Here is a 111,949-nt window from a genome sequence, read left to right as displayed (position 1 = left end):
TAAAACTTAAATATTTAATAATTAAAAAAATAACATTAACCATTTTTATTCAATGTTATTGAAGAAAAAAAAAATCTAAATAATGTGTGGAACTCAATTAACAATGTGCTCTAAGGGTGAAAATATTATTAGAATAGGGATGAATAGTTGTGAATAATGTGGACCCATATGAAAAGGAATTCAAAATTCATTGACTTTTTAGGATAGTTTGAATCTGTACTATTTTGAATTGTTAAAATGTTTGAAAAAAAGTTTCAAATTTCAATTAATTTTTTGAACGTCTTATCAAAACAATTTGCTCTGTCCTAGGAAAGTTTAAATTCCTTAAAAAATGAACTACCGTGTTAAATGCTTTCATCCAAACAACTCCTAAAGAGAGAGAGGTGATTATAAATATATATTGGTTAAGTCTATTAGAGAAAGTTGATGACCAAAAAAATTATGAATGTTCATATGGAAGAATATATTAATTGGTGTTGATTATGCTAGGTGAAAAGGTCAATTTCCCACAATTTTGAGGAAAGTTGAATGAAACATGTTAAGATCGAAATTATTGACTTATATGATGTTTATTACTAAAATTTTTCCAAATGAAGAAGATTAAAAATTTGTCTTAAGGAACAATGATGATGACAATTAATTGATTACTTTATCTTAAAAGAAATTATCACTAAATTATCAAGAAGGAAAAAAAAATATTAACATTATAATAAAATCAAATTTGAGAAAATAAAACTTCCCTTTCAAATTTAAAAAAATCATTAAATCACTTTGTTTTGAGAATTTAAATGTAGCATTAAGATTTGTTAATCGGTTTAAGTTTCTCAAAAATTCATCCCAGTAATCTAAGATAAATTGTTTTCCTTTGAGAAATATTATTTGCCATAATAACATAATAAGACAATCGACATGTTTGTAATGTGTCTAAGAATATAAAAAACACATTCTTTTATAGTCTAAACTTTCACATGCATATGAAAGATGTAATATACGAGTTTAGGACACTCTTCAATCTTACATGATACATGACTTGAACGAGCACATGTCGACCCTTTAGAACGATATGTATTTAGCTCACGCTTGTTAGTCGATATAAGACTATTATCATTTAGAACAATTAAACCTAATTTTAATCAAGTCAATCCAATTATCTGGTAATTAATGTTTTGGGTCAAAACTCAGTTAGATAAGATCCATGAATAGTATTATAAATAGCATATTTTAGGAAATATATTAATTATGTATTCATTAACATTTATTATTTTTTGACACATCAAGCTGACTTTCAAATCAAGTATCTTTTGCAAGTGGAGTTATAGGATGAGGGTACTTTTGGAGTTAGAGAATATATATCCCTTAAAATTGTAGTACTTGAAATACTTTAGAAGATTTTACACTATATATCTTAATCCTGTAAGAAAAAAAAAATGAAAATCTTTAATCTAAACTTCAAATGAAAAAAAAAAAAAAGATTTAATGAACTTTCTAAGCCACAGAGATGATTTTAAAATCTTTGAATTGTAAGTAAATTGATTTCTTAAAATATCGTAAGGAGATATATTATTGGTGTTCAACAGAACATTATATACGTTTTTAAAAATAAAGAAAAATAATTAAAATAATATAATAATTAAAAATGACAAAAATAAGATAAGATTATATCTTTGAACTGTATGGAGTCTTTGCTCTCCTTAAATCAATCAATCATTTTTTCTTGCTAATGAAAAATAGGTTGGAAATTTGGACTCTCCCCCACCTATGAATCATTGGTGGATCAAGACACTGACCCAACAAAAAAAAATTGTTTTTAGAATTATTTCAAATAGATAACTTTAATTAAAATATGAAAAAAACCTTTAGCCTATTTTTCATTTAAATATTAATTTGTAATTAGTGTTGGAGAAATTAAATATATAAAAAAACTACCAATACACACACATATTTAATCAACTCTTCTTGATAGTTTGTAATTTTTGGTAGCTTTTAAAATAATGACTATCGGGGTTTCGATTAGTTTAAAATTGACCCTTAAAATTGTTAACATTTTGATTAAGAACAATTGGTAAGACCAATCTAGGGAAAAATGTTAAAATAGGTAGGTGACACGAAATACAACAAATAATAATACTAAGCATAAAATAGTAAAAAATATACATTGTGCATTTTAACTTACACATTAAACCTATATATCTTGTCTATATGTTATATGATATTTGTGCCTAATTTTAAATAATCACATGGATTGATATTGAAATATTGTGTTTAACATTTAAGAATTCCCAAAAGTAATAAAATAAGAACAAACTTGCTCATGTTGTAAGTTTTTATCGTTGGAAAATTTGGTAGGTGTTGGTTGGGCTTACATAACCAAAAATCCGATGATTGTATCAATATTGAGATCAAATCTCATTTTAGGCATTAAAATTTACTATACTCATAAATTTATTCTACTACTATAATTGTTTTATGTAATGTATTTCAGAATGAAATTTGATATTGTATTTCTAAATGAAATTTGTTTCCTATTTTAGAGTTAATAAAATGGTTAATTGTCATTTTATTAAATCTTAAATTGTCTAGTTGGTCAATTTAAAAAGGGTTAAATATGTTTTTTATCCCTCAAGTTTAAGTGAATTTTGGAATTAGTCCATCTTTGAAACTTTATACCAATTTAGTCTTTCATCTTTAGAAATGCGTGGATTTAGTCCTTCTTACCATATTTTGTTGTTTATTTGACATTTTAAACACATTTTATGATAATATTTGAGTTAACACTGAAGCGAAAATGTGTCAAACAGTGTAAACAATTCAAATACTATCATAAAATGCGCTTGAAACGTCATATAAACTTAACAAAATTTGGTTAAAATGACCAAATTCACGCATTTTTAAAGATGGAGGACTAAATTGGTCAATTTTTTTGAAGAGAGACTAATTCTAAATTTTAGTGAAACTTGAGGGACCAAAAACATATTTAACCCATTTAAAAAATTTACTTGTTTAATGTATTAATACTCATACTTTTAAGAATTATTTTTATCTTCTTTATTGTGTTGTACTTGAATAATCTTATGAATTAAATTTGTGTCAAATGACAAGTTTAATTTAATATAATCTTGTTCTATCTTGGTGTGTTTTGCTCTAACTTTTGTGTTAACTCTATTTTTTTAATCTTAGATATAAACTTTTACACTTATATAATCCTTATATTAAATTTAGGGTTTAATGATGAATATCTTTGAGTTATAGGTTTTTTTAATTTAAATTTGTAAAAAATAAACAAATTAAAGTTTCTTGATTTTTAATCTATTAGTTCGATTTATACTCTCGTTAAGAGCACATCATACAACCAATTAAAATGTGTACCACAAGAGATGAAAGTAATTTTCATTGAAGCACAAGAAGTAGACATCAAGCTATGATGAGTTAGTTCTTAGTGACAAGATGATAAAACCCACAAACATGTGACTTGCCAATAACATTCTCTGTATATATACTCTTCATTAACCATAACATTTAATGATGGAAGCATGGCTAGGATCGTCACATGAATTTTAGAGTAATTGATGGAAGCATGTTCAAGACCTTTACAAGGATCTCATATTAATTTTGAATTATAAAATATAGATTTTTTATAATTGTTCTTACCGGAAGGTCCGAATGCAAGTGGTGAGGTTCAGGTAGTCACCTAGGTGGTTACTATGGTTGGAATCTGGCTTGTTGTTGCTCGAATGGGGGAGCTCCACTTGCAAAGACTCTATGTTGCTTAAGTTAGTAAGTGAATTTGTATCTTTGTTTAAAGTAAGAGAATGTGAGTGTTCGTATGTCAAGTCAAGTGAAACACTCGACTTTTTTGTAGTTTAGGGTCTATTGGAACTCGAATTTGCAAAAATGGGCACGTCAATTTTTTTTACCAAAGTAGGTCAAGTCGTCAGGGAGGGTAATGACATAAGAGACAATGTCGTCATCTCCCTTACTAGTTTCTTAATTTTTTTTAAAAAGGTGATGTCGTTATGCAGTGGACCGATTTGTTTGAAATAAAAAAGTGAAGTCGTCCTCACACATGACGACTTCACTTTTTCAATTTTTTTTCTTTTTCGTAGTAAATGAATTTTGATTATTTTTTAGGATTTGGAAGAATAATCAGTAAAAAAATATTAATAGAATAGAAATAAACATTACATTAATATATTTTAACATTGATTAATAATTAAAATACAACATTTAAGTTAGTAGAAAATCATCTATGTCCTCCAGTTCTACATGGAGGTCGTCTTCTGGGTCTGGTTGGTCGTGTTGGTGGTTTTTTTTGGTGTGGTTCATCATGATCATCATCTTCATGTTGATGACTTTGAGAAAATTGGGGATGGTGAACCGTTGTTTTGGGAGTTTGAGAAGGCATTGGCGGAGGATAGAATGGTATTGATGAAGAAGATCCTGAATAATAGGCGGATGATGGTGTCATGGTTGAAGTGCCAAACATTTGTGATGGACCAACACCATAACCTGACTGATGCGGGAAGAAATCGTACGAGGAAGGGACATGTTAGAATTGGGTGTTTGATGGGTTTTCAAACTGAGGGTATGGATGTCCAAACATTTGACCGTGACCCATAGACGATTGCCCAAAAAATTGTTGGGGATGATGTATAAAATCAGGAGAAGACCCGACATGGCTAGTGTAGGGTTGTGAAGTAGGTTGGGATGGTTCTTGTGACATATCATACTGTAAAATAAATAGCAAGGTCATTCCCATGAATAAGTAAGCATGATAAAGAGATGTACGACATTGTAGTAAAACTGACCTCATCAGAAGAAGATTCCGTAATTGGAGATATATAGCGGATAGTGTGGTTTATATACCATTGCATGTAGGGTGTTTCATCACGCATATGGTCATTTCCACTAAATGGTGTACCTTGAATGACCTGATTTTGTCGATCATTCCAAATTGCAATCCAACGGTGATGATGTGCCACCCAATCTCTTTCATTTCTCCCATCAAGTCATTCATGTGGACTTAATCGAGGTTAATTGGGTCAGGCGAGATGTTCTGTCTTAAACCAAATTGACGCATGACCCTATCCGCCTGATGGAATTTGACTGTCGCGAAGCAAATTATAGGGACTGTTGCTCTAGCCACTATAGGGATGTCAACCATAATCAACCGACGAACTTCATTTTGAATATAAGGCCTCCATAAGAACTGAAAAAAATTTGTAGACATTAGTTTCAAATTTAGAAAAATAAATGATTACGTAACTTAATTATTATCTGTCTTGTACGCTCTTGCATATTACGTAACTTAATTATTATTTTGTGGGAGTTGTTCGAAAGTACTATTTAACCAAGAAACTCTAATTGAGTTTCCTCTTATCATCGTCGGTGGTGGAATTACCACCAGATGTTCGTGGAACATCGAGAATATGTCTTACACGATGGTGGGATCGGTGACCACATCTCCATCTATCGGTAGGCCAAGGAGGACTACCACATCCTATAATGTCACAGTGGTCTCTCCATGTGGGAAGTGGAATGTATGAGTTTCTGTCCTCCACCTTTCTAATAAGGAAGTGATTAGAAGGTGGTTGACATCCATGTCTGGAATATACAATGCGTGTCCAAAACCAGCCTGTTCCATTAAAAATTTGACACGCGGATCAATTAAATCTTGGTTGTTTAGAATCCAGACTCCAGCTCGTCTTGGTCTAAGAACTCGTTCGTTGTCTTCCCATAAGTCCTTTGTAATATGTTCATGCTGAAGGCGGAGTAATGACATATTCGGGGGAAGGTGTCGATTGTTAGCCATACTTAAAAAAAAGTGGGTGAAAGGAAATTAGAGTAAGAGGAAAATATTAATTATAAACATCATAACTATTGACTAAAACGTGATTTGCAAATTAAAAGTTAAAAAAATGCAAACCTTGAAAATAGTAGCAATGAAGTTGGTGAAGAAGTGTTGCTGGAAAATGAGAGCAAATTGTAACGAGACAACCCAAGGAAAGTGAGAGCAAATTGTGTATGAAATAAGCCAATGCATGAAATATATTACTGCATTGGTTGGTGTCCAGTTGCACTCCCTAAATTATTGTACCCTGCATTCAAATTAACAATGAATGAGGTTCTGAAAGCATCAAAATAATTGCTGAAAAGTTGTCGTAGTAGACCATTGCATGCAAATTGAACAGGAAGGAATCTCTGCAGTGCACTGTTGGAAGCAAACCCGTGAAAGACCCAGCTCCCGTGAACGTGAATCAGCGTCTGAGGAGAGAGAAATCGTGCTCAGGGGGATCAGTTTCCAGCAAAACCGTGCACACCATCAACGTTTCCACACAAAATCGTGCGCAACAACACTAATTTCTATGTAATGAAACCGTGCTTGCTAGGACCGGTTTCTATTAAATGAAGCAAAAACCGTCCTCTGCTGGATCGGTTCCCCATTAATATGATAATTAATGTCGTGGTCGTGGTTAGCGACTTCATTATAGCGAGTTATTAAGTTTCAATTCATTTAATATGTTTTATGTAGCCAAAATTAAAGCACCTAGTTCATTTAATATGGTTTCTTCACACAAAATTAAAGCCCCTGTTTTCATTGATGACGACTTTGGTTAATTAAATGAGGAAGTCATTGTCATTAATTACGGTTTTAGTAAATTAAATGAAGAAGTTATTGACATTAATTACGGTTTTAGTAAATTAAATGAGAAAGTCGTTGACATTAATTACAGTTTCAGATAATTAAATGAGTAAGTGATTGATATTAATTACGGTTTTAGTAAATTAAATGAGGAAGTGGTTGACACTAATTAAAGTTTCAGTAAATTAGGGTTTCTGATGCATACCCATTTCAAACGTGTACTTATGTGAGAAAAGCTATCTGTGCACAACACTTATTCAGTCATAATTTATATTCTTTCTCTGGTGGTGAAATTTTCATACAATGGCTGATTCGTGTAATCAGTATCCTAATATTCTTTCTGAGTTTAGTGAGGATGAGATGAATACCATAGGTGAACCAGCTCCAAATAATTGTCAATACTCACGGTGGGATCAACCTCAACAATATTCACAACCTAGTTCTTAGGCCCAACTACCAAACCAGTATACAGTCCCTACAATGGCTTAGGGATCATCAAGTCAAAACGGCTCCTCAAGTCACACTTCCTTTCAAACTTCAATTCTAGCGAGTGAACAATAACTAAGTATCGGCATGTGTTTCGACACAAAGGAGTCGACAATGTCATATATAAAGCAATACCATATTGATAATGGTTTTAGATTTTTGGTTCTTGAGAGCAAATCTGATAAATATATATGTCAATGTATCGACTACAAAAAGGGTTGCCCATGGCGTTTACGGGCTTCTTATAGCAAGCGCAATTTCAAGTGGGAAATAAGGAAGATTGACGGTTCACACACATGTTTGTCAACCATGCAACCTACAGATCATGTCAATCTTGATTCCAACCAAATTGGTTCTATTGTCATCAACTCTGTAAAGTAAAATCCTTCCATACCTATCAAGTTGTACAAGAAAGTAACCCCGACACAATAATTCAATGCACAAGACCTCATGTAGTTGTCAATGGCCAACCTGACCCTTCTTGCTATATTATGGAACAAGTATTTTGGTCTTTTGGACCATGCATCCAAGGATTTAATTATTGCAAGCCTGTTGTCCAAGTAGGTGGGACATTTCTCACATGAAGATATCAAGGGACATTGCTAACAGCGCTTGCTCAAGAGGTCACGTAATATATTCTCTTTGGCCTTCGCGATAGTGGAAGGAGAAACAAAGGAGACCTTAATCTGGTTTTTTCAACTCCTAAGGGAGTACGTGACACCACAATCAAACCTCTGTTTGATAACGGACAGGGGGAAAGACATATTGGCAACACTACAATCTGAAGAAGTAGAATGGGAAGCAAATGGTCTGCAATCAGTATACTGCATACGCCATATTGCTTCAAACTTCAACAAAAAGTTCAAGAATCACGAGTTGAAAAGACGGTTAAAGAATATGGGTAATATTTTTTTTTTCATTCACCATATTATTGCATTTTAATATAATTGTATGCATAAATTAAACTAACTAATATAATTGCATTTTAACAGCTTATGAAGTCAAACAACCCTTATTGGATGCAAAATTGGCGACATTGAAATCTCATTCACCCGAAGTGGCAACTTGGATTGATAGGATACCAGTACAAAAGTGGACTCAGGCCTACGATGGGGGTAGTAGATTCAGACACATGACAACAAATATAGCAGAATGTATGAATTCTATTTTAAAAAGAGCTCGTTCATTACCAATTTGTGCTTTAATTAAAGCAACATTTGAAAGGACCGCAACATGGTTTGTTGAGAGAGGGGTTAAGGCAGACTCCATGTTACGAGCAAGCCACCAGTATCCCAGGAAATTAATGCTATTATTAGAAAAAATCAACAACAACCGGGAGTGTGTCAAATTCGTCGATACTCAAGAGAAAATAATGAATTTAAAGTTTAAGAGATGTTTTCTCCACATGATCATCGCTTACCAATGTCTTTTACAGTTAGATTAAATGATTGGTGGTGTGATTGTGGTCACTTTCAAGCTCTTCGACTGCCTTGTCATCACATAATAGCTGTGTGCTCTTTCTCTCATGTAGATCTAACCTCATATATCCATCCAGTTTATAGCCTCTACAACATCAACAAAGCATATGAAATACAATTTCATCCGGTTAAGAATAAAGAATATTGGTCCACATGCGCCGTAGGGTACGGGGAAGACCACTAACTAATAGAATCCATAATGAAATGGATCAACCAAATCCCAACAGACGAAGTAAATATTTATATTGTAGGAATGAAGGACATCATAGAGGAAATTATCCTTATCGTCAGTAATTTATTATTTTATCCAATTTTAGTTTATTTTTATTATGTAATTTTATATTATCTAATCTATTTTATGAAGTTAATTTATTGTAGGAATAAAAATAATTACAAATACAATCAATATAATTTTTATATCTAACAAAATTTGAAAAAAAAATAAAAAATTCAAAAAATATTGATAACTCATCAGTTTAGAAAAAAACAAGTAACGAAAACTGAAAAATTATAAAAAAATTTATCAAAACTGAAAAAAAAAGCAAAACCGTTAAATTAAAAAAAAAAGAAAAAAATCTAAAATATTTAAAAAATAAAACAAGGAAAAAAAATAACAAATAATTAAAACTGAAAAACTGAAAAGTTAAAAAAAAAAAATTAAAAGTGAAGTCGTCATGTTACAGGACAACTTCACTTTTCTATTAAATAGAAGTCGTTATCTGACGCAACGACATTAATTTAAAAAAAAAAAGTGAAATCGGCCTGGTGGAGAACGACTTCACCCCGAAAGTCGTCCTCCTAGGTAATGACTTGACCCAATTTAAAAAAAAAATCAACGGACCCAATTTAAAAAAGGGACCCTAAAATACAAAAAAGTCGAAACACTCTTATTTATAGTGTCATTTTAACTTGGGACTTGCATTGGTACCCATTTAGCCAAATAGCAATTGTCTTACTGTGATATTTTGACTAGGGCTTGATATCTCCTCAAATATGTAGAACAATTACAATTGTGTTGACGAGATTAGCGGATGTATGAGTGTTATGTCCAATAGAGGTGCGTTGGGCCTTGGTAAGTTATGTCCTCTATTAGGCTGGGTAAGTACAATAATTTTGTAATTTTTGTGTTTGGACTTTATCAGACCTTTAATCGTGTTGGATTTTTTTTTTGTATTTAGACCCATAGTATATAAGTTTTTGTGAGACATATTAGTACACAAATATGAGTAAATGAAAAAATGAGTTTCTCTCTCAAGTCTCAAAGTTCTTCTTCAAACCACCGATCCTTATCTTTGAATTTTTCATTCAAAATGGCGGATATTCCTTATTTATATTGGAATATCCTTTAAGTGGGCGTAACTTTCTTCCGTCTCGCAAATCCCTAAAATCGACGTCTTCTATTTTTCTCCAATAATTTTAGGGTTCATACCTATTTGTTTCGAGATGCGAATTTGACCCGTAATCTGAAACAAACTTAAAAGATAATCATTCGAGTTGTAGTTACCAACGGATGGACGCTCTTCTTTGAAATTCTGTTTGGAAAAAAATGTAATAAAATGTTTGAAATTTTGGTTGATATGATTTGAGTAGTTAACTGAATCATATTTTTTGTCTTAAGTATTACGATGTACAAAAATATGTTTATATATCGGGGATTAAATTAATACAAAATTTTTCTAGAATATTTTTAATAATTATATACCAAGAGATAATTGAACTCAAAATTTATTTATACAGAAACTGAAGAAAAAGTGAATAAAAAGCGAATTCAATTAAGAAAAGAAATATTTGGACAATCATCTTTTTTAATAAATAATTATTTCACAACTTTGTTTTTCAATAATAAAACATTGAATTAAAATATAAATTAAACCATTTAATGAAAAGTTAATATAAATGATTGTAGCTAGTTATACATAATTAGGAGGTTGTTAATCATTCTTCCGTCATAAACGTATAAGCCGGAATCAGCGCATTCCTTCCGACCAAAACGCGTTTCACTCGCTTTCCCACTCATCCCCGCAAACATGCTATTTCTCCACTGTCTTAAATATTATAATATCACAAAAAGAAAATGCCACTAGCTTTTCATGCATTTTTTTTTATAATTTTTTATGACAAGACAATCATTGAATTATAAATGGAATTACCAAATTGTTTTCATAATTTTATTAAAAATATTTTTTCATTAATTTCATCGTTAGAATATCTATGTTATCTTGACGATTGTATATTACAATAGTTGATACAAATGGTAATCATTTATCCTTCAGATGATAAATATCGGAAATTTATTAATAATTCTAATGGCAAAAGTAATCCACCAAGAAAAAAATGAGTATAATTTAAGTATTTATCAGTGTATTATTAACTGGATTGTAAATTGGTAAGTTGTCATCTCCGATCTTGTATACTTTTTATTTCGTTATTCAATTAATTTTAATTTTATAAATATAAGTAACTGTATAAAAAAAATTATCAATTAAATTGTTTCTTTTTGTAATTAACAATTCGTATTTCACGTTTCTTGCTATATAACATTTTTATAAGTAGAAAATTTCCATTATCTTCGCATTTCTCTTTGTAACAATAATAAAAAAAGTGTATCTGCAGGGAGATTCATTCCCAGTTGAATACATTTCTTTCCCATTAAAAAAAGTGACCGGAGAAAAAGTTGGATTCAGTCTAGATTCAAATAAAATAAACAATATTTAATTATTTAATTTTGTACAAAACAGTTATCAAATTTATTTAATTTATAAAATGATAATCAAATTTAAAGGTTTATATTTTCAAAATAGTTATATAAAATAAAACTAGTTTATTTATATTATAGTAAATTAAATATTATTTTTTGTGTTATGTTTGAGAAAAAAATTATATAAATGACACGAGAAATTAGAAATAAATAAACGAATTAACGAAGCAGTGTAACATGGTCCAAGAGGTACGACACCAAACAACCAAACCAGAAGACCATGTTTATCTACCAAACTATCTTTGTATTCATCAACCTCAAGGTAAACTCAAGGTTTGTCTAATCTCTCTAATCTCTGTCTCTTTCTTTATGCTTCAATCTTTAACTTCTCTCTCTTCTAGCCACCCCTTAACTTCTCTCTCTTCTAGCCACCCCTTAACTTCTAATTTTTTCACCTTCATTTCCGGTTTTTATAGTTTCTGATTTGTGCTCTTTTGATTCCATTTTTTTTTCCCTTTCAAAAGGGTGTCCTTGGAGTTGTATAAAGTTCGATTCTTTGTTCTTTTCACCAACTTGGGTGTTCAACTTTTCTAACTATTCATTACCTTTTGCTATTATTTTTGTAGTTTTATGACTTCCCCCCCTTTTTTTGTGACTGTTATTATTAATATCAATCATTATCTATTAAATTTTTTAATGTGGTCTGAAAAATGAAAAGATTTTCTTTCTGTTTTCTGGTTCAAGCTAACTCTCATTTTGTTGGGTGAGGATATGAATCTTTGGATTTGTTGATTATTTAAAAAAAAATTGGTTCAATACTTGGGGTTTGACTTTGATGCTCACTTAAAGGGACTTGAAGTTGATATTCAGATCTTGTGTCTTGTGTTTACATATGATGCAGGTTTTGAGATCCGAGTGATGAAAATTGGATATTTGTTAGCTGTAGCACAATTTTTATCAGTGTGAAGCAATATGGGAAACACATGTACTGGTCCTAGCATTTCAAAAAATGGTTTATTTCAATCGGTTTCTGCAGCAATTTGGCGGTCTCAATTACCTGATGAATCAGTGTCCAATAGAGAATCTGTAAAAGAGGAAGCAACTAGTGTGCCCGAAACGCCTTTACCTGTACTAAATAAACCTCCTGAGCAGATAACTATGCCGAAACATGAAGCCAATCAAGAGGCAAAATCTGAAATAGAACCAGCAAAGGAACAAGGGAAGAAGAGGCAGAAGAAACATGGTTCTGTGAAGAGAGTTTCTAGTGCAGGGCTTCGAGTTGATTCTGTGTTGCAGAGAGAAACTGATAATTTCAAGGAGTTCTTCACTCTTGGAAGGAAACTTGGACAGGGTCAGTTTGGGACAACTTTCTTGTGTGTGGAGAAGGCAACAGGACATGAATATGCCTGCAAATCTATTGCAAAGAGGAAGCTTGTCACAGATGATGATGTTGAAGATGTGAGAAGAGAAATTCAGATAATGCACCACTTGGCTGGGCATCCTAACGTTATATCCATCAAAGGTGCATACGAGGATGCTGTAGCTGTTCATGTTGTGATGGAATTGTGTGCAGGTGGAGAGCTTTTTGATAGGATTATACAGCGTGGTCATTATACTGAAAGACAGGCAGCTGAACTTATCAGAACTATAGTTGGGGTTGTGGAAGCTTGCCATTCTCTTGGTGTGATGCACAGAGACCTTAAACCTGAGAATTTTCTCTTTGTCAATCAGCAAGAAGATTCACTTCTGAAAACTATTGACTTTGGATTGTCTGTCTTCTTTAAGCCAGGTATTTTCAGATGGTCTTGCTTATATTGTGGTTATATAAATGGTTTTGTTAATGTTGCTCTTTAGGGTTGATTCTAAGCAACTCAAGGTAAAACCGGTTTTACTGAGAAAGAAAACGTTTATTGTATAAAAAATATAGAGTATGTAGAGTGCAATAAATGTTTTATAAATAAAACATTTACTTTATAAAAACTGTGCAAGTTCAGTTTTTCTCATTTTAGTCGTACTGTGCACCTGCATGTTGTAAGATCTGAGAAAAGGTATGAATATATACTTACTAACTTAGTCAGATTGAGGTGGACTGAAATATGAAAATGCAAGCTGTTATGATTAGGTTGTAATGAATTGTAACATATAAAAATACTTAATTTATTAAAAAAAATTGTTGAGACGTCAAATTGTGAAAAAAAAACATACCTTTTGAAGTCCGAAATCATAAATTTTCATATCAGCACATACACTCAGACAGGACTGGAGCACGAGTGGAATGGAGATATCATAGGACGCTGAATTTGATCTGCAGGCGTTTTAGTTATTTTGGATTTCTTAATTTGCTGAATATTTTACATGCAATATTTTTCATAGAACTGGATTAATATTTTAAGGTGCTTGGCATTGGCCAATATGCAATGTGTTGCTGTTGCTTGTGTATGAACTTGTTAACTTCTTTTTTCATACAGACTTTTTAGTCTTAAAAGGGGTCGACATTTTTTGTTGGCCTTTTCAAATCTTCAATGTTTAGAGGGCTTTTCCGTCTACTATGTCCTAGATTCATAGCAACAATATAATATCCTTTTTAGATTTTTGAGAATTTCTGTATTACATGCAAGTGTTATAGACTCTATGGAGAAAAAACATCATAATAGTCTATGTATATGCTATCTTGTCTAAGTTTGGGATGTTTCTTTAACTTTTAGTATTTTACCTTCCATCCTGCAATTTTGTTTATACCCATTTAAGACGACTTCTGTATACTGCAATTAGTGTTAGATCGGATGAATTGTTAATTTTCCAAGTATTTACTCATTTGAACAGCAAATCATTTGAACACACACGTTGTGATTAGGTAGAGAAATTGTTTCTCTGAGGGGCTTCTGATCTGGGATTACAGGTGGTTAATATCTGTAATAGTTTTATTTTGTCTATTGTACAATTTTTCTACCTCTGTTCAGTTGGTTCTTATCAGAGTAATTCCGCACATGTGTGTATACATGTAGATATTCAATCAGGTTTCTAGAATTATATGAATCATGAGCCTATTCATTATTTTAACTGAAGCTTTATACAAGTTGGAGAAGTTATTTGATTCCATGGAGAAAAACTGATGATATTTCACTTCCAGGTGATATCTTTTCTGATGTGGTGGGTAGCCCATACTATGTTGCCCCTGAAGTTTTGCGAAAGCGATATGGTCCCGAGGCAGATGTGTGGAGTGCTGGTGTTATCCTTTACATTCTTTTGAGTGGAGTACCTCCATTTTGGGCTGGTGAGATCTTTTGGATTTATTTTGACGCTGTAATTATGCTTTTACATTTGTACCACTATTTTTGTCTGATTATTAATTTTCTCTTCCTTTGTGTGGTTCATTTGGTTGTGCAGAAAATGAACAGGGAATATTTGAACAGGTTCTGCGTGGTGATCTTGATTTTTCTTCTGATCCCTGGCCTAATATTTCTGAAAGTGCAAAAGATTTAGTACGAAATATGCTTGTTCGTGACCCTAGAAGGAGGTTGACTGCACATCAAGTATTATGTAAGTATAAATTTACTAATTGATAATTCAGTCACGATCTTGACATTACTTTAGGCTTTACTTGGATGTGGGACTTCGTTGAACAATAATGATGTTAAATTTTATTGTTTGGCAAGAACTTCTTATAGTTAGATGCTAGGGTAAAGAGGGGATGCTCATTTTTGTAGATTGAGCATTAACTCTTTTTAAAAGGAGAAATTCTTTGTGAAGGGGAACCCCTTCACGGGGCAACCCTATAACATGAACTGCTGTTTGAGGTCCTTTAGGTAGCCCTCAATGTTACAAGCAATCCAGTAATACGACTTCGATTAGTTCTAGTTGATTTCACCTTGTTGGAGATCCTACGTGGACTAATAAGACTAAGGCCAAATTATAATATATAAGTGGGATGCAGTCCACACCTTATAATCTAGTTTTGTGTAGTTGAGTTAGGTATAAACCCACTTACTAAGATGGTACAAGAGCCATTCATAGCTTATTTTAGTCAAGTTGTTGAGGTTGTTGTGTCACTTGCTATTGGACTAATTTTAGATCATTCACAAATATCTAATCCCACGCTTGAGATGTTCATTCCTCGATGTGAGGGGGTGCCCAGGGGATCTCATTGACTAAAAGTAAGGTCAAATTATAATATATGAGTGGAGTGTAGTTCTCATCTTTCGAGCCGGTTTTGTGAGACCAAGTTAGATATAAACCCGCATACTAAGAAACTTTATATCAAGGTAGGCAACATGAATTGCTATTGGCTATATTTCTAGTCAATGTGTGATCTCTATAGGACCAATTGAGTTTAACCCTGCAAACACTACCAACTCTTCCTTCTTAGCCCAAATTTGTGTTTCCTTCATCTCAAGCACATTGGTTCTTGCTCTCAAATATCGGACATGTTAGACCAATTGTTAGAACCTGGAATTTGAAAGAGAAATACAAGAAAGACTTTATTAAATAGAATGAAAAGAACCAGAAATATGAGAGCACTCTCTCCTCCAAGGGTTTCACCTTCACAAAGGTTTTCTCCTTTCCCAAAAAGCTAATGCTCAATCTACAAAAATGAACCTCCCTCTCTTCCATCCTCCTTTGTATCAGAGGAAGTATAACAGTTCTTCTATGCTATGTGGATTAATCTTTTCTATGCTATATAAGCGCCCAAGCTAGTTACTTTAGGCATAAATTTTACAATTATCATTAATTTGAAATAATATGGCATTCCAAACTGAATTTTTCTTGCTTATATATGTTTAATTGCCTGTAGGTCATCCTTGGATTCAAGTTGATGGCGTAGCTCCTGATAAGCCACTTGATTCTGCTGTATTAAGTCGCTTGAAGCAATTTTCTGCTATGAACAAGCTCAAGAAAATGGCTCTTATAGTAAGTCTCTGGATGTTGAAGCCGCAAAGTAACATGTTATATGATTTGGACTTACAAATACATAAAATTGACACACGTGTTGTCTGATTTTGACTTAGAGATAGATAACATTGACTATGGAGATACTCACACTATGTCTATTGGATTGGAAGTCTTTAATGTGAACCTTTTCATTTAACAATCGTTTGCCTTTTTTGTTTTTCAGATAATCGCTGAGAGCTTATCAGAAGAAGAAATTGCTGGCTTAAAAGAGATGTTCAAGATGATAGATGCAGACAACAGTGGTACAATCACTTTTGAAGAACTTAAAGCTGGTTTGAAAAGAGTCGGTGCTAATCTTAATGAGTCTGAAATTTATGATTTAATGCAAGCGGTAAGTGCTTTTAAGCTTATTTTATAAAATTAAAAGAAGCAAGGTGTATTGCATAACATATGGTGCACAAAATCAATGAGAAATGAATATCTTTTGCAATGGTTAAGCTTTCTGTAATTAAAGTGGCTTTAGTTTTTACAATACATTTTGGCTGTCTTTGACTTAAATTTCACACCCTTAAATATTTAGATCTCCCACCAAAGAAATTATAGGAAAGGGCTGATCACAATGTAGCAATCAATGATTCTTAATTAATCTTTGATTTTTCAAGTCCTAATTTGTAATTTTTAATGAAACTGTTATTTGGTAGTCATTTGTGCTTCTTTGCTTTCAGTTCTAGTATTAAAATAACCATAGATATTGCCTTTTCAACTAACTTAAACACATTATCATTTTTTGTTGTTTGTTTATATATCACATGCCAGCAAGTTCATGAACTCTGTATGATATTTGAATTAAAAGTTTACTATATCCAATAAAACATTAAACCTCTTCTTTATCAAATATTCATAGAAATAATGTATTTTGTTTAATAGGCTAACTCTAAGCTCTAACTTATTACCCTGCCTTGAAATTGTAGGCTGATATTGATAACAGTGGGACAATTGATTATGGCGAATTCCTTGCTGCAACATTACACCGCAACAAAATTGAAAGAGAAGATCATCTATTTGCAGCATTTTCTTACTTTGATAAAGATGGAAGTGGCTATATTACTCAGGAAGAACTTCAACAGGCTTGTGATGAGTTTGGCATAAAAGATGTTCGTTTGGAAGAGATAATCAAGGAAATTGATGAAGATAATGTAAGTTATTTACAATTCTATTGTCACTCTATAACAAATGATGAACTACTTGTCTTTGGTATCATTTCTAGATAACCCCTCTGATTTCTTCAGCTCAACACTCCCCTTTGATTAAAAGGAACACTAATTTCATAAAAAAAGGTTAATGATGTTTTTAGTTCCTGAAATTTTCCAAATTTTGTTTTTAGTCTTCAGCTTTTAAAATCAGTAGATTTTGTCCTTGTATTTAGTTCCCAAACCTGACACTTTTTCCTCCATACCCCAAGAGGCTTGCATGAACAGTAGATTCATTACATCTGAGAATGAATCATATCTTCCTTTCAAGAATTGATTTGACTGAAAAAAGAAATCGAGGAGGCATCAAATCAATGAATTCATAACTGTTTGTAGTTATTTTGGACATCATGGTACATATGTTCCTGTTGTTAGTTTGTACTTGGAACAACCACACTACTGTATCGTGCTATATGTTGAATGTTTTGCTAAAACACTAAATACCCTTTAGCAAGATATAGAATGTAGAGTTATGTTATGATTAATGTGAGTTATGTTTTGTCATATGCAGGATGGTCGCATAGATTACAATGAGTTTGTGGCTATGATGCAGAAAGGAAATCTTCCAGTGGTTGGTAAGAAAGGTCTAGAAAATAGCTTCAGCATTAAGTTCAGGGAGGCATTAAAATTGTAGTGTTCATTGTTAACACTGAGATTTTTTTTTTTTTTTTTTTTGTTTCTTTGTATTCCTTATTTCACACACCCCTTCTTTGCTCTTTTAAAGGTTCAAGATTTTATGTTATGCTCTTTAAATGGATTTTTGTAATTACGAGAATATATTAAAGAGGTATCTGGTGGAATATTGCTGTTATAGAGGAAGTTTGTTTGTTATTTATTTGTCAATTGAACTGATAGACTCACATTTATTAGCACTTTTAGGGCTCTTTGGTAAACAGAAATAAATGAGGAAAAATAAAATTAAAGACATTAATGAAGAAGTAAAAAGATAAATGGAGAGTTGAATAGAAAATATATGAAAAATAAACTATAAAGGTACTGATAAGTGTTATTTCTTTTTTACTTGTTATTTTTGTCAACCAAATAATCGGTATTATCTTCACTTGCTATTTTCACATTTTTTCTTGTTTTCATCACATCAAATTGGGCATTAATTATGAAATTTTCTTTTTGCACCTCCTCGATTACTATCCACACTCCATACTAACAAGGCTAAAGTGCCCTCACTACATTACGCCATCGATGCATCTCTAACTACACCTTTGTTCTTCGTTGCAATCATTGAGAGGAAGAAGAGAGAGAAAAACTGTGGATTTGGTGGGAAATTTGTTGTGGAAAGGTGTTATATATATGGAGAAGTTTATTTTGGAAAACTTGTTCTGAGAAACATTTCACATGTTTCAAAAGCATGTTGTGAAAATCCTTTTATGGAAAGTTCATTTTGTAAATCTTGTTTCAAAATTTAAGAGGCTTGGTCAGGAATTTGTGTTATTCAAATTCTGTTTTGAAAATCCTATTCCAAAAATAAAATAAAAAAAAATGCTTTGGAAGATTTGTATAATAAGTAATCCAGAAGTTAGCTTAAGGAAGGATAAACGGGTTATTTCAAAATTTATGAGTGTAAGTTAGAAATTATGGAGGTGCAGGAAGAAAAAGCCTATTTATGATATACATTATATATAAGGAGCTATGGTAACCAACGAGCATAGTGTAGCTATACTTATCCTTGGGCTGGTAGGTTGGGATGCGCTGATTGGCCGTATGAGATTATTTGAATTGGCCGTATGAGATTATTTGAAGAAGATTTTCAGAAATCTGATCAAAACCGGTCTTGTGAGATTATTTCAAAGAAGATTTTTAGAGATGTGATCAAATGCTTGACCACCAATCGTGTGGCATTACTTCGAAGAAGATTTTCATGGATGTGATTAGACGTTCAATCACACCTTACTCAGTTTCTCAATCGTTGTCAGTCCAACAACTATGCCACTCGGACGAGTTGAGCAACCTCTCCCAGGAAAGTTAGTTGGACTGACCACAAAATTTCATCTTTGTCCTTTATACATATTACGCGTCAAGCCGTCCGGTCCTCCGAATGTCCATGCCAATCACCTAATCATTTAGTTGGCGTAAACAAATCAATAATCTATATTAAAAGTATTTGAGCCATAATTAGAACAACTCTAATTAGGGATCCATGAAAAAAATCATAAATACAAGTCAAATATATGATTGTTAAAACTTTTATCTACATTAATTATAATATTTACCGCTTTAATCAATCACTCCGATTAGTTGATGAACAAGCAAACGAATAATATAAATGAAAAAGAAAACCCGAATAGTTTAAAAGTTGTTTAAATGAATATTTGACCCTACATATGAAACAAAAATGTTTACTACCGTAAGTACGTTGAGATAAAAATTCAACACTCATTTATGACAATATTTCCGAAACTCTTATTATTGAGAGCACGGTTGGAAATGGATGAAAACTTGACTAGATTGAGAGAAGTGGTACCTTAGCACTAAATATTTTTTCTTTTAAAACAAGAGTGAGATAGCATTGATGGAATACCTTAAAAGAGAAAAACATTGATGAGGTTCACAGAACAAATATAAGGCGTTGCATGTTCTGAAGGCAATTTTGAGATTGGTAACATAGTTTAGACTAATAAACATGCTCTCCAACTCAAAGAGAAGTGCTCATGCATTGCTTTTGCTTCTTCTAATATTTTAGAGATGGAAATATGAATCCATGATATTAAACCACTTATAAATCCATTTGTCCAAAACTTAAAATTTATTATTAATGTTAATGATAGCATATATATTACTTTTCCAATATTTTCAATTATTCCACTTTGCTTAAGAGCCTAGATTAAAAAAAATTATAAATACATACATATATTCTTAAACTTTTAAGAATAAAATCGTAACAAAAATATCAGACTAAAAAACGGAAAATATCTTACGTATGATCATTAATTTTAATAATATCATCTATGGAACATTAACCTCATCTCTAAGAACGAAAAAAGCTTTCAAAAGTTAATCCTCTTACACTCATATTAATCATTGAGTTTACCTTTATTTTAATATGTCAAATAGTTTCCCATCCCTTAAAATCCTAAAATCCAAAATAGCAATTTCTCAAATGTAATATATACTCAAATTATTTTATTTTTTACACTTCACCTAAATACTCAAATTTTTTATATCTAGATAGAATTATTTGATGTATAAAATATATTTTTTTTAATATATATATATATATATATATATATATATATATATATATATATATATATATATATATTGTAATTAAATTTAATTACTAATTTAGTCTCGAATTGAAGATTGAATTATTTTTAAAATTATAAAAACTAAATTGAATCAAAATTTTAAATAGAATAACTAAATTGATTTTTTTAAATTGATAAACAATTAGAAAACCAAATTAAATATTTTTTAAAAAGTTTAGAACTAAATTGAATAAAAAAATAATAAAGAATCAAAATAGACCAAAATAACAAATATAACAAATTAGAAGAATAAATCACTGATTAAATATTTAAAAAACTAATGCTCCTACCCATATTAGTCATTAAGTGTGGATTTATTTTAATATGTCAAATAATTTCTCATCACTTAAAAGTTAAAATAAAAAATAATTTATATATATATATATATATATATATATATATATATATATTTTCCTCATTAACATTTTGACGAGGACAAAATCATAACAAAATTACTAAAGTCGAAAAAAACAATATTTCATATAATTTCAGATGTAATAATTGATATCAAGACAACTGCGTACTATTTTAACAAACTTTAAATAAGAAAATTAGATGTATTATTATATAAACAAGTTATTATAAGTTTGTATTTTTTAAAATTCAAATTTATTCTTTTTAATTTAGAAACACTTTTAAGAAAATTAAATTTAACAATATTATATACACATATTATCAAATCTTTCATTCGTTAGGCTTATGTATTTCCACCCTCATTATCCCCATGTTTTGTTCTTCGTTTGTAAGGCAGCATACCAAATTATACACTTTTCAAAACTAAAAATTGAGAAGTATGTGCGATTAATGATAAAATGTCTTTTATTTTATTTTGTTGTCATTCTTAAGTTTTTATTAATTTCATTTTTTGTTATTTTAGCTTTTTAATCATATTTAATTTTTCTATTTTAAAAATACTTCACCTCTTGTCTCAAAGTGTATAATTAAGTTGTTATGACCATGTTAAGGTGGCTCATAATCAAAATAGGTATTTTATAGTTCTTGGACTTCCCCGTGAAATGTGGGAAAGTATTTTTATAGGGATGACTTTGATTGTTAACAAATCTTCAAAAACCAAGGAGAATCTAAGTTTGTATATATTTTAATGCCAAAAAGAAAATTTATATATATTTTAAAGTTTAAGCATCAGATTTAATTATGTTAAAATATAGAATTTTGACCAAGTTTGACCAAAAGTATTATGATTATAAAATATTTCACTAAATCGTTTTAAGAATCAAAGTTGAAGTACTTTTAAATAGAGAGACCAAAATTTAATAAATTTCAAAATAAAAAAGAATCAAATTTTAAAATTTCTATAGCTTAAAAATATTGATTAATATATATATATATATATATATATATATATATATATATTATGATTACAGCAACCGTTCCTATTCATTCATTCTTATAGGTTTATAGGTAGTATTTTCAATCAGTGAGGGGAATATTTAAGTTAATTAATACAGTTAATTATTTTTTGAATTTCGAATTCTCTATTTTATTTGTGGCCGGCCTAGACATTAAAAAGTATCAAACATGATAGTTTCACTATTTTGCAGCTAAGAATAAACTTAATTTGACGACTACATAATGTTACACTCATTTTCCTCACTCTTCATGATACACTATTTCAACATGTTAGCAAGTAACGTATTTCTTCATGTACCTTCAAGTCAATGTTTCATTTTGTATTTCTAGGGAGCTTTCTGCATTTTCATTTTTACATAGTGTGTTAAAAATACATCACTTTTAACATATTGCTGAGAATTCAATTATGAATTTAAATCTTAATTTGAATAAAATTATTTTTGAAGGAAAAATGGTTGGAAATTTAAGTATAAAATTAAATCTTATATTGAATAGTGACGAAAAAGTTGAGTATTATATATAAAAAAACTCACAAAATAATTGTTTTATAAGATTTTGAATTATAATCTCTTATATGAGTTGAAATTATGTTTTATTTGTATATTTTTTTATAAAATTTTCTCAAATATTCATAAATAGTATTATAATATATGATGTACAAATATGATACATGTATAGAATAAAACACGCATCAGATATGTCGATTTAATTATTTTGAAAATAATAGGACACGGTACGTGATATATACATACTGAAAAAAGTACAATTTTTTTTTAAAAATATTATAAATATATGATTATTGTTGCGTGAATCTAAATTCAAATCAAATGTATTATACATTTTCAACATAAAATTTTATAAATTATTGTCATTTATTGGTTTATATATTAAATACTTCAGTGATAAGTATCGATAAAATAATAAAATATTTTAAAGTATCAGGTACATATACGTGTCTGACATAAATATGTGAAAAAAATTTAAGGATCAGTGCATCATTGATTATAACTGATGGGACAAAGGTCCAAAGAAGATAATGAATGGTAGGGTGGAGAGCAAACACATGAATATTGACTTTTTGGAGACTAAGAGTTTTATAAATCACAAATGGCTAAATTAATAACAGAAAAATATTGGGTGTGTGTAGAAAGTAACATGACAACAAATTTAACAGTAAGATAAAGATGACTTACATTGTTTAAGCATGGAAACATAAATGTGATGTTGATGGGATCAAACAAAAACTGACCACATAATATGGAACAATGGGGAAGAATCAAAGTCAATGGCTCCCCAGATCCTTGACAAGGCACACCAACTTTTAGCAAAATTGTTTACATATGAATAAACATAATTACTAGTGACTTTTACAGACACCAAAGGGGTGAATATTTTCTCTCCCAACTGCATTATTCTAAGACCATGGATATTTAACAAAGCAATGTGAAGAAGGAAGAAAAAAAAAATGAAGTGTAAATGGCTCTTCAACTCCTTCACAAGGTAAATGACTAGCACAATTTTTTCAAGCCATTAATTAGTAGGTTTTACACACAAGATTGAAGTCATATTTGCACAATTATCCTTGGTTAACTATTTTGTTTATATACAAGGTTTGAAATATATATATATATTTTAATGCTCTTTAAACAAATTATAAATTAAAATTTTGACAGGTTTTATAAGTATCTAATTTTGTTCATGGTAACACTTTTGTCTCTTATCATCAAGCAACAACATTAAGCAATATAATAATGTTAACATTGACTTGTATGCCATGTCATGTGTAATTTTTTTCTACTAAACGCTGTTTTTAATCCTCATTTGTTCATATCAATTGATAACATCAAACTAGTTACTAAGTGATTAAGTACATACTTTATTAAAATGATACTTGACTATCTCGAAAGATTCTTATGGAAACATTTTAGGAACTAATACCTGTCAAAATATTTTTGTATAATAATTAAAAACAAAAATCTAAACAAAGTTTAACAACGAAAATAATAGCAAATCCTAATTTATAATGAATGAATATGGTTTAGTTTGTAACAATTTGAAAAAAAAAAACAAAATTATAATGAATGGAATTTCATTTGTCTTTATAAGATTTTTATTTGATATATCATCCTTAAAACAATAAAATAATTATTTTTAGCCACGATGATTATTTTACACTTTTTTATCTACGTGAAAAAAAGAAAGAAAAATCAGAAAACTAAAAAAGACTTAAAGGAGAGAAATCAAATCAGACTATTATCTTATATCAACTAAGACACCTTTAATAATAATAATAATTAAACAATTTATTCTCAAAAAGTACTTTAGTTCATATCTAAAAAAATATATCTCAAACAAATAATATATATATATATATATATATATATATATATATATATATATATATATATATATATTTATATCAAAATTAACATAGTAAATATATATAAATTTGACTATTTGATCACTATTGTTTATTTATTTTTTCTAAAATTTAACATAATCCATTAAAATAACGTGTAACTATACAATGAAACATGATATATTTGGAGATAATCTTTGCAACACTTTTGGATTATTTTTATCTTCTTCCACTTTTGAACTTCTCAGTCTCAGAGTTTGAGATGAGAAATGATCCCAAGTACATTTGGACATTTAAGCCAACTCATGAATGAATACATGTGCTAATAAATATATAATTAATGAATAACACATACATTAAAACTTTCATCTATACTATCTTTAGACTATTTTTGTTATTATGGATCTTAGGGACTGAGCTCAAAATTTTCAATAACACACATTAAAATGCTATCTTTAAAAGTCATATACACGTACATTTTTATTTTCTTTACATCTATTACACACTTTTTTTAACTAGTCGGACGGTACTCACTTTTGTTTATGTTGGAAGTTTCACATTGACAAGAGATAAGACCAATTCACAATATATAAGTGGGTACAATCCTCGTCTTACAAGCCGGTTCTGTGGGTTTGAGTTAGACTTAAAGCTCACTTCTAACATGGTATCAGAACCAGGTTAGAGCCTATTCTAACGAACTTTCTTGAACATATTCCATCAAATATCGGGCCGGAAATCTCACATCGACTAATTAAACTTTTTTTTTTCTTTTTACTTCTCGCTTTCTATCACATCACATAACTTATAAATCTTCTATTTATTTATTTTTTTCTAAATGTATACATATTAGGTGTTTATATAACTTTTTGACATCCATGAATGATTATTGAGCTCAAATCCCCATCATGTTGGGCATTATAAATAATGAAGGTGTTGAAGTTTCCCCTACTCTGAATTTCAGAAGTTTTACTCTTGTGTGTTGTTTGAAAATGAAGATTCCATTTCCCTGTCTGATGTTGTTGTGCATGATGATAGTTGGTGGTTTTGTAGTTGAAGCAGTGGTGGCAGTGGGAGCTCCGGCACCGGCACCGGCACCGGGACCAGCAGCAGCATCAGAGTGTTGCAATGTGATGGAGCTGGTTCCATGTGCGAATGCCTTCACGACCTCAACACCACCGTCACTGGAATGCTGTGAAAGACTGAAAGAGCAAGAACGACCATGCATTTGCCGCTACATAACTGATCCTGCCCTTGGGGGTTTGATCAACACTCCCAATGCAAAGATGGTTAGTGACAGTTGTGGCTCTCCCATGCCTAACAATTGCTAACTCTACACTCTATCCATCAATCTTAGGCTTCTTCTTACTCTTCTTATCTGTAGATACTTGCCGCTGCTTTTCTTATTTTCTGTAACTTATTTTTATTTTCCATGAAGCTTTATATCACCAAATTCTGCCTTCATCCTCCGATACCACCGTGAGGGCATTTACAAGTATATCTCATTGTTTTCTCTTTTTTGATTTTGCCATTAGTTTCTAAATTATACAATCTGGAACGTTATAAATCAACTAATGTCTAAAAATGGATTTGGTATTTCAAATAATCAATCTAGAAAGTTTTTACAAATTATATAGAAATGTATCTCAAATTGATCAATCTAAGAATATGTATTTAAGAATCTGAATCGAGTAATTTGAAATTTGTTTTCAGATTGAACAATCCACAATGTATTCGACATATAAGATCAAAATAATTAGGATGATGCTTTTTAAGCTAGTGAACGTAAGAGATAATGTTGACCTCTATTGTAAGTTGTAGTTTGATTGTGAGGTATATGAAGATTGTTGTGCGCATTATAGATAAACATATGTCATTAGGCATATTTATTACATCTTATGGGATGCACCATTATAGACACAATAGTGTCATGTTAGTGTCGTATAAATGGTGAACATGCTTGGAAAACAACTCATCCACATCATTTATGCAACCAACTTAACATATGTTACAGACAAAACAACTTGTAGGTTATGCCACATTTATACAGGTGGGTAATTGTTTGATTGACGCATTTACCATTGTTTTATATTATGAAATTACAATCTTTTTAATCAATTTGTGAATACTTGATTTTGTAGCAGAGTTTAATAGACAAACATTTCCTGGACACCAATCTTAGGGATATAAATCCTAGTTATGATAAGGACACTCTATACTAGGATGTCAAAGCGAGATTGGTTGTAAAATAAATATACTAACTCCCCTTATTCACGTGGGTTGAATGTTTGTATTTTAACTTTTTATGATTTCTGCGATTTAATATATTTATTTCCCATATTTTTATGTTCTATTTTCAGTCTTAAAATGCATAATAATTATTGATTTCATATTTGTGAATATTTAATTATTGGACATGATATTAGAACTTACACTAGAATAGAACAATTAATTGATTGGACATAGACATAGAGTTCATTATTAGTATTTCTAACATATGAACTTAAGGCTTAATGCGAACTTTTAATAAGAAAAATTCTAAAACATTAGGGTTCTTATTAAAGTTTAGACTTGTCTCTAAGACATTAAGACTTGTTATATTGTATGAATACTAGAGTTAGAAATTGGCAATATATTTGTTTTTTTATGCATAAAATCCAACCCTAGTGAAGTCTTTACCACATAAGAACTCTCACCATATAATTGCTTAATGGGGTTTGAAATATTCCGAACATTCAATATTCAATATTAATTTTATTCTTCAAAGTTTTGGCCTAAATTAGTAAAAAATCATGATTTTTTAACCAACACAAATTTCTTGGGATTACGATATTTGAATTTTTTATTTTATTACTTGTACGATTTGATACACTTGTTAATTTTGTAATACTCTCCTGGAAAGTTTTGACAAAGTACACTTCCGATACAATTATGTAGAGTTTACCCTTCACTATCTTTCACCGAGTCAACACTCACAAACATGCAAAAAAAATAATAAAAGAAAAATGTAAACTCCCCTACCTCGTACTCTTCACTACTTCCTTCTTTCTCATGGAAACTCAACCTTTAAAACCTTCTATCTTCTCCTTGACTCACCATTTCTATTTTCATTCCCTCTAAACATTGTTCTCTCCTATATTTATATACCTAATATCTCAAAGAAAAATACTATATTTTATTATTATTTAACAATAATATCTAATTTATCTAACAATATATCAATCAAGGAGATATCTTTTAATTTGTAATAATATAATAATATCTAACAACGTCTAATAATATCTTTTACTTTTTTTTTGTCCAAATCTTATTTCTTGGAATCTTTTTAAAAAAATAATTTTTTTAAGTTATAACTAACATACTGTTTTATCTTTTATTTAAAATAATTAATTACATTTGTATACTTTTCTAATTATTAAAGTTTCTAAGATCTCACAGTAGGATCTTACAGTTGGACGAGCTTATAATTTTAAATTATTCATTCGATGGAGGTTACCATATAGAAAAGTAAGGAGCTTTATTATCTTTATCCTCTATGATGAGAATTAAGCTTGTAAAATAACTTATTAGTGTATAACTAGGAAAGATGTTGTTTACACAATGTTGAATCGGGAGAGATCAATAGATAGCCTAAACTTTTTTTTTATGTATATTTTAAGATAAAAGTAGAAGAAAGAGAGAAAAAAAGAACGTTTTAATCCCTTGTAATTAGTGTGAAACCTTTTGCTAGTTGCAAATGACAACTTGACATAGCCCAAATAGCTCAAATTGGGTATATGGAAAATAGGTCAAAATATAGGTTAAGAGAGGGTTAAATTGTGTATTTAATTTTTTTAAAATTTTGACAAGCTTCTTAACGAAACTAGAGTTTTCTAGCTTGTATCCAATCATGTCCTTTACCTGAACACAAACCATACCAACCATTTAATACCGCCCGTAGATTGATTAGTTATAAGATAACGTTATATTTCCAAAAATATAGTCTACTCACTCAAGTCGCAATTCATGGGAATAAAACTTCAACCACACATGAAGATCTTTAATTAAATTTCTGACGGATTGTAAATTTTTGCCTAAATTATATGAATATAAAGCTCTGCTATGAAGATTTTTCCGAAGCAATCCATCTTGGAACCCCCGTTCATTGAATGAAGCATAAGAAAAAGCAATCTTTTCCTTTTAACACAAAGAAGCATTATAGATATTTCCCCATCCTTCGAAGCCTCACTAACTGAAGGAAATGAAAATCCCACAATGGTGCAGTGGGCCAAAGGAAAGAGTTAACTATAGCTATATTCCTATACCTTTTATACAAAAAAACCAGCCCCAAAATGTTATGTACCAAAATGGAAAGGGACCATCAAATCCAACCACTTAACCACCAAAGATTTGTTTGCTCAAGACGAGTTTAAATTACTATTGGAGCCTAAACTTCAGCTAAAAAAAATTATGGTTTCAGCAGACTACCCTGAAAAAGATTGGTAGCTTCTCCACATTCCTTGTTCCCTTCAGACCACTTTAAGTGCAGCTGAAATACAAAATTGACTTATCAAGATGAAACATGTTTCTAAACATGGATTTTTACTGCCTTCTCGAATGGGTGACGATTCTGCAAAATTAATAAATAATCATATAGTAGGTTTCTGAAACCAGCAATAAAATTAATTCCAGTAACATTACAACCATCTATATCTACTTTTGCTGTTAACATTTAGGGGGCAGGTTCGGTGCAAAGGTCAATCATGGAATGGTTGGAAAGTAAAATAGGATGTTATGTTTTTTTTTTTTTTTTTATCAAGTACAAGTCGTTTATTCAAATTTTAAAATTCAAGTTTCTAGAGTTGTAACAAATTTCGTCTATTTACCCATCGTTGACCACGTATACCCATTTATGATAAGGAGCACAAACCCACCAACCCCCATTCCTTGAAGAAAAATGACGAGCAAGCTTCATAACATAATAATACTATACCTGATTCGCTGCATTCGATCTTCTAGGAGTATTGTCAGTGTGTTCCAGTCCGAGGTACTGCTCCCATGCGCCATATATATCCCTTCTCTGAACAATAAAAAATAGATTAACTTAATTTTGCACAAAAAAGCATTTTTTTTTTCTCGATTACGCACTGTAACAGTCATAACCAAAAGGGAAAAGAAGATAGGCAGACCTGAAACCGAGTGGAAACAATGTCTGAATCTTGAAGATAATCCGGACGACCAAATGACAAAAATGCAAATCTCCACTACAGGAAGACAGAATAAATACCATACATTAGTCATTGAAGCTAAATCTTTCCTACCTAAAGATTTTGGTTAAAAAGGACTGAAAAATTTTACGAAGTACTTTAAATTCAATTACTTGACCATATATGCAATTTTGTGAACCTGTTAGATTAGACGAAACATGACGCAAGTAATACATAATACACCCAGATACGACGTGATACGATGAAAGAAGTAGGAAACAGAGGTGTCTAATAGAAAGGATGGTTGTGTAAAATCACTCAGTGATAAAACTGCAATAATGTTTAAAAAATTGTGTTGTGAAGTCAAAACTGTTTCCAACCCAACTAAATAAAATTTGCAGATATTATTAGTTCCAATTTGATATGACTAGGTAACATGCACATAGATGCATCAAATGCTTAAGAGTTTGGATAGGTTTTTGGAGGATGAAAAGTTTTAATAGAAAATTTGAAATGCATTATAACAAAATATGTTGCTGGGATAGAGAATTTAAAAATAATTTGAAATTCTAAAACTTTAAGAATATTTTGATTATTGAAATAGAATTTCACATTCTACCAAAAGTTAGGATTTGAAAATTTTCATTCTCTTTCTCTCTCTCACATCTGTCTTTCCGTACTCTTCTCGATTTGGCAAAAGTTTAAACATTATCACGTCAACCTCAACCTAGATGTCCTCATCTCATTATAAATCCAACGTCGCTTTTTCAAATGACGTCAACCATCACCTTTTAAGCCCAAATCAAGCTGAAGCTGATCATTAGATTTCTAATGCTGACTACTGAAACTTTCTATCACTCATGATTATGATTGTTTTGGACCAATGTTAGCCAGGGGAATTTTTCAGTTGACACTAACCCAAAAGTTAGTAAAAAAATTAATCTCGACCAACAATGTTCAAAAGTATAATATAGGTTTCTCTTGATTGTCACTGGCCAAGGTTATTTCAGCTGGGATTAGTCAATTACTTGACAACTTTGAATTTTTAAATATTGCTTATACTAAAATAATTTTTTTTATATGGTAATAATTGAAATACTGTCTAAAAAGGAAAACTAAAATTCAATAAATTTGAATTGTATTTTCTAAACAAAACATTGAAAAATGAAACAGTTATTAGTGTATTTTAATGTCCTTGAAATTGTAAAATTCCCTATATTTAAACACATGGTAAAAGCAAGAGCGCATAATTCAGTCACTTTAGCAATATTTACCTTGGAAAACTCCTCATCTGGAACTTGCAACTTGCTCTGTATTCGCAATTTGACTTCAGCTAATGTCTCACCCTCATGGATCGCTAAGAAAAAAGGATGTCCGAAGTTCTGAACTTGCTGGTATTTTCAAGCCACAACAATACATAAGAAAACAAAAATGTTAGAAAATTCAAGGGTAGTAATTTCACATAAATTAATTTTATATTAGACAAATTTGGGGGCAAAGCACCTGATTTTGATTTGTGTCTTTCAAGAAATGATAAACATGGATCAACCGATGCTGAGGGCCGAGGTTTTTCTCTTCCTCTGGAATCTAAATCAAAAGGAAATTGAAAATGCAACTTGTAAAATTAAGAATAATGAGCTAGGAGAAAAGGCATAGCTCCATATCAAGACAGTAAATAACATCGAAGACAAATGGTTTGGAAATTTTGGAACTGCCAAAATTGAAAGGTCTGGGATGGTAGACTTCTATCGTTCAAATTCAACCTGAGCTTGTTACCCCATAACACCTGTCCTGTTTTCCACAAATCTGTCATGGGATTGGCAATTGTCATATTTCCCTAACAAATATTGCGTAGTAACAAGTGAAGCCTAGGGTAGTATTTCCCCCATGGATAATATACCTTGGGTGAATCTTTTAGAGCATGCCTGGAAATATGTTTGAGACCATGCAAAGCTTTCTTCAGCTTGCACACCCTGTTCTTTCCACTGAGTACAGAATCTAGTAGGACTATCCAAGTAGAACTCCACTTCTAGGTCTCCACGACCGAGCGCATTTTTAACATCATACTATAACAAATCCCAGCCTAAATGGATGGCTAGAAAAGAATGAATCTCATTTTATCCATTTTTGCTATCTTAGAATACATTACACCAAGACTTTGAGTCATTCAAAAATCCTTTCAGGTCCAAGAGACCAACTTATTTGAGTAAACGCATATAATAAATTTTGTTCGTTACTTAGATTTTTAAGTTCTTATCAAGATTGAATCCTTAATATGACCATAGAATTCTTGGGAAGGAAAGACTTTCTTTTTCTTCTCTTTCTAAAGTCTTCTATATTGTTTAAAGTAACAAGGCTCATCAAATGGTCAAAATGAATGAGACCCCATGGAAGGAGTCGCCATGTTCTTTGAGAGTGTAAACATTAGATTGACTTCCTAAATTGTGCTTTTACCATATGGAAGAATTTGACAAATAAAGTAAAAACTTCAGATTTTTCTTTCATGAGGAAAATCCATGTAACACGGGTACAATCATTAATAATCGTGACAAACCATTTAACACTAGAAATACTATAGTTTGATGTAGGCCCCCAAAGGTTAGAATGAGTTAACTCAAAAGGATGGACACTAATTGTATTACTAGGAGGACATGTGGCCCAATGGTGTTTTGCAAGTTGACATACATCACATTTAAATGACTCAACAAACTCTTTGGAAAATAAGGAAGGGAACATGAACTTTAGAAAGGGAAAGGAAGGACGTCCTAGACAACGATGGAGAAGCCAAATTTGAGAGGACTAAAAAGTAGTGCAAGATTGGAGACAAGAGGTACCCATTTGTTCACTAATACTGATCTTATTTTAGTTAAAACAATACAACCCTCCCTATTCCTTCATATTTCTAAATCGTCCTCCCCGTGGCAAGATCCTGAAAAATACAATGAGTGGGAAAAAATGTTACATAACACTTTAGGTCATGCGTAAGTTTTTTAATGGAAATAAGATTATTAGAAAGGTTTGGAACATGAATAACATCTTTAAGATTGAGGGATGGCAAACAGGAAACATTACCACGTCCAATTATTGGTATATGAATCCCATTGACAACAGTAATTTGGTTTCTGAAAAGAGAAACATATGATGATAAAAGAGATGAATGAGGGGTCATATGGTCTTTGGCACCAGAGTCGAGAACCCAAGAGTCCTTACGTAGAGTTTTAGAAACATCAAAAGATGAATTGAAGTTCTTATCAGTCATAGCTAGAGAGCTAGTACAAGAAGGTGACTTACTAGTGGACTCCATAAGAGATTTCAAACATTCAATTTCAACACATAGTGCATGTATCTCTGAAGTAAGAAGCCCAACATTACTTAGTAGAACTTCCATGCTTAAGTAAATAATAGGATTCCTTAGCCCCCCCTTAATAAAAAGAGAACAATAACAAAAGGATCCATATGTTGAGGCGGCAGCGACAATGACGATTTTGATGATGGCAATGGCGAAAGCTCTAACAAGAAAGCCCGACAACTACTCAACAACAACTTCAGCGAGGAATCGGCAATAGTTTTGGCGAATGCACAATGAAGGTCCAACAACTTCGACGAATGTCCAGCAACAACTCTGGTGGACAACAAGGTGCAAGAACGGACAAAATCATATGTTGGGTGCACTTCAAGCAATCCCAATATTTAAAGGAATTGGGAGCACTTCAGGCAACCCTAAAAGGAACCGTAACTAAGATGGAGAAGAAATGCGGAAGTAGGGCCCCCAAGATTGGGAGCTCTAATACCAACTAGAGAAAATTAATATAAATGAAAGAAGATTGTTATTCAATTGATTCATTTGAAACAATACATTAGCCTCTACATGTAGAGAACTTTAACACTAAAAAAAAGAGATCTCTAGAATGTTCTTAACTTTCTATTAGCTTCTAATAATACATTTAATATTCTACCAACTTCTAGTAATGCATTTAATATTGTACTTATAACACTGCATACCTTACCAACCAATTACCCTCTCTCTTTTCTTTGTTTACATTTGCTGCTTTGCTTTCTAGCCTTCAATGTTAAGCTTCGAGATATGTTGTGTTTGTCCACATTCATAGTCAATTTTGCTAGAGTTGTTGAATACATATTTGTTGGTTATACTTATGATAAAAAGGGGTATTGATGTTAAACTTCTGTGAATCGAAAGTTTTTTACCTTTATGAATATCACTATTTGATAAAATTGAATCCTTTTAAATACGTCTTTAGCTTCAAGAAGAGAGTTGTATAGTAGCTCAATCTTTTTTCCCTTTCATAGAGGCACCACATCATACAGATACTACTCTTGGTGCTCTTGATACTTTTATTGGCACATCTCTTATGGATGTCTTTGATGTTTCCCCTAATAGGGGCGACTTTGATCCTTAGGGTTAGCTCCAAAAATTATTTGCGTTGAGAGTTTCTTCCATATGCAATATTAAAGAAATAAACAACCCAACGTGATCCAACAACAACTCCAATCGTTTGAGCTAGGGATACGCATTTATTCTTATGACACCCTTGAACCTTTGGAAAATTTCTTGAATAATAATCATGAACCTAAACCTTGATAACTTGTCCATAGCTTGGAGAAAAGGAAATCAATGTTCGACCAAGTATCCTATTTTTCATTTTTGTGTCCACTAAACACCTATCTATGAATCACCAAAATTTCCTCTTTGAGAAGTTTTAAACCATGAACGAAGGAATGACTGTATAGTAAAAATAAAAAAATAGACATGGGGATTGTTGAAAGGCCACAAGATAAAAAGTTAGTAGGATGCACATGGGCTTATAATGTAAAATATAATTCTATAGGCTCATTGGATCATTACAAAGGTATACTCAACTTATGGTGTTGAATATGAGGAGACATTTGCTCCAGTGACATATCAATAATGTTTGAATATTCTCACAAACAACATATTTTGGTTGGAAATTACAATATTTTGATATGAAGAATGTTTTCTTGCATGGACATTTAGAGGAAGAAGTCAACAAGGAGATTCCTCCAGGATTTAGGTCTAGAGGAAGATGTGTATAAATTGAAGAAAGCTTTGTACAAACTTAAGTAGTCACCTTGTGGATGGTTTGGTAGACTCACTCGGGTTATTATCAACAAAGTCAAGAAGACAATACCCCGTTCATTAAGCATTCCCTAGAAGGTAAACTTACCATACTTTGGTGTATGATAATGACGTAATAGTTGTAGATGATGAACATGAAAAACAAATCTTGAAAGAAAGCTTGCTGGTTAGTTTGAAATGAAAAATCTATGAAAACTAAAGTACTTCCTTGGGATAGAGGTAACTTACTCCAAGAAAGATCTTTAATTCTCTCAAAGGATGTACGTTCTTCATCTTCTCAAAGAAAGAAGATAAGATTGATTGCAAGAACCCCACAAGTCCTATAGAACAGAACCACCATAGAATTGGGAATGATGAAGGTAGTTCTATTGTGAATAAAGGATAATATTAAAGACTTGTGGAGAAGCTTATTTACTTAGCCTGCAATAGACCCGACATAGCTTATGATGTAAGTGTAGTTTGTCAACTCATGCATGATCTATGGAAGAGACATTTACAAGTGAACATAAACAACCTAGGAAGTGAATCATCGTTCAAAAGGAATGGCACATGGGGCAGCTATTAACATCGCTCACAATCATGTTTTACAAGCACAATAAGTAGGGTTTGTCATTTAAACATTTATATTCAAATGTTAAGAACTAATAGGAACTAGAAACTGGTATCATACTGAATTTACAATCCAATAGAAAAACTCTTTTCTTCTCAACAATCTATTGTAACAATAATCCCAAATCCTACTCAGTCACACTTACACATTCCGTTATAACAAAATACAGTCATACCTTCTTCCATTGTTCTAAAAATATATATAATCATGTCTCAATCTTGATCATCACAGTTTCTTGATATTGCTTTTTAACAATAATCCCCATAACTACTCATTCAGACTTGACAACATATCTAAACTGTTAAAAAGAATTTTATAAAGCAGTATATATACAAATATTTACCTCCTCTGCTCGAAGTGTCCAATACTGATCATTAATATTCTCAATCCGTTCATTGAGATGGAAAATCTACAAAAGATTAGACACAATATTATGAATTGAACTATAAAAATTTAGAAATTTTCTCATGAATTAAAGTCAATAATTGTGACAAGTGAATGACAACAAACAACAAAAGGGAAAGACTAATAAGGTATAAACTTGTAAGTTAACTATTGGAGCTCTCCGAGAAAGCACATTCATTGTGCCAGATGCATTCTCAACAGAGTAGAGCAAATCCATGTTGATTCATTTCACCATTCAATATTAAACTATCTAAATCCTTAGTTATCTGATTATTAGTTACATAATCTCCAGTTAAAAAGTGATCAACCATGGAATTTTGAGCCCCAGCCTTGCACTGGTATGGATTTCAAGTATTGATTTAACTTGCGATGCATCTGGTTATAAGAACTCCAGTGTTTGAGTATTTACAGTTCATATTTTATAACTATGTTTCAATCCATTTGTGAGCAGTTTAAAATATACCCATCAGGTATAGTTATTATTAAGTTATAATTCACAGATATAGACAACAAAGAGAAAACAAATTGCATGACCTAGTCATTAAAAACTCATTATAATCAGCATGATGGAATAAAAAGAATGAATCAATTTCTCGTTAAGATATTTACATAGAGTAAGTTGCCACATCATAATGTGCAGGATTGTAATGAATGTATACTGGGAAAGCAGAAAACATCAGTGCTGAATGATTTGATCTTTAGTTCTAGGTGAAGGCTACAATAAACCAAATAGAGCCTTCGATAGTACAGGGTGCCCAAGTCTATTATGATTGCCCCCCCCCCCCCCCCCCCCCCCTTCACAACCAATTTTTAAGGAAGGTTCTCCAAGTACTTGTAAATTTCATTTTTACCAACTTTGAAAGGATTGTTTCCAAGCTAGGAATGGAAAATACATATTTACTAGCTTGATTGAGAGTATTAGAAATCATATTTTATTACTTCCATATTTAGCAAATTACAATTGAAGTTTACAAAAAAATATCTTTGAATCACAAGGATTTGATTATATCCCTGAATCATGGGGATATGATTACTATTAGATAAATTAGATTATTAGATATCTTATCTTTATCTTTAATCTTCCGTTACTTTGTTATTATTCTTCATTTGTATTTTGGGGTTAACCCATATTTCTTTTATAATAAATATAGTATCCTATGTGTATTCTCTAAATAAGAGAGATTAATCCCAAAATACAATAATTAGTTCTAATTTTGTCTTCCATGAGAGAACCAAAAATATTGAGATTGACTGTCATTTCATTCAAGAGAAGATTGTATTTAGAGACATCAAGACTAAGTTTGTTAACTCAAGTGATCAACTAACAGATATTTCCACTAAGCCTTTACAGGGACTGAGAATTAATTATATTTGTAACAAGCTTTGTACATATGATTTGTATACACCAACTTAAGAAGGAGTCTTAGATAAATTAGATTATTAGATATCTTAGATAGATATCTTATGTTTATCTTCCGTTACTTGTTAATTCTTCATTTGTATTTTGGGTTTAGCTCTCCTTTATTGTAAATACAATACCCTACCTCAATTAGTTTTCCAATCTTGTACACACACACACACACACACAAACACACACACACACACACATTCTATTCTACCTTAATGTCAAAATTTAATAATCAATGTATCTGAAAACGAAATTAAAACTATACATTTTTCTCACCTTATAGATCTTGTGATAGAAAACTTCAAGCAATCTAAGTTCTGCATCTGGATGTGATAAATCTACCTGTATGACAGGAAAAAAACCTGGTTAACAAATTTTCCATAAGGCAGATGTCAATATATAGAAGACAAGATTACCACCAACATACAATCCAAGACCATATGATTTTTTACTTATTTATTTTATAATAGGATAAATAATACTAAATAATGAAAAGAACATTTGGGGCATTTAAGACAAGTTTTTACTACATTACAACAACATAGATTCTGCATAGTGAGTTTTGTGTAATGGGTAGAAATTGATCCATAGAAAGTGAAGCACTTAAGACTGGTAAAATAATAAAAAAGGGTTTAAGAGATTAATTATCTCTTGCTGATCTATGTTATTTATAGAAGAACATTATATCATCAATACCAAGAATGTACAAGGTGTTGGAAGTCTCACATCGACTAGAGATAAGGCAATTTCTTAGTATATAAGTGAGGTGCAAACCTCACCTTACAAACCGGTTTTGTAGGGTTGAGCTAGGCTTAAAACCCACTTCTAACATGGTATCAGAGCCATTGTTTAAACAAAATTAAGAAACCTATCCTAGTGAGATTTCTTGGACATTTTGTTCCATCTACTATCGGGTCGCTAACGGACCACCCATTTCTAGACCCATACACAAGATGTATATACCTCAGCGTGAGGGGTGTGTTGGAAGTCCCACATCGACTAGAGATAAGGCAATTTCATAGTATATAAGTTAGGTGCAAACCACACCTTACAAGCCGATTTTGTGGGGTTGAGTTAGGCTTAAAGCCCACTTTTAACACAAGCAAAAGGCTTATATAGAAGTAATTAATGGTAATAAGCACAACTCGGACAATGAGGAACACTGAGGCTTGTGGAGAAGACCAAAGTTGCTCCGAGGATGCAAAGATGGCATGTGGCCTTCAAGCCCCAAGCTGCAACATGTGGCAATGTGTTGTAGAGTTAGAGAATTTGACCACGTGATTTGGACACGACATGGCAAGATGCATTAGATCTAATGGTTGTTGGATAAAAGGGTGGTGCTCGGCAAGTAGATAGTGCTGGAAGGAAGCATACCACAAAGGTTTCATTGTATCTCAATGAGACAAACCAAACTAGATGTTATTTGTAAAATTAAAACAGAAAAAAAAAAGACAAGGCAGTGGACGATAATGGTAGATGGCGGAAAACCACAAAACATGCAAACGGGATCAACCCACACGATACGAACTCAAGACTGAAAAAAAAAATGCAAAAGAAAAGGCTAAAGAGATTGATTATGTCATACCTGATTCATCTTATTTATATATGAAAATTATATCAGGAATACCAAAAGTGTACAATGACAAGGGTATATCTGGGTAATTAATGCTAATAAGCAAAACAACTTTTTTGGACAGACTTCTTAACCTAACACAAACAAGTTATATCATCAACATAAATTATTCTAACAAAAGCAATACTACAACGGTATTTTCTTAAGTGCATCAAGGCTTTGAAAGAACCTTTGGAACTCAGGCTACTAGAGTAGGTTCAATGGTAATTATGAAAAATAGAAAGACCTTTAACTAATTTGCTGAAAAAAGGGAAATTCCAATGTCTCGAGATAGCACTGCCACGTTTTAATAATTGCAGGTTGTTATCACTACATTAGTTTTAGCAATTATGAAAACTTGCACTGAAGCGAGACTCAGAACAATGCTCCTGAGAAAAGGACCAAAACACTAGAGCTGAACCACATGTTGCACAAGATACTTGATTCACATTTGATTGATTGATTGATTCACATTTGATTGATTGAGGAAAGTGGGTCAAAATGAATTAAAGTGAAGGTTATATCTTGGACAAGAAAGGTGAAACTATTGTACCTTTGGTAGAAAATGGGGAGTGAAGTCAAAGATTACAGTTTTATATATGATGGTAACCATTGAGATTCTTGCAAACATAAAGCAGACATACAGAAGGTTCAATAACCAAGTATTACACCATTTGTAGTGGAGAAGAAACCAAATATGAAGGGAAATTATCAAGAGAAACAAAGATTATGATGGAAGAAGAAGTTGAGGCATCAATAAAGATAGTGAAGATTGCAAGCTGTGAAGATCAGTTTTTTCATTGCCCAATAGCAAAGTTTATCAAAAGAAAGTAAAAGTTAGAGATACAACCAAGGATCATTGTTTTCAAAATTCAGATATCCATTGTAAAAGTTCTTACTGACCCCAGATTCAATTATGAAAGTGGTTGGAACCTTAATGATGTTGGAGTATTCGAATTTCAACTTATTATGTAAGTTTTTAGCATTAACCTTTGTTGCACCAATAGATGACAACTTAGTAATGGAGTAAAGAAAGAGGAAGGCTCAGATACAATCATAGTGTTTCATGTTATATAGAGTTTCACCTTGTCCAACAACCACCCAAGCAATTGAAGTTGTGTTTTCATGCTATGATACTGGGTTCCCATTCCGATGGCAAGAAAGCATTGCATGCTTTTGGGTACACAAATGAAGATTATGGTGATTAAAATAAGCCATGGGATTCAGCTTCCACATTTCCAACCTCAAGGATAAAGTTGAATTTTAGGAAAGGAGTATCATTACGGTACAAGAAGTTGGTTAAAATAGTAATAACAAACTATAATTAAAGTCTAACTCAACCATATAAAACCAGCAAGTATGGTGAGGCTCACCCACTTATATACTATAACTTGACCCTATTTTTAGTTGATATCAGATTTCTAATACATATCCTCACAAGAGTAGGGTTAGACCTAACTCAAACCTACAAAATCGACTTATAAAGTGGGTTTTGCACCCATTTGTATACTATAACTTGCCCATATCTCTAATCGATATGGGATTTCCAATATATAGCTAAAATATAATGAGTTAGTTACTTAAGGTGTTAGATATAAATAGAAAAAGCATACGAGAAAGGAAGGTTGTTCGTATTGTAGATTGAGCATTAGCTCTTTCTGAATAGATAAATCTTGTTACGTGTAAACCCATAGAAGAGAGAGTGCTCTCCTAATTCTTGTCCTTTTCAATACATTCAATAAAAAAATTTATTTTCTTTCTCTTTTCAATCCTTGGTTCCTAACATACCCTTATCTACTAATATATCCCAATTGAACAAAGAGAAAAATCTTAAAATATTAGAGTGATACCAACAATGTATGTCTAAAATAATGTGTTTGATTAGTGAACTATAAACCTAACTCAATCTTCCAAAACTGGCTTGTAGGGCGATGTTTTTGCACCCACTTATATATTGTCAATTCATTTTATACTCGATATGGGATCTCAACACATACACATCTCAAGCGTGGTTCGATAACAACCTAATAGCAAGTGACACGATAGGTTGAACAAACAACAAATCTCGTTAGGATAGGTTTTGGATAGCTATGATAACATCTTAAGAAATTGACTTTAAGCCTAATTCAACTTTACAAAATCAGCTTATAAGTTGACATTTGCACCTACTTATATATTGTAAATTCATCTTATTTTTAATCAATTCAGGATCTCCAACAGATTATGCCACTAGAGATAAGGAGTCAAACATTTTCCAATTTATGTACTAGCAATAAAGAGACAAATTTTGAAAGATCAGCTCTTCAATGTTCAAACACACTCTATACTATTCGTTCATACTAATCCAAAAACTATAAATTGATGAAAGAAATTTAAGCAATAAATTCATCTTATTTCTAGTCAATTCAGGATCTCCAATAGATTATGCACTAGATAGAAGGAGACAAACATTTTCCAGATTGATGTACTAGCAATAAAGAGACAAATTTTGAAAATCGGTTCTACAATGTTCAAACACACTCTATACTATTCATGCATACTAATCCAAAAACTACAAGAAATTAGAAGTTGGTGGGACTAACAAAGTATGTTTGAAGATTGTAAAGGTATGACATAATTTCCTTGTGAAATAAATTTCCAAGAGTTGCAAGCGTAACATGTTTTGCTATATTGGATATATTTTTTCTAAATATCTTGTCATTAAACTCAAAACCGACTAAGTTATTCTTGTGAGGATCATATTTAGAAAATAAAAAAATCAAGCCATGGAGCATTTACCACCAGAGGGAAGCACCATAAACATCTAGTTGACAAGCCAAGCTGTTTTAGCAGCAAATTACCAAGATTCAAACATCCATTCTAGTACCGATAAATTCAACTAGAGGAATGGATTCAAAGAACATGCACTACTATACCAGGGAACATGTAAAAGCTTATACATTAACTAGATCACAGTATCCTAGATCGCAGTATCCGAAATATCGCAGTATCCAAAATATGTCAGATGCATATATCATATCTATGCATCAAAAATCTTAATTGAGATACATAATTATTACAATGTGTTGAGGATGTTACTAAAACTTTAAACACAGACTTATTTATACTAATCACAATTCTAACTACTCAGAAGAAAAAATCATAATAAAATAAGGAAACATGATGAGCAATAACAAGTAGACTAAATACAGGTTAATACTCTAGATTTTATACAAACATTAAACCATTGTAATCATTTGATTACAAAATAGAATATTAAACATCACCCCTCTTCTCTCAATTCCCTCACCCTCAATAACACCATAATTTCAACAATTTCCACTGTGTATTTTCTTGTTCTTCTGTTATTTCATACATGGAGAAGACAGAATTTATAAATTTAGTTACCTTTTCGTATAAAAAATTTAAGTAACTAATAAGAGCAATGCAGATGTGTGTAAATATAATCAGTCTATTCCAAATGGTTCAGACCCTTCCCACAATAAAAGATTTATAGAACTAGGCTTCCAGTTTTTGGCACATGTGTTGAACATTTGTGCACAAATCATATACTATAAGCACAGCTTATGAAAATGTTCCAAATTTTAATTGGTTTCACAGACAAATTAGCATAGGTAAATTATATGATCTAAAAAATCTGTAAATAATAATAAAACAAAATTAGACAGACAAGCCCAAAAGACATGTTTCAATTTGTCTGCAAATCTGTTAAGTCAACCAACTTTGATTATGTGGATTTACTATCGTACCTTTGATTTAAGATCATTAATTACATCTGACACAATACAATGCTTCGGTAATCTAATAGTATGAATCACCACCTGAACAAGAGTAAATCAGTTAGAAATATAACACATATGGTAAATAATTGTGTAAGAGATGAAAGTGAAACTAACAGAACTCACTTCATCGTTGGAAGCAAGATGGAAAGCAATTTTAAGAGTTTTTAGGCATTGCAATTCTGGCAAAGGGATATCCAATACTTCGTAGTATAGAATATCAGAAGCCTAGAAACAAAACCAAAAAGACAATGGTTTTAGCATATTGGAAACTTAAGAAAAACCCAAACAGTCATTTTAGAATGAAACAGAATCTATTGAAAAAAATTTTACACTGAAATGACACACCTGATTATAGTGAATCAGCATGTCTGACAAATGATCTATTCCTCTGTACTTTATAGGATGCGGTTTAGGTTGCTGGGAGTAACAGTTATGACATGTGAGTCTGATTTTAGAAGGATCATTCAAACCAATATGTTGAGCAACTTCTTCAACAACATTGTCATAGGTGTCAAGCTTTGACCTGGAGCATCAAAGTAATAAGTTAAACTACCAGATATACTTCACTAAACTTTACAATAGAGAGAGAGAATAAACTAACAGCTCAAGACAAAATTCATCCTCCTTTGGTTTTTCCAAAATCCTAAAGTGAACAACCTGCATATCAAAACAAACTATTGAATGCACAAATAATCTCCAAATGGCAGGACTCTTCAGTTTTGGTTCTTTAACTTTTGCAAATAGAATTCTAACAAAATTGAAAAAATTCATCCTCCTTTGGTTTTTCCAAAATCCTAAAGTGAACAATCTGCATATCAAAACAAACTATTGAATGCACAAATAATCTCCAAATGGCAGGACTCTTCAGTTTTGGTTCTTTAACTTTTGCAAATAGAATTCTAACAAAATTGACTAAACTAGGAATTTGTTTGCCTTTTACTTTTTTAAGTATTTGATAAAATAAAATGAGGAATGACCAAAAAAACCATTTAACCAAGTTGATAAAATATGGAAAAATCCAAAATATCTTATCATGACTTACATTATCCTCTAGAATTAGTTTGCTACATTTTCATGTTATCTCTTAAGGATTAGTTACAATAAATCCTTAGTGTACCATAATATGTTTCCTTAACAGTTGGGATTGAAATTAGTGTACATAGCTTACTGCTCCAGGTTTTAAGAATATTTCAAACACCATTCCTTAATTTGAACAGTTAGAAAAAGACCCAAAACAACAAATGAGTACAGACACGGATGATGATTAAATTATTATTTATACAAAGGGAAATAATAATATGTCCACTTGGATGAGAAACTAACTTTCTAAAGCAAATTAATAATCCAGAGAACCTAAGGATAAGAATTTATATTTCACAATCAATGCAATATACTTGCTTCTAATAACAGGATATACTGAAATTGAGGACATAACAATTTAAAATAATGTAGCAGTCAAGTTTTATGCTAACTTAAACATTTCATACCACACGGTTATGCACATATTCCAAGAAAGAAGGAACATCCGGATAGCGATATTGCTCTTTGTTTCCAGTTTTGTTGGACTTCTGGAAGCAAATAATATCACCATCCTCAAGCTGCTCAAATTACAACAGCACAAGATAAGTCACAGCTATGAGCTCAAATATTTATTATTATTATAAAATTAAAACACTAATAAATGGCTGTTATCACAATACAAAATACCATAAATATATTAGTCACTCCTGATGCATACCTGACTCTCACGGAATGTGGAATTCTTGTCAACACGTTCACACATGACATTAGGTTCAAACTTTATCTCCTGATCATGGACAACAGAATGTAAACAGTGATTATAGGCACTGCTATAAATAGGAAACTATAGGAGAGAAAGAATAATTCTTGTGTATATTATTCATGAATGAAAGATTTAGATAAATAGGATAAGCTGTCAATTACAAAAAAATGTAGAAAGGAAAGTAAATAGAAAGGATCAATTCAAATCAGAGTATTAGAGATATAAATGTTAGTTTGTTATCTGTTTTTCTTCTGTGATTAGTTTGTTACTGTTGTAACCTCTATCTACGCTCAGCTTGTATCTTCTTTTTCTTTCAATGCAATAGTAATTCTATTCTCTTTCTGATAATTTTTTCTCTGTTTTCTCTCATACAGAGAGATTTTACATTGACCCAAAGTAGTCAAACCAGAAAATCTGATTCTAACCCTAATCATTCCAAATCAGATCAAATTAGAATATTCTTATTAACTATTCAATTTTCTAGAAAATAAAGACCTGATGTCCAATTATTGCACCCCATTGCCTAACTGCTCATGAGATGAAGATTGACTAACCTCAAACATGTCTATTTCTTCATCAGGAGCATATCCAGCCATTTCATTTAGTTTTACCAATATATCTACTGGCTTTCCACTGAACATCACAAAGAGCCGTCCAACATACCTGATGAAAGAAAGGAATAAACATTTCATTAATAAAATGTAGATTTACCTCTGATAAGTAATAGGAATTGCACGCACCTAAGCTTTTCAATTGAAGGTTCATAAAGTTTAAAGAAAAGCAAGAGATTCTCTTTTGACTTCTCCGGAGGAGGAATAGGCTGCAAATCCTGATTCATTGTGCAAGGTGCAGGTAATATATCCATGTCAGTTGTGACTCACTTAGAAGGGGATGGAAGAATATATAATACGTAGTGATCACCACAACACTAATCAGGAAGATTAAATTACCAGAAGAACATTACCTTCCCCATTTCTAGTTCCAAAAATAATTTCAGCTCTGCATTATTTGCTCTATTGGAAACTTCTCTTAAGAGTCCAACCTACAACAGTTAAGGGCACCACAGCACAAACAAATCATATAAATCATTAGTACAAAAATATTGATAAAATAATCAAATAAAATTTTGAAAGAAAGAATACTATGTTTTCGAACTTCCATAAAATAGAAAAACGTTTGTCTTAAAAAATAAGAGAAATGCTAGCAACAAACTCTCGAACACATTCTTTCAAAACACCCTCCACTATTGGCTGAAATGTAATGGAAAAAAAAAAAAAAACTAATTTTAGTGGATTTCCCAACTCTTTTAATGTCCCTTTCCTGATATTGTACTCTTCAATAAATTACAAAGAGTGTGTGGTAGAAAGAGTGTGTTAGAGAGTATATTACTAGCACTCCTCATAAGATAAACACGTCACATTTATAATATTACATTTACATCTCTAAAATTATAGTTAAAAGCTCTATCATTTAAAAAAATAAAGTCAAAAGAAGATAACACTGAAAAGATTTTAAACCAGCCCCCTCCCCACCACACATACGGAGTGGCCAAATACAGTAGCATTATTTTTGGGACAGCAGATAGTGCAATAACCTCTACACTAAAGATTGTAGATATGAGATAAACAGGAATGATTTAAAAAAAATGGGAAAAATAGATAAATACTCATAAATAAATGGCAGCTCCATAATTAATAGAATAAGAACACAGGAATGAAATAATAAAAATAAAATTTAGATAAAAACAGCATACATTAGATTTTTTGGGTGAGTAGACGACATTACATACCTTAACACTTCATAAAGACCAAAAGAGAGACGGGGAAAGATAACAAAATATACAAATTTAATTAACAGTAAAACGAGAAGAGCTGCATGAAATTAAATAAAACAGACACGCGGAAGCTACGGATGCAAACAGACAAGACACTAATGGAATTGTTGTGATGCATGAACAGACAACAAAGTAGTATTCATCAGCACAGACCAAAGGGAGAACAGAGGCCAGTGTGACTCAACAATGATGCATCGAGGTCAGTAGCTGAAAACAAACTAGAGGTCACAGGGTGTTCTTTGGATCATAGCATAAACCCTAATTGTTTTGGAAAATAAAATCAACCCAAATAACAAAAATATTAAAAACTGAGCAACAAACAAATGGATTCTATAACTCAGAAAACAGGCAAGTAAAGAATAAATTTTTCCCACCAAGGTAACAGCTGCTATTATGACAATTTGCCAAGAAAGCAGCTGCTACCACCAGAACTGAAAAACATTAAACAATATTAGTCACGAAGCACTGGTCACTCCACTCCACACCTATAGCACACTATTTATTGATAACTACGAGTCTTTCCTATTATATATTACCAGACATAAAAAATATATCTACATTTGAATTTTGCAAACATTACACATTTAGGGACACGTTTGGAGTATCCTAAACAAGCATCCACATTATTAAAGAAAACAGATAGATCAGTATTCAAAATCACTAATTACTAAGCTTATAAATCAATTTAATCTACCTAACATTAAGCTAATAGAAACATGCCAGCCACCCAGCTATATATGAAAACAGCAGTGGAAGTCCTTTCAGTACTTACCGATTGTGCTTCTTCCTGAGGTGTCAGTACTCTATTTGGCCTGTATGTGTTGTTTTGGCGCTTTGCCCACAACCAAAAACGTTGATACTGGATGGGTATACTAAATTCCTTGGCAACTTCTTCCTGATAAATTTGTTGTCAGAAAGATTCAAAGTAAATTGAAAATAAAAATTAGTTTGTGGTATAATATATGTTAAATAGGACAATCATCAATTTCAATATGAGAAAGAACCCAATGAACATAATGCAACTCTACGCTGAAAAACACTTATTCAGCAAGGAACTGTATGACACTAAAACCCTAAAACAACAGAAATAACATCCATGACAATATAACTGCATATGTGTGGATGTGTGTGTGTAATTTCTAACACTACCTTAATTCTAGAAAAAATATACATGGACCAAGGTTATTGCATATGACAAAATAAACCATAGCTCATACCTTGAAAACTAAAAAAGGCATTTGTTTTTGAATACGAACACTTCGAACTTTATCATGATCCACAAGATCAAAGAATATATCATTTCCAATCTGCTCACGCAGATCTTCATCACGAGCAACCTGAAACCGATGAATAAATAACTTGGTATTTATTCTCATCTTACAGAGCATTTAATGAAGGGGGCAAAAATAATAGAAATAAAGTAGAGTACCTTTATGATGGTGTACAAATGAGCCTCAGCCTTCTCCTTCCTCTTCAGATCTTTTTCCTCTTGTTCTCTCTTTAATCTCATCTAAAATGTACAGTTGAACCTTTAAAGGGAGTATCTTTACATTGAAAATATGAATAAAAAATGGGCTTAGATTTTACCCTCTATTATCATTATTTCAGAAATTTGTTCCCTTGAAAACTTTTTACCAAATACGATCATCCCACTTCATTAATAGTCCAACTTTGGTTCATTCATTACAGAAGTGGTTCTATTAGACTATTGGTTAGTGAAACTGTTAGGAATCAATATTATCCTCAGAGAAGAACAAAGAAAAGAAAATCTGAACTTCTCTAATTTCACCAGTCATACAGCAAAAGATCAGAGGAGCCCTATCCTTCCCACTAGATTATTCCAGCTACAAAACCCAATTCTCAAAACTGCCACCCTTAGCCCCTAAACACTAAGCTGAAAAAACTACCTTATAACTGTATTTTTAGGTACTGTCTTTAAATTTCATTCTATAACAAACCTGCAATCCTATCTTATTCTCAACATGTTGTACTTGCTTCTGCCAAATAGTATCTGTTTTATTAAACACCTACAACCAAGGTTGTTAAACTCAAAAGTTTACGGACACTCGTGAGAGCTTTGTAAACTCGAATCGTAAACTCGTAAGAGTTTACTTTAGATAAAAAATATTAAAATATTTATAAATGATATAATAATTTATTATTATATGATATTATAAATAACTTTCTGTAATTTTTTATTGAAGTATTATTATTATTATTAGTTTATCATATTATATACTTTTAATTGTTTCTAATTGCTATAATGTTATAATAATGTTGTGTCATGTCAGATGATGCATATAATTCACATCTCAGATTAGTACATTCAAAACTCGAGCTTCCAGCAAAACAACCAAGGTTATCAAACTCAAGAGTCAACGTAGACTCGTGGAAGGTCCATTAACTCAACTCGTAAGAGTCTATTTCGTGCGACAGTTCAATAAAAACAAATAATTATTTTTATACCAATTCTACATTAACTTATCACTTCCAGATTTTGCTTTCCGGAACAAACTAAATTAATTTCGAAAACATTTTCTCGGTACTCACCCACTCCATTTTCAGATTAAAATATTTGGAAGCCTCGATAGGGTATAGGAAGAAAACTGATAGGCTGCAGCAAGAAAAAAAACCTAAAAACAATACCGTACACAAAATAAAAGCCCAAAATAGTACCCCAACTAAATTAAACCACATAAATGATTATGAAGAGTAAAACCCCAAATTGAAACACAAATTAAAAGGCTAAATTGAAGAAGGAAGAAGCGACGAGCATGAGCCTGAACACCACAACAAGGCAACTGCAAAGCAAGGCAACAACGAGCTGACTCAAGGCGAGATGAAACGATGCAATAGCGAGGACTGAATGCAAGGTGTGAATGTGAGACCAGTGAGGGCAAAACTGAATTTTGAGCCAAGGTGAGAAGAGATGAGAGGCATGCCAACAATGACCAGATCTAAAAGGCGAAGATTCTAGTATGAAACACGAAAACTAAATCGTGCTTAAATGAAAGGACCCAAGTTGTTGTGACCTATTCTTCCACACTTATTCACTCAACCTCTGACTCGCAAATAAGTATTAAGTCCAGTGAGTTTGATCCGAGTTAACTTAAAAATGAGTCTACACACGAGTTCACTCGTGAGCCACCATTGGACTCGTAAACTCTTACAGGTTTAAGGGTTAACCCTAGAGTAGATAACCATGAAGGCAACAATATTAGTAAAAGGAACCCTAAGGTGGTGAGAGAAATAAACAGTAGAAGAACATAGCATCGCTAGCCATGAGGCCAGTGAGCATCAAGGACTATGGTGTTGACGACGGTAATCACTCTTGAAAAGTCTTCTCCTTCTAATATGTATGTGAAGGTAATGCTAGTAGAAAAAATGTAAAAGTGTTAGGCTTCTCATGGGTTGGATCAATCATAGGACTAGAAGGATTGACAAGGCCCACGATCCCCAATTCAGTGACCATCCTCGCATACTCGCTCTGATCCACACCTTTTACAATCCATCCATCGCATCAACTCGCTTAGTGATCCAAACTCGCAAGATCATGCGAGTTTGCAATCTTACTTGCTATTTTAACAACAATGCCAAGACCCACTAATTCTCATGGCAATTTTTATTATTAGATATCTTTCGATGATGCCTAATCACGTTTCACGTGATATATCTTCATAAAAGTAAATCTAATGCCTTAACTATTTTTAAACAATTTTAACATATGGTTGAACTGGAATTTAATATATGCAACAGAGCTTCGCAGTCTAATTAGGGAAGTGAACTTCATGTCTTTACTAGCTACCTCAAAGAAATAGGCATTATTCATCATTTGTCGTGTCCTCACATTCACCACCAAAATGATGTTGTTGAAAGAAAACACAAAAACATAGTTGAAATGGACTTTTCTCTTCTTGTCAAGCATCTCTCCCTTGAACTTCTGGGATCATCCCTCCACTACTATTGTTTACCTCACATATAGGTTACCTATTGTTCCTCTTCAAATTGTCACTCACTACACTACTTTATTTCAAATCTGCCTAGATTACAATTTTCTCAAGGTCTTTAAGTGGGTTTGCTTTCCTTTTCTTAGACCTTATAATGCTCCCAAGCTTGAGTATAGATCAATTGAGCATGATTTTTAAGGAATTCCAACAATCACAAAGGATATATATGTTTATCTCCGACTGACATAGTCTTCATTACTAAATGCATAATCATTAATGAGCATAGATTTTCCTATCCTCATCCTCTTTCTAACTTACTTTTTGTTTTTGCCTACATTCCTAAAGTACATCATCCTAATTCTTTTATTCTTACAGCTCCACAAAGAATTAAATCAAATTTCACAAATCAGTCAACTTCCTCTTCTTCAAGTGAGTCTTTAGTCTCAAATTCTAGAGTTTTTTCCATGAACAATATTGAACCTTTTTTCTTAGATATCTATCCCTTTTTCAAGTTGGCACCACAACTCCTGATATCTGAGTCTCCGTTTCCAAATCATATTCGTTGACTTAGTTGCAATTCATCTCTTCTATGGTTGTGTGAAGTGCACCCATTTCCTATTTTTCTTTAAGTTGCCTAAAGGGCTCCTAGTTTTTGCTTAGTTGTCAGTCAGTCCCAACTTCTAGATCCTACATTCTAATTGGTAATCACACCAAAACCCCATTGCTCTTTCATTGTCCAATTCCCAAAGTTTAGCCACCAATATAGTAAGCATGTGTCTGCACATGTATCCTTTCTCTTGTGCAAGATTCACACACTAACAGGCATTTGATTACCATTCTTGCCACTGCTTGCACGGTAGAGGTCACACTAAGGTTGTCTAAAACTGCCCTATTTAGATCTTTCCTCTCAGTCTGCATCTCATTTGAAATAGCATTATTCACAACACTGTTCACATTTCCTTTTTTTTTTTTGTAATAAAACAAAAAATAAAAGACAAGATTTTGTACTTTCAATAGAAAGTAAAATCTTTGGTGCCAAACAATGCACTCTTTCTATTGGAGAATATTATGGGATCCTAATAAGCTTAAGAATTGAACTAAACAAATATCGAAACTCAGTTTATCACTCCTACTCAGTTTGTTGAATGATCTTCGAATTTATGTCATCTTCACATATATTTATATGGCCTGAAACAGTCTCCTCGTGCTTGGTTTAGAAAATTCAGCAGTGTTGTTCAATAGTTTGGCATGTGTCGCAGTGACACGGATCATTCAATTTTATATTGTCACTCCAGTGTTGGATGTATCTACTTAATAGTATATGTTGATGAATTATTCTCACAGGAAGTGACTACCTTGGCATCTCCCTCTTAAAGCAATATCTTTGTTGCCATTTTCAAATCAAAAATCTTGGAAAACTCAGATATTTCCTAGGTATTGAAGTAGCACAATCCAACAGTGTTATTGTCATATCTCAGAAGAAGTATGCATTGGATATTTTGGAGGAAATTGGGTTAATGAATTCTAAAGTTGTAGAAACACCCATAGATCCTAATATCAAACTTCTACTTAATAAGGGGGAGCCTTTCTCAAACGATTAGTTGAAACACCCATAGCTCTAATCCTGTCTTTCATGAGAAGACCATACACATTGAAATTGACTGTCATTTCATTCGAGAAAAATTCTATCAAGAGACATCAAGACTGAGTTTGTCAACTCGAGTTATCAATTTCACTAAGTCTCTTCGAGGACCTAGAATTGACTATCTTTGTAACAAGCTTGGTACATAACGATTTATATGCACCAGCTTAAGGGAGAGTTTTAGATAATGTAGTATTTTCCCTAGTAGTTGAGTCCAGCCCATTCTGTATTTCTGGGCTTGGCCCATTATCACTATAAATAAACTATCGTTTGTGTATGTATGTTTTACACAAGGAAAATTAATCCCTAAAACTAATTTCATGTTATTCAACAAAACAAAACAGTATAAGTTTTAAAGCATATACAAATGCAGATTATGCAGGGTAGGAGATCAACAACTGAATATTACAACTTCCTTGGTGAAAATCTAATGACTTGGAAAGCAAAACACAAAATTTAGTAATTAGATTAAGTGCTGAACAAGAATTTCAAACAATGCCCAAAGATTATGTTAACTTCTATGGCTAAAGATTATATTGGAAGACTTGAAGATAAAGTAGGAGGAACTTAGGAGGTTATATTGTGACAATAAATTTATAATTAGTATAGCCCACCACCCACTGCAACATGATAAAGCTAAAAGTGGACAAACATTTTATTAAGGAACAGCTAGACAGTGGCTTGATTTGCTCTCCCATGTATCTAGTCAGAGTCAACTTGCAAACAAAATCACCAAAGGGATGAATTGCATTAACTTTGAAAGAATTATATTCAAGCTAGAAATGGAGAAAACACTTTCTCAGAGCTTCAAGAGAATATCAAAATCGTAGTGCTGATTGTGTATTTTAGGAAACTTTATAATTTATCCTAGTTGAAATTTAATTATTTATCACGGTCAAAGTTGTATTTCACTATTAATACTAGGTTTATGTACTTAGAAACAATTCATAATCAAAGGGATTTGCCTCCTTAGAAGTAGTGTTCCATATTTCCTTAACAACTTGCAGACTCGTTTATTTATAGGTCTAATGACCTCATAATCGACACAATAAAGTACAATGATATTCCTCCAAATCTGAGAATAATAAATCAATGTATCAATTTTGTACGTAGTAGTAAGTATCGTACGATTTACTATACGAATCGTACTATACAATACGAATCGCTTGAAGACTCGTTTTTTCACTAGTATCGTGTTCATATTCCCCAAATCGTAGCATCCAAGGGCAGTGATGTTACACACGATGGCACCTCCCACGATGGAGATTCTTGTTGCAGTGAATCTCACAATGGCGCCTCTTGTCGTGGTAACTCGCAGTGCAATCCCTTCCAGTTACAAGCATAATAAGCAGTCAGACTTCACGACAATGACGCATCTTTCGATGGCCACCCTCAGTGGCGAGTCTCATAGTACCTGGCAGTGGCATGACCTCAAAGCCAGCCTCATGTGCATATGTGAGTAATGACAGACAACCTAGGAGTTAGTAAATGTGACTTCCAACCTAAATTTTAGTCCATTTTGTTTAAAAAATGTTATACCCCAGTTAGTAAATGTGACTTCCACTAAAACTACTACTGCACTAAAAAAAGACTATGGAAACTATCATTGCAACCAAAAATGTGACTCTCAAAACGTTTATGAATCTTATGATTCACAATACGAAATGATTCACAATACAATAAAGAAGTTCTCCAATTTGTGATATAATTCACGATTCAACTACCATGGCTTTGTATCATCATACAACACTATTGCAACTACCACATTAGCACATCCATGAGCATTCTACTACACACCACATCAACATTTTTGTTAAATATTAGATTTCAAATTAATGGATGAACACAAAAATTGACCAATTAAAATATAAAGGGGTTATCACATATACAAGGAGATAAAATTTTCAAAAATAACGATAATTAAGTAACAAATGCAAATAAGGTAAAAAATATATATAACGTCAATGAATCAAACATCTTACTCTAAGGTGTTCAGCAATGTCATGCTCATCCACATCACAAATTATTTTATCCTTGTCACTTTCCCGTACATAAAGAAGCATATATGCATTTGAGTATTTTGTAAATTTAAAGGTCGAGTTGTTGAACCCTGGATTAGTATGAGGTAACTGTTGACAAAAGAAAAGTAGAATGAAGCAAAGAAAAACTGGCATGGAAAATAAAAACACCAAGTCAAAAGAATAGAAAGAAAAAATATACAACACAAGCCCAACAAAGGCTTTCAAAATACTACCTCCTCTTCACCACCATACTGTTCTTCTAAAGCCCTCTTTTCAACCTCTTTTGTTACCCGTTCGTCATCAAACTTAAACCTGATGCAAGTATTTTTTAAGGTTGGATCACAAACACAAGCAAGTTATGTTTTCCTCTAATTCCATATAAATACATCAAAGTGTGTGGTCAAGATACAGACTCTTTCAAACAAGCATTATATCTAAAAACCATAAACATAGTTGATGAAACTTTTACCAACTAATCAGCCCCGAGGCGGACTTACACAGCTATATACTGTGTAGATGTTAAAACTATGATCGTAATCTGATTTTAGCAAAAAAAAGATCATTGTAAAAGAAAATATTTAATATGTGAATGCACCAGCAACTGACTGACAATTCCAATATTAAAAAGACATAATTGAAAAAGAAGCAACGAGTGAATAAAAATGGAAATAAAATATCAATGGTCTCTTATACTACCATATCACAAAGAAAAATAAAATATTGGTTATTGACACCCAATAAATCATCTAAATAATCTTAGAAAACCATAATAAATCCCTATATCACCCAAAATACATTGATCATCAATTTACAAGACATCCACCATGGATCTCCTATTAAAACACACTGAACACACTTCACAAAACAGAGAAGAAATGCGGGTAGAGAGAGAGAGTAACAGCACAAATGACATGCGTGCTGAGCCTGAAAGTTTATTTCACAATTTTGTGTATCATATAACAGCATACTAGTTATAGTACAAAGGGACTGACTTAGTTAACTTTCCACTAACATACAACATTAAGTGAATTATAAACAACACCTTCAAACGTCTAAAAATTAGATTTAACCAACATGATAAACTTCCAAGAGAATAAATGATAATAATGAAATTGAATGAGTTGAAGAGATTAAATAGTGATGTTTACTGTTCTAGCATCACTAGAGCGGTAAGATGTCATTACAAGTAAAAGATATGTTTGATCTTAGTACTTAAAGAAATATGTACAGCTATGTTAGGGATAATCTTCGTCATCATCCTTATTAGGTTCCCCTACATTCTGTACATTGAATGATTACAAATAATAGACTTACAAGAGTGATTAAAAACATAATTCACAACAGAAAAGCTCTTTTAAACATATGACTCTGATTTTCCTGTTTCATAGTGGCAAATATTACCCTTTGATAATAATCAATTTCATCACATTCCTCGTTTAATAACAATAAACAAGTGCACAAGGAATAGTAAGATGAACATTAATTTATAATACATATACAAATACTGAAAGATTATAAAGATTGTACCACTGGTTTGATAGCGTTGGCCTAATATAAGCATAGTAGTGCCCACCATTCACCCCACTACTGTGAACCAAAACACTGCAAACAAAAAAGTGCAGCCAAGGTTTTTACAGATGTTAACAATGAGGCAAACCTATATAATAACAGCAAACTACATCATAGTTCAGGGCTACTCTACCTCATCAACTAATGCAATAACAAGTAAAATCAATACCAATTATGCAAAAATAGATCAATTATAAATTTAGTCCCAAACAAATTGCACCTCTAAAAGCAAATTCCACGTTCGAGAAGTTTCTTGGCCTGTCACACAATCATCACCAACAATCAATATATTTTATTCCTAAAATTCATCCTCCACTCTACCTCCTCAACATTTTATTCAGAACCTCATTGCAATTATCAACCACAGAGCGATATAGTGTAGGATCGAAAATGATGTCGAGCCACCCTTGGAGAGTTTGCAAGAAGAGGACATAGGAGCAAAGACAAAGTGGGCCTCAATCATCATCGTTTTGTGCAAGAGGTCACAAATATATTTGCCTTGAGTGAAAACTACTAAAGTGGGAGACTAATAACTAATCTCAATACCCAAGAAGACAGCCAAGTTGGTTGAGGGAGAAAGTGGCATTCAATTGATGAGTAAGTTATTGAATAAAATATGTAGAGGTGCCAGTGATAAGAATGTCATCAACATAGACCAAGACGTAAATAATGTGATCATGTTGATGGCAAAAAAATAAGGAGGGATCAGATTTAGTGGAGTGGAAACCAAGAGAAGTAATAAGAGTGGACTTGAGCTTGTCAAACCATTGTCAAGGCGCTTGTTTCAGACCATAGATAGCGTTGTTGAGGTGGCAAACCGAAGATTTGACATGGGCAACCATAGGCATAAAGATAGTCTCATCAAGAGACCCATTGAGGAAAGCATTGTAGACATCCAAGTGGAAAAGGTCCCAACCATGTGTCAAAGATAAAGTGAGGATAACATGAACAGTAACAAGCTTAATAACTGGAGAGAAGGTTTAAAATCAAAGCCTGGAACCTGATTATTAGCAACCAAACAGGCTTTGAACTCGTTAACACTACCATCACTGTTCTGTTTAATGCGAAAAACCCATTTGCAACAAACTACCTTTCAATCAGGACGTAAAGGCACCAAATCCCATGTATTGATGAAGGAGAGCCTCATATTTAGATTTCATAGCAGCGACCCAATTGGGAATTTTAATGGCCTATGAAAACTGGGAAAGTTCAACATTAGTGAGTAATAGTGAAGGACATGTGGGGATTTGTGACAATAGTTTGGGAACATGTTTGCATAGGATGAACATTGGATAGGAGAAAATAAAGGGGAGACTAGAACAAGGAAGCAAAGGAGAACTGTTGGAAGGGGAAGACTAAGATGAAGGTGTGGGAAACAAAGACTCAAGAGAAGGATGACAAGGGGAAACGGTGAATGGGGGAGACAAATTAGGATTATGATCAAAATATTGCTTGGGGAGAGAAGTACAAGCATTGGCGTACGAAAAAAGGAAGTATAGGGAAACCAGAGTTCATTGAAAACAACATCTTTGGAGGTAGAGATGCAGCCAAACTTGGCCAACCAGAGAAAACCCTTTTAAGAGATATAGTACTTGAGAAAGACACATTATTAAGCATGAAAGTAAAGTTTATAATTGTGATAAGGATGAAGGAAAGGAAAACAAAGCACAACCAATGACTTTTAGAAAAAGATAATCCAAGGAACATTGATATAAGACGGTGTAAGGCACTTTAAGCTGCAAGGAAGCAATAGGTAGACATAGCCAACATAAATGTGATCAAGACCTCAAATGTTTAAATTGTTGAATATTTTGATAGCTACCTACAACATGAAAAGAGGCTATAGAATAGGGATCTAAGAACTGGTGGTTTCACGAGTGGACAAAGAAGCAAGCACACCACTGGGAAGAATGGAAGCAAATTAGGGAGGGGCTATGGTAAGAGCAGGAAGTTTGGAGGATGAAGGAGTGGTGGATGTGGGAGGAAAATGCAGAGGTTGATTGGTGGCTGGATCACAAATGACCAAGGATTCATACAATTGAAAAAATGAATTAGCACGGAAATGGTAGACACTAGAAATGTTACCATATTTTAGGAAAATATGGCATTGGAAATTATCAAAGCGACCTCCACGACCTCCACGACCACATCAAGAACCATGAAATTGTTGAGCACCACCACGACGTATAGAAAATAACTATTGTTGTAAGGGGAGGGACGATATGAAAACCAAAGAAATTAGATGGAGCAAAACATTGACGAGTAATGGAGGGAAAAAAGAAAGAGGGATTTCTCCTGTCAGTGCGGACTTCATGCGCAAGAAGAAGAGCCTCCACCTCGATAACGGGAGGAGTTTCAAACTTACTTTAAATCACAAAAATGACAGCAACAAAATCTGGTAGAAGACCTTCAAGAATAGCATCAACATATTCGGTGGTTGAACTAGACAACCAATGTTAGCTAGTTCATTAACAATAGACTTCATGCGACTTAAGAAGTCATGCATGGATTTGTTGCCAAAAGACTGATTTCGACGAAGTTGATGCACACGCTTACGCTATGGTTTGAGTAAAGAAATAATCATTAATATGCTCTCATATAATCATTAATATGCTCTCATACTTGATCAGATTGAACATAACCAATAACACGAGATATGACTCCCTTAGAGATGTTAGACTACAACCAGGCAAGCAAAATTTGTTCTTGGACTGCCCATTCTTCATAGGCATGAATATCCATTAGAGATTTGCGATCATCACTACTACGGAAACAGGAGGGATGATGGGATTGAGAACAAACCGGTGGAATTTGTGAGCCTTGATGACAAGTTCAACATGTTGCTTCTAGTGAAGATAGTTAAGTGTCAAGTTTTTCAGCAACAAAGGTCTGAAAAATATGGCAGGGAGATGGGAGGGAATTTGAACTGGATTTGCATTGTGGATCATCAACCAGTTCTTGATACCAAAATAGAGTTTTAAACAAGAAAGATGAAAAGAATAAATGAAGGGACCAATCGTGTGACTGTTTAAAGTGTGTACTGTATATTATTGGTAAGAAAAAACATAGATACAGTTCTGTTCTGCTAGTCAGAACTAATAGAAAAACAAAGCGGAGTTACAAGCCAGTTATGGACAGTTATTGATGGTTACAAACCAATGCAACCTACGAGAATTAGAAAATAAATTAAAAAGGAAAATAGACAAAGCCATGATAGGACAATTAAAACAAACAACAAACATATAACACTAATACTATCAATTTTGTCAACAACCAAAATCCCAAATGCTTAGGCTGAAGGATAAATACATGTAAACGATTATTACAACTCTAAACAAATTCCTCACAAACGGTATTTGGATATATGCCCAATTAGTTAAACTTCAATTTAGAAGAATAGAATTCCTTGACCACACAAAAAATTGATTCCATGTCAACAGCCAAAAATAAGAAAGATTATACTAACAAGAAAAAGCACATAATAGTTTATAGTCTTTAAGAAAAAGAACATGCTTTTATACTTCTTAACTTTATCCATTAATTGAATTAGTAAAGGCTGCGCTACTAGAAGCCAAGTCATACAGAACATGCCACCAAAATTGTAAGTTAATGATAAATGACTTTATATCCTTTTGATACAATAGTTGGTTGGTAAGTTAATAGACAAATATATCATTTCAACACAATTAGCTTTAACCCTCGAATTAGCTTTAATTCTGCCCACAGTCTTTTTCAAAAGCCTAAATGAGAACTCCACCACTAAATATTTGTTTTAGGTTATACTTGTGGTTTTCTTTTTAAATCATCTACCTTCCCAGTTTCACCACTTCAAGCAGAAGCACAAATGTAGTTTCATGATGCACCACCGCATGCAGTTCAAAAGCAGGTATTGCATAGAAAAACAAATTGCGGCCATAGCATTCACTATGTAAGATACCTGTGAAGTGAATAAAGATTCCGAATACTTCTGTCTGCTTCAGGTGATAGATACTTGCCATTATCCCTATCAAGATCTAGTTGCAAGGGGAACTCATAGCGATCATTGATCTGATGCCAACCAATAACCAAGTATAATAGAGGTGTCAGAAGTAATAGAAAATATTACAAATGGAATAATAAACACAAAAATATTATTATAATAGTATCTGTCCAATGGGGGAAAAATAATCAAGGGAAGAAAGAATAAAACACATCTCAGACAGAAACAACTATATAGTATGTTTTAAATTTCAAGTAACTGCTAGTTAAAATCACTTCACTTTAATTATTAAACAAAGTATACAACAGGATATGGTACAAAATTCCTGGACCAAGCAAGAGAGAAAGCTTACAATAACAATAGAAACTTTGTGAGAAACAAATATTAGTGATAAAAATCAAAGACAAGCCCAAACAAGGCATTTACTCTTTAGAAACCCAATAAAAGCGTACTAAATGTGGTGCATCATTCATTTAATAAAAAGAAAGAGGTTTTTAACTGATAATTTATAATAGAAAATGCTTAACTGTAACTGCAACTGGCAAAGAAAAAATGGTAAAAATTCCTATCAGAATAAAATATTATAAAGTGAAAAAAACAATTATGACAGAGTCACAAGGCAAGGAATATTTTATTGCTTCTTGAATTAAATACCAACCTTTACCATTGTGTCTCGCATAAAATCATACTCAAACCGTTTTAATTGAAGTTGTAGAACAGGTGGGAAATCAATGAACAATACACCCTTCCTAGCATCCTGAAAGACTAATCATAATCACAATCCACGAAAATAATCATCCAGATAATGAACATAAAAATGATAATAACAGCTTCAGCAATCATTCAAGTGAAACAGTAACTACTAAACAAATGCAATTAACAAAATAGAGGAAGATCAAAGAGATGTTTTTCGATAAAACAATGCACTTAGTGAAGTTCAGCCTGATAATAAAAGGCAAAAAAAAAAAAAAAAAGCACAAGGATTCAGGTTTTACCTGTAACCCATGGTGCTCGGCATGATATTTGTTATCACCCTCAAGCCGTTCCACTTCCACATACTTATCAAAAGAAGCATACACATCCTTACAGCCTTTGACATCAAGCTGAAGATCTGTAATAAATATCCAATATTCCATAAGGTCCAATAATATGGAATAATGTGGTAAATAGCAGCATCCTAAAAGAAAAATGCATACCATAAAATGACTCCTTTCTTGTTGATTTATAATCCTCATTGATGCATTCAATATAGTTCATATGGTGGCCTTCAAACAATTTCTGTATAGTGCCTTCTACAACAGTTCCCTGGCAAAGTCAAAATCTCAAGAACATAATAAAAGCACACAAATCCAGAGTAAAAACTACTTTAACAAGACATAACAATAAAACACTATCATAAATAACTCAATACCTTCATTTTGTCTTCTAGCTTCTCACAAAGAACCCTATTAAGTTCTTGCACATCATGCTGCATGAATGAATCATGTGTATCCCATCCGAAAGACTTGGTTAACTCTTTCGTTGCTACACTAGTTTCACTGTACTGCAATTTGTAAAACAAACTCTGTAATGCAAGAGGTATGCTCCTTGATGGCAAATCATTTTCAGTCGTGGGCATATGGTACACAGCCTGCAAAAGCAATTCTATACATGAGCTAATTTCAAATATAACTGCTTGCCCTTTTAAAAAATAAGACCTTACAAATGTATATAACATTAGCTAACCTTCCGAAAATAAGAAATGTGGTACAGTGTTTGAAGCAGGGAATTCATATAACAAGTAGCTCCTTGGTTTTTTAATCCAACATAACCAGTTTCCTTCTTTGAGTCATATGACCAGTCCATGTCTTTACGCACAGTAATGTCAGCCTCAACTATACATGTATCATTCACAAGATAACCTCTAGCCGAATCATAAAATTGAGCAAGTGGCATGAAATTAAGGAAACCCCAATCGCACTCACGCGCATGGAACTGATGATGAGATTCTGGAATATGTAAAAGCAATCAAATTTAACTTTCTGAATAAGAAAATGAGAGAGAGGGAGCTACAGAAAGTGTTGCCAAAGCAGATGATAAAACATTATGGATTACACAAAACTAGTTAAAGTTAGAGAGTTAAGAAACAAAAACCAACATAACTGTGTGATAGATTTGGATTTTTCAGGGGAACCAAGAAAAATCCTATGTTGTAAACGGAAGCCCAATGGTAGAATAAACTTCATGCAGAGAATTAGTTACAGAGAGAATATATTTTCTGAATGATGATAATTTCCTTTTTTATTTGCCCCGTAGACCTACTAATATGCACAGGTATTACATCCTACCAATACAATCTTGAATATTCTACCAACCCATGTCAACTTTTAATAACAGAAACAATCTAACAAGCTTAGCACAAACTCACCAAGAGAAAACTTCTAACATAGTAAAAATACAAAATTACTGTGGTATTGATATGAAAATAACACATACAGAATGAAATACTCGGTAGTTGTTACAGTAAGTAATTAACTGTCTAACCTCCCAAAATATCAGAGAAAGAAATCTGGTAAAGAAACAATGCGTTCAGAAGACTGGATTATTTTTAAAGACTATTTCAATAATCCAAAATACATACTATCTTTATAATTGAATATGTGAAAATAGGTTTTCTTTTTTGTTTTATATGTGAAGATAAATTATTTTGTTAGAATTGTTGTCAAAAATAGTTGTTTCTTTTATAGTAAAATTAAAAAAAAAATGATATAGAATTACTTGTAGTAGTTGGTTTGTATTTAAAAGAAACAATTGTTGGGAATAAAATGGAAAACAAAAGTAAACTCAAAAATGTAATTTGTTAGCTTTTAAAACTCCAAAATTTACTTTATCACAAAAGAGGATCTTTGTTAAAGATTGTAAATTTGGATTATAATCTATCTAAATTACCAAACAAGTTTGATTAGAAAAAGTAACACTGGTAGCTTTTTCCAATCAATCAGAATAAAAGTTTAAAAACTAAATCCATCCAAATGTGCTTTAACGTGATTCTAAGACAATATAAACACATGGAAAAGATAAAATAAGAAGATTTTAAGTTTCTTGATAACATGAAACCTCTGAAAGTTAAAGTTCCAAACACATTTGACACGGATCCTTTGATATCCTCCAACAGAATATCCTCCCAAAGGCTGATAAAAGAATCATCAAACATATCCAAAGCATTATGGACTTACTTATTACAGGATACAAAACTAAGATAGAACACGATAAGGTAAAGGCAAAATAAGCCTTAACCATATCCAATGTTTGACACGCACCATGATAAGGCCCACATAATAATAAGTTGTGGTAGTGATGCTCATAGTGATAGTAGTGACAAGAGTAATGATAATGGTGACAATGACAGAACTTCTTAAAAAGTGATTTTAGGTCTAAATAAACCTCACAATTTTGACTTGTATCATGAGGTTTACACTAATTTATATCCTATTATTTTGTCATATCTCTAGTTAATGTGTGATCTATGGTCTAATAGGAAGTAGTACAATAGACTCACCAAATCTTATTAGGATAGGGTTCAATACCATCTTTGATAGTAGATTTAGACCTACCTTAACCCAAAAAAACTAACTTGTAAAGTGTGGTTTACACCCACTTATATGATATAATTTGGTCATACATAACTCTAGTTAATACGGGATATCCGGAAAAGAAAAATGACAATAACAAGATCGTAGCACTAACAACGCTGGTAGTTGTTATGACAAGTGAGGGTGGCCAAAACGGAACAGTGAGACAAGGAGGATGGTGGCAGTTGTGGTGATAGTGGTTATAATAGAGGTGAAGTGGTGAGATAGTAAGAAAGAGATCAACTACTCTATCATGCTGCCTTATAAAAGGTAAAATTGGAATTATCAAATGTGTACACCAAAAAGGGAATCCTCTTTATATATAGGTATAAATTCATTACTCTCATTCTTATATATATGTATATATATATATATATATATATATATATATATATATAAATGTTCACTCTCAAAAGGAAAAAAGTAATCAAAATCTCATCCACTAATAATCATTAGTAATAAAAAGTAATTGTACTTTAATAAACTTAAATTTGATCATAGTAGTCAATAACAGTAGGAGGATAACCACTATTCTGAATTTTTTTACCAGGTCAATGAACCTCTAACATATATTAGCTTTCAAATATACGTTTATAAACATTTAGTTTGTATTATATAACTATGTTATTGCTTAACAATATTTTATATTCTTTTTACTTTATTATTTTATTATATATATATATATATATATATATATATATATATATACATATATTAATATTTTTTAAAATAAAAATAAGAATGATAAAACACAAAACTTTTATTTTTACTCACTTATAAGATTTAATGTATACTAATACACTATTTAGATTTTTCTATAATTTAGCTTATTTTATTATAAATTATGTTTTAGTTACTTTTTATTAATATTACGTGGTTTATTATACATTTTCATTACTATTATTTTTAATTTTAATTTTTAATTTATCATATCAGATAATATGTTTTATTTAGTTTACTAGATTATTTAGTTTACTATATATTATATTATGCTTTAAATAGTTTTTTTTCTATTTTTTAATATTATATTTTTTTTATTATTATTATTATGTAACTCATAATATTATATCATAAATAATTAAAAACAATTCTTAAGTAACAAGTGAAAACCCACCCATGTTGGTATGAAATTGGACAGAACTTCAAACAAATCAGAAAGGAGAGAAACACATCCAGTAACCATAAGGACCAGACACATCATGTTCTCCATAATGCCTATAACAGATGAAAAATAGAAGTGTGGGAAGAGTTCGGCATAGTGGATTTCACTTGGGCTTCAGAGTCGCAGTACCAAATCTCTAAAACATTAAAAGATATAAAAATAAAATCATAAGATATTTCAAAGATTTTTTATACTCTCCCTTGACCCGTAAGTAAAAAACATAAAAATTGAGTTATGCCAAAAACAATAGTTGGAAAAACAACTCAGGGATATTAGAGAATTGCTATAAAGATTGTCACACAGCCAGAAAGGCCATCAGCTGAGACGAATTTCTTGGCAAGAAAAGCACGGTCTTGTCAAGAGTCTTGACTACACAAGAGAGAGTTTTATAATTGAATAATCGAACCTAGACCTATGAAACCATAAACCAGGAATGATTAATCAATTACAAACAATTTATATTTCAATTGATCATCTCTCCTTACACCAAATTATCTGATTATGGTGACCTGATTAAATTATAATCTGCAATAACTCCAAGCAAACAATTAAAAAATAAAAGATTTTATTGCCTGCCTGCAATCCCCAGGTCCATCAGTTTGCTTCTTAAATGAAATTGCAAAACAGTAACTTCATTCACATCAAATAATTAATATGAATTAAATGAATAATTCTGGCATCATTTTCACAAAACCCAATCCCCAATTTTTTTAGGTCTGCCACAGAGATCTCTACCTTAAATTATTAACTGCCCACAAACAGAACCACTATGTTAGTTCTCACAAACATATAATATCCCATATTAGAAAGAGGAATATAATTTTTGCTACATTACTTATTCAACTTGGAAAAGAGAAAAATGTTCAAAGAATACGGTCTGCAGCGATATTACCTTTTCTTATTGAAAAATTACTATGAATTTGATTAACAACAGTCAAGCTGAATTGTGCATGTTTACTCCAACCATAAGGCAAATTAGCTGCATCTGCAACATCTACATACATTGAAAGATGGTCAACACTGTTCCCCTTGGAAAAGATAAGAACCCGCCTGCTCATTTAAACTGATGTCAGTGAGGACAACAACATTCATAATAAGGATAACTTGACACGCATATATAGATGTAAGTAACATTAGACATCGATGGATAGGGGTGGAAATGGACATACCAGTTAAAGCCCCCTACACAGAAAACATCAGAAAAGACTTTGTTAGGAAGTTTTGAAAAATTGTCAATGGTCCAGGTGAATTTCGCAGATGGTGTATCATCCATTGTTGGAGCAGCCACTGTACTCATGCTTTCTGCTGCTGAAATTGAAAAAGTAAAGAAACACTATACAAAAAAATAAGAATATAAATAAACATAATGACTACTCAGTTAGACCAAATATTTAAATAAAAGTTTGTTAATTTCACAAACCACATGGAAGGAAGAGTCCCAAAAATTACCTTACCCATCCATCCCAATCAAAAGGAAGCACCGCTTAAAATAACGCTTATACTCAGACCTCAAAAAACATAGCAACTTCAAATGCTACCTCACAACACATAACATTAATCCTAATAATAAAATCAACACAAGACATCAAATCACCATAGGTCACTGCTTGCATTTTGCATTCATTCATTCAACCCAACCAACCTTTACGCACTCACACTAACCTTAGTGCATGTAGCTCAATCGTCACCAGCCCACACTATAAGAAAAACATTTTCCATTTCATTGCTCATTACAAAAATGCCGCCCTATTTCACTCGAATTCCTATTTCTAAACATTCATAAAGAATTGCACCAGTCACTTCCCATATGTTCACACATTATGATTAAATAAACAAATTCAGAGTGATGCAACCACTCATTCACTGACTCTTCAAATATGAGCATTATCGAAATTCAAGAATTACCTTCCATAGGTTGAGGACCGGAAGGAACCTCCATCTCATCATGCGGCTGCTGCTGCGGCTCCGGCTCCGGCTGCTGCTGCGGTTGCGGTTGCGGCTGCGGCTGCGGCTGTTGATGCTTCATGCAACGCAACAAAATGAAACATGTACGTCAAAACCCTAGCAATCTTCCAACAGACAAACCGAAAAATAAAGATGAAAAGAAATAGAACCAAAAACAGGATAAAGAACGCAATCAAATTGAATTGAAACGTAAAAGAAATAAAAGCAATAATTCCGTTACATCGAATGGAGGCGGAGTCATTAGAGTCATGTTGAAAGATAGAGACGCAGAAAATCATAAACCAAGAATCGTAATGTATATAAAGGAGAGGGGGAAGAGGACGAGTCAGAGCGAGTGATGGAAAGAAAGAAACAGTGACTTCAGTAAGAAGGGTTGCTTTAGCACCGAAGAGGATGTTTCCGGAATTTCGTAGCAATAAACCCCATTCTGAGTTTTACAAAGGATACAGTATTTGTATACGTACTTTCTTTTCTTTCTATTTTTTTTATCAAGACTAAGTTTTAATTTTATTTTTTTTATTTATAGAATCACATACATTTGCTTTTATATAATTAAAATTTATGATAATTAAATATAATATATAGATGGCGTTTCAATATCCCTGATTTATAACCATTAATAATAAGAATTATATTTTACAGTTATTTCTTGTTATATACTTTTGTTATCTCAGCTTACCTTTTACGTCTTTATATTTATTAATCATCTTTTTACTTTTTATTATAAAAAATAACTGCATATAAAATTGAAATTATTTTATTTTACAATTACATTTATGATTTTCATGTAAAATTAAAATATCCTATAACTTATTTTATCATAATTTTAAGGTTGTATTTTTATAATTATTTTTTTATATACTCTTTTCAGCTCTCTTACCTTTCTATCTTTACGGTACATTCATTAATTAACTTTTTAATTTCCATTAAAACTGTCCATAAAAATTGAAATGCTTTTGTTTCATAGTTATAATCATAATTTTAAATATAAATTAAAATATTTTATTATAATTTTTCTTTTATTTTGATAAAACTTAGAGGTGTCCCTATTGTTCAATTATAATATAATAAAATTCATAAAAATTATTTACAATTAACCTTTTATATATATATATATATATATATATATATATATATATATATATATATATATATATATATAACTTATAATATAAATTTTAATAATACTTTTTAATTAATTTTACCACCAAAAATATTTTTATTTTGTATTAGCATAAAAAAATGGAAATCGCAACATTTCCAGTAGTGTTAATAATAAGTGTTTATTTCATTTTATTTAATCAATTTTATAATGAAAATGTTTTCGATATATAAATTTAACAGAGAAGAAATAAGTATGCTGACTATTAAAGAAATTGTATAATTATCGAGAACAACACATAATATGGTAAAAAAGAGGCTATATTTTGTGTTTAAAATATAAGATTTTTCTTCAAAGAAAATATTTTAAAAATGCATATAATTCGATCGTAAACAATTTAAATGTTATATATTTTAATTTTTTAGAATTATAAAAAAAAAATTATCCATGACTTATATAAGTTCGAATAAATCAACATGGCATAGAATATTAAGTTTAAATACATTTTCAGTCTTAATTTTCATCGATATATTTCAAATTGGTTCCCCAATTAGGATCCAAACTTTTAAAAATTGATATAATTTTCTCATTTCCGTTAAAATTGTACTAACAATATTAAATATATGTCACTTGTCAAATCAATGTTTTGTCACATGACAATGACAATGTCACGTCTTAATGTCAGTGTCACATATCATCATCAAAGGCACGTGTCATTGTCTTATATTGAAACTAGTAGTATTTATATGTGTTATTTTAATTCAAGGTTAAAATACCTTTTTGGTCTCAATTTTCGTTAAATTTTTTCAAAGAAGTCCTAATTTTGGTTTTGTGTTCAAATAGGTCCCAATTTTCGTCAATTTTGTTCAATTGGGTCCTTTTTTGCTAACACCGTTTAAACATTAACGGTCATGAACAGTGACTGTCACGTGTCACTTCGTGGTTTTTTTGAATTTCTTTTTAATTGTTTTTAAATTTTTTTTTTAATTGTCCACATGTCAACCCAGTAGCGTGCCACGTGTCAAAGTCAATGTTCTAAATTCAATTTGGTCCCTATATTTGTTATTTTTGTTCAATTAGGTTCCAATTTTTGTTAACATTAACCAATTTGGTCCCTCTCCAAATTAAAACCAAATTTAATTTTTATATTAAAATTCACATATTTTATTAAATATTTTTATATAATATATTAAAATTCACATCATTATAACTTTGATATAAAAATTAAATTTGGTCACATCTTCGATAGGGACCAAATTGGTTAATGTTAACAAAAATTGGGACCTAATTGAACAAAATTAACAAATATAGGGACCAAATTGAATATAGAATATTGACTTTGACACGTGACACACTACTAGATTGACACGTGGACATTTAAAAAAAAACAAAATAAACAAAATAAAAAATTCAAAAAAACCACGAAATGACACGTGACACGCTCCTGGGTTGACACATGTACACTTAAAAAAATATTAAAAACAATTAAAAAAAATAAAAATAAAAATAAAAAAATTCAAAAAAAACCACGAAGTGACACGTGGCAGTCACTGTTCATGGCCGTTAATGATTTAAACGGTGTTAGTAAAAAAGGACCCAATTGAACAAAATTGACGAAAATCGGGACCTATTTGAATACAAAACCAAAATTAGAACTTCTTTGAAAAAACTTGACGAAAATTGGGACAAAAAAGGTATTTTAACCTTAATTCAATTCACTTCCAATTTTGTTTTTTTTTTTAAATAAGACAATGTTGGTCTTTTGGCAAGCGTACCAAAAGTCAATTGTAGTATAATGATTTTAAGTAGGAGTGTCGAACCCACAAGGAACGAATTCAGTGAAAATTAATAATTATCTCAATCAACATATGTACAAAGATTTTAATTTGATTTGTCATTGACTATAGCATAAAATTAATACAGTAAAAGCGGAAAAGTTTAGAAAACTTCAGTAAAAGAAAATGGGATTGAATTTCATCTATCTCCCTTGTCTGTAATCTAGATGAATATAACACATAACATCTGAAAATACCAATATTGATGCAACACTCAAAAATCATTTATACCGATCTCTCACATATAAATTCATAAGATTAGTTCCCTAAATATTGATTCCTCACATATTCAACAAACTATCCAACATTACGGTCGAGTGTTAAAAGCAATTGATATATTAAGATTTATTCCTAGCATCACAGTATATCAAATATCATTGTTCAAATCAGATTTTGAGAAATACTTTCCAGTCAGATCTGAAAATCAAAATCAAAATATTTATTGATCAGATATAATCAAACATTAAGAACAGAACAATAATACCAATATTGAGTAAAAACAGAAAGGCTATATATAATATCACCAAATTACATCCAAGTTCGAGTAGATTACATTCAATCATAAGGAGGAAGATTAGCCATTCATGGAAGCCATTAAAACCTACAAACTAAAGAAGAAGAAGAAGAAGAAGAAGAAGAAACCAATGATTTGTGCTCTGCTCGTGGTCGCAGCTCCAACAGGTCTGTAGTTCTTCTCCAAAAATCCCCAACTGCCTCACTCTTCTAATTCAAGGAGTATATATACTCCACGAAGTCTCGCTTGAGCCACTCATTCTCGCTTAGGCGAGATAGAGTTCTTCAGGTTGAAGAAAGGTCTCGCTTGGGTGACCACATTCTTGCTTAGGCGAGAATTGCAAAAATGTTAATGGCTTCTTCACAAAATCTCGCTTAGGCGAGCTCAAGCTCGCTTGAACGAGAAAGGCAACAAGTGTCTCGCTTAGGCGAGATGACTTTGGCTTGGGTGAGCATGTTCTGGCTTGAGCGAAACATCTTTGATTTGAACGACCTTGGCAAAATTTCTTACCTATTTTCTCTGTTTCTTGCTTTCTCCTTTGCTCCTCTTAAGTTCTTTCCTCTTTCTACTCCACACTACCTGAAATTTACACAAAATAGGTATCAAGTGACTTCTTTTCAACAAAAACTTTAGAACATGTGACTAAAGATCATTTTACTTAAATTAGGGGAATCTAAATTAAATGAACACAAGTTAAAAGCATAAGTGCCAAACTTTTCTATAAATCTTTAATGAATTTTGGCACTTATCAACTCCCTCCAACCTAGCATCTTGCTTGTCCTCAAGCAAAGTAACAAGATCAAACAGCCAATCAAAACTTAAGTTCTGAAATTGGTTATTAAGAAATCATTTTCACAGTTCCTGACCAGACAACTTTTGCATTCCAAACTACAAATTCAAAATCAAAAGCAAATGGTGAATTCAATTATTAAACAATAGTAGAATAAGAGTGCAGTCATTTTTTCAGGAAAACCAATTGTAAAAACAAATGATTCTAACCAAGAAAATTCTCTCTTAAATCTCACATGCATGTGTTTTTCTCATTTTCCACTGAAATTGAACAAATCAAAATTGCCAGTCATTTTCAATCCAACCACAAACACACATTCAGCATGGATGGATCTTAAGGTCTTTTCAAGGTTGTAATGAGGCTATGCTTTCAAAGAATTATGGTTTTTCAAGATCACAAAAGCATAACTTAGAAAAAAGAGCATAACTACTAAAGAGTGAATTATAATACTCAACCTTTTTCTTCCTTGAGTGCAATTCTATCTACCAATTACCCTTACAATTCAATAAAATGCACATATGCTCTCTATCCCTAAGTGTGCAAAGGGAAAGAATAATAATTTAAGTTAAGGTTAAGGTGCATAATTCAAACAATTAGGCTCAAATGAGCTATCTACAAAGGATGATTATTTACAAGTTGGTTATTTGACACTGAGTTATAAATTCAACAAAATTGCCTTAATCCTCTCTATGCTTCAAATGTAATGTAAAATTGAAAGTATTTTATTTTACAATTACATTTATGATTTTCATGTAAAATTAAAATATCCTATAACTTATTTTATCATAATTTTAAGGTTGTATTTTTATAATTACTTTTTTATATACTCTTTTAACCTCTCTTACCTTTGTATCTTTACGGTACATTCATTAATTAACTTTTTAATTTCCATTAAAACTGTCCATAAAAATTGAAATGCTTTTATTTCATAGTTATAATCATAATTTTAAATATAAATTAAAATATTTTATTATAATTTTTCTTTTATTTTGATAATAACATTATTTTGTAATATAATAAAATTCATAAAAATTATTTACAATTAACCTTTTATATATATATATATATATATATATATATATATATATATATATATAACTTATAATATAAATTTTAATAATACTTTTTAATTAATTTTACCACCAAAAATATTTTTATTTTGTATTAGCATAAAAAAATGAAAATCGCAACATTTCCAGTAGTGTTAATAATAAGTGTTCATTTCATTTTACTTAATCAATTTTATAATAAAAATGTTTTCGATATATAAATTTAAAAGATAAGAAATAAGTATGCTTACTATTACATAAATTGTATAATTATCGAGAACAACATATAATATGGTAAAAAAGAGGCTATATTTTGTGTTTAAAATATAAGATTTTTCTCGAAAGAAAATATTTTAAAAATGCATATAATTCAATTATAAACAATTTAAATGTTATATATTTTAATTTTTTAGAATTATAAAAAAAAAATTATCCATGACTTATATAAGTTCGAATAAACTCTTTTCATCTTGTATAACATGAAAATCATCTCATTTAACGTGAATCGAAAAAGGGTTTTGTAAATGTAAAATAAAAAAACTTTAAAAAACATATATAATATAAATCAACATGGGTACAGAATATTAGGTTTAAATACATTTTTACTCTTAATTTTCATCAATATATTTCAAATTGGTTCCCCAATTTATTTTTTTTGTTTCAATTAGGATCCAAATTTTTAAAAATTGATATAATTTTCTCATTTCCTTTAAAATTGTACCAACAAAAATTAAATATTAGATTAAATATGTTTTTAGTCCCTAAAGTTTCAATGAAATTTAGAATTAGTTTCTCTTCAAAAATTTTAATCAATTTAGTCCTTCATCTTTAAAAATGTGTGAATTTAGTTCTTTTAACCCAATTTTGTTAAGTTTATCTGACGTTTCAAGCACATTTCATGATAGTATTTGAATTCTTTATACCGTTTGACACATTTTTGCTTCAATGTTAACTCAAATATTATCATAAAATGCGTTTAAAATATCAAATAAACTTAACAAAATTAGGTAAGAAGGACTAAATCCATGCATTTCTAAAAATGAAAGACTAAATTGGTATAAAATTTCGAAGAGAGACTAATTCCAAAATTTACTGAAACTTGAAGGACCAAAAATATATTTAACCCTTAAATATATGTCACTTGTCAAATCAATGTTGTGTTACATGACAGTGACAATGTCACGTCTTAATGTCAGTGTCACATATCATCATCAAAGTCACGTGTCATTGTCTATATTGAAGGTAGTACTATTTATAGGTGTTATTTTAATTTAATTCACTTCCAATTTTGTTTTTTTAAATAAGATAATTTTGCATTTCTCCAAATTAAGAATAAATTTAATTTTTATATAAATGTTATAACTATGTTTTTATTAAAATCCATTTTTATCAAATATTTATGAAAATATTTTTAAACTAATTATAATCTTATTAAAAAAATACTTTTATTAACATATGTGATGTGAATGTAAAACCCTATAATTGTTATAAACAAATAGTGAGACTCGATTGTTTTAATATTAAAATATTTTAGTATAAATAGAATTGTTATAAACGAATTTCATTATTTTAAAACACACTATCTCATTAAAAATAAACTATTTTTATAACAATAGGGACACTATCTTCTTTTTTGCTCGTTTGTTTGAAGATCGAAGATTGCTAGGATGATCCTCTTGACAAACTTTTCCTTTATGTTCGATTAGTTTATTCAATTGTGTAAAGTTTTCCTGTGGGTCTTCTCTATTTTGTCTTGCATGAAGTCTTTCTTTTGATTGCATGTGTCGTTTGAGTCATCAATAATATGTCTCTCTACTGATCAGTGAACATAAAGTTATGTTATGATCATTATTGTGATGTTTCTATGTGTAGATAGAGCATCATATAAGTTGGAGGTGTAGTTGTTGTCTTAGAGCTTTAGGGTGGTTCTGTCAAGGTAAGGAAAACTAGTTTTTTGTTGAATTTATCATCTTGGTAGTTAATTGTGATGCGATTTGTTGAATTAATGAGTTATATGTTGAACTGTTTGATGTGATTTGTTGAATTCATGAGTTGTATATTGAATTGTTTGATGTGGTTTGTTGAACTACTTGATTTTAACCTATGTTTGGTCTTGATTTGGGGAAAAGTTTGGATTTGTGTCTTGAGAGATTGGGTATCAGATTTAAACTCTTTAAAATCATTTGGAATAAAAACACTAAAGGAAAGGTGTCCAATTGGTCAATTGTTGTTTCTGATACACTATCACGTGCAGTTACAGTGTCGTCTGGTGGTAGGCTACAGGTGGTAGGCTACTGACATGGTGTCGCCAGGCACCACTTTTGGATCGTCAAGTGTTAGGAATCAGTGGATTCCAGCGTCGAGAGCTATCTTATTTTTCCTATATGTGTTCCATTGGTGAAATGAAGATTCTTGCTTCATTAACCATCATATCGAGTTAAAATTTTGATAATTGATCTTAGACATATGAATCCTCAATTTTACCAATGGGATCTTTGTTTTGAAGTTTGTGATTAAACAAATGATTTTCACCCTTTTGATGTACTTTATATATGTATATGTTGAGATTGTAATTCATTGAAATGAAATTACTGATATGTGAATATGAAAATGTGATTAAAGATGTATATGATTGGTTTATATTATGAAAGAAAGGTATGTGGTGAACTGTTTTAAGGTATTTCCTAGGGAGGAAATCCGACTGGTGATGTATTTCACTAGGATGTTCCTTGATAGTCAATATTGTTCCATCTTTTGTGAAGCTATCCTAAACTATACTAGCTATTCATACTCACGTAGTGGAGAATGGTTAGGTTGTGAGAGTAGTAAGAGGTTTTGTCATAAGGATGATTCCGTTATTCTTATGAATATGAAGAGGATTAACCATCTATGTGGTAGCTCGGTAGAACAGGTTATATCACCACAGGTGCATAGCTTCACTAGTTTGATACAAGTATCCAGATAATATTGAGTCTAGAAGAGTTTAGTTTATAATATGACATGAGTAGTGATTGTGTTGTATATTTTGAAATAAAAACTTATATGCATATGAAATGTTTTAAAGTGATTTTGTATATTTTATTCAATTAGCTTACTATTGCACTATGTGTCTTGTGTTATTCGTCTTTTCTTTTGCAATGATTACCATATTGGTGTGAACTAATGAAAATGCATATGTAGTGGTACCTCTAGTGGTTGAGGAGCCATCAGTTTGGACGATCAAACGATATTAGATGCTGTTATATATAGTTTGGTCATAGAAGTATAGCACATTAGATGGAGGATGTATATGCGGGATATTATAATTATCCTATATGATATCACTGTACTAAGATACAATATACATTGAATTAAATGTTTTCAAATATTATAATGAAACTTTATATTTTATTAGTTTTGAGCTACTAAAATAGGATATTACATCGAATACTTTTATTAATTATTTTATAATTATATAAGTTCATTAATAATTATATTCCAATAAATTCAATAAATTTAATAATTACATGTAACAAAAATAAAACACAAATCTAATAATTATATTATAATAAAATCTTGTTAAAAATTTTATTAACATATGTGAATACTGTTATTAGTTTTTTATATAACTATATATGTTCACTAATAATTATATTCTAACAAATCCAGTAAATATAATAATTACATGCAACATAAATCAAACATCAATCAAATAGTAATACTCTAATAATATAGTCAGAACTAGTGTAAATATGATTTCATAAATATTTATTGGAATTTTTTCATAAATTTTACTGACACCGAAGTCTTCCCATATTGATATTGAGATGACTTTTACATAAATTTTCCTGACTGAAATCTTCTGATTAGAGATGGCAAACAAACCCGTCCCTGTGGGTATTGTCCGAACCCGTCCCCATTTTGACGGGAAATCCCCGCATTGACTGGGTATGGGAATCTCCGATTTTTTCAATTGGGTATGAGAATGGGGATGGAGATGAATAAATCCCCGCCATAATACCCGTCCCCGCCATATCCTCATCCTCATTTAAATTATTAAAATATTTACAGTTAATTAAGTAACCCTATATATATATATATATATATATATATATATATATATATATATATATATATATATAGGGTTACTTAATTAACTGTAAATATTTTAATAATTTAAATGAGGATGGTTTTTATTTTTTATTTCTTCTAAATATTTAGTTTGTCATGAAACTCATTTTGCATCTCCAATATATTTTTTATTTTATCACAACCTTTATGTAATTATGTTAAAATGATGTATGTCAATTAAAAAAAATTTATGTCTAACATTTGAATATTTCTATTATTTTTTAATATTTTTTTTATTGTATATTTTCCTTTCACATAAGAATATTTAATACTCTCAATTTAAGTGTTTAATAGCATAAACATTTCATTTACTAGGTAATATAAAAAAAATTCTTTACTTATTATTATTAATTTTTGTTTCATTTGAAGAACTCTTTTGTTTTGCTAAAACAATTTTTGTTATTTCTCAACCATTGAGTATATATGTTGATATTTGAAAAGTTTTCTTAGATATCTAAGATGTTTTTCGTCTTATCATACCCTTAATTATACATTTGTTTTTCTTTGTGCAATTCCTTCCAATAATCTCCAAATTATTTATAAGACATACATTTGTTAATTTTTTTAATATTTTTATTTTTGTTTATTTTCATCATATAGAATACTATTTCGATAAATTTTATCTAATTATTTTTTATTTTCTAACTCATTACAATCATACTTTAATATTTTCAATATAATTGTATAAATAATTTTTATTTACTACAATATAAAAATTTAATGTAATTGTCATGAATATTCTTTTATCACCATCCAACATATATTGGAGTTTAAAAAATACCAAATCTATGATAAAATTTTATTATGTTTATTATTTGTTCTTTGCGTCATTTTTTTATCAAACATGGAGTATATATGTTGATATTTGAAAAGTTTTCTTAGATCTCTAAGATATTTTTCATCTTATCATACCTTTAATTATATATTTGTTTTCATTTGTGTGATTCCTTCCAATAGTCTCCAAATTGTTTATAAGACACACATTTGTTAATTTTTTATATTTTTATTTTTTGTTTATTTTCATCATGTACAATACTATTTCGATAAATTTTATCTAATTATTTTTTATTTTCTAACTCATTACAATCATACTTTAATTTTTTCACTATAATTGTATAAATAATTTTTATTTACTACAATATAAAAATTTAATGTAATTGCCATGAATATTTTTTTACCACCATCCAACATATATTGTGGTTTAAAAGATACAAGATTTATGTTAAAATTTTTTTATTATATTTATTATTTATTCTTTGCGTTATTTTAATCAAGTGATATATTATAACTTTTATTAGTGTATAAAAAATAGATTCATTACAATTTAAAAAACTGAAGTAAACAAACATTTAAAATATATTTTAATTTAAATATTTTTTTCCATTTATATTTTTTTCCTTTTATATTTTTTTAAAAATATTTTTAAAATTTATCAATTAGGCTTCATTAATGTTTGCAAATTTAATAAATGTTTTGGTTCTCATTAAATTTTATTTGGTATTCTAATATAAAATGTAAACAATTATAATTTATTTCAAAGTATTTGATATCGAAAAAATAACCATACTCCTAATATTGAATATTTGATAATATTATGTTTCCTTTACCGTAATTTTTTATTATTTTATAAAAATTAATTAAAATTAATATTAAAGTAGTAAGAAAACGGGTACGTGTATGGGTACAAGATTATACCCGTTACCCGGTGAGGATGAGGATGGGATAAAAGTTTGATACCCGTTGGGTTTGGGTATAGAGATGGAGATGAACTTTTTTTACGGAGATGAGTATGGGATAGTGAAACACGTCCCCGCCCCGTCCCGTTGCCATCCTACTTCTGATATTGGAATGACTTCTTCATAAAATTTTTAAAACTGAAGTTTTTCCATATTAGAACAACTACTTCGTATCATTTTGCCACAACTTTACCATACAAATCATTAACTTAATCAAAGTCAAATTAAATGGGACGAGTTCACTTATAGCAAAATTTTGTCATATTGACACAACTTTAACTAATTTTAATAGAAATCTTCTCGTTTTGACACTGCTTCTTTATAATAAAATCGTACCATATCGTTATGACTTTCCCTCTATGAGATTTTTTTTTTAAACTATACTATTTTTGGAATTCCAAATCTGAATTGCACCAAAAATGTAAAAAAAAAATCAAAATTAAACGGTTAAAAACTTAGGGTTAAAGTGAAAAAGTAAAAAGGTTATCTATGATAAAATTAATCATTAATTCTTTTAGCTTAGATTTAGTTATTTAAATCGGTTTGAGAAAAAAAAAACGTACCATTGATATAATATAAAAATGAAAAAAAAACTATTTATTTATTATAAAGTATTATAATTATATAAAATTAGAATATTATTGTATATATATAGGAAGTAAAGTAGAATTCAATTTGGGTAACGAAATCCCAAACATAGTAAATTATGCATGCATATTGCAACAACATTCCTACGTTCTCTCCCGTGCTTCCGATTTAAACGCTCCCACCGTTCAAATTCTCAACCAACCATGGCTGAGAAGTTATAAATACCCTCTTTGACACCCTCATCATATTCATCTCCCTCCCAATAACCTCACCATGGCAACCCTAGTCGGAAGCTCGAGTTTCCCTCCCCACCATGCACTTCTGGTGGTGCTGGTTCTCCTCTCTCTTTCCTTCTGCTCCTTCGCCCTCGACATGTCCATCATCGACTACGACGAGGCCCTCCTGCAGAAAACGTACGAGGCGTGGCTGGTGAAGCACGCCAAGGCCTACAACGCCATTGGAGAGAAGGAGAAAAGGTTCCTAATTTTTAAGGAGAATTGGAAGTTCGTTCAGGAGCACAACAATGGGGCGGGGAACAACGAGTTCAGGCTTGGGTTGAACAGGTTCGCGGATCTCACCAACGAAGAGTACAGGGCCATGTTCATGGGCACCCGGAAGAAGAAGCTCGCGTCCAGGAACAGTGCCCGCTACGCTTTTCGCGACGGAGAGACGCTACCTACCACGGTGGATTGGAGGGAGAAGGGTGCCGTTGCCCCCGTCAAAGATCAGGGCCAGTGTGGTGAGTTTTCTTCATTTCTGTTGCTGCAAATCAATATATGAAATGTGTTTGGTGATTGATTAGAAATTGATGAGTTAATTGACTTTGGTCTCTGTGAAGGGAGTTGCTGGGCATTCTCCACGGTTGCAGCGGTGGAAGGAATAAATCAAATTGTAACAGGCAATCTGACCACACTATCAGAGCAAGAATTGGTGGACTGTGACAGGAGCTACAACATGGGGTGCAATGGAGGTCTCATGGACTATGCTTTTGAGTTTATAAAGCAAAATGGTGGCATTGACACAGAAGAGGATTACCCCTATACAGCACGTGATAATATGTGTGATACAAACAGGAAAAATGCTCGCGTTGTTAGCATTGATGGGTATGAAGATGTCCCAAGCAATGATGAGAAATCTTTGATGAAGGCCGTTGCAAATCAACCTGTTAGTGTTGCCATCGAAGCTGGTGGGAGGGAATTTCAACTCTATGAATCGGGTGTTTTCACTGGGCGATGTGGGACAGACCTTGATCATGGTGTTGCAGTAGTTGGATATGGAACAGAAAACGGTATTGATTACTGGTTGGTGAGGAATTCTTGGGGAGCAGGATGGGGTGAAAATGGTTACATCAAGCTAGAGAGAAATTTGTTGACCAGTGAGACTGGTAAGTGTGGGATTGCAATGGAAGCATCATACCCCACCAAGAGTGGTGTTAACCCCCCAAACCCTGGTCCTTCTCCTCCAACTCCTGCAACCCCTGCAACAGTGTGTGATGAATACTACACTTGCTCACCTGGAACCACATGCTGCTGCCTTTTTGATTATAAAGGTTTCTGCTTTGGATGGGGATGTTGCCCCATTGAGTCTGCAACATGCTGTGATGACAAGTCCAGTTGCTGTCCCCCTGAGTTCCCTGTCTGCGATCCTTTGTCTGGTTCTTGCCGATTGGTAATTTATCCTTTTTCACTACTATCACTAAAACATATATTTTTTTACTAATCTTTGACACAAATCTTTATTTTGTGTGCATGCAACAGAGCCTAGATAACCCATTTGGGGTAAAAGCTTTGAAAAGGGAGGCAGCTACATGTACTTGGACCCAAAGGAAAGCTGCAATGAAGAGTGACTAAGGGACAGAGAGTAAATGGTTTAGGTGCAACAAAATTTAATGTATTGGTACCTCTGATTGTGCCTCTGCTAGAAAATGCTTGAACATGGCATCCTCTGGAACTTGAATTTTACCACTTGGAATTAGGTTCCACTGATGTCTATCTAGATTGTACTCAAACCAAACTTCTCTTTTCCAACTACTCAAGCAGTATGCAATTCATATTCATTCTTCATTAAATTGTGTATAATCTCTGCTTTATGTTTGAATATTTCTTTTTAAAATTATCCGTATAAAGGAAAACAAAAAGATAGAATTAATTAAGTTATTTTGTGAATAAATTAGTTAACAGAGACATATATATATATATATATATATATATATATATATATATATATATATATATATATATATATAGGCCCTATATATAATATAGGTAGGGTACTATAGTTATCTGTATTGTTTTATACTAAAATAAACTTTAACGACAATTTTATACTTATATTATAAGTTACAGTTTCATTTCATTGATATTAATTATTTTATTTTATAAATTTCATTGATATTAATTATTTTATTTTATAAATTTCATTGATATTAATTATTTTATTTTATAAAAATTAGTCTGTAATATTTATTTCATATTATAAAAAATAATGTTATATATAATTTATTTTAATTAATGTAATTATCTATGATAAAGATGATTTAATATTTCCCGCACTTATTTTCTAAATACTTTTTAATACCGAACAAAAAATAAAATATGCCTCCATTAATTATACTTTTCTCTTTTCCTCTTGAAATTAAATGTATTTTTCTTATATATCACATAATTATTATTATTCATGGAAGAGGCTATAATAGTGAGAGAATTAAATTTTATAAATAATATCTTAAGTTTTATTTTTATTATCGTTTTAGTACGTAACAAAATTATGTCATATTATATCTAATTTTATATTGTTTTCTCAATTTCTGTATTTCTTTCTCCAAATATATTTTTTTAGTTTTTAAATATATAGTGTTTTAACTATTGTACATGAATAAATATCACATAAAATACTTTAACTTAATTCGTTATTAATATACTTGTTAAGTTTATTAGTAAAACAATAAAAAAAATTGAAGAAAAATACACAAAACTTATACACAAAACTAAAAACTATTTGTTTGATTTGAGAAAAATAATTCAAGTAATTTTTAAAGTCACAAAACTAGTACAATGACATGTAAATACAAGTTTAATTAATTTGAAGATTATACTTGTATCTCATTAATTGTATATGTAAGACTTAGTTAATTCCTAATCTTATTATCATCACATGAGTATGAAATTCCTAACCATTCACAAGTGTTTTAAAATGACATTTGAAAGTTAAAATTGGTTCACCTGGTTAACTAAATCAAATTTATCCTTATTAGTGTAAACACATGAGTTATTTATATAAGCATTTTTTAAAAATGATATGATGATAATATATTAGTAAATGATATCATTGTAATATTATTAAGTTAATATACAATATACAAGATAAATTTATATTTATTAAATAGCAAAATGAATGGAAAGGAGATCAGAAAATAACTGATGAATAAGGAAAAAAAAAAAGAAGATAGACAATTTTATAAAAAACATATATATTAATCTTAAAAAATTTAACAAATAGTTATATTATAAAGAATAAATTGAAATTATGGAATGTGCAGACGAGAAAATACTCTTTATATATAATTTTATATATAATTACGGTGTCTCTTAGATTATAACATATTTTTTGTATTTTTTTTGTAGGAAAAATATTTGTCTACATTATTCCAAGTTTTTACATAATTTCTTGACAAACAATTCAGTATTGTATTGAAAAAAATAAAATATTTGTTTAGAATTGTAAGTCATAAATCACACTTATTGATATAGTTATTGACATATTTCATGTTTAGTACAATACAAAATTACAATAAACTTAATTACATTGATTTTATTTGAGTTATGTTAATGATTAACATACTTAATTATGTGTTTGATATTTAGTAATTATAATGACGAGTTTATTAAAAGTTTAATATTAATATAAAAATAAGTTAAAGATGTTGTTCTTTACTTTTTACTTTGTAACTTTAAAATATTTAATGATTTTTTCAACGTTGATTATATATTAACGTGTTAATTTTTTTTCCTTAGTAAACATTCATGAAAATTACATATTACTTATATCTTACCTATATTAACAACTAATAAAATTTATACAAAATTAACGAAATTAAATTATTATACTATATATATATATATATATATATATATATATATATATATATATATATATATATATATATATCATATTAAAAATATATCAATACTTATTCTGCATTATTCATCCTACATAGTACATTAAAGAATAACTTAGCATTACTCATAAAATAAAAATTAATAGGTTAAAAATAAATAATGATGATTTATAAAAAAAAAAATATTTTTAGGTTAAAAATGACAGGCTTTTTTTTTTCATGAATAGAATTCTAATGGATCAAACAAATTTATGTACAACGAAACAAAACTGTTTAATGGTGATTTATTTACATTACACAAAAAAGAAGAAGTTTTTAATCAAATCATACAGGCGTTACTTAAATCATCTAAATATTTCATTGATTAAATATCGACTAACTTCACCCATTTTGTCATTATAACGTAACGTAGCGAATCAACATTTAAATACTTACTGAAAAAATTGTTCGTATTTAATACCTAAGTGAATTATTTCGAAGATAATTACTTAAAAAAGTAATACATATAAAAGGAATTCATGTTAATAAGTATCAGTATTTTAAAAGAGTTAATTACAAGTTTTATCAATCAGTTATAATTATTTCATTAAATTTTTCTATTTAGTATTTTTTTTCACACATTTTACTATCGAGTTTTTAATTGTTTTTGTATAATTTATTAGCATATTAAATACGTATTTTTCAAACTCTTTCTGTACTCTCCAAAAGAATACCTTTTTTAAGGTATGAAAAAAGGATATGATAATAAAATGTTAAAAAGATAAAGTGTTAAAATTCATAAAACAGATATAGTAAAATAATAAAATAAGACTAATTATTATTTTAATCTTTTATACGTTTTGATATATATAGTAAGTTTTAAAAGTATCAATACCATATTTTATGTATTTTCTTAAAAAACTTCATTTTTATCTTTAAAAAAACATTAAATAGATTAAAAGTAACATTTACCCACATAATAAAATACATTAAAATGAAGTAATGAACTTTTTTTTTTTCAATTTCTTTGATATATATATTTACATTCAATTATTCTAAGCACCAATCAATTCCATTCTATTTGAGTCCCCACCATGAAATGCTCACCACCAACCTCTTGTGATTCAAAGAAAAGCACTTATTCTTGTTGTTTTTGTGGTTCCCCACTATTCTTTTCTTGCATCTCACTTCTCTATTCAAACTAAGCAAAAAGAGACCAAAACTATAGAACACAACCTCACCCTTCTATAAAGAACTCACCCTAATTATGACTCTTATACTCTCACTTTTGTTCCTTTGCTTTTTTCTCATTATTTTATTCATATATGTATACTTATTTATCCACTTACCCCAGAATAAGTGTGGTCCTCTTCTCATTTATGCATCATAACACTTAAATCTTTCAAGATCAACACTCCTACCCTTTGAATTATTGTGAACATTTTTATTATGAGGAAAACTCTTAGTCTTTAAAAACTATGGAGTTAGAAAAAAGTTTGCTTTTTATATTTAGTTTCCTATGTTTTCAAAAGTTTTACATTACGAAAAGAAGAAGAAAGATTCTACCTTTAATTTTTATCATTATCGATTAATTTGCAACCGTAATGTTTCGTACGAGAGGGGTAGAACAGATTTTTCATTTAGTAAAGGAAATAAACTTTTTCATGAAAAAAAAATGAGTTCTTTTTTCTATTAACGTATATAAAAATTTAGAAAAACTATATTAATAAACACTTGTATGTATAGTTAATTTTACTTTTAGCATTAAATACCTTGTTTTTTTTAGGTGACACTATTCCATCACTCAAAGAGTCTTCTATGTGTGCGTTGTCACGTAGAGTACTAGGAGTATAATTGAGTTCCTCCTCTTCAATCTCTATATTTCTTAGACTACAAGGAATCCATGGTAAAAAAAATAGTTTAACCACATTGTTTAAATATTTGAATGTAGGTGTTGAATTATGATTTTTGCACGATGAGTTTTGAAAATAAACTTGAGAATGTTAAACTATTGGTATTTGGTATGGATTTAATGAATTAGAACTTGCATATGTTATAAGAAACGAATAGTATTATTGTTTTAGATGCTTAGAAAGTTGAGATAGGTTAGAGAATTGTATTAGCATTGGTGTAATAAATTAATTACCTATCGTAAGTTAATGAATGTTAAGGATGGTTTGAGATTATATTAATTTCCTCTAGTTTTTTAGACGATAAGGTTTTGAATTTGTGCTCATAATACAAATGAGAATCTCATTATGAACACATAGAATAACATAAAATAAACATTTTTTTTAATTTACAAAATTATGTTTTCTCTTTTATTTTCTTAGGTTAGGGCTTGTCATTTTTTTTCTTATTTTCTTTTTTTTTTTACCATTCACATCATGTGCTATTATTTATGGAGTATATTATGGAAGTTTCAACGTCTCACTATTAATGGCTTAGTATCATTCCAACATTGATTTGACATTAGATCTTGAATTGGTATCAGAATTTGGTTTGGTTACATCCGTTTGTTTTCTTCTTTTTTTTCTCTTTTTTTATATATCTTCTCTAGAGCCTTGTGTAACATATACATCTTTTGTATTTTCAAGTTTATTTCCAATAAACGTTTTTCTTCTTATGCTATGCTTATATGGTATAAGTAGATCTTTGATAAACCTCGTTTTCGTTTTTCCTCTCTTGTTTTCTTTTTTTTCTTGTACTTTTTGTCCTATTTCTCTGCCATGACCAACCACCAACAACTCTAGCCAAAGAACATAACCAAGATCCAACTCACCCTTGTTCTTGCATTATTCTAACGGTCCAGGCATTGTCCTTACTTCACAACGTTGTCATATCTTATTTCCAAGGACATTGTCACTAGTTTTTTTAAAACAACTCCTTAATTTCTTGGAAAGCAAAAAAACAACCCATTGTTTTCCGAAGCTGAGTACAGATCTCATGATGTCGTCACCAGTGTGCTTACTTCGATTTATAATTTCTTATCTAATTTTCAAATTTCTTCTTCTTTTGCAACAATTTAATGTGATAATCTAGTCACCGTTCAAATCGTCACAAATCCTTTCCATTATGAATAATTCACATATGGAAATCGATCTTCACTATGTTAGAGAACCAGTGGAAAAGGGAAAGGTCAATTCTTTATGTGGGATTGGACTTATGTATCATTGGTGTCGGATCTCCCCAATGAATTCTCCCATCGATAGACTCACCACTGATATAAATGATTAGTACTCATTCGACTACAATATGGTCCCTGTACCAAAAGTCTTTCTGATAGATAATTCAGGTAAGCATGTTCCATTAAGATGCACGACTAGTTGAAAATGTTTCTGCTCGAGATAGAGTATACCAATTTAGAAGAGATCCACCTTGAAGGGGAGATTGTTGTGATCTAAGTCAGAATCTAATTTTCACATTGAATAGAAATAAGAAAGTTGAGCAACATATAAGGATGAAGATCCATAAACCTATTGTTGTATTGTCCTAAGATTTTGGATTAAAAGTAATGTTAATTCCTTATTTAATGTTACATTTTTCTTCTTTTACTATGCTGATAATTGGTTAAATTTATTTTTCAATTAATGAAATTTGGACAAAATAATAAGGCTTAAATACCTTTTTGGTCCTCATTTTCGTAGTGTTTGTTGCGGATGGTCCTCATTTTGACAGAATGTTTAAAATGGTCATCATTTTTATCGAATGTTTAAAATGGTCCTCAATTTCGCAATTCGTGTTTTATTTGGTCCTTTTTTGTAACGCCGTTTAAATCATTAACGAAGCATTGTACAGGTGACACGGTTTGTATTAGGATGTGTTACGTGTACTGTACAGGTGTGGTAATTAGATATTTTGGGATAAATAAGTGAGCTAGGGTTTTGGTAAGGAATGTTTGGGCAGTTGGTGAGTTTTGACAATCTTGTTCCTCCATTCTCAATTGGTGTTGCTGCAATCTTCTTCTTCCTGCAATCCCATTATATAGGTATGTTACGGTCCCAATCTTCTTCCTTTACCTCTGGTTGTAATCGTTGGAGGCAACCGTGCTATATCACTTCGTGCACTATTGGTGGTTCAACGAGAAATGGATTAACTCCGATTTGTAGCTGCGGAGAGATGACAGCTTTAAGGATGGCAAGAACTCCAAAGAATATTTGTAGAAAATTTTTGGTACAATTTGTTTTTATTTTTGTGTTAATAATAAATTGGTTATAATTTTTGGTTTATTGATTTACAAAGTGGTGGTTCCAATTGTTAGTGTTGTAAGCCAAAATAAACAGCTGTCCATTTGTTATGACAGCTGTATTAAAGTCTGGTAGTTTCCTTTTCTGTTAACCACTTCAATAAGTCACGTTTTGTTGTATAAAAGATCTGTATTGCATCTATTCCTTTTTAGAGTGAATGAGACGATACACACTTTTCTTGCATCTCTCTCTTAAAACCCATTATGGTATCCAGAGCTAGTTACGATAACTAGGGGTGTGTGAAAGTCAGCGGAAAAGATTTGAGAATTCCTAACGTGTGTGGTTCTTGTGCGCAAAACAAGAACGGAGCAGGGGTCTCAAATTTTGATTGAAGAAGTGTGCAGCGTAGGCGAGTACGATGGTTGGGTTAGGAAGCATGATGCAAGGTTCACTGCCCGTCTTTGATGGAAGGTCGTTCGACGACTGACGCACTAAAATACAAGCCATTTTTGGCTTTCAAGACGTTGCAGATGTAGTACTTGAGGGATTGCCAGAGTTGGGATCCAAGGCTACAGATGAAGAGAAGAGAAACTTCAAGGTGCAGCAGAAAATGGATAGCAAAGCACGATTCCTCCTTTATCAATGTGTTGGCCCGAAAGTATTTCACAGAATCTCGAAGGCTGAAATAGCCAAAGAGATCTGGGAAATCTTGATCAAAACCTACAGAAATGGTGATAGGAGCAAGAAAGTAAAGATGCAGACTCTGAGACGACAATTCGAGTGTCTGACCATGGAGGAGAGTGAAACTGTGGCAGAGTACTTCGATAAAATTCAAGAACATGTGAGTGCAATGCGTGCATGCCGTGATCCCATCACTGATCAATACGTAGTTGACAAGATATTGAGATCATTGCCACCAAAGTTTGATCACATTGTGGTGACTATTGAAGAAACACATGATACAGGGTCTATGGAGTTAGAAGAGTTACAACACTCTTTGGAGTCGCATGAGCATAGGTTGGTTGAGCGTAGACAGATTCAAGAGCAAGCTCTGCAAGCTCGATCACAATCTCATGACAAGGGAAAAGGCTTCAAGAAAGGTGGTAAGAAGAAACATGGTCAAAAATGGGCTCGAGAAAAGAAAGGGAAAGAGGCTAGTGATCAAGAAAACCATAAAGATCACAAGAATGATGATGAGTCGGACCAAGAGAAGGAATGTAAGTTTGATAAGCATAAGGTGATGTGTTATAACTGTAAAAAATTCAGCCATTTTGCAAAAGAGTGTTGGAGTGGAGATGGTGCGAAGAACAAGCCAAAGAATCGTGCTCACCTAGCTCAATATGACACTTCAGATTCGGAGGCAGTGATGCTAATGGCTCGAATAAGTTGTGAAGATGCTGCTGACACTGCCTGGTACCTAGATTCTGGGTGTTCAACCCATATGACAGGCAAGAAGGAGTGGTTTGTCAAGATGAAGGAGGCAACTAATGGAAGAATCAAATTTGCTAATAATAGGAGTCTTGTGGCAGAGGGGTCAGGCAGAGTGGTGTTGCGAGGAAATGATGGGAGAGAATTGGTGATTGAGGAAGTACTATATGTTCCAAGGCTGAAAACTAATCTGATAAGTCTCGGACAACTCTTGCAAAAGGGTTTGTGGTGACAATGAAGAATAATTGCCTTAGCATCTTTGACCAGAATAAACAACTGGTTGTGAGTGCAAGTCTGGCTAAAAACAAGACTTTTCATGTTGTAATGGAAGCAGTCAAGCATCAGTGTTTCTCTATGACAAAGAATGATTCAGAATGGCTATGGCACCTACGGTTTGGGCATTTACACTTCAGAGACTTATCCAGGCTAAGTCAGTGTACAATGGTTAAAGACTTGCCACATATTAGAGTACCTGAAACTGTTTGTAAAGAGTGTGTGGAGTGCAAACAAACCAGAAACAACTTCCAAGAAGTGCTACCTCAAAAGTCTGCAGCAAAGCTAGATGTCATCCACTCAGATGTATGTGGGCCCATGCAAGTTAATACACCAGGAGGTAGTAGATATTTTGTTTTGTTTATTGATGATTGGACTAGGAAGGCATGGATTTACTTACTTAAACGCAAGGGTGAGGTACTAGATGTGTTCAAAAAATTCAAGAACATGGTGGAAAGGCAGTGTGGCCAGAAAATAAAGAAGCTAAGGTCTGATGGTGGTGGAGAATAAACCTCCAGTGAATTTAGAAGATACTGTGAGGATACAGGCATAGTGCAGGAGATCACACCACCTTACACACCAGAGCATAATGGCACAGCAAAGAGGAAAAATCGCACGGTGCTAAATATGGTGAGATGTATGCTGAAGAGTAAAAGTTTGCCAAAGTATTTGTGGGGAGAGGCAGCTGTAACAGCCACATATATTCTGAACAGAACACCTACAAAGAGGTTAAAGGCCATCACACTTGAGGAAGTGTGGTCAAATGAGAAACCCAGTGTCAGCCTTTTGAAAGTGTTTGGTTCAGTTTGCTATAAACATGTTCCAGACCAACAGAGAAGGAAACTTGATAACAAAGGAGTGCCATTGATCCTAGTAGGATATCACACAACTGGTGGATATAAACTATTTGAACCTAAAATAGGTCAAGTAGTGGTGAGTAGAGATGTTGTAGTGGATGAGATAACTGACTTAAATTGGGAGAAAAAGGAGCCAGAAGAACCAAGATTTGTGCTGGAAGAGAATGTTACAGAAGCAGACGTAAATAATGTCGACCCAAGTGCAGGGGTGCGCAGGTCTTCCAGAACTTCACAGCAGCCTTCTCATTTCAGCGACTATGAGCTATCCTATGATACTACAGTTACTACTGAAGGTAACTTTGTTCACTATGCTCTAATAGCTGAGTCCGAGCCTATTGAATTTGCACAAGCAATAGTTGATGAAAAATGGTTGAGAGCAATGCAAGAAGAGATTGAGTCCATTAATAGAAATGAGACTTGGGAGTTGGTGAAGCTACTTGATAACAAGAAACCGATAACATTGAAGTGGGTGTATAAAGCCAAAATAAATCCACAAGGAGATATAGTGAGGTACAAGGCGAGGCTAGTAGCTAAAGGCTTCTTGCAAAAGGAAGGAATTGATTATAGTGAGGTCTATGCTCCAGTAGCAAGGACAAAAACAATAAGATTGGTGGTTTCAATTGCCATACAACACAATTGGTCACTGTATCAACTAGATGTTAAGGCGGCATTCTTGAATGGAAAGTTGGAAGAAGAAGTTTATGTAGTTCAGCCACATGGATTTGTTAACAGCAAGCATCCTGATCTTGTGTATAGGCTGAAAAAGGCTCTCTACGGACTCAAACAGGCTCCAAGGGCTTGGAACCAAAGAATTGATGCTTTTATGAGTGAGGTTGGATTTGAAAAGTGTGCTTCTGAACACGGTGTATACGTGTAGTGTTGTAAGATTGAGGGAAAACCAGAAAAATTGATAGTGTGCCTGTATGTGGATGATCTTTTGGTCACAGGGAGCAGTGAAAAACTTATATCTAAGTTTAAGTTGCAGATGTTAATTGAGTTTGAAATGAGCGATTTGGGGAAGTTGAACTACTTCCTTGGAATTGAATTCACAAAAACAGAAGATGGAGTCTTGATGCACTAGTCAAGGTATGTGTTGGATATGCTGCGAAAATTTGGAATGGACAACAACAACTCTGCAAGTACTCCAGCAGAGGTTGGGTTGAGACTAGAAAAAGAGCCGGAAGAGGAAGATGTGGATCCAACAACTTAAAGAAGTATAATAGGAAGTTTGAGGTATCTGTGTAACACACGACCAGATATGAGTTACAGTGTTGGCCTGATTAGTAAGTTTATGCAGAATCCTAGAGTCTCGCACATGAATGCAGCCAAGCGTGTTCTGAGGTATGCACGAGGAACATTCAACTTTGGTATTCTGCTGGCAAAGAAGAAGCAAGGTGAAGATCTAAAGTTAACAACATATTCAGATGCTGACTGGTGTGGTGATAAATTTGACAGAAGAAGTACAGTGGGATACATATTTTTCTTAGGAATAACACCAATATCATGGAGCTCAAGGAAGGAATCAGTGGTTGCTTTATCCTCCTGTGAAATAGAGTATGTAGCTGCATGTGAAGCTTCATGTCAAGCTGTTTGGTTGTGTTCATTAATGAGGGAGTTGGAGGTTGAGCTAAATGAGAAGGTGAAGCTGCTGGTTGATAATAAATCAACCATCAATCTAGCTCATCACCCTACTTCTCATGGGAGGAGCAAACATATTGAAACCAAGTTTCACTATATAAGAGAGCAGGTCAACAAGGGAAGCCTGGAGGTGGAATATTGCAGTTCTGAAAAAGCAATTGGCTGACATATTCACAAAGCCTTTGAAGCGTGAACGTTTCAGTCAACTAAGACAACTTATTGGTGTCAGAAGTGTTAGCTAGATGGTGTTTGGCTTAGGGGGTATGTTAGTGTTGTAAGCTAAAATAAACAATTGTCCATTTGTTATGATAGTTGTATTAAAGTCTGGTAGTTTCCTTTTCTGTTAACCGCTTCAATAAGTCACATTCTGCTGTATAAAAGATCTGTATTGCATTTATTCCTTTTTAGAGTGAATGAGACGATACACACTTTTCTTGCATCTCTCTTAAAACCCATTACCAATAATGTGGGCTGCAACTTTTTCAAATGGTGGTGTTGATGAAAAGGATGTCATCATCATGACACAAATGAGGCAGATTAATGATTTGGAGAAGTCATTGAAGGTTGCTGAGAAGAGGCTGCAATTAGTAATAGGGTTCACCTGTGTTGTTATTGTATTATTCGTACTGTTATTGTGTGTAATCTTTTAAAGTCCAATCTGTTTTGTACTATTGTTAAATGAAGAAATGAATTAGTTTGATTATGTTGATATTAGACTCAACATGTTCAAAATGACATCTTAATCTGAGCATTGAAGTAAGTGATATTGATATAAGCTTGGGAAAAATTAAATTGATTTAAGTCTGGAAGAAGTTAAATTCATAACATTAATTTATCCTCATCAAAATGCACTACATCAATGATTGGTATGAAGTCCTCAACATTGACATTGATGAAATTCATTGCTGCAATAACATGGCAGCAAGGGATAGCAGTCAGAAGTCATTTCTTACAACTGCAATATTGGGCATCCACATTCATTGTGCTCCTAGCAGCCTTCCACATGAGTATCTTTAAATTTTTGTCAGATAATCTTTTTCTGAAATTTGCATACAAATGCCTCATGCAAGACCTGTGCTCAATCATGGGTAATAGGTTCTGAATGGCAGGCACTCATCCTTGTGCAATGATAAGATTATTAGTACTTACAACATTAAACAAAAATTAATAAATTGAACATATATTAAACATACATTTTGTTGGTCAGACATAAAGGTCATTGTCCCACACACGTCAATACCTCCAAGATCACCATTAAACAATTCCAAGAACCATGTCCAAGTTTCTTTGTTTTCAACTTCCACAACAGCATACGCTAAGGGCAGTAATTGATCATTAGCATCTCTACCCACAACACTCAATAACTCACCTCCGTATTTTCTTTTTAAAAAACAACCATCATGGAAGTAATTTAGAAACCATGCAGAACATCACAACAGTTGAAAGACAAACAAACCCCAAAATAGAATTACGAAAACCCTAACCCATGAGCAAACACAATCCAGAAAACCCACAACCCACTTACCTCGTTGATGATGATTAACTAGAAAATTGAAATGAAGAGCGCAACTACAATCCAATGATGAAATGACAAGTATTAGATGCTTCCTCTGCAAATACGAGCTTAAGAAAGACGAAGATGAAGAAATTTCCCTAATTGCAAAATTTCCCCTAAATTAAAAAATTAACGTTGATTAGCCATATGTACAGTACATGTAACACACCGTAATACAAATCGTGCCACTTGTACAATGCTCTGTTAATGATTTAAACGGCGTTACAGAAAAGGACCAAATAAAACACGAATTGCGAAAATGAGGACCATTTTAAACATTCGGTAAAAATGAGGACCATTTTAAACATTCTGCCAAAATGAGGACCATCCGCAACAAACACTACGAAAATGAGGACAAAAAGGTATTTAAGCCAAATAATTATTAGGATTATTTGGCTAAACCTTAATCCTAAATCAATTTATTCATCGTATGAATTTCACCTATAGCTTAATATCATATCAATCAATTTAATTAGTGAGAATTGATCGTTTAATCGGATTAAAAAATTTATGTTTTTTTTTAATTTAATCTCATTCCTAATTCTATTATTTCTAGTTTAGTTTTGGTTTAATTTAATTATGTTTTTAATTATTATTTTAAACAAACCCTACTTTTTTGTTACATTTTTAATTGTTTGATGTACATGTTTGATAAATTGTTAGTAGTAAATTAGTTTTATGAAGTTAAATTTAGTATTGAACAAAACCAAAGTATAATTTGTTTTTATTTGTTTGTGTTTTATGTATAGTATAACCTAAACATTGTCATATTTGAAAGACAAGGTAGTCACACTACAAAAATAACTATTTTTAGTGGTGTTATATTTGACGTTTTTTAGGGTTTTAACTCCCATTGAGGATATTTCTTGTGGTTTGTTGTTCTCCTAGAAGTAGGGATGTCAACGAGGCGAGTAGGATACAGATAGTAGCTCCCCCGTACCCTATCCGCGGGATAAATATCTGCCCCATACCTGTATCCATATCCGTGCGGATATTCGTTATGCGGGTACTCACATATTTTTTTAATATCCACGAATATCTGAGGGTATTTACAACACATTTTTTTAATATTTAATAAAAAAAATTAACCATAAATTCAAATAAAAATGCATAACCTTTATAAATTTCAAACAAAGTGAAAATAATTCATTTAAATAGTGTTGAATGAAAATTTACAAATAAATGGAAATTTTTTAAAACCAATTGATAAAAAATAACCCACTCAAAATCAATATGTTAATGTTTTAATAATTTTTTTTAACTTAAATTAGAGTATAGAGGTCACGGACATCCACGGGTACTATGATACCCGTACCTGCCCCGTTAACATGCGGGTATACAAAATATTCGTATTTGTTACCTGCGGGTATCCATTTTCAATATCCATTTTATACTCATTGCGGGTTTTATCCGAGGATACCCGCGGGTACGGATTTTTTTGACATCCCTACCTAGAAATGACAGTGTCGCTAATAGATTACCGAGGGGTTTTAGCATTAGGGTTATGAATTAATATCAAATCTATTTGAAGCTTTAACAGTTGGTGTATATGATTTAGTTACCATTTTTTTCAGTAAAAATATCTGGTAATTGATTGATTAATTTTGTAAATGAATTATCCTTTGAAGTTTCAGTTCACATTCTTTTGTACGAGAATCAAGACAAGATAATGATAATTCATTCGAACTAATATCTTTTTCCAATTGTTTTCTTTCCCCCCTAATGTTGGAAAAAATTATTTATCAAATTGACAGTCAAAAAATCTAACTATAAATAAGTCTCTTATTGATAATTCAAGATATTTTATCATTGATGAAAAATCATATCCAACATATATTCTCAATCATCTCTAATGACTCATCACATCCTTTTTGGTGGGGAAAATGGAACATATACACCACACTAAAAAATTCTTAAATGAGAAATATTAAGTTATTGATAAAAAACCAATTGCATAATAAATAATTTGTGATAACTTGTTGGCTTGATGCGAATCAATACTGTAGCATGCAAAAATGCATATTCCCAAGTAGTCATTGGAATATTAGTTCTCATAAGTAATGGTCTTGCAAGCATTTTTAAATGCTTTATTAATTTTCTGCAAGTTCATTTTGAGTATAAACATGTGCTACTTGATGTTCAATTTCAATTCCAATTGATATACAATACTTATGAAAAGCATGAGATGTAAATTCACCAACATTATCAATTTTCTTAATCGAATAATCTAGGACGTTAGCTCTTAACTTTACTAATAACTTTGCAAATGTTCAATTGTGAGTTGATAATAAATAAATATGAATATGTGACCATCTAGTTGATGCATCAAAAACCATGAAAAATATAAATGATCCACATGATGGTGTATTGGACCACAAATATAACCTCGTATTCGTTCTAAAAAGGAGATTGACTCATTTCTAATTTTTTTTCTAGTGATTATCTTATTATGAGTTTTCCTTATGAACATGCAGTACATGAGAAATCATTAGACTGAAGAAGTTTTTGACTCTTAAGTGGGTGTCCACTTGAGTTTTTAATTATTTTTCGCATCATGATAGATCCAAAATTACCCAACCGATCATGCTAACAAAGAAATTCATTTCTATTTGTAAGGTTCTAGCTTACAATGATTGTGTTTCAATTGTACTTAATACATATGTAGTAGAAGCCACAAGAGAAGGTTGATAATTTCTCCAATACACATTTTTTATTCGACTCAGTTCTAGTGATATAAAGATAGTTAATATCTTCTTCATTATTTCTCTCAATATGATATCCACTTAGACGAATATCCTTGAAACTTAATAAGCTTCTAGTAGACTTGGGAGAATAAAATGCATTTTTAATATGGAATCTTGTACCTCTTGGTAGAAGTACAATGTCTCTTCCAAAGCCTTCAATTATATTTGTAGTACTAGAAATAGTGCTAACTTTGACTTCCTACATTTCCAAATAAGAGAAAATTTTATTACTCTTCATAATTGTATGAGTTGTTGCACTATCAGCAAGACACAAATCTTCAATTTTGTAAGAGGAGAAGAAAAAGAAGAAAAAAAATAGAAGATTTAAAATATTTATTGATCAAGAAAAACTTACATATAAACAACATGAAACAAAATATAAAGCATTGTCTTCAAATTAGGAACATAATATATGATAATATATTTCTTTACACTCCCATTACCAATGAGGTGATCAATGCTTTCATTTTGTTTAACAAAGAACATAACAATATCAAGATGAGTGACATACATATGGCCATAATCAAAAACATCATTTTCATAAACAAAATGTGTTTTTATGTTCTTCTCAGTATTCTCTAAGATACTTTAGTGTACGACAATTACGACTCAAATGGTCTTTACCATCGCAATAATAACTTATATTTTCATTTTATTTGCCATCATTTTCACTTTCTTTCTTTTTTTTCACATTATTGTTCCACTTCTAGTGATAAAACATCTCTTTGAAATTTTGTTTGTGACCATGTCCACACCCATAATCATTAGCACGACTACAACCACGACCAAGGCCATAACTATAACCATGAAAATATGAATCAGAGATATTACTGCATCCACAACCGGGAATGGATAGAACTGGTTGAGTAGGTCTTATGATTTTTCATAAAAAATTTCATTATTTTGTTAAATCACAAGAACCCACAAAATAAATTCATAATATTTTTTATTTTTTTTCTCATGATATTTAATTGTTGTATTTATTGCATAGACACATTAAATTATATATTCCAAATTTTAAGTTTACCGTCCTTAATTTGTTTTGTCGTAAACTTAGCCCGATGATGTTAATTAAACACGTAACCTTCCTCTAATCAATTGTCTTGATGTTTTAATATTTGATAAAAGCACCAACATGAAAAAACAGATAAATCAAAATATCGAACATCAAACTAGCTGGTAAACCAAAAGTACGTAATTAAAGCAATAAACAAACTTAACTAAACTATTTTTTTAAAAAGGTAATTAACCACAGTTTAGTTGGCATCTTGAAGCATATAATGAAATTATCTAAACCTTTTTATCCTTTCAATCAAAAATAAAATCCCACTTTCTTCTTCTGTCCCATCCTTTTAGAGATTCCTCCAAAAACACCTTTTCCTGTTCTAACACATGTACCCCTTCCATATCAAATATCATAGACACACTTGTCCTTCTCATAAAAAACCTACTCTTTCCAATTTCATCAATCTTATCTTCCACCACACCACACCATTAACATTTATTTTTCATACCACTCTATTAGGATTTCCTAAATTCATTCAAAATGACAAATAACTGTTCTTATTAGGTAAACACCCTATTACCTAAATTAAAAAGGACACCCTCCAAATTACAATTTTCGTTTTCTTTAATTCTGAACTTTAGAGTTTAAAATAGTATTAACTATTTTATTTTTGTTTTTATTTAATATTTAACTAGTTTATATTGAACATGAAATAGAAATGTAAAATAATAAAAACGTAATTAAGTTTTAATTTCGTGATAAACTTGAATATTTGTAATCAAATGTTATAATTTTTAGTCTATCGAGTATTTAAAATTGTTATTTTTTTCTATTGAATTTTTGTCTTTTAATTTTTTTCTAACTCGACGAAACAAATTTTATTTTGCTTCATCATTTAGTTGACTCGTATGATAAAATATGTGAGATTTTATGATTAAGAAAGATATGACTAAATGATGATTGAATTATATTGCTATTATTAACCAGGGTTAAATATGTTTTTTTCTGTTAATTTTAAGTGAAAATTAGAAATAGTCCATTTTCGAAACTTTGAACTAATTTAGTCTCCCAACTTTAGAAAAAAAGTGTATTTAATCATTTTAATCAAATCTTTTTAAGTATATTTGACATTCAAACGTTTATTATAATAATATTTGAGTTGTTTACATCGTTTAACTCATTCTCGATTTAATGTTAGCTAAGAAATGTGTTTAACATGTCAAATTAATTTAACAAAAATTTTTTAAAATGACTAAATTTATCTAATTTTTAAAGATGAATAACTAAATTGGTCTAAAATTTCGAATAAAGACTAATTCCAATTATCACTATAAATGAAAGAACAAAAAATATTTAACCCTATTTAATAGATAAGATCATCATGTTATTCATCCTTAAAAATATAATTGTAAGCCAGATTGACTTTAAAAATCTTATTTAATGTGCTTGTTTTTTAAGATAAATTTGGAAGAGTAAATTTAAAAAAAAAAAATTGGATGAAAATGAGATCGTTTGAATTACCTTACTCAATTAATAAATATTACAAAACTTGATTAAAAAATATAAAAAAGTTTAAATACTCAATATAACAATAAAATTTAATTAAAATTCAACTAAAAATACTTTAATAATACAATATTAAGTCTAGTAATTATTTTACTAAAGTTAAAATATTTGTTACATTTATTAATTTTATATAAAAATTGTAAGCTATAAGAACTATTTACGAATTGAAAAATACTATTTCAATGGAAAATTATTGCCCACACAAATAGTTTAACATTAAAGGGAGTGGTTACACAATCATATTATTGTAAGAAAGAATTTATCTTTAAAAATAGTTGAAAAGGGAAAAGAAATTCAGAGGCTTTTGACTATGGGGGGAGAAAAAGTAAAAAATAGTGAGAAAGAAGGGAAGAGAAGTGAAGTGAAGGCTTGGCATGATGAAAAACCAAAGCTTTGTTTTTTCTCCAACACTCTAACTCTCTTCTTCTCTTATCTTTCACCAATGTTGTCATCTCCACTATTGATCTCTCTCACCCTCTTCCTCTCCCTCCCTCTCCTCCTCCTCCTCTCCCCTCACCTCCTCTTCTCGCCGCCGGACGCCGACGACCTCGCCCTCTTCCGCCGCGCCGCCGCCCCACACACCACCTCCCACCTCTCCTCCACCCCGAAAATCGCCTTCCTCTTCCTCACCAACTCCAACCTCACCTTCTCCCCTCTCTGGGAAACCTTCTTCTCACCCTCCCACACCCACCTCTTCAACATCTACATCCACGCCCACCCGCCAATCCAACCGCCCGGCGGCCCCTTCCCCCGCTCCCGCTTCATCCCTTCAAAACCCACCTCCCGCGCCTCCCCATCTCTCATCGCCGCCGCGCGCCGCCTCATCGCCGCCGCTCTCCTCCACGACCCCCTCAACCTCTACTTCGCCCTCCTCTCCCAGCACTGCATCCCCCTCCACTCCCTCCCCTTCACCCACAACTACCTCTTCAAAAACCCCACCTTTCCCCACCGCAGCTTCATCGAGATCCTCTCCCAGGACCCCAACCTCGAAGCGCGTTACGACGCGCGTCCTCCCATGCTCCCCGAAGTCCCCTTCTCCTCCTTCCGCGTCGGCTCCCAGTTCTTCATCCTCACCCGCCGCCACGCGCGCATCGTCGTCCGTGACCGCCGCCTCTGGAACAAGTTCCGCCTCCCCTGCCTCACCCCGGAACCCTGCTACCCCGAAGAACACTACTTCCCCACTCTCCTCTCCATGGAGGATCCGAATGGCTCCACCGGGTTCACCCTCACCCGCGTCAACTGGACCGGCTCCTGGGACGGCCACCCCCATACCTACACCGCGCCGGAGATCTCGCCGGAACTTATCCACCGCCTCAGGCACTCCAACTCCAGCTATGTTTACCTCTTTGCCAGAAAGTTTGCGCCGGAGTGCCTCCAGCCGTTGATGGAAATAGCCCATGACGTCATTTTCCGGGATTGAAATGAAACAAGTTGGTAAGTGAGTGCGAACTTTCCGGTTTCTGCTTCTGCTACCGCTACTGAACTCTCTGTGCCGACGTCACTCTTTCTTTTTGTAGAAAAAAAATCGTATTTTGTAGAATAAAAGATAAAGAGTAAATAAATATTCGTCCAGAAAAACAAAAATGAAAATTTATTATATACTACACAACCATTTTTGTTGAGGTAGAACTAGATTCATATTTAAAAGTAGAATAATTGTTTAATTAATTTAGAAGATTTATGCAAAAAGAGTAATAAGAAATATTGGTGAGTGTTCGTTATGGTGATGTCGCTTTCGAACTTTAGGGGATTCGGTTTTCGGTGTTTTATTATTTTATCTTTGGACATTTTTGTGAGAGGAAAAGGTAGGGGGCATCTACCTTCTAGTGGGATGAAGTGTGAAATGATAATTAGGATATTGAAATTCACACCACAAATTTATTTATTTGGGCCACAATGTCGATTACATGATTTTCTTTTGATAGGGTTATCTGTGAAATACTATAAACTCTTATTCTTAATACTACAACAATGAGCAATATTAGTTGAATTGACGAAGAAATAAATCTATATTAAATAGTTGTTTATTTTGCTTTGAAGTGATGTGACCACTTACTCATTCTCTTGTTTCTTGCATTTGTTGTTTGTTGCTTGAAATGGGTCATGGCAAACCTTATTTAATTTGCAGGGGTTATGAGCTGTGATTAAAGAAGTGTTTTTGTTGTTGTGATTGGGGTAGGTATGAGCATTTGTTTTATTACCAAGCTATATTATAAGAGAAAAAGACACTTAAGAGACTCTAACATCATCAAATATCTGATTAGGAAAATGCACATTCAAAACTCACCCGAAAATTCTGAGATGTTGAACACTTGTGTGTTGTGTGATTCGGTCCTTCTCATCATAATGTAATGTTTGTTTCAGTTTGTTTGAACATGAGCCAAGTTGTCTGAACATGATACGATAATAAGAGAAGCAACCAACCCTACATAAACATTTTTGTAGTATCATACATGTCACTTTCTCCCTAGTTATTCCTGCCTCATATGATTACTAGATCTTAGTACAGCTAGAACAAATTACACCAGTTTCACCAATTAAAAAATCTCAACAAAATTGAGTTATGTTACATAGTCTTTTAAGTTAAAGCATCTATGTTTTCTGCAACACAATCTGTAGGAACCCTTTTACTTTTACTGTCAGTTTGAGTTGAAAGTGGTGATCTTTGAAGGGTCCTACATAGAGTTACAAGATATGGCGAAATCTTAGGGTACTGATGAGTAGCAAGTTGCAGTATCTTGAAAAGAGCATATTTTTGTATAATAGTACTGCGAAATGGGTTGAAATTGTGTACTGAGGTCACGTGCCTGAGAATGTGAACTTGATTACATTACATTACATCCAAGCATGAGATAAGAAAAGTGTGGTAGTGATTGATATAATATATATATATCATGGTGACATTGGACAATTATTCTCACGTGAAATTGTGTTTTATATATGTTTTCAGGGCATCTTTGGGAAGAGAAAGGGTTGTGTTGATGATGTTGAATACAAATGTGTGTACAGAAGATCTGATTTCTTTAATTGTAAATCTTGTTTGTGAACAGATAGAGAGAGGCAAAATGGTTTCCAAAGGAGACCACATGGTAGAATGTTGAGAATTGTATTGTTAAAAGTTTAATGCAAAAGTTTAACCTTTTAGAAGAAGATGGATCTATATATTATCTATTTAAAAAATGTTTTTTTAACAATTAAATTTTTATCTTTTTTTTTAACAATTTAATATGACATATTTTAAGTAATTTTTTATTTTTTTTATTTTTTGGATTCTAAAATCACTTAAAAGATCTTATCTCAAAAAAATTAGAACTATGTTATTCTGTTTTTAGGTAGAAACGAAGTGTATCATGTTTTTACTCATCCGCTAGAATGAAAAAGTGGATTGGATTACATCGAGATATTGACTTTATACAATAATAATTGAAAATCTAAAATATGAAATAAGTTATAAAAGTAACTTTGTAAATTAAGTGTATTGGAGAACGTAAGTTATTACATGAGATGGATTAAAATTTTGAATTCTTGAAAGTTAGAGAAGTATGAATAAAAGATATATTAAACTATATCAAGATTATTTTCTTAGTAATATTATGTTGATACTTTTAATTAGAGTCACAGATAATTAGACATACAAGATATAACACAGGTTTATAATAGTAGTAGAAGAAATAGAATAACAATTATTATGCGAGTTAAAGGAGATTCTAAGTAAAACTTTTTAGTAAGATTATCCGCGTCAATCGTTTAGGAATGTAATAAGAGAAAATAGTTGAAAGAATTGAATAGTAGAAATAGCATATGGAACCAAAATCTTTAGTTTCATTTTTCTAAAAACCTTGCTTACATGCTATCCTTCTGAATTTTTCTTGTGCGCTTCTCTTGGAGATTAATGAAAAAAAAAATTATTATTACTATTTCCAAAATAGTGTAGATAATGTGATTTTCTTGCATCCTTAAAAAGTTACTATTATATTGGAAAATATTTGGATAAAGGAACCAATTTGATTTCTTGAAGTTTTATATATATATATATATATATATATAAAATCTTTTATCACTTCAGGATTGTTCTCATTGCGATATTCCCTTTTCTTATGGTAGAGGAATTGGGAGATATCTCTCAAGAGATGTGGTTGTTATAGGTAAGAAGTTTCTTTCATTACCATTTTATCTTTCAAGTATATGGAAATCATTTCTTCCTCACTTGAATTTGTATTTGTATATTTAACATTTTTAATATTAAAAATAAATTTAATAATGCAGTATTATTTTAATGAAATTTTATAAATGTTTTACTTTTTTTTATATGATGATTGTTTATAGTTTTATACTTAAGAATTTTAATTAAAGAATTTGAAATTTTTTATTAAAATAAAAGACCTATAATTAGACAATTAATAAGATTTTATTACTAAAATGCTTTAATTATTTATTTCATAAAGTTTCAGGGGATTTTATTGTTCCAAAAATAATTCATATAACGATTAAATCAGGATGTCAATGGGGCAGATAAGATACGAATAGTAGTTTCATCGTACTCTATCTGCAAGATGAATATCCGCTTTGTATTCATATTCATAACTGAACGGGTCTCCATTATGCAGTATCCACGTATTTTTTTTAGTATCCAGGGGTACCTGCAGATACTTACAAAAGAAAATTTTAATATCTAACAACATATTCATATACACCGGTACGAAAACTATGATACCTGTTTTGCTAACATGCAGGTATAATCGTACTTATTATCTACATATATTCATTTATAATATTTATTTTTTACCCGTTGCAAGTTTTATTTACTGATATTTGTGGGTATGAAATTTTTGGACATCCTTAAATTAGATGAGACAATAGTATAGAAAAACCCAGGAAAGATTTGAGTTCATTACATTTGTACAATAAATTTTTATTCTACAAGGTTAGACATGTTAAAGTGAGTCAATCTGACTCACACAGGTTTACTCACCACGAGTCGGTTTGAAAATGAGTGAATCCAACCCGACTCACTTTATGGTGAGCCAGAAATTTTGCGACCCGGCTCAACCCACCATGGGTTGGTGGGTTAAGTGGGTTGACTCACCAACCCACATAAAAAAAATATCTATTTATTTATTTTTAAGTATTTAAATATTTAAATAATTTTTTAAGCAACCAATGAGATGACAATCACAATAAAATCAAGAATCAATGTCTTCATCATGCTTACCACCAATATATGATGAATTGTTTCTAAAAAAGTGTCCATATAGTCCAAGAAAACATGACTAATATTATTCAACAAAATATAAATAAAAAAACTACACATTTTTGTCATGCTGATTTAGAAAAATTTGCTTGTAAGACGGTTGTTTGAGTAATTTACTATAAAGATTATAGTTAAAGATTAAAGTATCAAGTTAATGTTTGGTGGGTTAAGTAAGTTAATGTTTGGTGGGTTAAGTGGGTCAACCCACCTTCAACCCGACTCGAACCCGTTTAACTCGTGGGTTAAGTGAGCCGGATTGAGTTCAACCCACCTTTAAAAAATTTAAATTTTTCTTAACCTAACTCGACTCGAACTTATAATGAACCGAATTAATTCACAAATTGAAACCCATTTTAACATCTCGTGTCCCTGTTATTTGAGATAGCAAAATGCACTTTCTAGCTTTTAACAGTTCATTATTTTATTTGATTATTTTCAATATAAGGTGACTTTACTTCTCTCATCGTATTGCATATTTAGTTTCTCAGTAATCCTTGATTTAAGAAATAGTAAACTGGCTTGCGAGGAAAATCAATAGCACAAAATGTAGACTTCGTAAGTTGATCTTTCATTACTTTTTAATTAAAATTAGAGATTAATTTAAAAAAATCGTTCTGGAAACGGCCTGTTTGCTTGCATATGTGTGTATGTAGAGATGTTTAAATGCTGGATATTTAAAGTTAATTAAAATTCAATTGCATATAAGATGACGCTTTTTTTTTTCTGGGTTTGTGGTAAAAGTTAGCGTGTAATGAATTTTACAGTATGTTTTATCTCGTACCTTACTGAATGCCTCTTTCTTTCTTTTTATTTTAGAAGTATCAAATAAATCAATCTTCATGAGAATCTTTTGAATTCATTTCCTTTCTATAAGAAATTTTCACACTAGCAGGAAATTCTCATATCATCTTGGTACAAGTATGAATATAAATAATACATAATTATTTTAGTTGAGTATAAAAATAAGATAAATATGTAAATATTATCCTCGTTCTCGTATTTAAATTATTAAAATATTAGTTATTTATTAGATGATTTAGTATATATATAAATATATATATATATAATTTATTTATTTATATTATTCTTAGTTTTTAGTTTTATAACTTTTTTCTTTTAGTTACACATTTTTTTTTCTGTTCTAATTGTTTGATTTACCATGAAATTAGTTTACAATCTCCAATATACTTTCTCTCCTATTAAAACCTTTATACAGTTATATGCTCAAATGATTTATATATTTCTTTTCTTTATTAATATTTTTTCACGTGATAATTTTTAACTCTTTATTTAAGTGTTTAATTGTATTGGGTATTGGCAGGGCCGACTCAAAGATAAAACTTGCACTCGCTTTACACCTATGGTAAAGTAAGGCCTCAAAAAATATTTTTCTACTACTAATATTTTTATATTAAATTAATTATAAACTTATGTTTAAGAAAAAATGCCTTAAATTTTTTTTTACCATTAATATATCTTTATTAAATTAATTATAAAATTATATTTAAGGAAAGAAAGGCCTCAAAAAATATTTTATTACTAATATAGCTCTATTAAATTAATTATAAATTTATGTTTGAAAATAAAATTTAATTAAACTATTATTGTATAATAATTTTTATTGGTATTAAAAATGATAATTAATGAGTTTTTAAAACTTTTTTTAGTAAATTATAATTTTGTGTACGAAAAAGAGAATGATTAGCGATATTTTTATTCTATTATAATTAATCTGTATTCTAGTTCTTCTTTTATCTCTCAGTGACTTCTTTTGCTTCTCCTTACTTTCTTTTTTTCTAAGAGTCATTTTTTTAGGGTTTTAGCATATTACATTCTTTGAATCTCCTTATCTTGAATCTCATATTGTTCGTGTATACCAATATTTTCATCTTCATTTCTGTTTAGTATGTTTTTTCTTTCTATTTGTATTGGTGTTATTTTTATTTTGTTTTGGATTTGTATTAGAATTAGAAATGTGTTATTTCTGGCCAGTTTTGTTTTTCGGTACTTTTCGATTTACGGGTTTCAAGAGTTTTTTTTTTCATACATTTTGTCCACTTATCGAAGAACAATAATTTTTTTTGAATAATTTTTATTATTAATTAATCTTAAAATAAACTCTACAGGTTTGTGAAAGAGTTGAGACTTGAGATACTACAAGTCTACTATCAAGTTTACTTCCTTGACAACTAAAACTAAGTTTTACTGTTTTAATTCATTCGTTTTATATACTTATCTTTAGTAGTATTTTATATAATATAATTTTTATTTCATATAAAAATATATAGATATGTCAACTAGAAAATTTGAATCAGGCTATTCAAAAATTAAAAACAAAAAATAAATTGAGACATTAATTGCATCACAAAAAGAAGATATGAATAAATTTATAAAATTAGATAAGAAAAATGAATTAGAAAATACATGTGGGTGCTATTTGAATGAACAAGATAATAACAATATAGATATAGATGAAAACAACAATAGAAAGATAAAATTAGTTAGTGATTAGGATAATGTTAACAATTACAATGTTAGTTGCTTTAGTCGAGAGGAGTTTCTCATAGCTAAAGATAATAAAAACTTATTTAAGATTAGCAATGTCCCGAGAAAGATTAGACAAATTAGCTCGATTATCTATTGAAAAAGAAATGTTAAATAAAATTAATTATGACAATTTAATAAATAATTTTGCATAAAAAAAAAGCTTGAAAATAAATTTTAAATAAAAGACCTCATTTTTTTTAGTTTGCTTTAGGTCTCCTAAACTCTTTAGTCGCTCCTGGGTGTTGGACTTCCTTCCTATGTGGAGAAAATACCCAAAATTTGATAAGTTCAAGTCTCACTTAACCTAGAGGAGAGGGAGCGGCAAAATAAAAGGAGAGGCGGAATAATAGAGTTAGAATCCACTGAAAATCTTAGCACATTGAAAGAAAGATAGAGGAAAAAATATGTTCACGTTTTTCATAGAGTTGCTACCGTAAACTCCGCACTGCAGATTGTTCTTCATTTTGACCGGTCAGATTGTTGATACAGGATCTAAGTTGAGAGAAATTAATTTCACACTACAACATTGATTTTATAGGTTTTTCTTCTCTTTGTTCTTCCATATTTGAAAGCTTTGTTGCTTTTCTAATTGGTTGAGTGTTGGCACTAATTTGTGCAGTTAATTGAGACTCATTTGTACTCTTGTTGATCATAGTAGAGCTATTTATTTGGTCTGGACGACTCGTGATTTTTACCTTAATTTGAGGGGTTTTCCATGTTAAAAATACTAGTGTCTTTATTTGTAATGGTGGTGATTTATTATTGCTGCTCTTTGATAATTTTCCCTAACTTGCAAGAATCTATGAGGATCAACTATCAGCAACAATAATAAATTACCACAATCACAAATAAAGACACCAAGATTTTTAACGTGGAAAACCCCTCAAATCAAGGATAAAAATCACGAGTCATCCAGACCAAAGAAATAACTTCATGAGTACAAATGAGTCTCAATCAACTGCACAAATTAGTGTCAACACCCAACCAAATAGCAAAGCAACAAAACTTTCGAATAGGGAAGAATAAAGAGAAGAAAAACCTATACAATCACTGTTGCAGTGCAAAATTAATTTCTTCCAACTCAGCCCTTATATCAACGATCTGACTGATCAAAATGAAGAACAATGTGTTCCGAACTTGTTGTAGAATTTTCACCACAATCCAACAGTGAACGAATCCGAAGTGCTAATTTTACACTAGCAGCTCTGTGAAAAACGTGAACAGATTCTTCCATCTACCTCTCTCTCAATGTGCTAGGGTTTTTAGTGGTGGATTTTGACTCTATTGTTCTGCCTCTCCTTTTATTTTGAAGTCCGCTCTCCACTAGCTTAAGTGAGACATGAGTTTCTCAAGTTTTAGGCATTTTCTTCACATAGGAAGGGAGCTCACTACCCAACAAATAGCACAAACCCTTAATTTACCCGGTAATATAAAATAATTATCTTCTCTATTTTCTTATTCTAAATTTTTGTTTTATTTGAAGAACTCTTTTTTTTACTAAAAAAATTTTCATTATCTCACAATTGTTTCACTAGTTGGATATTTAAAAGTTTTCTTAAATCTCTAAGATATTTTTCATCTTGTCATATCCTTAATTATACATTTGTTTTCCTTTTTATGAATTCATTCTATTGTGTATCAAATTGTTTCCCAGATACACATTTGATTATTTTTACTTCTTTTTAATATTTTCATTTGTTGTTTATTATTATCATGTAGAATATTGTTATGATATTTTTATATAATTATTTCTATTTTCTAATCCATTATCATAAGTGTAATTATATCACTATAATTAAATAAAAAAAATCATTTACTATAATATAATAATTCAATGTCATTCTCATGAATCTTGTTTATTACCATTAATCATATATTAAAGTTCAAAAGGTGAACATTTTACGCTAAATTTTAATTATTATTAATTTAACATTTATTCTTTGTGTGATTTCATTCAAGTGATATATTATAGTTTTTATTAGTATATAAAAAATATATTTAATTAGAATTTAAAGAATGGGACAAAGAGTAAAATACTTTTTAAATTTGAATATCTAATTTGTTTTTGTAACCTTTTAAACATATTTTAAACTTTGTTAACTTTTTCTTATTAATGTTTGCATATTTAATAAATGTTTTGGTTCTCATTAAATTTTATTTGGTATTTTAATTTGGAATGTATACAATTATAATTTTTTTTCTAAATATTTGATGTTGAAGAAATAAGAATACGTCATTTTGATATTGAATATTTGATAATATTATGTTTTCTTTGCAATAATTTTTTATTATTTTATAAAAATTGGTTAATTGATATTGAAACAGTAAGAAAGCGGATACGAGTATGGGTACATGTGTATACTCGTTTCCCGATGGGAATCAAGATAAGACAAAAAAATTATACTCGTTGAATTTAGGAATGAGAATGAGGATAGATTTTTTCTTTGGATATGGATATGAGATAGTGAAGTTTGTCCCTTCCTCTTCTTGTTGTCATCCCTAAGGGAGATGGTCAATGTGATTGTTAAGAGAACATTAAGATCAAGTGATAAAGAAATCCATATATAGCATGTTGACATGGTTGAGAATCGATTTATGGGTACGAAGAGTCGTGGAGTTTACGAAACTCCTAGAGGAACTATGTTGTTTGTTGTTGTACATGAGTTGGAGTTTTGACATTTGATCAATATATATATATATATATATATATATATATATATATATATATATATATATATATATATATATATATATATATATATATATATATATATATAAATAAATTCTTTTTTCGTTACACATTTTTCTCTCTCTTTTCTAATTGTTTGACTTGATTTATATCCTTGAAATTTACTCGCATCTCAAAGATATTTTTCATCTTATCATAACCTTTATACGATTATGTTTAAATGATGTATTATTAATTACAACCACTCAAACAATTTTATGTCTCACATTTAAATATTTCTACTCTTTTTAATTTTTAATTTTTTTCACATAAAAATATTTGATTGTCAATTTCAAAAGTTAAAATGCATAAATATTTCATTTAGCAAGTAATAAAAAAAGTCTCTTTAATCCTTAGTTTTTGTGTTATATGAATAACTTTTCTTTGCTAAAACAACTTTCACTATCTCTTAACAATTCGACTACTTTGATATCTGAAATTTTTTCTTAGATTTTCAAAGTAATTTTCATCTTATCAAACCCTTAATTATACTTATTTTTCTTTGTTCGATTTTATTGAATTGTGTATCAAATTGTTTTTAAGACCCACATTTAATCATTTGTACTCTTTTTTAATATTTCTACTTGTTTATTTTTATCATGTAGAATACCATTTTGATTTTTTTATATAATTACTTTTTATTTTCTAACTCTTTTCATAAGTGTAATTTTATCACCACAATTATAGAAAGACTTTTTATTTACTAAAATATAATAACTTAATGCCATTGTCACATAGATTGAAGTTCCAAAGATGAAATGTCTATGCTAATTTTCAATTATTAATAGTTTAATCTTTATTCCTTATGTGATTTCATTCAAGTGGTGTATTATAATTTTTATTAATGTATAAAAAAAATTTACAACCTGAAAACTATGGCAAACATGCTTGTTCCCTTTACTAAACTAAAAACTAAAGAGATCGTTATAAATATCTTCTTTAAGAAAATCAACTCGTTCAACAAGGTAATGAATAGATTTTTCGCACCTATAATGGGTAATGTATTCGAGGACGTTATGGTCAATCCAATCATACCCAAGACAAGGTGGGAGACCTAAGTAGTCCCCTTCACCGGTCGCATCAGCATCTACATCAATACTTTTCCCTTAGACATCCTCCTTCAAAACATCTCCCAGATCACCCAACAATGATGCGACATCTTCACTCCCAATTCCACCAATTATGGTGTGTTTGGATTGGGAAGAGGATTTGATAAAAAGTGAGTGGATGAATTGGAAGGGATTGTAGTATTGTTTGGATTAAGGGAAAATTTGTGTGTTTTTAGTGGATTTGAGATGAAAGTTTGTGAAAGTTTGTGTATGATGTGATTGATGGGTATGATAGATTAAAAAATATTTTAATGGCACAATTAAATGATTATCATTTTACCCCTAAAGATAAAGGTGATATAAATTTAAATATAAATAGTGAAAATAATATTAAAATGAAATTGAAGTTATTATTTAAAATTACAAAATTATTAATGTTATTATTAATCTTTTATTATTATTATTATTATTATCAATATTATTATTCATCTATTATTATTATTAATATATCATTATTATTAGGAAAAAATATGGTTTTGGTCCCTCAAGTTTCAGAGTAAACTTGCATTGTTTGGTTCATGTTCTTTCAAAAACATTGGTTTTAGTTTCTATTTTCTAACGGCATTAAGTAATGGCGGACCTTAGAACAATGATAGTGGGGTCATGGCCCCCCTCCAATTTTCTTATTCTTCTATAATATATATATATATATATATATATATATATATATATATATATATATATATATATATATATATCTTGGATTTCAATATGTTTTTAGTATCGAAGTTTTAATACAAAATTAGAATTCGTCTATGTCAAAAATTTTAATATATTTTTGTCCCAAAATTTAAAAAATTAATGAATATAATCTTTTTAACCTAATTACGTTAAATTTTTTTAAGTGTAAAATGTATTTTATGCTATTATTTGAATTGTTTACATTGTCTAACACATGTCAGCTTTAATATATACTAGACATTTGACACATCAAAGACTTTAATATACTTGTGTCCCTAAATTTAAAAAAATGAATTGATATAATCTTTTTAACCTAATTTACGTTAAATTTTCTTAAAGTGTAAAATGTGTTTCATGCTATCATTTGAATTGTTTATACCGTCTAAGACATTTCAACTTTATTATATGTTAGAAATTGCGATTGACACATCAAAAACGTTAATATACTTGTGTCCCTAAATTTAAAAAATAAATTGATATAATCCTTTTAACCTAATTACGTTAAATTTTCTTAAAGTGTAAAATGTGCTTCATGCTATCATTTGAATTATTTATAATGTCTAACACATTTCAACTTTAATATATGCTAGAAATTGCGATTGATATATAAAAATTTTTAATATATTTTTGTTTTTAAATTTAAAAAATGAATTGATATAATCCTTTTAACATAATTATGTTATTTTTTTAAAATGTTAAATATTTTTCATACTATCCTGACATTTATTTTTTGGGATTACTCTTGAAAGTGATGTGTTCTTTTTACAACTTTGTCATGTTTCCTTATCTTTTATTTGAATGTGTCACTCAAATGAAACTCATTATTTTTCGCGCTTTCATCGTTAATAAATTTTAATTTATGAGTTTTGAGTTTCTAACACATCGTTGAATTGACCAAAATTATTCCAACCTTCTAAGGTTATCACTTTTACAGTGAATAACTTAATACTGTGATTATAAAATTCACAGATATAATTTTTTATTTGAAAGTTATACATGTTAAGATTTAAAATAAAACTAATTATCTTTTTTACTTTTCATTATTATTTTTAACGAATAACCGTCTTATTCGATTGTTTTTCTAATAACTATATTTTACAACGAAACTAATTAAGTTTTTCAAAAGCAAATATTTCATGCATATATTTATGAATATTTTTATTACCGTCATTAAATCCACATATATTTCATTTTTTCAACTACATCCTGTTGACACAATTTTTTATTTTTTTTATTTGAAAAAATATATATTTTTATAAAAATAAATATTTAAAACTATAGAAATATAAAAATTTTGTTTAGAAAAAAGTTTTAATAAGAAAAACCATAAAAATATAAATTTCAAAATATAAAAAAATATCAAAATTGTTAATTGAAATGTATAAATGTCATAAAATAGAAAAATCATTAAAATTTATTAAAAAAAATTATTTAGAAAATAAATATAAAAATAGAAGTAGGAGCTTTTCTATGCAATTTTGTTTTAATTTTAAGAAGTTCGATTATTATAAAATCTGTTTTTTGTTTTCTTAAATATTTTAAACAACAAAGTAATATTTAAAAGTCCAGAATTTGGTTTTTTTCAAAACCACATTTGGACTGATTTTCCAGTGCAAAATGATCATATTGAAGCTAGGAATTCAAAATATCTTTACATTTAAATAATTAAATATTAAATATTAAATCCTGAAAAGTATTTTTTTAAATAGAAAATAATAATCAAATTTATTTCAAATATCTTAAATTGCTGGATTTTTAAATTTCTGTTTTTATATTTCTTCTAAAATAATATTTCTTAAATAAATTTCTATACTTTTTCTATTTTCAAAATTTTATGAATTTTAATTAAAAATCTATATTTTACTAAATTTATATTTTTTTTTAAATATTCAATAAATTTTAACATCTTGTCTATTTTAAATTTTTATAAATTTTAATTAAAATTTTTTATATTTTGTTATGTTTTTAATTTTATATTTTTATAATTTTTCTATATAATTTTTTTAAAAACAAAATTTCTATATTTTTATAATTTTAAATATTGTTTTTATATTTTTTCCAAATAGAAATTTTATATTTTTTTCAAACAGAAAAAATATTAAACTCCATCTTCCTTAAAAGGGTCTAGTTGAAAAAATAAAATACATTGAACTCGTAATAAATATGCGAAAAAGTTTACTACATGAAAAAACTCTAGATTTAGTTATTATTTAACATAGAAGATAATTTATAACCAACAATATGCATGGTTTATAAGTTTTTTGAATTTCGTAATATTATTTAGAAGTTCTTGTTTGAAGACAATTTACCATGGTTTTCTTTTTAAGGTCTTGTTTGAAAGAATCTTTTGAATTCATAATATTCACTAACCACATATGTCACATGAATTAACCTCGTTAATACTATATTAATAAAACTAATAAAATTGTATGATATTTTAAAAAATAGAACCCAATTGAAATTATCAGATAACTTAATTAAGATATTTGTAAAAA

General features: G+C 30.9%; 6 protein-coding genes, 1 long non-coding RNA gene and 1 pseudogene across 11 annotated transcripts; 6 read left to right on the top strand and 2 right to left on the bottom strand.

Moving 5' to 3' along the window:
• Positions 1 to 4,140: 4,140 nt before the first annotated feature.
• On the bottom strand, positions 4,141 to 6,499 carry LOC114192744 (uncharacterized). The gene is made up of 2 exons (XR_014996440.1): positions 4,806 to 6,499; positions 4,141 to 4,726 (listed from the first exon to the last, which is right to left on the bottom strand). It is a non-coding gene; the product is annotated as an uncharacterized LOC114192744 (long non-coding RNA).
• A 5,015-nt stretch (positions 6,500 to 11,514) lies between these two features.
• LOC114191478 (calcium-dependent protein kinase 1-like) lies at positions 11,515 to 18,255 on the top strand. Its single transcript, XM_028080659.2, has 8 exons — positions 11,515 to 11,635; positions 12,204 to 13,091; positions 14,433 to 14,576; positions 14,690 to 14,842; positions 16,095 to 16,210; positions 16,416 to 16,583; positions 17,164 to 17,388; positions 17,954 to 18,255. The coding sequence occupies exons 2-8, from the start codon at positions 12,275 to 12,277 to the stop codon at positions 18,074 to 18,076; spliced, it is 1,746 nt and encodes a 581-aa protein (XP_027936460.2). The 5' UTR covers positions 11,515 to 11,635; positions 12,204 to 12,274; the 3' UTR covers positions 18,077 to 18,255.
• Positions 18,256 to 25,340: 7,085 nt separating this feature from the next.
• LOC146884569 (uncharacterized) lies at positions 25,341 to 25,884 on the top strand. Its single transcript, XM_085675598.1, has one exon. It carries the CDS (start codon positions 25,341 to 25,343, stop codon positions 25,761 to 25,763), a length of 423 nt encoding a protein of 140 aa, XP_085531724.1. The 3' UTR covers positions 25,764 to 25,884.
• Positions 25,885 to 28,540: 2,656 nt separating this feature from the next.
• Positions 28,541 to 66,482, bottom strand: LOC114191621 (ubiquitin C-terminal hydrolase 13-like). 4 transcript variants are annotated; one of them, XM_085665165.1, is made up of 32 exons: positions 66,285 to 66,482; positions 66,005 to 66,119; positions 65,269 to 65,432; positions 64,992 to 65,149; positions 61,052 to 61,314; positions 60,738 to 60,956; positions 60,523 to 60,631; positions 60,322 to 60,437; positions 59,985 to 60,083; positions 59,285 to 59,394; positions 55,306 to 55,380; positions 54,012 to 54,090; positions 53,740 to 53,886; positions 47,598 to 47,678; positions 47,386 to 47,505; positions 46,941 to 47,063; positions 45,299 to 45,376; positions 45,075 to 45,163; positions 44,889 to 44,997; positions 44,290 to 44,358; positions 44,039 to 44,149; positions 43,153 to 43,208; positions 42,897 to 43,074; positions 42,675 to 42,776; positions 42,519 to 42,590; positions 37,434 to 37,499; positions 35,688 to 35,753; positions 31,122 to 31,205; positions 30,893 to 31,009; positions 29,601 to 29,675; positions 29,405 to 29,491; positions 28,541 to 29,041 (listed from the first exon to the last, which is right to left on the bottom strand). In XM_085665165.1, exons 2-32 carry the CDS (start codon positions 66,044 to 66,046, stop codon positions 29,000 to 29,002), a joined length of 3,306 nt encoding a protein of 1,101 aa, XP_085521291.1. In that variant the 5' UTR covers positions 66,047 to 66,119; positions 66,285 to 66,482; the 3' UTR covers positions 28,541 to 28,999. The 4 variants fall into 4 exon arrangements, with proteins under 4 accessions (XP_085521291.1, XP_027936717.2, XP_085521289.1 ...); XM_028080916.2 differs by having other exon boundaries at positions 65,269 to 65,407; XM_085665163.1 differs by having other exon boundaries at positions 65,269 to 65,404.
• Positions 66,483 to 78,010: 11,528 nt separating this feature from the next.
• LOC114190603 (low-temperature-induced cysteine proteinase-like) lies at positions 78,011 to 79,856 on the top strand. The gene is made up of 3 exons (XM_028079555.2): positions 78,011 to 78,527; positions 78,627 to 79,456; positions 79,546 to 79,856. Exons 1-3 carry the CDS (start codon positions 78,062 to 78,064, stop codon positions 79,636 to 79,638), a joined length of 1,389 nt encoding a protein of 462 aa, XP_027935356.2. The 5' UTR covers positions 78,011 to 78,061; the 3' UTR covers positions 79,639 to 79,856.
• A 6,633-nt stretch (positions 79,857 to 86,489) lies between these two features.
• LOC146884568 (uncharacterized) lies at positions 86,490 to 87,731 on the top strand. The gene is made up of 2 exons (XM_085675616.1): positions 86,490 to 86,517; positions 86,602 to 87,731. Exons 1-2 carry the CDS (start codon positions 86,490 to 86,492, stop codon positions 87,729 to 87,731), a joined length of 1,158 nt encoding a protein of 385 aa, XP_085531742.1.
• Positions 87,732 to 89,887: 2,156 nt separating this feature from the next.
• Positions 89,888 to 90,433, top strand: LOC146884567 (secreted RxLR effector protein 161 pseudogene; annotated as a pseudogene).
• Positions 90,434 to 97,462: 7,029 nt separating this feature from the next.
• On the top strand, positions 97,463 to 100,288 carry LOC114189513 (core-2/I-branching beta-1,6-N-acetylglucosaminyltransferase family protein). Of its 2 annotated transcripts, XR_003605686.2 has the most exons (3): positions 97,463 to 98,572; positions 99,267 to 99,313; positions 100,089 to 100,288. XR_003605686.2 is itself a non-coding variant. In XM_028078097.2 (2 exons), the coding sequence occupies exon 1, from the start codon at positions 97,581 to 97,583 to the stop codon at positions 98,556 to 98,558; it is 978 nt and encodes a 325-aa protein (XP_027933898.2). In that variant the 5' UTR covers positions 97,472 to 97,580; the 3' UTR covers positions 98,559 to 98,572; positions 100,089 to 100,288. The 2 variants fall into 2 exon arrangements, 1 of the variants encoding a protein (XP_027933898.2); XM_028078097.2 differs by lacking the exon at positions 99,267 to 99,313 and having other exon boundaries at positions 97,472 to 98,572.
• Positions 100,289 to 111,949: the final 11,661 nt, after the last annotated feature.

This window comes from Vigna unguiculata, chromosome 7 (genome assembly GCF_037176805.1).
Source record: "Vigna unguiculata cultivar grain cowpea cultivar isolate G323 ecotype 2 chromosome 7, ASM3717680v1, whole genome shotgun sequence".
Lineage (NCBI taxonomy): Eukaryota > Viridiplantae > Streptophyta > Magnoliopsida > Fabales > Fabaceae > Vigna > Vigna unguiculata.
The sequence above is the reverse complement of the archived record's forward strand: the minus strand, read 5'-3'. Positions and strand labels throughout refer to the sequence as shown.

What these genes read in the sequence shown, in the direction of transcription:
- LOC146884569 (XM_085675598.1), top strand. Translation starts at nt 25,341, where the DNA reads ATGTTGGGCATTATAAATAATGAAGGTGTTGAAGTTTCCCCTACTCTG.
- LOC114191621 (XM_028080916.2), bottom strand. Translation starts at nt 66,314, where the DNA reads ATGACTCTAATGACTCCGCCTCCATTCGAT. An exon ending in AAGAAAGGAGTCATTTTATG is followed by an intron (nt 60,438 to 60,522) that starts GTATGCATTTTT and finishes TATTTATTACAG; the next exon opens with ATCTTCAGCTTGATGTCAAA. An exon ending in GATCGAATGCAGCGAATCAG is followed by an intron (nt 29,042 to 29,404) that starts GTATAGTATTAT and finishes TTAATTTTGCAG; the next exon opens with AATCGTCACCCATTCGAGAA.
- LOC114191478 (XM_028080659.2), top strand. Translation starts at nt 12,275, where the DNA reads ATGGGAAACACATGTACTGGTCCTAGCATTTCAAAAAATGGTTTATTT. An exon ending in TCAAGAAAATGGCTCTTATA is followed by an intron (nt 16,211 to 16,415) that starts GTAAGTCTCTGG and finishes TTTGTTTTTCAG; the next exon opens with ATAATCGCTGAGAGCTTATC. An exon ending in TTTATGATTTAATGCAAGCG is followed by an intron (nt 16,584 to 17,163) that starts GTAAGTGCTTTT and finishes TTGAAATTGTAG; the next exon opens with GCTGATATTGATAACAGTGG.
- LOC146884568 (XM_085675616.1), top strand. Translation starts at nt 86,490, where the DNA reads ATGGTTGGGTTAGGAAGCATGATGCAAG. An exon ending in GTTAGGAAGCATGATGCAAG is followed by an intron (nt 86,518 to 86,601) that starts GTTCACTGCCCG and finishes AAGACGTTGCAG; the next exon opens with ATGTAGTACTTGAGGGATTG.
- LOC114190603 (XM_028079555.2), top strand. Translation starts at nt 78,062, where the DNA reads ATGGCAACCCTAGTCGGAAGCTCGAGTTTCCCTCCCCACCATGCACTT. An exon ending in CAAAGATCAGGGCCAGTGTG is followed by an intron (nt 78,528 to 78,626) that starts GTGAGTTTTCTT and finishes GTCTCTGTGAAG; the next exon opens with GGAGTTGCTGGGCATTCTCC. An exon ending in TGTCTGGTTCTTGCCGATTG is followed by an intron (nt 79,457 to 79,545) that starts GTAATTTATCCT and finishes TGCATGCAACAG; the next exon opens with AGCCTAGATAACCCATTTGG.
- LOC114189513 (XM_028078097.2), top strand. Translation starts at nt 97,581, where the DNA reads ATGTTGTCATCTCCACTATTGATCTCTCTCACCCTCTTCCTCTCCCTC.